Source organism: Xenopus laevis, chromosome 1L (genome assembly GCF_017654675.1).
Source record: "Xenopus laevis strain J_2021 chromosome 1L, Xenopus_laevis_v10.1, whole genome shotgun sequence".
Classification (NCBI taxonomy): Eukaryota; Metazoa; Chordata; class Amphibia; order Anura; family Pipidae; genus Xenopus; species Xenopus laevis.
In genome coordinates this window covers 165,529,003-165,673,181 of record NC_054371.1, presented here as the reverse complement: position 1 = coordinate 165,673,181, position 144,179 = coordinate 165,529,003, and the positions used below count along the sequence as shown (strand labels likewise).

At 40.1% G+C, this 144,179-nt stretch overlaps 7 protein-coding genes across 18 annotated transcripts in view; 3 read left to right on the top strand and 4 right to left on the bottom strand.

The window, feature by feature from the left end:
* vegt.L (vegt protein L homeolog) overlaps positions 1–4,804 on the top strand; it is a 12,994-nt gene extending 8,190 nt beyond the window's left edge. For both annotated transcript variants that reach the window (NM_001088196.1, XM_018232893.2), the window contains 7 exon segments: positions 655–757; positions 1,112–1,276; positions 1,421–1,567; positions 1,732–1,802; positions 2,408–2,496; positions 2,603–2,777; positions 3,178–4,804. In NM_001088196.1, the coding sequence (NP_001081665.1) occupies positions 655–757; positions 1,112–1,276; positions 1,421–1,567; positions 1,732–1,802; positions 2,408–2,496; positions 2,603–2,777; positions 3,178–3,571 (1,144 nt within the window). In that variant the 3' untranslated portion in view covers positions 3,572–4,804.
* An 11,599-nt stretch (positions 4,805–16,403) lies between these two features.
* On the bottom strand, positions 16,404–29,514 carry crkl.L (v-crk avian sarcoma virus CT10 oncogene homolog-like L homeolog). Its single transcript, NM_001094126.1, has 3 exons — positions 29,025–29,514; positions 24,832–25,294; positions 16,404–18,278 (listed from the first exon to the last, which is right to left on the bottom strand). The coding sequence occupies exons 1-3, from the start codon at positions 29,333–29,335 to the stop codon at positions 18,144–18,146; spliced, it is 909 nt and encodes a 302-aa protein (NP_001087595.1). The 5' UTR covers positions 29,336–29,514; the 3' UTR covers positions 16,404–18,143.
* An 8,410-nt stretch (positions 29,515–37,924) lies between these two features.
* On the bottom strand, positions 37,925–56,552 carry klhl22.L (kelch like family member 22 L homeolog). Of its 3 annotated transcripts, none has more exons than XM_018261853.2 (8): positions 56,433–56,552; positions 55,604–55,882; positions 51,368–51,533; positions 48,904–49,128; positions 46,429–46,922; positions 43,369–43,561; positions 40,761–40,994; positions 37,925–38,784 (listed from the first exon to the last, which is right to left on the bottom strand). In XM_018261853.2, the coding sequence occupies exons 2-8, from the start codon at positions 55,828–55,830 to the stop codon at positions 38,398–38,400; spliced, it is 1,926 nt and encodes a 641-aa protein (XP_018117342.1). In that variant the 5' UTR covers positions 55,831–55,882; positions 56,433–56,552; the 3' UTR covers positions 37,925–38,397. The 3 variants fall into 3 exon arrangements, with proteins under 3 accessions (XP_018117342.1, XP_018117344.1, XP_018117334.1); XM_018261855.2 differs by lacking the exon at positions 56,433–56,552 and adding an exon at positions 55,963–56,411; XM_018261845.2 differs by lacking the exon at positions 56,433–56,552 and adding an exon at positions 56,130–56,411.
* sirt4.L (sirtuin 4 L homeolog) lies at positions 56,516–61,514 on the top strand. 4 transcript variants are annotated; one of them, XM_018243881.2, is made up of 4 exons: positions 56,516–56,649; positions 58,501–59,033; positions 59,502–59,796; positions 60,014–61,514. In XM_018243881.2, the coding sequence occupies exons 2-4, from the start codon at positions 58,540–58,542 to the stop codon at positions 60,191–60,193; spliced, it is 969 nt and encodes a 322-aa protein (XP_018099370.1). In that variant the 5' UTR covers positions 56,516–56,649; positions 58,501–58,539; the 3' UTR covers positions 60,194–61,514.
* Positions 61,515–66,973: 5,459 nt separating this feature from the next.
* On the top strand, positions 66,974–92,359 carry med15.L (mediator complex subunit 15 L homeolog). 4 transcript variants are annotated; one of them, XM_018237744.2, is made up of 18 exons: positions 66,974–67,130; positions 72,698–72,785; positions 73,449–73,500; positions 74,101–74,130; positions 74,213–74,425; positions 75,735–76,015; positions 76,140–76,442; positions 76,539–76,748; positions 82,586–82,702; positions 84,010–84,146; positions 84,680–84,807; positions 84,915–85,049; positions 85,132–85,195; positions 85,394–85,460; positions 87,004–87,164; positions 87,925–88,091; positions 90,728–90,826; positions 91,843–92,359. In XM_018237744.2, the coding sequence occupies exons 1-18, from the start codon at positions 67,072–67,074 to the stop codon at positions 91,977–91,979; spliced, it is 2,448 nt and encodes an 815-aa protein (XP_018093233.1). In that variant the 5' UTR covers positions 66,974–67,071; the 3' UTR covers positions 91,980–92,359.
* A 149-nt stretch (positions 92,360–92,508) lies between these two features.
* On the bottom strand, positions 92,509–104,876 carry LOC108716031. The gene is made up of 6 exons (XM_018261841.2): positions 100,307–104,876; positions 99,555–99,596; positions 94,963–95,161; positions 93,760–93,961; positions 93,448–93,545; positions 92,509–92,665 (listed from the first exon to the last, which is right to left on the bottom strand). Exons 1-6 carry the CDS (start codon positions 100,545–100,547, stop codon positions 92,530–92,532), a joined length of 918 nt encoding a protein of 305 aa, XP_018117330.1. The 5' UTR covers positions 100,548–104,876; the 3' UTR covers positions 92,509–92,529.
* A 151-nt stretch (positions 104,877–105,027) lies between these two features.
* On the bottom strand, positions 105,028–126,115 carry smpd4.L (sphingomyelin phosphodiesterase 4 L homeolog). Of its 3 annotated transcripts, none has more exons than XM_041581864.1 (19): positions 125,918–126,115; positions 124,000–124,086; positions 121,794–121,936; positions 121,011–121,086; positions 120,251–120,359; positions 120,087–120,139; positions 119,772–119,923; positions 119,521–119,650; positions 119,352–119,423; positions 115,619–115,729; positions 114,776–114,921; positions 113,356–113,446; positions 111,133–111,236; positions 110,360–110,523; positions 108,699–108,904; positions 108,382–108,615; positions 108,119–108,250; positions 105,623–105,751; positions 105,028–105,455 (listed from the first exon to the last, which is right to left on the bottom strand). In XM_041581864.1, the coding sequence occupies exons 1-19, from the start codon at positions 125,957–125,959 to the stop codon at positions 105,135–105,137; spliced, it is 2,502 nt and encodes an 833-aa protein (XP_041437798.1). In that variant the 5' UTR covers positions 125,960–126,115; the 3' UTR covers positions 105,028–105,134. The 3 variants fall into 3 exon arrangements, with proteins under 3 accessions (XP_041437798.1, XP_041437805.1, NP_001088184.1); XM_041581871.1 differs by having other exon boundaries at positions 115,646–115,729; positions 125,918–126,114; NM_001094715.1 differs by lacking the exon at positions 115,619–115,729 and having other exon boundaries at positions 125,918–126,025.
* Between the last annotated feature and the right edge of the window lie 18,064 nt (positions 126,116–144,179).

Here is a 144,179-nt window from a genome sequence, read left to right as displayed (position 1 = left end):
TGAGGAAGCAGACCCTGCGGCTGCAGCGGGGCCCAAGAGGCAAATGGGGCCCATGAGGCCCTAATTAATGAGCAATTTCGATATAGATAGATGTGTGTGTATGTATGTATGTATGTATGTATGTATGTATGTATGTATGCATGCATATATATATATGTGTATATGTAAAGAGTCCAAATGGGCAGCACACCGCCTTCAGGGCTTACCTCGGGTGCAAGGTAAATGAAGCAGATAATGTAGCAAGAAACTCGGTGTTGCTGGTCATTTCTTGCTAATATATATATATATATATATATATATATATATATATATATATATATATATATATATATATATATATATATATATATATATATATATATATATATATATATATATATATATATATATTTATTTGTAAAAACAGGACAACCTCTGGATATGTTGGGGGCCTAAAATGAATTTGCTGTGGGTCCCAATAACATATAGTTATGACACTGTATGTAATATGTCTTATTAGCTGGTTATGAGGGCTCCCAAGTTCCTCTAGCAGCTAGTGGAATAGCACCCAGAATAATTATTTTTAGGATTAGTTGTATTTCAGCACATATTGAGCTGGAGTGTCCAATTGCTTTGCTGCTCACTCAAACAACTCTCTCTCTCTTCATCCCACAGGAGGATGTTTCCTCAGTGTAAGATCCGTCTCTTCGGTCTTCATCCTTATGCCAAGTACATGCTGCTGGTGGACTTTGTTCCTCTGGACAACTTTAGGTATAAGGTAAGCCTGGAGCAACGGTGTGGATTCTAATTGTATGTGTAGGGTTTAATTGCAAAAACATTAAACTATATTATAAGGTTTAGAATACATTGGCTAAACTTTCCATAAGTGTCCCAGTGATATTTACATTACACTTAATTGGATATGCTTTTGTTAACAGGTTTTGCTTCTCAAAACATAGTGTGAAAAAACAAAATTTATTATAACTTGATAGATATTCTAAGTTGTATTTCTGGGAACTATGTTGACTGCCTGAATGAAGTTGCATGGTTGCATGGTTGTGTGGTATTGGTAATCCCAATCTCCACAAGGCACTGACAGTTCCATTGTCCCCCCCCCTATTTTTTTCTGTAGTGGAATAAGAACCAGTGGGAAGCAGCAGGTAAAGCAGAACCTCACCCACCCTGCAGGACGTATGTCCACCCAGATTCACCTGCTCCTGGTGCCCACTGGATGAAGGATCCGATCTGCTTTCAGAAGCTCAAACTCACCAACAACACATTGGATCAACAAGGCCATGTAAGTGTTAACACTGTGTGAGGAAGGGGTTAGAGGCCTATGGATGCATGCCTGCATATTATTTTATGTTCATAATAAATGTTACAGAATTTCAGAACTCCCTTTTTAGTTACATCATTTTTTTTCTCTCTCTCTGTTTACTAGATTATCTTGCATTCAATGCATCGCTACAAGCCCAGGTTCCATGTAGTTCAGTCTGATGACATGTACAATTCTCCATGGGGATTGGTACAAGTGTTTAGCTTCCCAGAGACAGAGTTTACTTCAGTGACTGCCTACCAGAATGAAAAGGTACAGTGGGTCATTCTCAAATTATACTAATATACGTCTGAATTCTTAGGGGGAACATGTTAGGATCATGCGCCATGACAAGTCCTGGAGCGCATCCTAATCTATGCATTCTCTAAGAAACAATGATTCACTCTGTTTTTCTCTTTTTTTTTTTTTTATTGCAGATTACTAAACTGAAAATTAATCACAACCCATTTGCTAAAGGATTCCGGGAGCAGGAAAGGAGTCACAAGAGGTAAGTTCAGCACTTAAAATTATTTTTTCTGTTGCACACTAATGTTCCTCGGCATGCACACAAGCTATGATGTGATAGGTGGCATTAACTGTGGTGCACTAGTAATACTAGGGGGGTTATTTACTAAACCTCAAATTTATTTGGTTGGCTTTTTGGGGCAAAAACTTGAATTCTCTTTTGTGGAAAAAGGCCCCCCTTTTTTTCGATATTTATTATACCCCGGTGCTGCAAAAAGCCAGAATCTGTCCTCAGACGTGTCAAGGTCATTTATAAGTCAATGGGAAATATCCCTATCCCAATTGGAAGATATTGTGGTCTGCGCTGATTTTATCCCAATAATCCAATAAATTCTGGGCTTTCGGGCAAAAACCTGAAAAAATAGTACGATTCAGGTTTCAATCCGATTAATTGGTGTTATTTTATTAACAAATGAGGGAAAATAGAGGATGAGCATTTGGTCAAGCCTTTTTTCTTTTTTAAACTGCAGACAGCTAAAATATTATTGAAGGGTTACTGCTAGTGTCAAGCATTGTTTTGCCCACATAACAGTTGTTTACCTAAGGTTATTCTCAGTGATTGTTCAAATGTTATATTTCTTCTCCCAGGGATGATGTTTTAAAGATTCTACAACAAAGTCCTAGTAAAAGGCAGAAGAGGAAGAAGTGGGAGGACAGTCCTGAGGCTGATATTTCAGGTACTTCTAAACAGTAGAAATGTCATGGGGCATGACCTTACGGCTTTTACCCAAGCCCTTTTCTCTTTGAGTTATCCGGTATAACTTTGCCAAATCTGCGTTTCAGATTTCCCCAAGGCTATATGTGTGAAGGAGGAATCCATTATGGACCCAGCAGGAGTTTATCAGAACTGGGTTTCAGATCACGAGGCTAACCAAGGCTTGACACCCCACTCCCCTGAGTCTGAGGGTGCCAATCAGGAGCAGCAAGTCCCCACATCTTCCTCCAACTTCTACAACAAGTGAGTTTTTTTTTTTTTTTTATTATTATATAGTACTAATATCTAGAGTTAAGTGCTGTGCAAACGTTTACCAGTGGCTGCAATGTGCATCCTTGGGTTACCCCCCTGAATAACCTCTATGGAAAGTCTTAAGAAAAGGAAAAGGCTAATCTTTTTAGCTACTGCAGAACTAATATTCCCAACTTCCATTTGTCAGCTGAGTGCTGAATCATGTGGATTGACAAAAGTTGACTATTCATGCACAATGGCTGTTTGGAGACGGCCTGAGTTTTGCTGGATGTATGAAGGGCAATAGCAGTAATGTTCAACCCTTAAAATGCAACACATTTGTCAGCAAGTTTTACAATTTTTTTTTGCCTGATGCTAATTTGTGATCTTATATTGGATTTGTGTTTCTTAGGAGCCATTATCGAAGGAGTTCCCAACATCTCTCCTCGCCATTTGAATTGGGAGAGCCCTCTAGCAGACGTCTTACCCCTGACATTGCTACAGTGCCGGATTCCGATCCAGATTCTTTAGCAGTGTTTCATGTCATTCCAACACAGAATTCTGCTCCAGAACGCACATGTTCTATGAACTTTTCCATGGAAGCTCCAATGAAACAGCCCCTCCGGGGTGCCATGTACAGCCCTTATGGAGCAGATCAGTGGTTGGTTCCAGCTCAAGGTCAATATCGACCTGTGGGCTATACTGCATACCCAACAGACTTAAGCACACAAGGAGCAGTAGCTCACCCACATAGTGCGATGTCAGACTGGAGCCAATACTCTCTCTTCCCCTACAGCTGTTGGTAAATGGGTTAAGGGAAATGTGTATCCACAGTCCTTACCCATCCATGCCAATACCTCAGTCCTGATTTCTTGTTGGGGGGGGGGGAGCGGGCTGTGTGGTTTTGCATCTCTGAGGCTTCAGGACCTCCTTAAAAACCCTGCATTGGGAGGTTGCATGGAGAGGTTTGATTACAATATTTGTTGGACTAAAAGGTGTCACTTTATCAGCACAAACAGTAGGTTGCCCCTGTGCTTGTGATCAGGGGAATCTCTACCTGTACTTGAACTAAATGTATTTATTTTAAAGATTAGCAAGTAAATGTGAGAAACCGTGGGGGGGTGCGTTAAAGCAGATCTCCAGAAGAGAACCCGGGAAAGCAGTTATGGATTTATAGAACAAAGTAATGGGGCCATGAACAGAAGCAGTTTTCTCTTGACTTTAAGTGGTGGTACAGCCATCTAACTCTCCATTTTCTTAATGTCCCCAATTATTGCCTTTCACTCAATTATACTATGGTCTGTTTTGTTTTTTGTTTTTTTAAACTATAATTTTGATTACAGTTTTGCACCTTACATTTTCCAGGGTGGTGGTTTGCAGCACTAATCTGTGACAGTGTGTACAGCAGGTGTTTGTGCTTTTGTGCACTGCTCGGGAAATGTGTGTGTATTTGGGGGGAGTGTGTGTTCACTAAAGATTGTACTGCTGACTATGAGACTAACGCTGTGCAATATTCACAGGGATAGGCAAAATTTGGTGTTCCATCTAAAGCAAAGCTACAGCTTCCAGTATTGCCTCTAGATGAGAGCGCTACTTCTGCAATAGCAGGGTCACCAAAGGCTGCCTAACTCTGCATATTTTCACATTAGCATAACCTCTGGCAATGATTGGGACAATTGACTCCAAAAGTGGGGTAAACATGTAACAAATATTAATCCTTGCATTCTGTGATTAGTTAAATAAACATGGGATGGTTTGTTTGCTCTTTGTTCTACAGATTCAGTAGCAGCTCAGCAGTTAAAGGGTTTGTGTAATTGCTTGTAAAGCTAGGTTTTGTGGGAGGGCTGCAGGCAGAACAGTATGTATTCTGTATAGAACACATCTGTAAATAGATTTTATTTAAGAATTGTTTTTGACTATGAAATGTGTTTTAATGTGACTTTTATTTAATGGCATGAACTGAGGAAGGAAACAATGAAGTGTCATTTGTTTTGTCTCCATCTGGTTATACACCTTCAATAAATGTTTTCCTTATTTCAGATCAGTGTTATGTGTTCAACATTCAGATACAATTCTAGCAAAGTCCTTTAGTGGGGAATCCGCCTCAGCCCATTTACTATAAAGGATAAGTGGATGCTGCGTTAGTATCAAAGGCGCAACATCTCTTGCTTGGGACCTGGGGTCTTTCGGATAATTGATCTTTCCTTAATTTGGATCTTCGTACCTTTAAATCTACTAATTTCGGATCGAGTTGGGATCTTATGTACCGTTTCATTATTACAGAGAATAACTAAATTTTTAAAGGAGAACTAAAGCTTTAACTAAGGAAGTAGGCTAGAAATGTTATACATTATGTTCTGGGCTTTTGTACCTGTTCAAGGCAACTACATACCTTTTAGCAGGGAAGATCTGTTCTTCAGAAGATGCCCCAGTAGCTCCCCATCTTCTTTTCTGCTAATTCACTGCACATACTCTGTGCTGCTGTCACTTACTGAGCTTAGGGGCCGACTCACAATATACAGTATACATAGAATATACATGTCACAATATAAGGCTAATTAGTAATTCATACAGATAATTACTACACGGCAGCACGGAAATCATGGCAACTAACATCAGAATTTAATAATAAACCTTTTAGCATCATCTTATATTACAGACTAACATTGTTTTCTGCTTGATAATTTTGTGACAACCACTAATCTTAGCTTCTTAACAGCTGCTCAGAGCCCACTAAGCATGTGAGTGTCAGACACTTTCCAAGATGGTGACCCCCTGTGACAAGTTTGAAGTCCTGGATCATTGCTGCTATTGACAAGCTGAAATTTTAGGCTGGTGCAATAAGTTCAGTAAATAAAATATGGCATTTTTAGCCCTATTCATTCTTAGGGTTTATTTCTCCTTTAAAAATTTCAATTATTTTGATAAAGGTGTATTTTATCCTTTTATTTAGTCTTTCTTCACCGGTCATTGATTCAGGCAGATTGGACTTCCCAAAGCCCTCCCATTGTGTTATAATTACTTGGGATAAACTAGTGGGGGTTGTGATTAACTTATCAGGGATACAATCCAACCACAAACTTCATACAACAGCCATAACATAGAGATACTATACATGTAAGTGTATAATAGCTATGCAATTCAGCTTTTGGGTAATAAGGCCCTACCCCTTTATCAGGTGTGTATGTGTTAAACGCTCTCCACCCACATATATGATGTACTAGATGCAGAAATGGCTCCAATAGTATCACTTAAATATACAGCGAAAATTAATCTTTATTTCTCCTTGACAAACCTACTGACGTTGGGTGGAAAATGATCCACCCAATATTGAAGGGGTAACCTTTGAGTTAACTTTTAATATGATGTAGAGAGTGATATTCTGAGACAATTTGCAATTGGGTTTCATTTTTTATTTATTTAAGGTTTTTGAGTTTAGCTTTTTAATCAGCAGCTCTTCAGTTTGCATTTTAAGCATTCTGGCATCCAGGGAACAAATTACCCTAGCAACCATGCACTGATGTGAAAAAGAGACTGGAACGTGACTAGGAGAGGCCTGAATAGAAAGTGGAGTAATATAAAGTCGCAGTAACTACATTTGTAGCCCTACAGATTTTTTTAGATGGGGTCAGTGACCCCCATTTGAAAGCTGCAAAGTGTCAGATGAAGAAGGCAAATCATTCAAAACTATAAGAAAAAAAATGGACCAATCAAAAAGTTATTAGAATTAACCATTCTATAACATACTAAAAGTTAACTTAAAGGTGAACCAAAACACTGTATCCAGAAAAAATTTGTGAGGACCTCCAATAATAAAGAAACAATTAATTATATAAAAAAGTAGAAAAATGTATTAGGACATGAGCACAAACCCTGTCTTTATATTAAAGGTGAACCACCCCTTTAACTTTAATTGGCAACTGTAATTTGAGTTTTTGAGGAAAGTATGGAGTGTTGTGTTGGAAAGGGCAGTGGCAAAGGCTGGTTATTGTTTGTTGCAATATACTCTGTAAAGACTTTGGCTTTAAAGGGGTAGTTCACCTTTAAGTTATAGTTTATTAATAGAACGGACGATTCTTGGCAACTTTTTAACTGGTTTTCATTTTTGTTAATAGTTTTTTATAACTCCCTTCTGCCGCCTTCTAATTTTAAAATGGGCCACTGACCCCTGCAGCCAGACACATGGGAGTGAGTAAGAACATAAAATTAAATAAGTAAAAAATATTGGTGTGCCGCTATTTGTTGCTTGCCCTGGCTTTAGGGTCTGGCCACACAAGCAGATTCGGGGATATTAGTCGCCCCGGCGAAAATCTCCCCAAACTGCCTGGGGAAGGCACACGCGGCGCTACGTTTTCCGAAGTCACCCGAAGTTTCCTCGTGAAGCGGCTTCGGAAAACGAAGGGCCGCGTGTGCCTTGCCCCAGGTGATTTTCATTTTAGCCGGTGGAGGGCAGGGGGAAGGTAGTTCAGGGAGATTGTCGCCCCGAGGAAAAGGAGATTTGTTGCTGGGGCAACTAATCTCCCCAAATCTGCTCATGTGGCTTCACCCTTAAAATGTGTTTGTGCAAGTGGTTTACAGGGAACATTGCTGTAGCAACACTGCCCCACACAAAAATCATTGTGCCACATCTATTATATGCATATTGTTCATTATTATAATAATGCATGAGAGACAGACATAGAGCACAGTGTCGGACTGGGATTTCAGGGGCCCACCAGAAAACCTTAGACTGAGGCCCCCCTTTCTAAACTATTAATCCTCCTCTCGTCGTTCAACTTCTTTATTCTCCTACCTTTACATACTATACTCTGTTTTTCCATTATTAAGCCTCTTTGTTCCCATAAAGAAATAGAGAATGACCATGAAATAGGCCAAATGTTTAGAAGCAAGAGCCCCACTGACACCTGGGCCCACTAGGAGTTTTCCTGGTAGCCCGGTGGGCCAGTCCGACACTGGGGCATTCACACAGCCTGACGGTTTGTTTTCTTATAAAGAAAACCCAAACTGGATATATAGTGAATTCCTGACATCATTACCAAATCTATAAATTCTATATATTTACATATAATATTCTAGAATGGCCACAAAGCTTATACCAAAGAAAATCAGATGCTATTTACTGTACAGCTCTGCGGAATATGTTGGCACTTTATAAATACATGATAATAATGATAAGGATAATGATGATGATGGAGGATATAAAGTGTAGATGAGTGACTTCCTCTTTCCCACAGACTAAAGCAGCTCATCTCTGTCTGCCTCTCCCTACTCCAAGCCCCTTGTCTGGGATGTGGATTGAGCCCCCCGCCCCACTCATCTCTACTTTGATGTGCAAAGGGTATTTACCTTTTTATGTCTCTGCCTTTTCCCCTTCCTCTCACCTCCTTTTATTTCATTTTCCAATTACACAAACCTTGTTTTCATTTTAATTCACTTTCTCTCCTGTCCAGACAGTCTGAGGAACCCAAAGTGCATTAAAGGGAACGTTCACCTGACCGTTGCCTCGTGGGATTATGTTGATGGAGACAATGCTATTCAAAGGCAATTTACAAGTGGTCTCCATGTTATATGTTTTAGCTTTTGTATTGTTGATGTGTTTGTTCTATTGCAAACCAGGACTGACTGCTGGGCTCACTGCCTGTAGCAGCCAGGAAGAACTGACTATAATAAAATCTATGATCATAATAAATACTATAGTGAAGTACCCCCTATTGTAAAATATAAGGATATTATAAGTCACCAAGGAGTTCCATGACCATATAAAAGCACAGAGGCCGAGGTTACTTCTAATATCCTCATATTTTCCAACAAGGGCTACTTTATTTATTATAATACACAAGTTTTAGTAGTCACGTGATGAGAAATTACATCACTACTCACCGTTTATAACTGATGACATCACTACTCACCGTTTATAACTGATGACATCACTAGTCACCGTTTATAAGGATATAATTTACAGGATATTCATGGCTCTTGTGTATTATATAAAGATACAATCTATCTTAGCAATTGATCTAACTTCCTAACAACCAGACTTATTTATTTACTCCCGAAATGGAAAGTGTATAAATGCCACCTGTATATGTCACTTGTATATATATGTATTTTACCATCAGATATCAACAGTAACTTGCATCCTGCAGCAATCACTATGTACAACTCTTCCTATATACTCTTAGAGTAATGTAGCCTACTGAACTACGACTCACACAAGTTGTGACTTGCATTCATATTACAGAACTATTTATCAGTATTATGAAGGGATACTAAGATATTCTGTTCAGGGTGGACATAGAGGAGAACATGAGAAGAAATGGAGGGTTGATGGTTTAATATTAAGGGAAAGTATAATGAAGATTTTCACCTGTATTGCCCAGAGGCACATCTATTCTACAGGATACAATATAGCAGAACTGTCATTGGTGGGTGTTGCAAAGCAGGTTCATCTTTAAAATGCAATAACGTTCAGCTAAAGTCTCACTTCTGATTATAAGGTCATTGATCTTAAAAAAACAAACAAACTTTGAGCACTTAGTAAAACCTGTCCCAAGCTTACACAATGTGCGCAGTGCAAAGGAATGTATAATGAATAGTCATTGTTTCCTATGGGAGGGTGGAGATCTTCTTTCCAGACTTATTCAGTACATGTGTATTGAGGAGAGGGGCTCACACCAAGCCAAATGCATTACATTATTTATCAGCTGTCGAGTTTGTGAGGTTCCTTCCTACCTCAAATAAAATTACAAGTTGAATTTCTGCTTATTTATGAAAAAATCTGAATATAAAAAACTCGATTAAACACAATCAGGGAAAAAACTCAAATGCATTGACTAAAAACCTTGAATACCTCAAATGTATCGAGGTTTCAAGTAAATACCAACGTAAAACACCAGAAAATCATGAAGGCAAAAAAAAATGGTGAAAGGGACTTATGTCATTGACTTTTACGTGAATTTGACAGGTTTTAGCTGGAGAACTTTCAGATTCAGCCTTTTATTTTTATTATAAAATAATACATTTTAAAAAAAAGTTTTTTTTAGTAAAACTACCCTCGAAAAACTCAAATTTTTTGAGAAAAAACAACTTGACCTTTAATAAATAACCCCATAGTGTTGCAGCTCAGTGTGCGGAGATTGTTGCTCCTAGGTTTATGCAGTCCCTACAAAGATGGATGGCCCTTCAGTGTACCTCTATTATAAAATAAGCACCTACTTTGAGGCCACTGAGCAACATCCAAGGGGTTGGAGAACAACATGTTGGTCATGAGCCACTGGTTGGGGATCACTGCTTTAGGCCATTTGTTTTTGGACCTGTAAATATCAGGGACTGGTTGGACATTCACACTTATGTGCAGAGATACTAAGAGATTCTGTGCAGGGTTATAGTATCAACAATACAGAGACTTATCTTGGCTTTATGAATGATGGCTCGTGCTTAGTAGATTTGATTTGATAAGAAGGTAAGTAGTATACTCAAGGCAGGGGAAGGCAATTCATGGGATATATTTAGATTCAGTCAATAATTTAGGGATTGAACAAAACTGGTCGTGTAAGAGCAATGTGTTTGGAGCACATTTAACTGGACTGAGTTGTAAGTGGGCTCTGTTATGTGCCTAGTACTAATCATTAGGGAGGTAGAAAGCAGACAATTATAAAAGGAGGCAGAAGATGAAGGGGACAGACATGAATAGTAAGAGAAAGGGAGCAGACAAGAAGAGGAAAGATAGTAGACTATTAAGACTATTAAAGTGTCCTGTACTGGAAGGAAGGGGTTGCACAATGCTGGTGCGAAGCATAGAGGCTTACCATGGAGAAGTTGTCTGCATATCCAATTACTTCAGGACACTGGCATAGTCACTCTCAAAAAGAGTGTTTCTGTGCTGAGCCAAGAAGCAATATAAAGAAGTTAGAAATAATGGTAATTGATCATAAAATCACTTTAAGCATTATTTAATTTGTACTTTATGTTCCCTTTAAAACCTGTCCCAAGGCCACACAATGTGTGCAGTGTAAAGGAATGTACTAGGAGCAGTCTCACACCAACAACACCTACATGCATTGGTGGCTCCAAACTCCTCCAGGTCCCTTTAAATTGGACCGTCATGCTTAAAGGAACGGTAACACCAAAAAATGAAAGTGTTTAAAGTAATGAAAATATGTAGTGTAGCCCAGCACTGTTAAAATGGATGTGTTTGCTTCAGAAACACTACTATAGTTCATATAAACAAGCTGCTGTGTAGCAATGGCGGAAATTGAAAAAAGGCTATATGGCACAGGTTAAATAGTGGATAACAGATAACACCATTGTGTTCTACAGAGCTTATCTGTTATCTGCTGTGTAACCTGAGCCTTTCTTCATTGAATGGCTGCCCCCATTGCTACACAGCAGCTCATTTATATAAACAATAGTAGTGTTTCTGAAGCAAACACAGCAGTTTTACCAGTGCAACACTGCATTATATTTGTTTAAAATACTTTAAAATAATTACATTTTTTGATGTTACTGTTCCTTTAAGTCCTTTAATAGGGGAGTTTTGTCAATTTCACTGATTTTTTCGACACCATGTAAAAACTTTGGCCAAAATATCACTGAAATTACTTTGCCAGCTCAAGACCTGGTAAGAGGCTATTGTTTCCTATGGGAGGGTGCAGAGTCTCTTTTTCTAGACACATAACAGATACACAGATGTGCCACGTCTGGAATAGTTCAATGGTACATAAGGGAACTCACAAGCCAAATGCAGTAAGTGCTCCAGCTGAGTGTTCACAGATTAATGCTCGTGGGTCCCTACAAAGATGGATGACCCTGCCATACACCTCCTATTTGTGTGAATATAAACACTGAATAGAACAAGGGGTATTTAGGAATTTGAAGTATTTATGGTATTAAAAGGGTGGCTCACCTTTAAGTTACCTTTTAATATTTTATAGAATGGCCAATTCTAACAACTTCTTAGTTGGCCTTTGTTTGTTCTTTTTTTTTTTTATAGTTTATGAAATTTTTTGCCTTCTTGATTCTTTCCAGCTTTCAAATGGGGGTCACTGACCCCATCTAAAAACTCTGTTTTTAGCCTCTGTAAGGCTACCATTTTTTGCTTTTTGCTACTTTTTACTACTAATCTTTCTATTGTCTCTCTCCTATTTATATTCCAGTTTCTTATTCAAATCAATGCATGGTTGCTAGGGTAGTTTGGGTAGGGTAATGTGAGCTGCTGAATATAAAGCTAAATAACTTAAAAAAACACAAATAAGAAAAAAATTAAAACCAATTGCAAATTGTCTCCGAATACCACTCTCTACATGATGCAACAAGTTAATTTACAGGTGAACAACCCCTTGAAGAAGTAATTTAGGTAGTAGAATTAAGAGTGTTAGGGCTCTTACAGACGAGCGTTTTTTTGCATTCAGCTGCAGGAGAGCGCAGGAGTAGACGTACTGAATTCTTTTCAATGGGGCTGTACTCAGACTCGTGTAAGCGCCGAACGCAGGAAAAATGCAACATGCTGCGTCCCAACCTGCGATCACATGCGTCTGTGTGAGTACAGCCCCATTGAAAAGAATGTAGTGTGTCTACTCCTGCGCTCTCCTGCAGCTGATGAAGTATTCATACCATTAGAAGTGATTGCAGCTGAGAGAGCTGATGGGTCACAGCCTCATGTCATTTCTTCAGGTGGTCCAGTATACATGAGCTAGCATGTTGGCCATCCAGGGTTGTAGGTACAGAGGTCGTTTTCTGTAGAACATCTCTCAGGAATGTTGTTGCCACCTTGTGGTGAAGAACTTTAAACAGTTGCACTTCCATATCATTTAGTGCAAAATCCCAGAGATGAATATAGTGCCACGTCTATGCCGGGGAGGGGGGGGGGAGTACTGAATTGTATCAGCTGCCAGAGATGTAAACAATTAATAAATCCCCTCCAGTCTAATCCAACAAGAAGAAGGGTGGGGTTTGCACATTGAGACGCATTCATTTTCTCTGGAGATATGGATACCCATGTGCTAGGCCAAATAAGGCTGATCAGTTGCCAGTGGGTCAACAATCTTGCTGCATGCCTACAGAGCCCCATTGAGTAAGGGTTGCATTACTGTGTCTATGTAATCCTCACATATTTGGATTTTCCAACATGATGACAAATATCTGGACAATCAGTTATCTCTTGAAGGTCCCACACAGGCCGATAAGCAGCTGACCTGGTCCAGAGGGGTTGAGTTGACAGCTTTTCAGCCCATGTATAGCAACCTATAGCCTGTGCTCATGTGTTTCGGTGCTAAAACCCCTCTATATAATCCCCAGCCACAAAGCATTTTTTTTAAAGAGGTCTGATCACTTCCCAATATACCCTTTTTTTAAAAAAACATGTTTCAAAGTAAATAAGTAATAAACATCCCAATGTAACCAGTAGCTTACCACAATTTCTCCATTGTTGGTTTCAACTCCTTTACACTATACACGATTCTCCTAGTGTTCTCCTGTTCAGCCACTGACTTTAATTCCCATAATGCCTTGTCCCAGAAGGCTGCAGGGCTCACTGCCCCATAGCATTAACTACATAGTCCCAGGGAACAGGGAGGCTTGTTAAGGAGCCTGTTCCACAGAATTGTATTTGGAGCAGCCTCCTGGGGGACACTTGGGGTGATGGCAGAGGGGTTCAGTCTGCAATTTAGGGAGATGCTATTTTTTTATGTTTCAATACTCCTGAAACCTCAACATGTTGATTAGCCAAGGTGAGATTTAGGGAAGAGAACTTTTAGGGTCAGGAAACACGCTCAGATTCGGGGAGAGTAGTTGTTGCTCCGCGACAAATCTTTTCGTGCTACTAATTTTCCCGAACTGCCTCCGGCTGGCTGGAATGTAAATCGCCAACGTGATGGCAGTCAGATCGCTTTGTTTTCCAAAGTCGCCTCACAAGGAAACTTTGGGTGAGTTCGGAAAACGAAGAGCTCCGAGTGCCATCCTGCTGGCGATTTACATTCTCGCTGGCTGGAGGCAGTTCAGGGAGATTAGTCGCCCCGAAGAAGAGGAGATTTGTTGCCAGACGACTAATCTTCCCAAATCTGAGCGTGTGCCCTGAGCCTTAAACTATACCAGATATGTGCCCCACATGAAGCTAATGCTTCATATACTTGGGAAAGATCTGAGAGATCAGTATCACAGGCTCCCTATACTGACACAGTTGTACAATATACTGAGGCAGATTTGCTTTTCTCTACTACAATGGAATTAAAGGACCAGGACTTTACATTTTAAGTTTATTGACTGAGCAGCTACAAACTATTTCTTGGCATTAAATGTTCTATGTTGTGAGAGGTTTTCACACTATATTCCTATAGAGAGACATGAATGGCATTTGGCTCCTGTTTATCTTCCTAGAATTAAATTGTATTGTACAGAGCTTACATGTTATTTGCTGTGTAAATATGAACCTTGCTGCCCTATTCAATCTGAATGAATGCCCCTGTGGCTACACTGCAACGCATTTCTGTAAACTGTATTAAAGCTAATGTAACACACAAAGGAGCAAATCCCCAGCCCCGTGTCTATCTGCAGTGTCAGCAATGGGGTCGGCCTATATACACATGTGCAGAGTGCATTCTATCAAGTAAACACAAAAGTATACATTTTCCTGCTAAAATCCACGCAGTGTATCTGCAAAAAGTACAACTGTAAATACACAACGGATCGGCTCTTCTCTGCCTGTGAAAAAATGCAATTAGCCAGCATTAATGTATGTAATGTTTTACATGTGGAAATTCAAATAAATGTGGATGGCAAGGTATTTTCAGGCGCAGGCAACAGTCATAGAAAACAAATCTCCTTGTGCGATTGCTATAACAGTTTTATATAGCTGGAGGTTTTGCTAAAGTTCATATATTATATAACAAACATACAGTAGCTCCTGCTGCACATACACAGATTTTATTTCCCAGCAGGGCATTCACTTGCAGAAAAGAACAATCTTCTAATTTCAGAAGCAGGACCAAACCAGCAGATCAAGGGTGCTGGGCAACTTGGGAGTTTGAGCTTTTACCCCCCCATTCTAGTTCCCTCTACAAGTTATCCTATTACAAATGCATAGGAAACATAAAACTAACATTAACATTAAGCAGAATGAAACCATTTGTATAAGTTACATAACCCTCCCTGCAGAGGTCTCCCCTTAACAAACATCACCACGTAGGAACCCAAATACTGCAAAGCTTGCCTCTAAATAACATGCAAAGTAGTGCAGCTGGGGTGGTGCGTCGCCTCCATATTGGGCCGCTTAGGCTGGAACTACACGGTGCACGTCCTTCCGATTCGATGCAATGAGAGGAAGCGTAGGCGTCACGTCGGATACTCCAAATCTAATGTAAGTAATACAAATGTCGTATCTACAAACAACACGACTGTTGGTTGAATATGCAACGGTGCAGCGTTCGCATCAGACAGATGCGAGTTTGCAGATGAAACATTTGTATTACTTACATTAGATTCGGCGCATCTGACGAGACACCTGTGCTTCCTCTCATTGCATTGGATCGGAAGGACGTGCACCGTGTAGTTCCAGCCTTAGTTTCCCTTTTCCCATCTCTGTGGTGGCCAGGATAACGCACATTTGAAGTCAATCTGATCCTGACAACTGAGGATGCTCCTGGTCCTTGATTGCAGCCAGAGATCTGGGAAAAGAAGGTCAAGAATCCAGATATGGCAGCCCACAAGCTAGTTACACTACTCTGCATGTTATTAATGTACAGGCAAACAATATCGGGAGACCTTTGTGGTGCAGCTGGCAATGTGGTCGAAAGCCTCGTCATCGGGTCCAAGCTTTTGTTCTTTGTTAAAGGTGAGGCCTCAAGCTCAGAAACCCAGCTATGATTAATAGAATTCTGACCTGCACAGAGTGCAAATTCAAGGCCATGGGATTTTCAGCTCTTCCAGCAGGTGCTCCAGTTCTCAAAACACTGGTATTGCTCCAACTGCCAGCAGACTTGCAAGTCAGGTAATTACCGTTTGGAAATCCGTGAGTGTGACCTGACCCACGGGTGCACTGGCACGGTCAGAACGATTCCCATGGTCGCTAAAGAAGAGGTTGAATTCTCTCCACATGCCATTGCTCTAAAAATCCTCCTAATCGAAGTGCCTGCTCCCAAATGCGTCATCTTCTAGGGGCACCAGGTCAGAAGAATATTAATTATTACGAATTAACATGTTTCTGAGCTTGAGGTCTCCTCTCTCAAGTTGGCCTTACATAGGGAGATCCGCTAGTTATTGACATTACCAAACAAACAGATCTCTCCCAGATATGCTCATCTTCAGGGGAGATATATTGGGCTGATCTGATTGTTGGGCCCCTAGGGCCCACGATTGGATCAGCCCAATATTGCCCATCTCACAGAGAAAAATATGGGAAAATACAGGAAAACAGCAGACCTTGATCCGATGGGATTTTTTAACCCGCCTCTTGGAGGGCCCCATACACTGCAGACTTAATTTGTGCTCAGCTTATATCTGCCCGTGTATGGTGGGCCTTTGTTGATGCTGCGCTTGATTGCTGCACACACAACGGCCTAAACATGGAGAAATAGTGTCAATGTATTTAGTGATGAGAAGAAAATGCTAAATGGGAACAATACTGCCAAATAAAGACAACTGAGCTCTAAGAATATAAGTCATTTAATACTGTTAATTTTACAGCACAAAAAATAAAACTCAAAGCTATGATTTCCCCCCCCCCTCAGAAAAACAAAAAGTTAAAAGGTTACATATCTAAGATATTGTATGTGTTCTAATGGTGAAATCCACGCCCACGCTGGTCTCTAAAAAATCAGGAACATAAAAAAAAAAAGGCGCCTGCAGACTGAGCATCGATGGATTGGAAATTTACAGTTAAATGTTAATTACACTGGATCAGAAAAGCAACCCAGACACACGATCCCAGAAAGGAAATACAATATAAAATTACAATTTACAAGCAAACAAAATGGCACAAATGTATTTGTCGTCCCTTTACAAAAATAAAATGAGACAACCTGCCATAGGAAGGTGCCCCAAAACTACAGATTTCATTTTAAAATCTGCCCATCTCCTCCAACCAAAATGATGGCGGCAGAACAGAAGCCTCTAATCTCACCCTCAGGCCTGGGCAGCGTTCAGCTCATTACATACAGGGCTTTGCTCTTGTGCAGGATTTGGGGCAGACTGGTGGGATCTGGGAAACAGATACTGCTGAAGGGATGAGCCGTGCAAAGCATGGCTGATATTAAGTGGCACCATACACGATCCATTTCAATAAATATAGGGCTCTTCTACTTTATTCCCTCCACCGGCTGCTGAAGAACTACTGCAGTGGATGTTCTAGAGGACACCATGTGAGTGATCTGCTCTTGGACTACAAGCCTACGATAAAAGTGCTTGATTGGTAAACGAGAAGCGCATCCAATTCCACTCACTAACTGAACAGAGAAAGTGATAAACCCCAGTGAAGGCTCATTAAATGAGCTGCTGGAAAGAAGCGCTTGTATTGGCCTGCAAGCAATAGGGCTAAGAAAGCAGATTTCAATAGAACCATGGAGCACAAATAGCTGGCCCTAAAGGTGGCAAATGATAAGTTAGTGAACAAGTTTCATGCTTGGCAGCTTCCTTCAGTGAAATACCTGATGCAGGTTTGCCCATTACAATACACTTTCATTATTCACTAAAAAAACAAAAACACAGTATTTTTCCAATGACTTTAGGTTTGGCTTCAGCGTGTTTGTGTTGGCACTGGAACAAAAGGGTTAATGGACAATGCATGCTGTAAATCCACTCAGTGTAGGTTCACCCTCAGCACTCACAGCTTTGTAGCATATAGAAGGCATCATCATTCAGTGTACATTACACAGATCCACCATTAATATGACTTCACCTTGTAAAGTCCTCGGCTTATAGTTTTTTCTATTGAGTAAAACAAGCCATTTCCTGCCACACCCCATTGTCTCCTTATAGAAAATAAAAATCCTTGGTTGTTGGAGCAGTGAGAGGCTACAAGTCTTGGTTTTGCTTGTGTACGGTGTGTGTATGTGGGGGGGGGGCAGACTTTAGAATGTATTCAGCCATGATGTGAATTTGTTCGAGAAAATGAATCTGAGTGTTTGTTATTGTTCTCCCAATAGCAGAGGAGCGGGATCTGGAGTCTCAAACTTGTTCCGTGCCTTCTGCACATGGTAAGCAGCTTTGCATTAGGGACAAACACGCTATGTTACATGCGTCAGGAGGTGAACTCTGCCGTGTGTTATTTTCTGAAGTGTCCGATAAGGCTGGCGAGAAAACAAAGTTGAAGGAAATCCGGGAAATTTCAGGGCATCCGGAAAGAGGTGAAGAGATTGGAGGGAGAAGCAGGAAGGGACGGATCGCTGGTCACTCATTTTCATCCGGGTTCTGCGGGTCAATTATTTTGACGTGTGTGAAGGGAAATAACCCTTTCCGACCGTTCACCTCTCCTTCCCACTGACCGTTAATATTCATGCGGGTCACTTTCACCAGGTCCCCTACCTGCAATAGAAACGTACAGGTCGGATCAGAAAGGCCATGTTTAGGATTCCAACGTATAATAAATACTTTCTGTGCAGCAAACATACATTAGAAAACACTCAATTAATTTAGCCAACATGGAGAATATCACATAGAACTCTATTCATGCACATAATGGGGAAGGTTGCTATGTAGCAGATACATGCGTGTTTAATGCATGTTTACTATCAATGGGAGCCTCTGTGGCAGGTATAGACTGTATTACAACATGGGCAGCCTCCTGCACTCACCACTCAATGAAAGTGGTACCTAAACTGCCAGAATGAGTTGCTTCTGACTCACCAAAGCCCCATCAAACTCATACACAATGGTAGTGGACGTGTTCAGGTCTAAGGCTAATGAAATATACAGGACTAGAATCAGCCCATATGTGGGCATTAGCCTCCTGCCCAGAACAATAGCGTTGGTCCAGGGCAGGCACACACGGCTGATTTCAGCAAAGTAACACAAGTTTACATTCACATATCAAACTCCACAGCGTGTCTGTAACCTGGTTGACACAGTTGTTTCAGCTGCAGGTAGAACAGGAGGCCAATGCCAGTGTAGGGGGGATTCTCTGCCTGTGTATTCTAGCAGTCTGGTTTTCAGCCCCGTCTGGTATTAGCCTAATGAAGGCACTCTTATGTAACAAACACACAGTCTGTGGTATTTATTATGCAAATTTATTTAATGTGATAAACAAATGCAGCCCTTCACAGGGCACAGAAAAGTCCTTAGGCTATGGGCATACAGGCAGAAGGCCGAGAGAAGCAGATCTCCATTGATTTGAATCCAGTCTGTGTGTGCTCATATTTGGGCTTACCTCAGTTTCAGCTCCGTTGTGTGTGACCGCACACAGGCTAATCAAATCCAAATCAATGGAACAGGGCCACTGCTTCTCTCAGCCTGCAAAGATACACAGGCTGACAACAGCCTCTGACAACAGCCTGTGTGCCCATAGCCTTAAAGTAGCCATGCACGGACCAATAAAAGCTGCCGACAGACCGAGTCAGCAGTTTATTGGCCCATGTATGGGGCCCTCCAATGGGCTTCCCGGATCGATGTGGCAGAAAGTAAGAACTCCGTCGGATTGCGGACCGCATCGGTTTGTTGATGCAGTCCCACGATCCGACCACCCGTTTACCCATTGTTATGATCCAATCGTTGGGCCCTAGGGCCCACAATCAGATCACCCCGATGTCAAGCACCTCAAGGTGGGCATATCGGGGAGAAATCCACTCGTTTGGAGACATCGGCAAACAAGTGTATCTCTCCGTGTATGGCCACCTTTAGTCTGTGTGCACTCGTCTTTGAGCCTTTATACAATGACTGGGGGTTGTGCTCTATTCATTGTACAGTGGGTGTGTGACAGTTACAGAGCTGCTCACTCAGCATGGAGGATGAAACAAATCCCAGCATTTTGTGCAGCTACCAATAGAGTGTCTGTTTTTGGATATGTTATAACAGGAACACTGACCAGGATAATGAGGCTCTGTACCTGAAAGTAATGCAGAGTCTATTAGAACGAGATGAGGAATGGAAATGAGCATGCAAGTATAGTGCTAAATATCACAGGCTAAATTTGCAGACAACTATTGAGACTAGGGATGCATATGCAAATTAGGAGTGGGAAGGGGAAAACATTTTTTACTTCCTTGTTTTGTGACAAATATTCATGCGATTTCCCTCCCCGTCCGTAACTTGCATTTGCAAATTAGGATTCGGTTTGGTCTGGCAGAAAGATTCGAATCCTGCTGAAAAAGGTTGAATCCTGCATTTTTACACTGATTATGCTACTGCTGCACCAGATTGATTATTGGCCTGTGGATAAAGACAAAAAAATAGCACTAAAATGCAAACTCACGCGTTTCAGTGTATGTGCCTGGAGCCGGCTACATCTTCCATTAGCCTTAAGGGTAAGGTCACACTGGGCAATTCGGGGAGATTTAGTCGTCTGACGACTAATCGCATCATCTTTGCAGGCGACCAATCTCCCCAAACGCCTTCCCTCACTCTTGAGCTGGCTAAAATGAAAAATCGCCGGCGCCAAGCACACGCGGCAATTCGTTTTCCGAAGTCGCCCGAAGTTTCCTCGTGAGGCAACTTCGGAAAACGAATCACTGCGTGTGCTTAGCGCTGGCGATTTTTCATAAGGTCACCTTAGTTTTCTCGTGAGGCAACTTCGGAAAACGAAGCGATACGTATGCCATCCTTAGAGAAGTTAAGATTTGTCACTGGCCAACTAATCCCCAAATCTGAACGTGTGGCACCACCCTAAAGGTGCCCATAGACAGAGATCCGCTCGTTTGGCAATGTCGCCAAACGAGCGGATCTCCCTCCGATATGCTTACCTTGAGGTGGGCAATATCGGGCTGATCCGATCGTGGGCCCTAGGGCCCAAAGATCGGATCCTAATGATGCCTAACAGGCGGTCGGATCGCGGGACCGCATCAACGAATAGATGCGGCCGCGATTTTTTGTCCCATCCGATCGAGATCTGGCCGACTTTTGGCCAGATCTCGATCGGTGAAGCCCGTCGGGGGGCCCCATACACGGGCCGATAAAAGCTGCAGACAGACCGTGTCGGCAGCTTTTATCGGCCCGTGTATGGCCACCTTAAGAGTCAGACCCGGCAGAGAACAAAACAGTACAAAGCTGATCCGGGGACCGGTACTATTTCCTTCTTAGATTCCTGAAAGATTGTTTTTGCCTCTATTAGGCAAACTGGACAAGACATGCATTTTAGGGAAAAAAGTAAAAACCACTGATTATCTGTGGTATATTATTTACAAATGCAACTTTTTCTAAAGTCAAAATGCCCCTTTAGGCTAAGACCAGACAACTGCATTTCTCCGCAGGCCAGGAATCCACTCCCCTGCTCATGTGCTGCCTGCACCCAGAAGCAGACGTGGAGAATTTCGGTGCTGAAACTAGACATTTTGCATTTCATGCTGAAATCCACCCTGCGCCTTCAGAACAAGGGGAGAATCTGCAGTCCTATCCATTGTCTGGCTGTATTCCTCTAGTTAGCATAAAGCAAGATGGCCAAAATAAGGTGGGAGCCTTGACCCATCCGTACATACTGTAATCTTAAAAGCACGGATTGCATAGGTTCTCGTTCATTTTGGCAACAAAACTACAAAGGCTTAAGAGAAGTCCTGGTCAGGCAATGGGTATCTAAGCTATTTACTAAAGATGAACTTTATGAGTAAAGGTCACTGAATAGAAAGAAGCAGGGCCCCTCAGGGTTACTATGTGCAGACGCCCCAGCAAGTCATTCATTCAGCGACTACCCTGTGTGTAGCTATCAGAGGCCCAGTGATGTTTATCCCCAGGCCGTTACCAGCAGCATCTCATTACCTACCAGTTTGGGCTGGAATCTGTAGTTTAAAGGCAAAGAAAGTGACTCAGAAAATTCCACACATTCTGTATGGTGTCCCACCTGAATGCTCACTGTTCCTCTGACTAAGTAGGATACAAGCGCCGTGTGTGTCACTTCCTCGGCTCAGTACTCACTGATAAATGTAAGGGCGCTACTAACCCTCTGACTCACTGACAGGCTGCTGCAGCTGATAACTACTAGCACTTTCCCTCAAACGGACGTGATACAGCACAACATTACCATATACAGATTTAGTAGCAGAAATGGACCCCCTCCATTAGCTTCAGTAGAGTGCCCGCTGAACTTGCCAATATAAACATGGATTCATTACAGAGTTACAAAAGTGAAACCAATCAAAACCCCTGATGTATTTCCTGCAACACAGCCCACCAGGATCATCTCATCAAATAAAACTACTCTTAGCCTTCAGCAAGTCTGTACATTTATATGAATTAGATTTGCACAGACACAATAATAATAATAATAAGAGCTCCTTATCAAGCAATAGCAGGAAAAATCGCTTTAAATGTTACCCACACCCCACAGGATCATTGTGTCACAATACACATTAGAAGAGTGATTAGACAAACGTCTCCTTATGGGCCCAGGCCATTTAATGATAGCACACAGCCCCTGTTGGATCTTTCACCTTAGGGTGCACTAAAATAGGAGGAACCCACTATCTGCCTTTCCATGGGAAAATTGCTCCCTGCCAGTGTTAGTCGTGTGTGCCAATGTTCCATCTAAATTCTTCACGGCCGATGTGCGCAAAAACTATATATATATATATATATATATATATAGTGTTTCTTTTAAACGTTGGAATAAATAAAGAAGATTTTATTTAAATCCCAGTGTGCATTCCTATATTCAAGCAAATATATATATATATATATATATATATATATATATATATATATATATATATATATATATATATATATATATATATATATATATATATATATATATATATATATATATATATATATATATTTGTGCGCAAATTTTAACTTTGTGTGTTAAGTTTAAGTTAAGTTAAGTAAGAGTGCGCACCTTAGAGGGAACACTGGCAAGGAGCCTTTAAAGTTAACTTTACTCTACTTTTATTTCATGGTCATGTGTGTGGGCGGCAAAAACCTGCATTGGCCAGTTAATTTTAGCAGTGCGTGTGACACATTCGTATCGCTTCAGTAATAATCAATGCCAGAGAACCAGATGCAGCAAGATTCCAAGAGCGCCACTGCACATGAGATCATTTTACACTAAATGTCTATTAAAAGGAAAGGCTTAAAGGGTGGCTCACCTTTACGTTAACTTTTAGTTAGTTTAGTTTAGTTGCAACTTTTCAATTGGCCTTCCTGTTTTCTAGTCTGAATTTGCCTTCTTCTGACTGTTTCCAGCTTTCAAATGGGAGTCACTGACCCAAATAAGAATAAATGAGAACAAATTGCAAATTGACTCAGAATATCACTCTCTACATCAGTGATCCCCAACCAGTGGCACGCAAGCAAACATTTTGCTCACCAACCCTTGGATGTTGCTCCCACTGGCCTCAAAGCGGGGGTTTATTTTTGAATTCCTGGCTTGAAGAAAGTTTTAGCTGCATAAAAACCCGATTTAGCGCCAAACAGAGCCTGCGGTAAACTGCAAGTCCACAGGGGACAACCAAAGTGCCAATTACAGTCCTTGCTTGGTTCCCCCAGGACTTTTTCTTGTTTGTGTTGTTCCCTAACCATTTTACATTAGGATGTGGCTTACAGGTAAAGAAAGATTGGGGATCCCTGCTCTACAACATACTAAAAGTTAACACAATTTGATAGGAACCTCCCTATTGATCAGAATAGTTTACCTCAGCCCCGAGCCGGCAAGCATATTGCTAAAAATCAACTCTGGGGAACTAGTGTAGGGTGTGCAGCCATCTTGTCTCTGCCCCAAGATGCCTTGTGGCTGATCTGCATGATTCATACACATAGTACAGTGAAATCCAAACTTACTCTAGTGTGCATGCAACAACAGAGTACTCAACAGATCCCTGACACAAGAGAAGGTGGTGGCGGTGCAGTGCTCGACAGAATAGTACCCCAGGCTTAACAATTCAAGCAGAACGGTTCTCTCAAAATAACAAAATCTCTTGAATGTCAGCGTGCAACTACAGAACTAAACACTAGATATCAATATTGTGTAACTTTCTCTTCAAGTGACCCAGCTCTTTTTTGTTGTTGGGATTCTATCACCTTACTGAGAACAATGTAACCTACTTAAACAGAACCATATTATCCAGTGGGTCACTTTAGAAATATAGAACCTAATTAATAAATACACAGGGGAAACCAATGATTATATTCTGCTAATTGTCAGGATTGCATTAAATGGGAAGAGGTATGGGTATATTGTAGAAAGTAATAAGTATATACAGCTACCTATTCAGATCTTTAGATCTGTTCTGCTAGGGCAAGGCCTACTTTACTTGCCTGACTTCACTTTCAATGGAAAAGTAAAAAAACCTGAAATGATACTGTTAAATATCAGGTAGTCTGGCTAATTGAGCAGTTTGCAGGTAAATCTGCAGCCCCTGGCCAACCATTTGAAGTATTGGATCCGAAATTGCATGCATGCATGCAATCAGTTACACTCGGCCTTAACCTGAAAGATAATTAGGGTGTAGATCGAATGCATATTTACTGGGGGTGGGGTGGAGTCTGACACCCTATGACTTAAGGTCGCCATAGACACACAGATAATTTTGTATGATATTTGGTGTGTGTGTGGCGGGAGACAAGCAGACCAATATCGGCAGACGACTTGGCTTGTCGATCAGGCTGGCCGGAAAATTTTGATTGGGCACCTTTGAAGGCACCTGAACATCAGCCATGGTTACTGCTGAATCATCAGATCCAGATATCTGTATATTTGACGATTCAGCTCTAACACATATTGAAAACGAATAGTCACAGGAAAGATCGTAATTTTCACGCCTATGGCCACCTTTAGAGGAACATTTGTGCAAGATGTGGGAAACCATTTTCTTTTGCTGTCTGGAGGACTGATATAAAAACATTTTCATTTTGTAAAGTTGTGAGACCTGAACAAACACTGTAGAGAAAATAAGGAATGTTAAAGGTTTGCTTTATGCCCTGTATGGAAACTTACCTCCAGTGCTAGTGCCGTCTTGTCATAAGCACATGGCACTCGTTTTTGAATTGCTTTAGCATAGACAGGTCCATTCTGTGTTGATGGTAAAGGGTTTATGACTGCAGGAGGGGTGGATGAGGCAGGTAGGGGACTGGGGGTCTGAGGTTGAGCATAAGCATGGGCAGGCTCAGGAATTCCATAGCTGTTTGAATTTCTGTTGCCCGTTTTACCATGAAGGGAAAGACGGGATAGCTTCTCCACATAAGGAACTGGGATCATGCCAAGCCGGCCATCTTTGTTCCGGGCACTCCACCATTGTTCCTCTGGCTTCTCTACAATAACTAAAATCTCGCCTTTCTTAAAAGGCAAGTCCTCAGCATCATTCCCAGGGAAGTCATAAAGAGTCCGAACATATTCCAGGTTTTCTTCTGTCACAGGGACACTGGGAGCTGTGCCAGTCCCTACAGGTAGGCTTGGATACCTATGAGAAAGCAAAGGATAGGTCAGATTTTTGCACAGGTTAAAAAGAGCAAAACAGTACCATAACAGAATCACTGTGGATTAGATAACATAAAAAAAAAAAATTAAACCTGAAAATTGGCTGGACAAGGACTGAATACATTGTGGACTGATCCTATGGCCTCATAGGGTGTTCTCAACTGCATGGATCAAGTGGTTCTACTCACAAAACAGAATCTCTGAAGGAGTGGGTGCCCTGCCAAGACTGGTAGTATACAGAATCTTGAAGAAGCAAGTGAACACATGGCAGATGTGTAAAAAGTATCCGACAAATGTACATTACCACTAGACTGTATTAAAAAACCTATACAACAGCATTTGACTACAGACTTTTGCCTGTATAATAGTATTTGCTCTCTCAGTGATTTTATTGCCCATAAGATGAAACGTCTCATTACACAAGACTGAACAGACAGACTGTGTATTGGCTGCTAAATTCCAAAAGGTTTTCCTCTCCCCCTTTCCATTGCTAAATACTCTATACATCCAGCACTGGAATCCTACTCTCTCCTAATGTGATGCAATGCAGCAGCCGCACATTCCCACATCTACACAGCTCAGCAACAAAACTGCAGCCGTTACTCTATACAGTGAATCCATGCTGGGTTACACTTCTGCACGGCTAGGCCTAGCGTTTGGCATAAAAACATCGTTTGCACCCTTTTTTTGGTGGGTTTGTGTAACTCTTCTCATTACAGGGTAGACTAGGGTTAGTAGCATTCACCTGCATTGGACACTTAATAAAAGACTGGAATACACTTTAAACTCATTTATTATAATGTTCCTAGTAACAGCATAAAGGGGTAAAAGAAGGTGGTATTGTGTAACTTCCCAACCTAGCATAGTCATCTTGTAATTTCATCCTGACCCACAAACCAATATGTGCCACTACTCGCCCTGTGCCTGCACAAGCTTATATAATGACATTGTCACGAATCAATTGAGCCCAAAATGAGGCTCAGCATTCACAACTTGCTTTTGTCTTCTTGACAAAACCATGATCACGGGCACTGGCAGGAATGGGCACTGAAGTGAATGACAGGACACGGAGCCCAAAAGAACAAGCAGATTTTCTCTGGCCGAATGATAAAGTTTAGACCCCCCAGCTCTTGGCAGTAGCCCTAGTGGGAAACCAGACTGACCTACTTGGGAAATGCAATTACCAATGAAGCATAGGATAATCTGTGCACAAATCAATGTTACCAATGCCTTTTGCAGATGGTAAATAGCACTGCATGGCATTAAATCGATTGTATGAAATCCAGAAGCAGCACACAAAGCATGCCATTCTATGCACCCATAAGCAACTACCGCTAAAATGTCTGGATCAGGAAGTACAATGGTACAGATGTTTCTGTGAAAAGCTGCCGACAGACGAGTCGGCAGCTTATTGGCCCGTGTGTGGGACCCACCAACAGGCTTCCCCGATCACTATCTGGCCAAAAGTTGGGCAGGGTTAAAATCCCGTCAGATCGCAGCTGCATCTGTTCGTTGATGCAGTCCCGCAATCAAACCACTCATATTGCCTGCATTATGATCAGCCCCATACCGCCCACCTAAATGTAGGCATATCAGGGAGAGATCCGCTCGTTTGACTAAATCATTTTTAATACTTTTTTAGTTATTTGCCTTCTGCTTTTGTTACTTTTTTTTTTATTACTTATCCATCTATTCAGGTCTCTCAAACTACTGCCTGGTTGCTAGGATAAAATGGAATCTAGCAACCCAGAGATCTGCTGAAATGTATAGCTTTAAACTTTGTATTGCAAATATGGATTTCACAAGTACAGCCCCTCCTATTTCGAGCAATGGATTGTGGCCTAAAAAAGGGATATTGATGTGTTTTAAATACCCTGTATGCTGTGCTCACAGTACAATGACAGGCTTGGACAAACCCAGAGAGAACTTAAGGTTTTGGAGAGGGCTTCTGGTCAAGAAATAGGGCACAGCAGCTACATGCTATACTAAAAACAAAATGCAGACTTCCTCTTACAAAGTCAATGTATGCAAGAGCTTGGAAGCCTTCATGCGGGAACCAATTAAAGAAATGTAAAAAATGCAAAGCATTTATATTTAACCAAGGAGTACATGGCAGAAACACAGAAGTTATTGTGAAACAGGAAGTGTGGATAACTAAAAAACTGCGTGTAAGTGTAAATTAGAAAAATCCACAAACTGGCAAATTATATATATAATTCATACAGTGTTGGCGCATTTGGGGCCCACCGGGTTCCAAACACCAGTGCCCCTGAGCAAAAACTAGTGCGCAAATGCACGAACAGCAGTGCAGCGCACAGATTTTTTTTTAAAGTTTCCCTGATCGGGGAGTGGGTCTGGGCCAGCAGGGGACACCGGGTTTTTTCACGGTGTCCCACCGGCTGAGAGTACATAATACAAGAGCCATAAATACCCTGTAAATTATATCCTATATAACAGTGCCTAATGAGGTCATCAGTTATAATCGGAGATGTCACTGAAACTTGTGTATTATAATAAATAAAGTACCCCCTGTTGCAAAATATGAGGATATTAGAAGTCACCTCGGAGTTCCATGACCTGTATAAAAACACAAGGCCTGTAGCCTCATGCTTTTATACGGTTATGGAACGCCACAGTAACTTATAATATCCTTATATTTTACAAGAGGGGGCACTTTATTCGCTATATTATTTCAGTAAGGAGTTTGCCATGACAGCACTTACTGAGTTGTTGTTTTAATTTTTTACTCTGCTCTGAATCTACCCGTGGAGCTCTCAGGATGCCTAAAAGCTGCCGCCCTGCTGGAGTTGCACATTAAATGGGTGGTTCGCCTTCAAACAAATTGTTTTCAGATAGATCACCAGAAATAATTACTTTTTCCAATGACTTTCCATTTTCTACGTGTGACCGTTTTTTTTTAATAATGAAGTGTAATTTTCACCTTCTGAAGCAGCTCTGGGGGGGTCGCCGACTCTTTCAACTGTTCTAAATGGATACATTTAGTTGATACATTTCTTATCTTTGTCCCTGCTGAGCAGAATCTCTGGGTTTCATTACAGGCAGCTGTTAGACTTGATACAATAGTTGCTAATACTCCAGAGATACTGCTGAGAAATGTATCAACTAAATGTCGCAATATTGTAACAGTTTAGAGTCTGCACCTGAATTACTGAGCTGTCAGACTCAACCACCAGAGATATTCAACTTTAAACTTGGATTTCGGAAAAACAGTAAAAAATAAATAAAAGTTAATTGAAAAAAAGTTATTTCTGGGGAACAATTTAAAAACAACTGTGTTTGGAAGGTGACCAACCCATGTAATGTCTTGCCAACCTCTCAGATGTGGTGATAGAATGATCTATAACTGGGGGAGGGCACATGTGAAATGTGGAGGGGTATAATCCGGACACTGTTAGGGGTGACTGGTAATATGTGGAATAATTGGAGAATGAAGAGTCACCAGGTTGTTGTTAAGGCAAGCAGCTATAAGAGTAGAACGTGGGGGGCTTATAATTACAATGAAAAAGCACAAGGCAATCAGGTATGTGGGATGTATAGCTAGTGAGCCGATGTGTCTGCTTAAAAAGCCTTTCAGAACGCTAGCAGCTGTGGCAGAGAGGACTGTGGGAGTTGTAGTTTGCCATTAGCGGGGAGTGCACTAATGACAGTGAGCTGGCCGAGGCTTGGCGCTATTAGCACTATTACAGGCTCACCTGGGCGCGGGCTCGATCAGAGTGGTGGTGTCGAGGTAGTGGATCTTGTAGAAGTCGAGCAGAGCCGGTAGGTTATCGAACTCCTGGTCCCCGATCTTGTACCTCCGGCCAGAAAGCGAGTTGATGATGTAGTGAGAGACCCGCGAGTTCTCAGACACGGACAACACGTGATCGCCGGGGCAAGTGGACGAGTCCCGCACTAGAAAGACTCCGTGGCGCTGGCCCTGCAGCCGTGATAGAGCTTCTTGTCGCGACACCGGCCCGAAGTACCAACTAGAGCGGTCCGACGAGTCGAATCTAGCGGACGACATGTTGTAGGTGATGTATAAAGGCGAATTGGAAGCAGTCTGTTCACAGCAGCAGGGCTGGCAAGGGAAATAGTCTGCCTCTTCAGCTAGACACGACCGCTGTCCGCTCTGGCTCTCATGTCCATCAGGAAACGGCACATCCCATTATGCCCGCGCTGTCTGCACAAGAATCGAGCGCTAAGACCTCCTCCCTGCCCCGCTAGGCTGAGGAAATAATAAAGATGGCGGCGGTACAGCAGGCTTTCACATACAGCCAACGGAAGCACGTCACTATCACGCACTGGCCAATCAGCATTTGGAGGACGATATCTATGCACCGACTAAAAGCCTTTCTAGGATTGGACCCTCACTGTATTGTTTTAGACCAATGATACCAAAGAAAGCCACGTTTCCTGAACGACAATTGGATCCGCAGCCTGTCTCTCTACATCTAGTAGGCGAATTAGCGCGCTTTATACGGTTGTATACTATGCAAGATAAGCGTTCGAACAAGTAGCCAATGAAATGAGCAAAATGTTAAACCTGCCAGCCAATCGCCGTTCTGTACCGTCTTTGTCCGCTCATTGGCTTCGAATGGAAACTGACAGATGACGTCGCACAGCTGCATTACATCACTCTTTCTAATTATGTTACGGTGACTCAGCCGTACGATTTATTGCAGAGCAAATGTCAGTCTCGTACAGCAGTGAATGAGGAACTTTCCCTCCACAGTCAGTAAAGTCACAGATTCCGATCCCAGAGCAGATTACAATAGATTTCTACAACTGACTCGTGCTCGGGCTGCTGCCAATTCGTTTTCATTCACTTCTCTTGGGGTATCTCGTGGGTTTTGTCCTGAGTTAATGTGGCCATACACGGGCAACCTTTTATCTGAACTATCGATCGTCTGACGATTATTTTACCATACGATGTGCCATCCATGGAGAATGATCATATGACCAGATATAACCGTTGTTCAACAAACGAGGAGTGGTGGCAGCATTGTGTCACTGTCTGTAGAATATAGTCCGTTTCTCCTTCCCTGCGCCATGCAGACTTGTGGATTTATGACTTAATAAACTTCTTTCACATATGAGGTGATATTCCTGCAGTCAGCACCAATTTATTTCCTTATATAGTTACAAATGAAGTTTTCAGCAAAGAACGTTCAGGTCCTTCCGTAGATGTTTGTTGGCTTGTGCTACAATCCTGACATAAGCAAAGACAGATTTTATCCCTGAATGACTAAAATTTTTTTAAACTCATCCGATCAATTTTGCGAACGATAATGTTGTGACGATCGTTCGTACACCATCAACTTTGCGATCATCATCTATTCCTTCGACTCCCAGTGGAGTATAGGGCATCCGTGAAGACTCTCCATTCAGATTCTCTTGATCTCATTCCATGTTTTTCCCATCTTTATAATTTCTTCTTCAACTGATCTTCTCCATGTTTTTCGAGGCCGTCCCCTTCTTCCCTGTGGATTCCATTCTAGGGCTCTTCTTTCTATAGAGTCCTCTCCCTTCCTGAGTGTGTGGCCTATCCAACCCCCACTTCTTTTTCCTTAACTGAATTTCTATTGGTTAGTGTTTCACAGTTCTTCATTTTTTCACTTTCTCCGGCCATTTTATATTCATAAGTCTCCGTAGGCACCTGTTTACAAAGATCTGGAATTTTGTGGTAACAGGTTGTGTGACCTTCCAAGTTTCACTTGCGTATAAAAGGACTGCTTTCACATTAGTATTAAAAATGCGAACTTTGGTTCTTTTTGAGATGTTTTTATTTCTCCATATAGGGTACAACTGGATAAATGCTCCATTTGCTTTCTTTATTCCATTTTTTACATCATCTTCTGCACCACCATCTCTGGTAACAACACTTCCCAAGTAGGTAAACGACTCCACCAGTTCTATTTCATAGTCTCTAATATTCAATCTCTCTGTAGCAGTATTGTTTATCCTCATTTCTTTTGTTTTGTTGGCATGGATACGTAGCCCTGCAATTTCTGCTTCGTTTTGTAACCTTTCCAGTTTTTCTTTCATATCTATATACATTTGAGACAATAAACATGTCATCAGCAAATTCTAGATCTTCCAGTGTTTCTATCATGCTCCATTGTATTCCTCTTTTCTGTTCCCTTAGAACTCTTCTCATTACGCTGTCCAATACCAACAGAAATATTGTACGAGACAGGACGCAGCCTTGTTTCACCCCTTGTGTTACTTCAGTGTAGTCTGACAGCTTACCTTCATGCAGAATTTGGCATTTAAAGCCATTGTACATGCCCTTTAGTAGTGACAACATTTTCCTAGGGATTCCATATTTTTCTATCGTGCTCCACATGAGTCTTCTATTAAGGGAATCAAAGGTTCTTTCGAAGCCTATAAATGTCAAGTATAGTGTAGTTCTCCATTCTGCACTTTGTTCTATAATTATTCTTAAGGTGTTTATGAGATCGACAAGCTACGATGTTTGTAGAAGCCGGCCTGTTCCATTCGGATTTTTAAATCAATGACATTTTTTACTCTGTTTAATATTATCCTTGCTAATATCTTGTTTGGTATACTTAGGAGGGTAATACCTCTCCAATTACTACATTTCGTTAGGTCACCTTTTTTCGGGATCTTAACAATAATTCCTTCTTTCCATTCTGTTGGTAAGTTTTCTTCGGTCCATATCTTCACCAAAATAGGATGTAATAAATCAGTTGTTTCAATATCTGCTTTTAAAATATCTGGAGCAATATTGTCCACTCCTGGTGCCTTGCCTTCCTTGATCTCTTCCACTGCAATTTTTACTTCTGAACGTGTTGGGAGAAGATATATTTATTGTTGAGTCTTCTTCTATGGTTTCATTTCAATATATTTCATCTGCATTTTGGTTCTCCCCTTGAGACAATATTTCTGAAAAGTGTTCTCTCTATCTTTGCAGTTGTTCTATCTCTGTTGTTATGATTTGCCCATGTTTATCTTTTACTGATTTGGATCTTCTAAAATTCTTGTTTGATAGTTTCCTAGTAATACTATAGAGCTCCTTTATGTCTCCTTTTAGCTCAGCCTCCTCTGCTCTTTGTGTTCATCTATCCAAATTCTTTGGTCTCTTCTTATTCCTTTCTTGATTTGTCTGTCCACTTTTTTATATTCCAGTTGCGCTTTTGCTTTTTGTTGTCTTGTTTGACTTTGATTAACTTTATTTTTAAACTGTTTCCTGGTTTGTATCTTTTCCCATGTATCTTGGGCTATCCATTCTTTCTTCAAGGGTTCTCTATACCCCAACACCTTTTTGCTAGTTTCTAAATAACAGTTTTTTACATGATTCCAAGTTGTTTCAACATCCATCTCGTCTGCTGGCAATTGAGCAAGTGCCTGGAAACGGTTTCGCAACTTTAACTTAAACTCTTGCTTTTTATTTCGATCTTTCAGTTTCTGTAGGTCAAATTCCTTCCCTCTTGATGGAAGCTTCTTCCGTGCTGCCAATATTTTGATTTGTACCTCTGCTATCACAAGGTGATGGTCACTTCCAATATCTGCGCCTCTTCTATTTCTTAGATTATTCAGGGATCTTCTAAATTTCTTGCTTATTGCAAAGTGATCAATTTGATTTTCTGTGTGATGGTCTGGGGATACCCATGTAACTTTATGACATCTTTTATGCATGAACAAAGATCCTCCAATAACTATATCATGGCTGGCACAAAAATTGATAAACATTTCTCCATTTTCATTTCTATCTCCCTGTGCATGTCTTCCCATAACATGTTCTAGTCCTTCATTGTCAGTTCCAATTTTGGCATTCATATCTCCCATTATTATTATATTATCTCTTTTATTAGCCTTCCTTAGTGTTTCATGTAATTGTTGGTAAAATTCTTCCTTCTTCTCTGTGTCTGATGAATTAGTTGGAGCATAGCACTGTATTAAGGTCACATTTCTCACCTGTGATCTAAAGCGGGCCTTCATCATTCTATCTGAGATAGGTGTCCATTCCATAAGACTTTTCTTTGCATTTTTGCTAATGAGGATTCCAACTCCATTTATATGTTCAGCACTTTCTTCAATTGTACCAGTATAAATAAAGATATATAGATTTATTATACCCCGAGTTTCCGGCATCTCAGCCCTGCCGAGGTTGTTTATAAGTCAATGGGAGAGTTCCCTATCATATTTGGAAGTTTCTGTGGTCTGTGTTGGACTTAGCCCGAAAATCCCACTATTTTGGGCTTTTCTGGCAAAAATCCGAAAAAATTTGGACTTTTCGGTGAAAAAGCCAGAAAAAATGATTGATTTGGGGAAAAAAAATATATTGTACAATTCAAATTTTCTCTTGTTTTCATCAAGTTTTTTCCCAATCTGATTAAATCGTGCTTTTTTAATAATAAATAAGGTCAAATTGTGGATTCTAGTTTGCTCTGACTTTTTTAATAAAATTAGAAAAATTCAGATTTTGATAAATAACCCCCTTAATGTTTTAGTGGAGCACTTGTAGCGGTTATAGTTGACAGATTGCTAAATAAGGGCTCTAGAACTGAGGGGAATAGTTTATTCTTGGGCTATTAATTAGGGATGCACCGAATCCAGGATTCGGTTCGGGATTCGGCCTTTTTCAGCAGAATTCGGATTCGGCTGAATCCTTCGAACCAAATCCGAATTTGAATATGCAAGTTAGGGGCTGGGAGGGAAATCGCGTGACTTTTTGTCAGAAAACAAGGAAGTAAAAATGTTTTCCCATCCCTAATTTGCATATGCAAGTGGTATAACTAGATATTTCTGGGACCCAAAGTTATTTTTCATGCCCCCAAAATGTATAGAAGCTGACCTGCTGTACCAATATTTATTGAAATTGTATATGAATTAGGACCTCATGGGGCCCCTATACCTCCTGGATCCTCTCTGCAGCCGCAGGGTCTGCTTTCTTAATGTGCATGTATAGTCATGTGTGAAAGTCTGTGAACCCTTTAAAATGTTCTATATTTTTATATAAATGTGACTTAAAAACATCACCTGACTTTCAAACAAGTCCTAAAAGTAGATGAAAATGATTTATTGGAAAAATATCATCCAATAATTTATCTGTGTGTATAAAAAGTAAGTGAATCGTGCCTTTGTGCAGAAATAAATGCAGCTAAACGTTTGTGGTGTGCATATAGCCAATTCTTCCATACAGAACAGCTTCAGCTCTTGGATGTTGGTGGGTTTCCTCACATGAACCGCTCGCTTTAAATCTTTCCATAACATTTCAGTTGGATTAAGGTCAGGACTTTGACTTGGCCATTCCAGAACATTCACTTTATTCTTCTTTAACCATTCTTTGGTAGAACAGCTTGTGTGTTTAGATCGTTTTCTTGCTGCGTGACCCACGGTCTCTTCAGATTCAGTTCACAGACGGATGTCTTGACATTTCCTTTAGAATCCTGTGGTATAGTTGAGAATTTATTGATCACTGATGACAAGCCGTCCAGACCCAAATTCAGCAAAACAGGCCCAAACCAAAACACTCCCAACACCATTTTTCACGGATGGGATGTGGTTCTTACGCATAATTGCAGTGTTTTTCATTCTCCAAGTGTACATATTTGTAACAAATGTAATACACTTATTTAAGCCAAAATGTTCTATTTTGGTTTCATTTGTCCACAAAACATTCTTTCAGTATCCTGGTTTGCCCACATGATCGTTAGTAAACTGTAGATGGTCAGCAATGTTTTTGGAGGAGATACACACCATTGCTGTTCAGTGTTCTCCTGAAGGTGGACTCATGAAAAGCAGACCTTCAGTTGTTACCCTGGTTTCTTTGTAACCTCTTGGACTACTAGACACCTTGCAGTTGAAGTTATCTTTGATACCACTTCTGGGTAGGGTAACAATGGTCTTGAATTTCCTCCATTTGTACGCAGTCTGTCTGACTGTTGATTGGTGGAGTCCAAACTCTTTAGAGATAGTCTTGTAACCTTTTCCATCTTTATGGGCATCGACAACTCTTTTTCTGAGGCCCTCAAATGCCTCCTTTGTTCAAGCCATGATACATATTGATAAATGTGTTGTATGTGTGATCAGGCTTTGCTGACTTCTTTAAATAAAAACAGGGTCTCTCACTCACATCTAAGGGTAGGACTACATGGCCGTTTTCGGCGCGATCCGACGCGCTGCAACAAAACACTGACGCATGCGACGGAAATAAGATAAGTAATGGAAATGTCAGATGAAGTCAAATCGTTGATCCGACGCGACACGACTGGCGGATGCAGGTTTTGTTGCAACGCGTTGGATCGCGCCGAAAACGTCCATGTAGTCCTACCCTAATTGTCACCCCATTGACAAACACCAGACTCTGATTTTCATTATTTAATAATCCTAAGGATTCACTTACTATTGCCACATGCAGATATGTTATTTAACCAATATTTTTTTCCCATGACCAAATATAACTACTTTTGTTTCATTTGTTTAACTTGCTTTTCTTTATCTACTTTTAGAACTTGCTTGAAACTCAGGTGATGTTTTGGGTCACATTCATAGAAAAATACAGAAAACTTTAAAGGGTTCAAAAACTTTCAAGCACAACTGTACCTTTAAGAAATCGATTTGATTCTGTTGCATGAAAGTAATAATATCACCAGTTGCAATGAACTGTAGTCAGATAATCACAGCAGGTGGTATGACTGGTTTGCAGAAATGCTGAATTATACATCAAAATGGCCTTAATGTCAATTCAGTTTTGACGATTTAGATAGGTTACCCTATTTGCAAACTTTTATCCAATCTGGCCACCCAGGTGTTTTATCTGATCATTTGGCTCCAGGAAAGTGGTTAAATTACATATTGTACATTTACAAATATTTCCATAAGATGATGGTTATGTTATTTTACATATATTTATTTCTTGTTAATTCCCCTTAAGTTTACAGTTACCCTTTAGTTACGTTACCTTTCTTGTCTTTTATTGTGTCGCACTATGACCACTAAGGGTCAAAAGAGAGCTGCACATTTAGATTAAAATTTCAGACCTGCAAAATCATTTTATCTAACCTTATCACCAATGTCACTGTTTCCAATACAGGCTAAATATTATATTTATGGTCTGCTGGATGAAGTCTTGAATTTGGCTATTTCGTGGACAGGTGTGGGCAATTCCTTTGTCATGTCTATCAATAAAGCAGATAAAAGCCCTGGAGTTGATTTGAGGGGAACAATTAAAAACCTTTTAAGTGGCTTATGAGTGGCTTGTACCTTGCAGTGCACCCTCAGTATTTACTTTCATGCAGTCTTCTCTTTATGGTAGGCTTGGATATCTATCTATCTATCTATCTATCTATCTATCTATCTATCTATCTATCTATCTATCTATCTATCTAGTAGAACCCCCATTAGAGAGAGTGAGTATGTGTAAATATAGATGACATATGCAGATAAAAAAAATATATTCATTCAAGTAAAGCAGCACTCAAACACATTATGAAAACAACATGATTTTAATATACTTTTTACAGTGTCACTTAAGTATAACATTTGCACACTTAAAGCTGAATTAACTACCTGGGAGCTATAATGGATAGTCCAGAGGGTCTATTGCAAGGGAAGTCCTGGGGAAAGGTATAAGTGACAGAGATGCAGGGGAAGTGCCATGTGTTGCTTCTCATTGGCTTCAGTGGGGATCAAAGTGAGTAGCCTACAGCCAACAACTATCTGCCCAATATGCAGTCTCCCCATTTCTAAGACAATTACTTAAGGAACTTTCACCAATTCCCCCTGAAATTAGGGGAAACATGTTTTTACTACTGCTACTCTTGCCATAATATCAGCAGCGTTAATTTCCAAGGCCATGACATGATCCTCGCCGCGTTCTTTTTTTTGCAACATGGGCATGAGATCATTTGTTGCAAAAAATGTAATGAAGAAAATCAAACTTGATTTAAAGGATAAGTAAACCTTTAAAATAAGTGAATGTAAAATTGATGAGGGGGCTATTCTTAGCACTTTTGCAGTGTACATTCATTTTTTTTAATTCCAAGATATTAAAGGATAGATTTGAGAAAGGTTTCTAATCATTTCCCTAAGCAGAAGAACATCAAAGCAGCCTCTTTCTTTCTCCTGACAACTTCCTTGACTACTTGGTGGACCTAAATGTTCAGAAAATGACCAGCAGGTGGCGTTGTTGTAACAAAATTCATTCATATCAACAGTAGATATTTTCTCTTAATAGTAAATAAGTAAATAAAAAATGAATGTAAATGGCAAAAGTGCTTAGAATAGCCCCCTCATCAATGTTACATTCACTTATTTTAAAGGTTTACTTATCCTTTAAGAATGAAGATCCATTAAACATTTTGGCATGTCCTCAAAGATTTGTTTGGACACTTTAATAACAAATTATAATTCAGTGTACCTGCAGGGTTCACTTTACAATTTGTTGTGCCTGCTGGTGTTATAAATTGTGTGCACATGCACAAACACACACAGCTTAGAAGGAACATCACTAGGCAGATATGGTGTTTGTTATTGAAGTACATTTACCAGTAGGAGTGATGGAAGAGGTAATTCAGCAACAGGTAGGGAGTATTATGTTGGATATCATTTATTTCTATAGTTTAATCTGAATTTAGGGCCCCAGCTTTCCTGCATTCTCTGGTGCCCTACCTTCTCCAACCCTGTGCACTTGCTTATGCAAAAGACAATTGTGCTGACTTACAATTATAAAGCGAAACACAATTCCATTTTTGTACATTTGGCAAGTTTTTGAAATATTGTGCAACAAGTCATATCCTCATAGCAGATTAAGGAGATCTTTTCTCAGTTCATGGAGTCGCTATTTCAGTATGGTCCAACAGCAACAGCCAGACCGGCCCAAGTAGACCTGGAAATGGGATTTCTGCATGAAGATGTAAGTCTTGAAGGCTCTTATTTGGTGCAAATAAAATCAGAGCTAACAGGGCATTTGGTGCACAAAGACTTTAATCCCTACACTTTCCAAACTGTCTCATGAAAGAACATGTACTTTGCAAAGGTGCCAGATGCTCTTGAAAGGCAGTCCGAATAAGAGGAATTAGTCCATGTACAATGCCATTTACACACGAGAAAGGCAAGATCTCAGTCCTCACCAGAATTATCCAAGTCTTCCCAGTCTGACAAACTCATCACTTCAGAAACATTGTCAGCCAAATGTTGCACAGGGTCCATGCACTGCATGTACATCTCCTGAGTCCAGACATCAGTATCCGTAAGCACAGACCTGGGCAAGGTGAGGACACAAGCAGCCATTCCTGAAATATCATCTTCCAGCCTTGGACCATCTTCCCAGAAGTCTCTTTCTGCCTCATACACATGAACATAGTCTGTTCGATCCCCTTGATTGTGTGACCTTCCACCCAAAACATAGATTTTGTTGGCTAGGACTGCAATGCCAGGTTCACCATGCCCTGCAGAAAGTGGGCTCACAAGAGTCCACTGATCTGTTTTAGGACTGTAACAAGCAACCTTGGACAGACAGGGGAAAAAAATCAGTCAGAAATTATACAAATAATCAAGCAACTCAGTCCATCAAGTATCTCTCATTAGGTTTGTAATTGGCACTACCATAACATGTATCCAGATTTAAAAGGAAAGTTGTAATCACTGGGTGCCAAATTTTAAGTACCCCCAAGTGAATATAATTGTTTTCCTGATATCCTAGGGTCAAGTACTCCAGTCTGCTGAAAACTGCAGCAGTTCAGGGTATTTCTGTAGGAGCACCACCTTGCAATCCTCTTCTGCTTCTTCAATATTCTCTTGTCCCTGAGCCAGATGCATGTGCACATTAGAGTAAAAAAACATCTTTTTGCTTCTGAGTTTGGCTTTTCACTCTACTGCACACATGCACCTTAATTGGAACACAGGTGAATATCTAGAAGAAGTTGGCGGCATGGGGTATCAGGTAAGCAATTATAATCACTGTGGGTACATAATATTTTAGCACCTCCCCTGTGATTATCCCTTTTCTTTTTCTTCAAGATATTACATAGCTAGTGTTTCAGCATAATCCAATTTAAACCAATATACATAAATTCCAAGGGCAAAGACAATTGGCATTTTATAGAGATGGAGAATGCATAGGATCAATGCAGTCTGCAAATATGTCATGCTAACTATTATTTCATCTGCTTATTGGACAGGATTTGAAACCTCATCAACAATAGGGATGGGCGAATTTGACCCGGTTCGTTTTGCCAAAAATTTTCCTTGCCGGCAAAATGCCACTGCCAGCCATTAAAGCCTATGGGCGTCAAAAAAAATGTTGACGCACGGCGAATTTTCTTTTTTATGCGCAACATTTTTTTTTCCCATACAAGGCTATGGGTGTCATTCCCAAGGTGAAACAAGGCAAAAAAATTTGCAGATCCCTAATCAACAACATTAAATGTAACAGAGCCCCTGGTGTGCAACTGTTATGTTATATAATGGTTTTGGGCACACTGGCTGTTGTCAGAATGCTTATTTTTGCAGGCTGAGAGAAGCAGATCTGCTCAGTTCCCCTGCTCCACTGATTTGAATTTGATCACACACAGGCTGAGGTCAACCCAAATACTGACCTCCGCTTCGGTTCCACTGTGTGTGACGGCACAGGCTGACTGGATTCAAATCAAGGGAGCAGGGGCAGTGAGAAGACCTGCTTATCTCAGCCGGCAAAAAGACACAGGTTGACAACAGCCACTGACAACAGCCTGTGTGCCTAATAGAATGCTTGCTTGTTTATATTGAGGTTTTCTGACATTTTGGGTTCAAATGCACCATTGTTATCCTATATCAAGAGTTTCTAAGGTTATATTTTTGCTATATGTGTATAAAATATTGTTACTACAGCCACCCATTTATAATGTTCCAAGACTACCCTGAACATTAAATTAATATTAAACCCAGTCTTGTGACTTGAGGCAGTTTGGGAATTCTGGTGATTTAGCCAGAAAATTCATAGTGTTTTTAGAGCCCAAGTGGCAAAGTTTAAAGTTTTCCTCCAGCCTTTCAGTATTTTGCTCTGCCCCCAACCTGATGTCAGTTTAAGCTTCCCGGTATTTTAAATAGTGGAGGGCTGGGAGGAGCAGGGGGTACTTTTTAAATGCAGGATTTATGCTAGGTATAGGCACAGCGACATGTTTTTGTTAAAGCCTGGAATGTGTCACTATGCCTTTAAGTACATTGTTCGTAGATGGAAAAAAGAGAAGTGGTGACTTTGAATATTAAAAATTAATTATTTCCTATTCCTAAAAGAATACAAATTGTGCACAGTGTTTATTATTATAGGGAACCAAATCAAATGGAAACTGATAATATACACATAAAAACAGTTCACTTTCAATGCTTATGTAATGACAGACTTAGAATGAACGAGGAAGGATTACGATAGAGAATATATTTTTATCATCTACTTCAAACATGGCAACAGTTTTACCCTGTGAGCCACAATTGTTATATTTTACCTCTAAGACATCCTGTCGGTACCCTTCTTCATCGTTACTCCCACCAATGACATAGATCTTTTCTAGAAGTGCTGCCATGCCATGCCAGGCTCTTCTAACTGGGCTTAAGGCTACACTTGCCCACTGATCCCTCTCTGGATCATAACAGAAAGCGTCCTTTAGATAGGTATTTCCTCTTCTGCCACAAGCTACATACATCTTTCCATCCAAAGCAGCTGCTGCATGTGCATGTACCTGCAGGAGTAATGACATAGACCTGTGTTAAACTTACATGGATATTAAGAATGCAATGGATTCACAGAATACAGTCTTTGTGAAGATACACACTATAAGCACTAGATACAGAAAAATACACGTTAAAGAGGGGCTTATTTTTTTTTTAAAGTTTTTTATTTTGTTTTCATTTCATTTACAGCTTAGCAGATTCCTAGCTACGGTATATTATAACAGGTCAACCATCTCACCCATACAATGTAACAGCACCTTGTTCACCAAAGTACCAACTTTTGCCATTTATTGGGGCTGACTTGGAAAGGGTAAGTCAGGGAGTGCTACTGTTGGATTTGCATCTATCCATGGGGTCCAAATATTATCAAATTTAGAGGGAGCACCCCGGGCTACATATGTCATTTTTATGAGTGGTAGTGTTTTGTTCACCAGTGCTATCCAATCTACCAACTTCTGTGACATCAGGACTCATCCACTTTATGGCAATCAATTTTTTTGCATAAAACAAAGCTGCTCTCATTAATTTCCTAGAACCATTTCAGGGAATAAGGTCATCAACTACCCCCAGGAGACATACTTCAGGGGACTTAACCCTAGGCAAAGTCAGATGCTCATTTATGTACCCCATCACATCGGACCTGTATCTATTAATGTGTATACATTCCCACACCATATGTTCAAAACCAGCATTCACTTCCTGACACTTTGGACACTCAGCATTGGGTAATCTTCCCATAATTTTCAGCTTGATTGGTGTGATATACACTTGGTGGAAGAATATAAATTGTATAAAACGATCCCTAGTGGCAATCAAAAAGTCATATATGTGATCAGTCGCTTCCTCCCATTGTTCATCATTAAGAGTGCTAACCAACTTATTCCACTTATTTTTTGCTTTCGGAAAGGGGGGTAGACGTAGCCTAAGCAAGCAATTTATATAGCAGGGAAAGTAGCTTTTCAGTTGTGGGATCCCATAGCCTGGCGCTTCCCATGTGGTTTTGCCCATCTCCAATTTGAGGGATCCAAACTGCGCCTGGAAAGCGTGTCGTGTCTGCAGGTATCTGAAAAATTTTATGTTTTGGTTCCTTACTCTTTCTTTGAGTGCTTCAAAGCCTAGGGAAGCAATTATCCAGAGGGCAGTCCAGACATGCAAAATGTAGCATGTAGCGCTGCATTTATCAAGAAAAATTCCAGATTTTATCCTGAAGTTTTCCATGGCAGGGAATGAATGGGTACCTTTACCAGATCACACCCCAACTTTTCACTTCCCAAAAGCTATAACACTCTGAGGCAGTTTTATCAAAATGGGAGATTAGCGCTTATCACAGAAAACCTCACTCACTTTCTATTCAATCCTTTTTAAAATCGTATTTATCAATGGGTGAAAGTTAGAGTTTGCTATTTGATAAATAGTATTCCAAAACTCCCATAGGATTGAATAGAAAGTGGAGGAGTTTTTTTTTGCAATGAGCTCTAATATCACATTTTGATAAATTTACCCCTATGTGTCAAAAAGAAAGAATTATAAACACATTTTAAGTCTAAAGTCAAAACATTAACTGGTGGTCCTTGGGGCATTTACATTAATTTTATATTTTAAGTGGTTTCTGAGACATTTACAGTTTTAAGGTCCCCATAGACGCAAAGATTTCTCTTGCCGAATGACCGATTTTAGCGCCGTCCGACCAATCATTCGAAATTATCGTGCGGTTAGTGGGATTCGAAAGATCGTACATCTTACGATTTTTCGCCCGACATCTGTCAGAAAATTGATCGCCCAGGTTAAAAAATCTTTATCGGTCCCAGTGCAATCGATCTATGTTTGCAGGGACAAGCAGGCAGCTACCCTTTGTTTTCCTGGCAATATCGCCTGAAATGGACTTTTTAGTTCTACGATCGTACAATCGTTCCGAGATAATTGTGGTCTCACGATGACAATCGAATCTTTTAAAGATCTTTACATCTATGGCCAGCTTTAGGCAGTTTTATACTGCTAGGCAGGCTTGGCTCAACAGCTTTCTTTGAAGGCCCAGAGTGTCAGTGACTCAGTTAACCCTGGTGATTCAGTTAACCATAGGGTTACGGATTCCCAGTTGAGCCACCATCACTACTAATTTCAGTATACTAAAAAAAAACAAAAAACTTAAATATATGGCTGTACAGCAGTCTTGGATTGACTAAGTGCTTTGAACGCTGGCTTTCACTTTTACGTGACCTTCTTCTATATACATACATTTTCTATATTATTCACTGCAGCAGTGTTAGCAGCTAGTCCCAACACCACCCAAAGTAGACTTAATTCCCAGAATCCTTCCACAGTTCATTATACAGCTACTTATTTGCAGAAAAAAAAGTATTGCTTTAGAGAAAATATCCTTGCCTGTTTCTGGAGTGGTGCCACATACTCCCAGGTGTTGGTAAATGGATCGTACCTCTCTACCTCTTTCAGCTCATCACGGTAATCTCTGCCTGCAACAGCATACAAGAAATCCCCCAGCAAGCAAACAGACAAATCTGCACGTGGCTGCTGCATGGACTGTATCTGGAACCAACGGTTATGTCGCGGGTCATATCTTGGAGATAAAAACAAAATACATATTTTGATGAACCTTCAATAAAACAGATAGGTTTTCATGCTTTAAAGAACACACAAATAGACCATGACCCTACAGGTTGTTTAGCAGAGAAGGAGATCATATTGATTTCCTTCTTTACTGCCATCCCTTACATAGAGAAGACAGTGTCATATTAAGAATTATTAGAAAAAATTTATTCGCCAAATAATAAATATAGCCTTCTTCACAAAATAATAATTTTGTGTTCATTCAAAAAAAAAAAAAAAAAAAAATGAACTGTTATAAGCCAAAGTTTTTGCCAGTCACACTGATCAGCGAGGACTGAATTTCATTGAGCTTGCACAGCACTCCTAGTGGTAAAGGTGGTGCGTTTACATTTGGATTGGTGGACCAAACCTCCAGTGATAATGAAAGTCTATGTGGCCATTTGTGAACCGACAAGAGAGAAGTACAGTCGTTTTTCATTATTCAGCAGTAAACACTAATGCAGGTTATTCTGCAGAGAGTAATCTTGCATAATCTTAACTACTATTCCGTTTACAAGATAGCATAATACTGTTTCTAAAGACTACAATGAAAGACTATAGTAGCTATGTAGCTAAAATGTCATCAGAACAAAAATAAATATTTCAACAAGATATCCCTTGAAATCAGGCTTTCACATATTTATATCAATGACAATGATTGGCCCTTATTAGAGAAGTAAAAAATTATCCTAAATATATTTATTATTCATCTAACCAATGAAATGATTTTTCAGTTGAATATAGTAGAAGGGGGAAATCATTTGAGCAATTACAAAAATAAAGCTACAAGTATCCCTGGTCTAGCCTGTTAAAACAACAGCCGTGAGTTCTCTGCCACCTCTGTAGTGCTGGGTATTAGCCATGCCCAATATACAGCATTCTCAGAAATAGAAGACTGAACTAAATGGTAAGATCGTTCCTATGATCATTACTTACATTTATATTCTTTCCAGCTGGTTCCAACCAGCAGAGTGTTATGAATGAATTATAAAAGAGAGTTTACTGCAACAGATTAACAATTGATTAAAATAATACAATCTCGTTTCTACTCATTTATTTACTACAGCTTCCATTCCTAGCTTGTTGTATATGTTTTTTTTATAATGATATATTGTGTTTGAAGCATTTCCCAATGTTGTGAAAATCATGCCTTTCTGTGGGAAAGTGCTTTTATTTCACCTTGAATTATAGAAACATTTAGTGCTTGCACTGGGAGGAGTTAAGTTCTTGGTTGTTATGTGATTGTCTTTGCTTGGTTGCCTTGTATTACAAATATTAAATAAGAGTTATAGTTCTCAGTTTTCTCTCTGTTACTAAATAATGTTATGTATGTAAGGGGCCTATTTATCAACAGTCTCATTTCTGTGGTTTTTGAAACCATGACTAAACTCACAAACTCTAAAACGACGTATCCACTATTTGGCGAATCCCGAATCCTTTGTGAAAGATTACGAACTGAATCCGAACCCTAATTTGCATATCCAAGTTAGGGAAATAGGGGAAAAGGGAACCGAGGGCACAGCATTCACAAGATTTTTTTGGATTCGGTTCGGGCCAGACACTTGGGGGCCGATTCATCAAGCTCGAGTGAAGGATTCGAAGTAAAAAAACTTCGAATTTCGAAGTACTTCGACCATCGAATGGGCTACTTCGACTACGACTTCGAATCGAAGGATTCGAACTAAAAATCGTTCGACTATTCGACCATTCGATAGTCGAAGTACTGTCTCTTTAAAAAAAACTTCGACCCCCTAGTTCGGCAGATAAAAGCTACCGAAGTCAATGTTAGCCTATGGGGAAGGTCCCCATAGGCTTGCCTAAGTTTTTTTGATCGAAGGATATTCCTTCGATCGTTGGATTAAAATCCTTCGAATCGAAGGATTTAATCGTTCGATCGAAGGAATAATCCTTCGATCGTTCGATCATAGCATTTGCGCTAAATCCTTCGACTTCGATATTCGAAGTCGAAGGATTTCAATTCCTAGTCGAATATCGAGGGTTAATTAACCCTCGATATTCGACCCTTGATGAATCGGCCCCTTGGATTCGGCCAAATCCGAATCCTGCTAAAGGGCGAATTTTGGCCGAATCCTGAACCTAATCCTGGATGCGTGCCTCCCCACTATGAATGTCGAGACATTTATTATAAAAATCCAAATATAAAAAAGTATGAATGGAAAATGACGCTAAACTCTGCAGTAAAAAATACTAATATGAAAAATTCAAGTTTTTTAGACAATTCCTAGTCAAGTCCAAATTGATTTATAGAGGTCCAAAAAGATCAGTGCATTTCCAATTAACTGCTACAGGACCTCAACATGTCTTCATAAATCTCAGATTTTTAGTGCTTTTAAAGAAAAAATGAGAAAACCACACAAAAACACATGGAAAAATTTGAAATTCAATTTGTTAGTAAATGACCCCCTAAATGTTTACTAAGCAGGAGCAGACAATGCATAAAGAGTAGTGCCTACAGATTCTCAAGATGTAATTCAGGCCTTATTCAGAATGTACAAAGGGGTCACTGAACATACACATTCTCAGCCACTTGCTTAGCAAAGCTGTTGTAGTTGCTGATGTTTCATACTGGCAGACACAAACGTATTTGTTCAGTAAAGCTAAAGCTTTGAACTGTACGTAAAGTACATCCATGCTTGGGCTGCAATGTATAGAACAGAGAAAGTACAGTATCATTCTTCCTATAGGTAGCATGTGGATATTTAATACTCACTAGTGTGATCTAACTCATGTAGCAATATGAATAAAATATGTTTATGTCTACAGGATAATATAACAGAGTACTGCATCCAATACCTGTAAAGCAGGAAGAACCCTTACCTCCAACAACGTGCTTCTGCTCTGAATCCCCTCACATTGTTATCTCCCCCAATAAGATAGACAAAGTTATTGAGCACAGCAATGCCCTGATTGGACATACGTGGTGCATGAGGTGCTGTTAGTGGCCTCCATTCACCCATCAGAGGATTCAAGTACTTGACCTGATCACTAAGGACCGTGTAGGGGGCAGAGTACATACCCCCGAAACCCACCACACAGTGGAATTCAGAGCGCAGCTGGGTGTTGGGACCCTGCAGGACTGGCTGCATGCTCTCATTTCTGTGATACTCCAAAGCTTTCAACACTGTTGTTTTAAGAGGGCACAGTCCCAACTTATCATGTAGTCTCTGCAGTACTGCAAGATCCATCAGTGGAAAGCGCACAGCCTCTAGGAGCTTCGGAGACTCAAACAAGCTTACTTGGTCATTTTCTAATTGCTCAGGGGTGTAGTGGTAAAGCAAAGCTCCCTCATACACTTCATTCTCAGATGCCACCTAAGGAACAAAATATTTTACTTATAACATTGCTTTTTATTCCTTTACACATTTCTAATCCATCGTTACTTGGCAAGTCAGCCCTAGAAACCGTATCCCCAGGAAATCAGGAATGATGAGAATAATTTTAAAAACGTGTTTGTATTCTTTTAAGATAAGAATGAGCATGATATTTCAGGAAACAATGTCTAGCAGTTTTTCATGGATTGTATGGTTGCCTTTGTTTTTATTTATATATTTTGTTTATTTATTTTGGTCAAAGTGTTATTCTTATCTCTGTTTTTTTTTAGAACTGGGGCAAACATTGCATGTTATTACATTACTCATGTGTGATTAAAATTAAAAAAGGATATTTTGTGCCGTGTGTGTGTGTATGTGTGTATATATATATATATACACACATATACACACACACACATATACATATATATATATATATATATATATATATATATATATATATATATATATATATATATATATACACACACAGATAGATAGATATAGATATATACACTCACATACAGTCATATGAAAAAGTTTGGGAACCCCTCTTCATTTTTTGGAGTTTTATCATTGGCTGAGCTTTTAAAGTAGCAACTTCTTTTAATATATAACATGCCTTATGGAAACAGTAGTATTTCAGCAGTGACATAAAGTTTATTGGATTAACAGAAAATATGCAATATGCATCATAACAAAATTAGACAGGTGCATTAATTTGGGCACCCCAACAGAGATATTACATCAATACTTAGTTGAGCTTTTGCAAATGTAACAGCCTCTAGATGCCTCCTATAGCCTTTGATGAGTGTCTGGATTCTGGATGGTGGTATTTATGACCATTTGTCCATACAAAATCTCTCCAGTTAAATTTGATGGCTGCCGAGCATGGACAGTCTGCTTCAAATCATCCTGTGGCGGCCATTCCAGAATATTGTACTTCTCTCTCTGCATAAATGCCTTTGTAGATTTCCAAGTGTGTTTAGGGTCATTGTCTTGTTGGAATATCCAACCCCTGCGTAACTTCAACTTTGTGACTGATGCTTGAACATTATCCTGAAGAATTTGTTAATATTGGGTTTAATTCATCTGACCCTTGACTTTAAAAAGGGCCCCAGTCCCTGAACTAGCCACACAGCCCCACAGCATGATGGAACCTCCACCAAATTTGACAGTAGGTTACAGGCGTTTTTCTTGGAATGCGGTGTTCTTCTTCTGCCATGCAAAGCACTTTTTGTTATGACCAAATGTTTGTCTCATTAGTCCAAAGCACTTTGTTCAAAAATGACTGTGGCTTGTCTAAATGAGCTTTTGCATCCAACAAGCGACTGTTGTGGTGTGAGTGCAGAAAGGGCTTCTTTCTCATCACCCTGCCATACAGATGTTCTTTGTGTAAATTGCGCTGAATTGTAGAACGATGTACAGATACACCATCTGCAGCAAGATGTTCTTAAAGGTCTTTGGAGGTGATCCTTTGGTTGTCTGTAACCATTCTCACAATCCTCCACATATGCCGCTCCTGTATTTTTCTTGGCATGATTACATTTCATACAGTTGAAACGGACAGTTTAAACCTCTGAGATAGCTTTATGTAACCTCCCCCTTAACCATGATTCTGAACAATCTTTGTTTTTAGATATTTTGAGAGTTGCTTTGAGGATCCCATGCTGTCACTCTTCAGAGGAGAGTCAAACAGAAGCACATCTTGCAATTGGCCACCTTAAATACCTTTTCTCATGATTGGACACACCTGCCTATGAAGTTCAAGGCTTAACAAGCTAATCCAACCAATTTGGTGTTGCCAAACCAGTAAACACCCCGGTACGCAGATGTTCCTGGAAAATTAAAGACATACCACTGTTATCTTTTTTGTTGAAAGTGGACTAAGGGTTCCCAAAATTTTTCATATGACTGTATGTATATGTGTGTTCCTATAAAACAAGACTGTAGTACTGCAAGAAGCCTACACTCATCTCACCTCCAATCTGTTGTTGTTAAGCAAAGAATTCACCTTGTCTAAAGGCAGCTGTCGATACATTTGAGTTTGGGAGAAAGTGATAAAGTTTTTCAGTACAAATGTGTCCAGCTGTTCGGTAAGCCGGCTCAGGTGGAAGATGTCAGCTAGTTTATACAACTCTAACACATTCTCCTCATCCACCCAAGATACTAGAAAGTCACAGCAAAACTGGATAACTTCAGAGATCTGCAAGGAAAACAGCAAGCATTATTCAGATATACAACGATCACATATAATGGCAAAATAATATACAGGTATGGGACCTGTTATCCAGAATGCACAGGACCTACGTTTTTCTAGATAATGGATCTTTCCATAATTTGGATCTTCATACCTTAAGTCTACCAGAAAATCATGTAAACATTAAATAAACCCAATAGTCTGGTTTTGCCTCCAAAAAGGATTAATTATATCTTAGTTGGGATCGAGTACAAGGTACTGTTTTTTTATTACAGAGAAAAAGGAAATCATTTTTAAAACTTTGGATTATTTGTATAAAATTGAGTCTATGGGAGGCCTTTCCATAATTAAATCTGTATTTAAAAATGACTAACCTCTTTCTACAGATGTGTATGCAATTAATCAAATGAATCTGTTCAATGTATCCATGGCATAGATGGATGGTATATAGTTGCCTAGGACACAGACCTACTTTCCAACTTTGCTGAACTAGAACTACCAGTATTAGAGACCCTTACTTGGTTGCTAATCACATTATAAATAAGATAATAAAAAAGTTCAATCAATAATTCAGTTAACCATGAACTGCAAGCATATTCAGCATCCAAAGGTGTATGTATATGTAAACTGGCGAACTTTATATATTTGTGATAGATGCCCAGTAAATGATTATTTATTTTTAATGTCAGACTATTTAGAGGCACCCATTAATACCTTGACAGTCTATATTGTGGTTAACAAAATAGATGGTTATTTGCATATGTTATTGTGGTTTGCACTTTTTTTTTTTGCAATTAGTTTTCATTATTTATTATTTGTGTTTTTTTTTAGTTATTTTTTTTGTTATTTAGCTTTTTTTATTTTTATTATTATGTTTTTTACTTCTGCATAATCCAAACAAAGATTACAACATTTTAATGCATCAATGCCATCATTCAAAACATACAACTTAGCCTTAGTACCTATTAATACATGTTCCTGTATGTATGATCTTGTGCATGTTTATGGTACATTTTGTTTCTATTCCTGTATCCGTGGCATGCTCGGTAATCGGTGGTATGTGTAACTGTGAATAAAGTTGGTTGAGGGGAGGGGGGGGGAGAAAAAAAAAACACACCAAAGGGTAGAAATTATTAGCAGGGGGGCCCTGAGGAGTGGGGGAGAGACGTAGAGGTTTGCAGATTAGAAGGTGTAGGAGCCGAAGAAATCTGGGTGTAACAGTTGTCTATTCTCTTGTCAGAGTCTTTGAAGGTGTCCCAGTGTACCCACTTGGCTATAAATTTGGTTGTCTTGTCCGGTGCTGTATTGAATCTTTGGAGGGTGCGTCTGTTTCCAATGAGTTGGGATCAGTATTTTCGTAGCATTTAGTAAATGCGGTTCAATGGTTGACAGAAATGTGATAAAGTAGTATGTATGCTGGGTCATCTGGTATAGTAGATTTGGTGATCTGTTCAGAAAGGTTCCTGACTTGTTGCCAGAAGGGCCTTATCTTGGGGCAGTTCCAGAATATGTGTTTTAAGGTGCCTGCTGTTTGTTGACACCTCCAGCATTGGTCTGTTGTGGTTGGCCATATTTTGTGGAGTCTGGTTGGGGTGAGATACCATCTTGTGAGTATTTTGTGTTTGTTTCCTTCATTCTGCAGCACCTGGAACTGTTCAGCAGCATGCTGGTTATTGTATTCTACTGTGCCTCTTGGTTTGCACTTTTTATGAAAATATAAATTGTAAGCTCTATTGAGCCTCACACTCTTCACCTCTAATATTGGTTTTGTTATTCATTGTTAATACTGTGTAGAATTGGGTGCTTTAGTTGCATTTTAATATATTTTATGTAAAACAAGCAGGGTAGTCAGCCCTCTACACCACTATCGTGTTCCCAAACCTTCTTGATACAGTCCTGGCGCTTTTCTCACACTGATCTCACCTAGCTTACCTATGGAGAGGTTGCTGTAAGTGTGAAGCAGTACAACAGCAGCTCTATGCCTGTGTGAATTTGGCAAAATACCTAAGAATCAATCTGTGTGCCATAGGTCTTAAAATAGCAGGTAGAGCAGACATTTAATACATTCTATATGTATTCTATATGTACAAGAAATGTATACTTCTGTGAAAAGAATAGTGTCTGCTTCGCAAGGCTTGTAAATTATTCACATGTATTTTCACAATTTTGCATTCTACAATGTCAATTATGCAAATTCTAACACTAAATCACACCCTTATTCTTCTAGCATTCTACCAAATCTCACCTGCAGTTGACAAGCAGCAGTAAGGGTCTCCTGCACATTGTTAACACTTAGTTCCAGCTCCGAGGTGTAAATAAAATCCATAATTCGGCACATGGCACTGTATGAGATGCCGTGTATTTGCACTTCCTTTTGTTCCATCTCTTTAAGTCCTCCTGCAAACATTCCCCTTGCACAATGCAAAAAAAATAAACACAGTAAGCTTCAAATTTATTTTCTCTACCATCTTTCCTTTTATTATTTTACACTATTTCTGGCTGAGACATCATTTGGAAAAAAATAGATAAATAAAAATGTTATGGTATTCCCCAGTGTCTAGGTGTGTTTGCTGTTATAGCATGTGACATATTTAAAGGGGTTGTTCACCTTTGAGTTAACTTTTAGTATGATGTAGAGAGTGATATTCTGAGACAATTTGCAATTAGTTTTAATTTTTTATTATTATTTGAGGTTTTTGGAGTTATTCAGCAGCTCTCCAGTTTGCAATTTCAGCTGTCTGATTGCTAGGGTCCCAATTCCCCTAGCAACCATGCACTCATTCCAATCAAATACTGGAATATAATTAGGAGAAAGCCTGAATAGAAAGATGAGTAATATAAAGTAGCAATAATAATAAGTTTGTAGACTTACAGAGCATTTGTTTTTAGAAGGTGTCAGTGACCCCCACTTGAAAGCTGGAAAGAGTCAGAAAAAGAAGGCAAATAACTCAAAAACCCTAAAGAATAAATAATGAAGACCAATTGAAATGTTAACTGAAAGGTGAACCACCCCTTTAAGCATACTTTCTAAATGGGTAGAACTCTTTGATATACAAGTAAAAGTAATTTTTGGGGCTTTTTTTTGGTCACTTCCATTACATAACACCTCTTCTTTAATCAACAGTCTATTTCTGAAAAGCATTGAGGAAGCAATAATATATAATAAATAAGCACAGTAAATGTTGCCAGGGGCTTTTCCCTTTGACGTGTCACCATGGCAGAGTTCACTTGCTAGAAATACCAAAGATAGAAAAGCATACGATAAATACTTAGACCTTCAATATGATGTACTTGCTTATTGAAATAATGGGCAGATTTTACAGTGGCTTGTGGACTGTTCTACAAAAAAGGTGGTCTTTCTTGCTAATGTTTCCTCTTGGTAATCTGAGAACAATAGGGAATGATGGTATCTACAAGGGATCTAATCAACCACAAAATCATTTCCAACACCCAATGGGCATATTCATGTTACAGCACATCAACATTTCAGCATCTAAAATAATTTTGGATTTGTCAGAATAAGATTCTGGAAAACTATACTCAGAGATTTAGCTAAATATGAAAGCATACCATTGATCACTTTAATGTATTTCCCCCCCCCCTCATTGTTACAGAGAGCACACAAAATAAACATTAAAGGGGAACTCAGAATTTGATAACGAGGCCGACATAACACAGAAACTCCTAATATACTCGTTACATGTTTCTTCTAAAAGTATGAATAAATGTAAATTTCTATGCTGAAATCCAACCAGGGGCGCTTCGCCAATGAGGCAAATTGAGGCTGTCGCCTCAGGCGGCAGCGCCCCACTAGGTACCAGGGGCGGCAGAAATGCCGCTCCTGGTACTTTAAGAGCCGAATTTTCGGTTTTCAAACATACAAGGTTAAACTACAAGAAAGCTATCTGGAAAGGAAAGTGCATTTCATATTTCTAAAACAAAATGAACTAAAAGTAATAAAGATGTTAAATATTTAAAATACACATTATTTTCTAGATAGCTAGTTACAGAAAAGCCAAAGCTTGAGTTGGTAGAAATGTCAAGAAGATATGACTGTGCACAAGCTGATATAAGTTGTTAATGTGGTCACTCTAGGTCAAGCCTGCAACTTATCAGCATGTGTCTGGGTCCTTCCTGACCAAAAATCGTCCAGATATCAATCGGGCAGGTTTGGCCAAGGGCCAAATGAGCCCATAGATTTTGCCGACAGACCAAATCTGCAGCTTATTGGCCCGTGTGTGGGGCCATACGACAGGCTTTCCAGATCAATATCTGACCATAAGTCGGCAGATCTCGATCAGGTAGGTTAAAAAATCCCATCGGAACGCGGCCGCATCGGTTAGTATGCGGTCCCACGATTTCACCGACTGTAGCGGATGTATTATGATAAGATCAGCCCGATATCGCCCACCTCAATGTGGGCATATCGGGGAGATTTGACATCACCAAACGAGCGGATCTCTATGTCTATAGTCACCTTTAGAGCTGGGGCCAAACAATCGGATAAGACCAATTATGCCTAGCAAGTGGGTGTTCAAATAAGGAAAAGATCTCCTTGTCTTGTAACCTTGCTGAACAATTGACCTTTGTATATGTGTGTTTATTCATCATGTGATTTAAATGTACTTTATGTAGTGGTATGCAATCAGTAAACAAAACAAATGGAGAATCTTAGGGTAATTTTATGGCCCCATGGGGTCCTCTATATTCCAGGGCCTCCCTACAATCACAGAGTTTGCGTCCTCTGCTGTTGTAAGTTCCAAAAGAAAGATTTATCAAAACGTAAGAAAAACAAGTTCAGTGTGAAAAGTGTAATTTTGAACACAAGTTGCCATGTTTTCTACCCACAGTTCGGCAATTTTCCATAATTCCACGGTGAGGGGCAGATGCACTTGATGGAATCGGGGTCTATATTGTGTTACTGCCTGCGCATGGCATTAAAATAATGTTTGTGCATAACTCTTTAGCGAAAAGTACAATGCCCCATTGATGCTGGCCTCTGTTGGAACCATGCAGGAAGCTCCCCAACATCCAATGGCACACTTGCACACAATTCGCAACAGTCTGAGCTAGTTCAAGGCCACTGAGTTTTGGGCACTAATACCTTTAATAAATGGCGTTGATTTGCACATCAGCAGTGTCCAGCTATGGCTACAAGTCATAAAAAAGCCCTATAATGTTTGGGGTTTCATCTTTTTATTTGCTTACTATTTTTTTTAGTCTTACTTTTTATTAAAGGAGAAGGAAAGGTTAAAACTAAGTAAGCCTTATCAGAAAGGTTCACCTAAATATACCAGTAAACTCAAAGTAATGCTGCTCTGAGTCCTCTGTCAAAAGAAACACTGCATTTCTTTCCTTCTATTGTGTACAGATGGGCTTCTGTATCAGACTTCCTGCCTTCAGCTTAAACCTTCTTGCCTCAGGCATGAGCATGCTCAGTTTGCTCCTCTTCCCCTCCCTCCCTTTTCAGCTTCTAGAGATTTTTACTCAGGTATGGTAAAACATTCTACAGAAGAAATATAGCATTCTAGCTTGCACTATTGCAGATAATCTATTGGCAAAAAAATGCCTCTGTAGCTTTCCTTCTCCTTTAAGCTTTTCAGAAATAAGTTATAACCGATTTAGTTATTGACAGTATAAATCACTAAAATGAAAAAATGTTTAGTTATACAGTAGTTAAATCGTATAACTATGTATGGCAACATTACGTAAATTAAGTTTAAACACAAATGAGTATCCTCTGCATGACTTACTAACATTTATGACATATTAAGAGTTAAAGGGGACATATTGTTTATACAACAAGAATTTGCCACTGCATTACACTTCTTATAAATATAGAAGTAACATACTTTAAATTGTGTTTTAGGCTAATTTTTGAAAATGTATCCAAAAACCTTTTTAGTACCATATTTTCCACTTCCTGCTGCCTACTTTTCGAGGGGAGCTGGCCAAACTCAACTGCAGGATAGGAAACCAATCAGCAGCTTGGTAGACCTGATAGGGAACTGAAGACTGCCTTTGCTTGTATGACTGCTGGGCTGTGATTGGCTATCCCCACCCTACTGTGCTTCTGGCAGGTAGCAGTGATAGCAGATCTATGGGAAGCCCCAATGAAGTGTTAATTTTTAAAGATAATGATCATTTTTTGCCCAGAGTGAAAGCGGACACATATACTATTAATTATTGCCTACAATATTATGGGAGTTTTTACTTATACTATATGTCTCTTTTAAAAGTTTGAGATTTACACATTTAGAAAATACCCATGGTAGGTACCCTTGCAGACAAGAGTCTCCCTCAACACAATATTTGACATTCACTATCAAACTGACAACTATTAGCATAATTATTATGTGGAGAGGAGGATTGTGTCCAGGCTGCAATTTATTTGCTTTCTTTTTCAATGAAAACATAACATCACCTGACCCCTGCCAGAAAGCATTGGTCTGGGGATACTCAGTAGTAGCTAATCACCAACCTGAAATAATCACAGGATGCAGCCAGGAGGATGCGGTGAGCCTCTATACACTTCCCTTCCACTTTCAGGACCACGTCAAACAGGATTCCACTATCTCTAAGCCCTACCAGGCCACTCAGGAGCGCTTGAGAGTGTTCCACACTGCGGTAAGTCTTGCTGCTCCCTTGCCGGAGTGATGGCTCCTGGGGAGCTTGGCTTGGCTTCATTGAATCTAAATCCTCTGCCATTGTTGGCAGGAATTCCTTGGGCACCAAACTTACAACCGAACCAGAAGCGCATCTGTAAGAATGGAAAACATTAACAGCCCCTGTAATAAAAGTGGTAAAGAGCAGTTTCAGAGAGGAATATCTTGTACTTGCCTAGCACTACCAATTCACTGCAGTTTGTAACCACTATTAGCAGAAGACTATTGTCATAGAGAAAGTAAAATTAGTAAATCAAGACCAAACCAGTGCCAACAGGACACACAATCCAGAGGGGTGAGGTGTTTACAAATATTCGTTTGGTTACATAGTGGAGCTTTAACCTGTAACTATGCACATGCTGGACTACAATCCCCCACATCCTTGTTTTGGCAGACAGTTAACAGGTGCAAGGTGCTCAAAACAACCGAGCCTTGAGCAAACGAGTTGCTTGTTGCTAGCTGACTCAGAGTAGTTATAGAGGCGACCGGATGTAAACATTAGGACACACTGAATAGATGTCGTGCCAAGAGGAAGTCCACAGTTTATAGCGCTCTCGGCCTGACAGGGGGGTATCTTGCCATTTAAACAGCACGTGATCTGAGCCACCCCGTGACGTTACCCGCAGCCACAAAAAAAAGCTTTACCTGACTATTCAGTCTTTCAACACCTAGGCCATGACGTCACTTCCGTCAACATGGGTGCCGCGTAGCGAAGCGTTAACTACAAGAGCGACATCACGGAAGTTCCTTTACGGTTCTGGAATGTTGCTTCGATCCTGTATTCACAGTGCTGTGTGTCGCGACGGTTCCTTCCTGCGCTGAACGATCACGTGACCCACCTCTTCTCCCTCCCGGTCCCTATGCAAGTATTGCTATCTCTACGCCCGCTGTACTTTACCTACTGTGAGTCTTGCTGGTTTCCCTCAACAGTCAGGAGCTAGGCAGTGCATAGCCGTGACATTGATCAAGTTCATGAGTTAAGTAACGATGAATGTCTGCCTAATTATGCATGACTAACATCACGCTGTCCTCATTTTGGTTGGCAGGGGGAAATTGTCTTGACAGGAGAACAAGTCAGGGGTAAACAGTGCTATTTTATACATATTATATTGTTCTGTGGTAACATTAGGGAAGGGCCTGGGCGATCTGCAGGGCCCCACAACACATTTATTGTACTGTCTCCATATATTACAAGTGGTCATTAATTGGGGCAACATGAGGACTTCTACCAAATTAATGCAGAGCATTGGCTCCGCTCCCTGCGTTTTTTTTCAGACTGAGAGAAGCAGATCTCCTCTTTATTTTTTGCACGTAAGTTCGGCTTCTGCTTGTGAAAACTGGCGTTTTCTGCCGATCTCTGCTCTGCTGAGTGTGCCTGCACTAGGGATGCACCGAATCCACTATTTTGGTTTCGGACAAACCCATGAATCCTTCGCAAAAGATTCTGCCGTATACCGAACCAAATCCAAATTTGCATATGCAAATTAGGGATGGGAAGGGGGAAACAAAATTTTACTTGTTTTGTGACAAAAAGTCACGCAATTCCCCTCTCCGCATATGCAAATTAGGATTCGGTTTGGCTAGCCAGAAGGATTCAGCCGAATCTTGCTGAAAAAGGCTGAAATTCCAAACTGAATCCTGGATTCAGTGCATCCCTAGCCTGCACGCAATTGAAGCTGTACTTTTAAGTGTAGAAACCAGAGCTTGGCAACAGAGTGGCTCCACTTATCTCAGCCAGCCAAAAAGACACAGGCGGAGATCAGTGTTGCCAACGCTCTTGTGCCCTCAGCCTAAGTGACAGGGTTGGACTGGGCTGGTGGGACACCTGGAAAAAAACCCCGTGGGACAACGGGAAAAAACCCATTAGGCCCCCTGCGCTTGTTGGCCCAGATCCGCACCCTGCGCTTGTTCTTCCTGCTGCGACCTCCCTTCTTTGAGTCGGTCCTGGCAAAAATAGTTTGGGCGTGATTGAACTCATACTTGCAGCTAAGAAGTGCCCTGAGACAGCAGCTCTGGGCCTCCCAGTCCGACCCTGCTAAGTGAAAGTTTTTCAACCCAACCCTAACCAACCAATACCCAGCCTAAACTTCTCTTTTACATGACCTGCAGCTGCTGCGTCTCCTTCCTCTATAGTTACACATGATTTCCTCAAGTATTTTTAACCAACCTGCCCATTAACTGATTAAAAACAAAACATTATCTTGTGGTTCTCTTACTGTCCTGTGGGTGGCACTGCTCCCTAGGCCCCAAATAGCACAGTTTAAACTTTCTCAGCCTGGTGTGCACTTGTACAAGCCCTTAATAACAGAGAGGTTTAACTCTCCTCATTTCACTAGAGAGACAATTAATGCATGAGATAAGGACTCATGAGTGGCGTTTTGTCATCCTAATGAGGGATTTCATTAGTGACAATGAATTGTTTAAAAAGCTAATTCTTCCTGACTCTAAATGTTAGCATGAGATTTTGTCATCCTAATGAGGGGAACGCAAGCAATAATATATTCCCTTTTGACTAGTTCAGTTAGGCTTGTGTACAAAAGGTGCATGTACATTGAACATTGGGGAATTTATACACATATGATTTCTTTTCAGTCTGTGGAATCAAGTAGATCTGTGATCACTCTATAAAGCTCTGCATGTATCAGAAATAATTTTAATTCAGTCTCAAAGAGCTAAGCAATGGTATTTTCACTGCCTTGTTTTTCATTTACAGATAGGTTGCTGCTGTCTTTTTGCACATAATTTGTGAGATATGTGGAAGAACGTGAGTAAAGGTTCCAAAGTGTTCTGGAGAATAAACAATGTAACCTGCAGCCACAAATCCCACCTTGCGTTGTCAGAATATGTCCCGGCATGTCCCGCACCAAATCCTCATCAAGTTGAGCAACTTCAGGACTTTGTATCTCGATCCCGGCGTCTATTTGTGATGACGGGAGCTGGAATCTCCACTGAGTCTGGAATTCCAGACTATCGCTCAGAAGGGGTCGGGTTGTATTCCAGGACTGAAAGAAGACCCATCCAGCATGCAGTGTTTGTCAAGAGTCAGGCTGCCAGGCAGCGATATTGGGCTCGTAACTTTGTAGGATGGCCTCAGTTTTCTTCTCATAAGCCAAATGCAGCACATGAAACTCTATGTAAATGGGAAAGAGCTGGGAGATTGCATTGGCTGGTGACACAGAATGTGGATGCATTACACACCAAGGCTGGGCAGTGCCGCTTGTCAGAATTACATGGATGTACTCACAGGTAAACAAACTTGATATGCTTATCCACTGTCCCCTGGCTATTTCAGTTGGCAATCAAAACTTGCAAGTGCCTGTAAACGAATCAGTGTGCTCTCGCGGATTCAAAATTCCACCACAGTGTGAAAGAAAGGAGGTTTGTTTGCGATTCTCAGACTAGGGCAGCACACGTATATGAGTTATGAGGACACGCTGCTTTGTGTATATTGTACATGTATTCTGGCCCCATAAAGGAAACAAGCAATGACTTGGTTTGTTACAGGCAATCTTGGATAGAACAGGTGCCATCCTTTTAGACAGGGCTGCTTTATTACTGGTTAATTGGACAGCCAAATTTTCAGGACTCATGCTGCTGCTGTTCTATCCGCTTTTCTTATAATACACTATAGTTATTAGCTGTTGAGCTCACTCTATGCAGTTACATTTAAAACTTTTGTTATCTTTCCCTTTGACCTGGATGTTTTTCTTTTAGGGTGATATGTCTTGGATGCCAGACAGTGACTAAAAGATCAGAGCTGCAGGAAAGGTTTCTGATTCTCAATCCATCCTGGAATGAGCAGGCACACGGGTTGGCTCCTGATGGTGATGTCTTTCTGACAGATGAGCAGGTGGCAAACTTTCAGGTCCCAGCATGTACTAAGTGTGGGGGAATTCTAAAGCCCCAAGTCACGTTCTTTGGAGACACTGTGAGCCGAGGTTTTGTGTTCTCCATATATGAGCAAATGAACCAGGCTGATGCTGTGCTTGTAGTTGGCTCCTCATTGCAAGTAAGTTCCATCCTGCAAACGTGCTGAGACACACGGATTTTATCTGTGTTTTAAAAGTATTTTAGATCAGTGCTATACAAATGTTGTTTTGTCCTTTTTATTTTTTGAAGGCCAAGATATTTAACATTGTGGCATCAGTTATAAAATGCATAACAAATTGAATGAAAAGACCTGTTCTGTGTAGCAACACAAGCATATTTTGTCTTTTTTGTTTTAGGTTTATTCTGGTTATCGGTTTGCACTTAAGGCCCAAGAACTACATCTTCCAATTGCAATCCTCAACATTGGGCCCACTCGTGCAGATCACTTGGCAACTGTTAAAGTCATTGGCCGCTGTGGAGATGTATTGCCACACATATTGCTACGGGATCAATGGCAAGAAGAAAGTCAAAGCTAATACTATTCACTTGGGAAATATGCAAAATAGACATGCCAGATGAAGTGACTTCACATTATTGTCTGTTGGTAATTCTGGTTCTCCAGATCAAGAAACTCTTTGCTTTCTAATTGACTACTGTAATTATAAAAAAAAAAAACATTAAAGGGGGGGTTGTTCACCTTTAAATTAACTTTTAGTATGATGTAGACAGTGATATTCAGAGATAATTTGCAATTGGTTTTTATTTGTAGTAATTTAGGTTTACATTCAGCTTCTCTCCAGTTTGCAATTTCAAATTTGTAATTTGCAAATTACCCTAGCAACCACATATTGATTTGCACAAGAGTCTAGAATATGAATAGGAGAGGCCTGAATAGGAAGACGAGTAATAAAAAGTAGCAATGACAATAAAGGTGTAGTGTTACAGAGCATTTGGTTTAGATTCTATCAGTGACCCCCCCATTTGAAATCTGGAAAGAGTCAGAAGAAGAAGGCAAATAATTCAAAAACTATAAGAAATCAAAAGTGAAGGACAATTGAAAAGTTGCTTAGAATTAGCCATTCTATAACATACTAAAAGTTTGCATAAAGGGGAGCCACCCCTTTAAAATTGGAAAAATACTATACACTATGGGCCAATTTTATTCAGGTAGACAGCAGTGCTGTGGGTTCTGGAAAATGGCAGAGGGCTGCTATGAGATGCCATAGACCGTCACTATTTAGTGGGCTGGTGGGAGGCTGTTTGGGACCCTGTTTACTTGGAATGCAAGGCCTATTGTGAATCCCAGTCCAGATCTGCTTTAAAGCCATACTGTACTGTTCATATACCCTCCTCAATCCACCGCTAGAAACACCTGGAAGCAAAAAAACATTGGCTACACCCTTCAACGAGGTGCTCTGGTCTGAAAGTCACACCAGCTTAGGGTAAATGGTTGATGACTTTGGTCAGTAGAGATACCTACCTACAAATTGCCATATCCCTGGGGTTTTTTTTTTTTTTACGTTTCCTTTAAGGAAAAATGATGATCCATTTCATATCTACAGCTAATATAGAAAGCCACAAATCCAACATAATTTTACAATAACGATATTGATTAAATTTTCCCACTAGCTGTTACAAATCCTACAATCTTAATATTGTTTATCTATTTATTATGTGCAGTTGGTAAGGATGTTACTGAGACACGGTTTCAAACTATAGCACTGTCACTTTTATCTGATTTCTGGATCGGCCCACAACAGGTTGACTTCAAGACTACCTCAAGTTTCATGTTGTCTTTATCCAGACAATTACATTGTTTCTTATGGAATAATAATAAAGATCTACATTGTCATTAAATGTGTGTGTATATATTTGTATGTGTGTGAAAGGGGCTCAGTCATTCAGGGCTTTCAGCTACACAAGTCAAACTTCAGTTATTTTTAACTAAAATATAAAACTATGTGTAGTGCTAGACAACTGTAAGCCTTTGATGTTAAAAGGGATCTAAACCACCCCCCAAACAATGTTCTCAGAAAAACTTATTTATAGTGGTCCTCTGCACACTTTGCAATTAACACAAATTTTCTGTTTTCAGTGGTTTTTCAGATCCAGGCAATTAATTAGGGATATTCTGCTATCTTTACCACAGGACCAGGACATCAGTTTCATCCTGATGACAGGTGGGGTGGATTAATAATGGTTATGGCAATTGCCAGCCTGGTGGCTTTTAAAATATGCAATGTTATCCTGTGTGTTAGCCACATGAAGTGGATCTTGGCATGTGGAGAAATGCAGGCAGAGACTTTGCTGCTCCGTCGCTATTTGATGTGCCTGCACCCGAATACATTGCCTTGGCTCAAGTGCAGACAAACACAGCTGTAACTGTTTGGTACATGTGGCCCTAGCCTTAGCGATTGCATCAATGTTTAAAGGAAAAGGTAATCACTGGGGGAGTTTCCAATGTATTGGACGTATTCTAGTTATTAGCATTGCTAACCTCAGATCCTTGGGATACTATTCTTTCTAGTACTATCATCTTTTCTTGTCTCCCCTGTGACTGCTCTGTTCACATGTACAGTAAAATTTACTCTGCTGAACAAGCTAATGGCTTATCTGCCTGTGTATGGACCCGGTCATGAACGGTGGCCAAAGCATACTATAAATCAGTGCTGTCCAACTTCTGTGGTACCGAGAGGAGGGCCAATAATGGAAGCAAGTGTTGACCATTCCCTGTTTTTAAACTACACCTATGTTACCACAAAAAGACCATGTCCACATTAATGCCGGTAGCACACCAAAAAAAAAGAAATAGTTGGTGCTCGCTGCAGGGATATCACTCGTGTAAAATTTAAGCCATATAAAACATATGCCTCCTCCTCCTCTGTGGATAACACAGCACCCTCCAGCACATGATTAAATACCTTAGGGGCCCTAACAACAATTGAGATTGAGGTGTGAACAATAGAGGTGTTACAGGTGTGAACAATCTAGGGGGTTACTGTCTGAATTTGAGGTGTAAACAAAGCAGGGGCCAGTTAATCGCAGTACTGATACACTAGGTTAGCAGTCACAGCAGGTAGACTTTAATGTGGGGAGCCACACAAATGGGGCCATGGACTGTATGCAGAATGCAGGCCGCCAGTTGGACAGCACTGCTCTAAATGATCACCAGGGGGCCACAACAAAGTCTCAGGGGCTACAATGTAGTTGTACTGTGTTAACCAGTCAAAATGTTACAGGGTAACCCTTTTGTAACCAAAAATCACAAAGGTATTGTCTAACTAAGATAATCATTGCAAGTGTTCAGAACATTTTAGTTCCTTTTTTCAAGATGACTACAATGAAGCTGTTCTTTGAGATATATATAAGTCATATACTAGAGGATATGCATGGAACAAACAGATAAGGTTCAAGACAACGTGGATCAATGTTTCTGAATATAAATTAGGACTAGGAAGTTAGTGAAGTGTGAAATAAAAGGAATGTCATGTGATCTTGGTGCACCCAATTCTTAATCTACATTATAAGTCATAAATCCAAGGCTCGGGTTCAGTAACTTTTCCAGAGAATTTAAAATGTTCATGAATTTGTACTCCCATAGTTTTCTTTCATTTTCTGTTTTAAAATTTCCCTTCAGAAATCCATAAATCATTTATGGAGTGGTGATGAAATGGTATCATACTGGTGTGTCTAGTTTTTATTGGATATAGTAAAGCGGTGGTGTATATTTCTGTTTCTAAGGCTTTGACCAGTCTCTCCTATATACAGTTCCACTGTTCGGCATCTAATGCATTGTACGCTGTACTCAACTGTGTCCGGAATGCATCAGTATTTTGTCTGAAATCAAGATGCGTGAGCAGGTTTTGGATTGTTTTTTGCTGCATGGTATGTTCTATTTAAAGTGGGTTGTAATACGGCACTTATTATTTATCTCGTTAGGTTAGGAGGCTGTCTAAATGCTAGAAGTAGTGGGTCTGGGAATATACTTTTCAGTCTCTAATCCTTATGAAGTATGCACTGTAAATCCTTGTCTATTTTTTTGAGGGTCTGAGTTGGGGTTTGTAAGTGACCACTAGTGGAAGTCGATTTGTTTCAAGTTTTTGTTTATATTGTAGAAGTTGATTTCTGGGAATCCTGGTGTCTGCTTTGCGTGTTTTGAGGTGGTGATCATATCATATATATATATATGTGATTATATTGTAAAGCCTGGTTGTAGATGATGGAGTGTTTGGTGCCATCAGGATTTTCCCTGATATGCATGGTTGTGTCCAGAAAGTGAATGTGAGTAGGGGAGTAGTTTAGATTGCTAGTCAGATGAAAATCATGAAATTGTTTGTGAAATAGAATGAGTTCTTGTTCAGTACCTGTCCAGATTATGAATATGTAAGCTATATAACAGAGGTATGTCAAAGGTTTGGTGTTGCAGGTGGATAGGAAGTCCTCTTCTATTTTGCCATGAATAGATTTGCAAATTGGGTGCAAAGTGTGTACCCATACTGGTTCCATTCCACTGCAGATATAATTATATGCCGAATGAAAAAGTAGTTGTCTGTTAAGGTAAACTCAATCAATTGTATAACTGCATGGGATGGTAGGCCATGCTTTTCCATACATTTTTGGCAGGCAGGTATACAATCCTTGTGTTTGAATGTTTGAATATAGAGATTCCACATCCATTGTTGTCAAAAGTGGCTCAATACCTGCAAGTTTGTTTAACAAATCTGTCGTATCTTGTAAATAGCTTGTGGTCCCCCTTACAACATTTTTCAAGATCTGCTTGACCCAGCCTGATATGCCCTTTGTCAGAGAGCCAATCCCAGATACTATAGGTCAGGGGTGTCCAAACTTTTTGCAACGAGAGCCGGATTTGGTGATGTGAAAATGTCTGGGGGCCGACCATTCAGCCTGACATTCTTTGAACCTAAACATCATTTAAACAAGGAATTGCATATCTGTAGCAGTAATATTTGGGCACATTAGTGAAATGATCTGCCACTTGGTCTATACTGCTGCCTGTGTGCTGAAGGTGGTCGCAATAGACACATACTGGAACGTAGTGACGCGCCGCTCTCACATAGTTCTCTAGTTTACTGTACTGGCACGTCAGAATGTCTAGTGCCCCATAAGCCCTAAAGAAGTATGCGGGAGCGGTGCATTACTACATGCCAGTATGTGTCTATTGCTAACACTTAACACCAAATATTACTGCTACGGCTATGCAATTCCTGATCGCACTATGCTGGCGGGCCGCAATATTATTCATTTCATGATGGAGGCTGAGGGCTGGTGTAAATTTGAAAACGGGCCGCAATTGGCCCCATAAACCCTAAAGAATTATGCGGGAGCGGTGCATTACTACGTGCCAGTATGTGTCTATTGCTAACACTTAACACCAAATATTACTGCTACAGCTATGCGATTCCTGGTCGCACTATGCTGGCGGGCCGCAATATTATTAATTTCATGATGGAGGCTGAGGGCTGGTATAAATTTGAAAATGGGCCGCAATTGGCCCCGGGGCCTGACTTTGGACATGCCTGCTATGGGTTGTCCAGGATTACCTTCTTTATGAATTTAAGGAAGCATATAGAAGGTGCCTGTTGCAGGGGGTCTGTGGTATCAAATCTAACACGTGATTGTGTGGCTGGGAAGTTTTTGAGTTCTCTCCTATAAATCATTGTGGGGGTCAGTATCTAGTTTAGTATAGTGGTTGGGGTTTGATAGCTGTCTGTGGACCTCTATACAACAGAAACAGATTATAAAATAGTCAACTGGACTTAATCCCAATCTGGATCAATACATAGATTAATTTAGTGACAGCGTTAAATCAACTATTCTGGCCAAGCAAAAGAAACAGAACCACAATTTGAGTATCCAGGGGTCTTATGCTATGCTAATTAATGACTCAGAAACAACACGGACATCACTATTAAAAATCTGATAAAGGGAGTGCAGTGGTCATTATGAATAACTTGGACTACATTCCAGAGGCCCACAGAGAGCTATCAAACCCCAACCACTATACTAAATTAGATATTGTCATTAACACAGTAAGTAAATATTGCATTTAGAAGTGCTTATATCCTTTGAATACTTAAAAATTAGTTGCTGTCCAGCTGTAGGCCCGTGGGCCGAATGTGGCCTCCAAAGGATTTTTATGGCCCTGGTCTTCTCAGAGGCTTCATAGACTTCACTATACAATATCATTATTTTAATTCAGTCTGGCCTCCAACATGCTACATGATGTTTAATTGACCTACTATATGTAATAAGTTGGACAGCACTGTTTTAAACATTCCTCTGATTTTATATTTTTCTGGATTTTACAGTATTTTTCCTGGTTCCCTGAAAAACAATAAATGGGGGTTATATTGTATATAAAGCTCAGTAGCTTTTCTTCTGAAATATAAGATGCATGTATGGACCGCAGTGCCCCCATTTGGATCAGTACACATTAGAAATGATTGCAGTGGGTAAAGGCTTATGAGAAAGTGAGCAGATATGTTGCTAAATTAGCAAAACGTAAATGAAAAATTACTTTTTCCATCATACACTGGATACTGCTGATTGATGATTCACTGAAATAATGTAGAAGGTGCCAGGCAGGGTCTTCAGGAAAACTACCTTTACATACAATAAAAAAACAGATTAAAAAAAGTTTTCAAATGATAAAACTCTACAATCTATCCCAAATCCATACGCTGGCGGGTTTTTACTTTAAAAGAACAAAATGAATGGAGGGCAATCTGAATGAATCAAAATATGCAAACTGAGACAAGGTGCAAAAAAACCCAAAATACCCAATTACAGAAATACTATTTTGCTACTAAGGGCTTGCACACTTAAAAAAATGTTTTACACACAAAGGTGGTATTGCAAGAAGAATTTCTTTATTGACAATTCATTAATGATACAAAGATGCATGTTACACACAATCAGTAGACATAAAAGACATAGATAGATAATCAGGTACATCCCACCAGAATAAATAAGCAATACAAGGAAGCAATTGGCAGAAAATGAAGAATGACAGAATTCTCTTACGCCTGATTATCAATTATATTTGATTTGTCTTTCATGTATACTCATGTACTGTGTGTAACATGCAGCTTTGTATGATTAATGAATGTTTTTTGCAATACCAAACTTTTTATAAGTGCGCAAGCCCTTAGTAGAATTTGTTGTTTAAAACCAGCCAATGCTCTCTAAACAAGCAGCCTAGTTCTGGCGGAAAACCCACCAAAGAAGCCGTCCTGCGACTCCCTCTGCAATTATGAATGAGAGCAGAACTGCGGTCAGGAAATTCCTGGCTGAGGTACGTTTCCCAGAATGCCGCGCTTTCTTGCGCTTCCGGCTGGTTTGTGTAGCGTTGAGGCCTTAGTAGTAGTAGTAGACGCATCAGTGATAGTAGAAGATGGATGCGGATAGTGACTGGCGGAGCGCGCCCTTCAGGCAGAAGCTGGTCAGCCAGATGTGAGTAAGGGTCGAGGGGTGGGTAATTACCGACAGGCCGGGGTGCTAAAGCCTCTTAGTCATCTCTACGTTATAAATAGCAAGCGCTACAGGCGTCCATGCTTTGTTGGTAACTGAGCTCTCAGGCTGTTCTCAAGTTGCGCATCATTTTCCCGGAAGGAGGTCTCACATGTGATGGGCTTTTCTTGGGTTATAGTGATCGCTGCAGAACAGTGCGATTTGAAGCGAAAGCAGAGTTCAGCAGCCTCTAGTTCTAAAGTGCGCGTTGTCACTATGTTTATATAGATATTATGGCCTTGTTAGATAACGGGCAAACGTGCGCACACAGACACTCTCTCCTATGATGCGATTTTGCCAAGCTGGTCTTATTGACTGAATCAGCTCTCCTCTAACCCAGGGATCCCCGATCTACCATGTGAGGGTACATTGGGCACTTGCTACTGCCTAAAAAAATACCTGTGTCAGTTGCCCTTATTTTTAAATAGAATATAAATAACCATAAAGCGCAATGCAACTAATGCAGAGTGACATTTGGCTGCATTCGTTTTTTTCATCAGCAACATTGATTTCATCTGTCTGAATTCAGTTTCTCTGTTTATTTTGTGTATTCCATGAGAATTTAAATAGCAAACATTTGTTTACAGGGAATTATTTTGTAACTAGAATCCCTAGTGTTTGTGTATAGGTGCTCTACATCTCTTCCACTCACTGTTATATTCTCTTATGTCATGAACTGGGAAACATTTCCGCCCAACAGAAACATTTTAATTGTTGAATCATTTTTTTTTTTTTTGTGTGTGTAAAAGAAGCTTGGCCTTGTAATTTTAAATCCCATCTTATGCAACTGCGATTGCCACCTGGCCGGTATTTTACCATAAAAATGATGGCTGATCCTATTAATAGGGAAAAAAGTTAAATATATAGGGAAGGCCGGTATTTTTTTCCAGAAAAGTTGGCAACCCTAAATACAACCAGTCTTATGTTGCCACCTGCTCGCCAACCTTTTATTTAAAACCATTATTTTAAAATCATATTTAACAGAACATCTTGAATATTATGACAGTTTTGAGACAATTCATAACTAATTCTATCAAAGTTGTGTGTCTTAACATATTCTAGCGCTGATGCACTTTCATTTACATTTGGTATGACATTCATATTAAGCGATGCAGGAGGTTATTTACTAAAATCTGAATTTATCGCATTAATCTCTCTTAATTAAAATAAAAAAGCTCAACCAAACTCCCATGCCTGATTTTGTCTTATTTATTAATAAAGTAACTCAAATATAAGGATCGGGACAAAACCTGATAAAATTCGAGATAAATTCAAGGTTTAGTAAATAAACCCCACAATGTATGTATGTATGTATGTATGTATGTATGTATGTATGTATGTATGAATGTATAGCTACTAGGGATGTCACAAAACAAGGAAGTAAAAAATATTTTCCCCTTCCCACCCCTTATTTGCATATATAGGATTCGATTCAGTATTCGGCCAAATCTTTTGTGAAGAATTTGGGGGTTCGGCCAAATCCAGAATAGTGGATTCAATAACTACATCATGCTTTAAAATAATGTAACTGGGAAAGTTTTATTTTCTAAATCTCTTAAGGTCAGATGAGAGTTCAAGGGCAGTGACAGTTGGGTCGTCTCTGGGCATTTGGTTGGCAGAGTGCTTTCCAGCTTAAACAGGGACAAAAAGCTTATCTGCAATTCAAAATGAACGGGGAGTAGTTTTGCCACCTGCCTTTTGAGCTGGAAATCATTGTGGTAAAGAAAAGTTTTGCCTGTGTGTTATTGCATTAACAAACCTGGTTCCTTATCCACTTATTTAACAGCATTTTGTGCAGTGGGGTTGATAAGAAAATAAACAAGTCTATACAGGGATTTAGGGTAATGTCACAACAGGTGACTTTTCTGCTGGAAGAGAAACTGCCTGTTCCATCTCCCATACAGACACTTTTCGTCATGAAAATGCACAGCAATCTCTCAGCAAAACGTTTGTGTAAATATCTATCTATGTCACCCCCAGCATGATTCCATCCCTTTCTGCTTCAACATTTTGTAATTCTCTGTTGAATTCTAAAGTGCTGCACAGCTCGGCCAAAGGATTTGGGCTTCTGAAGTGTTTCAGGGGGTTGGTTAGGGTGCTTTTTATTGGGTTTAGAATTGTGATTTTTGGCTCAACTTAGAAACAGGGAATGCTTTTATGTCCAGAATGAGCATGTTTGTGACATCACATTATGTCAGGTTTTTGATGAGAGGGTCTGGCAAGTTCTATTTGTGCAAATGTATTTGTGCCTTAGTGTGCTCAATATCCTTCCAGGTTCCCATACTAATGATGGCTTAAAAGCCCAGTTTTGCTTCCAGTGTGTAATTAAAACACAATAGATCTCAGATCTGTTCACCTGCCAGTAGAATGGCTACATCTGCATTCTTGTTGCCATTTTTTTAGCACAGTAAATATTTTATGACTGTTAAATATATAGTTGGCAACATCTAGATAGGCACGTTTAGGGGAGAGATTTCAGTTTCAATAGCAAACTTGAAAATCCTATCTACTTGTTTTAGTTTTCAATAAACTATATATAGGTTAATCCATTGTGTTATAGGCCAGAAACCTTGAGGGTGCCAATTTCTGTGGCTCCCCACAGTGACTTCAGTCATGGGCCTCTAGTGCACCCTTAAAATATTGTGCATTTTCAGGCCAGAATTTCCTTGCACCTGTGCTGCCCAATGTTTTTCCAGTGGAAGCCAAGGGAGTTATTCACCCTATTGAAATATGCCGGGCTGAAAAGTTCCTTGTTTGCTGTCAGCCTAAGGATTAAGAGAAAAATAGGATTTCAGGCCACTAACTCTTCTTGGCTGAGCACTAAAATCAAGTAACAGGAAATGTTGCATGAACAGTTTTATTTTTTATTCCTACTTGTTTTGTTTTGAAAACTCAAAACATTTAAACTATAAAAGTTTTTTTTATAATGAAGGCACTCCAGTTATTACTGTGCTAGTAGCCTCAGTTGCCTAATCATGCACATTGTTTTCAGGCAAAATCAGTCACTTTTCATTTAGACCTTTGTATTCCTATAATTGTAATGTAAAGCACACAAGCAAATGGCACAGACAGCAGTTTTATCTTATGACCCCAATTATATAGTTAGATGACGGAACACACTGCAAAGGCACTAACATAGGAGCAGATTTATTAAGAGACCAGTTGTGTTTTTCACAAAAAAATTTGAGCTTTTGAGGGGATTTTTTGAGTCAAAAATCCAAAAAAAAAAAATTGGGTTAAAAAAATAAATAAATTATTTTTTGAGATTTATTATACCCCGACCCTGGAAATGTCTTGAATCTGAAAACACACCATCTAAAACCTGTCAAGGTCATGTAGAAGCCAATGGCAGAGGTCCCTTGAGCCATTTGAAGATATTAGCAGCCTTCATGATGTTCAAGGGTTTTTTGAGTTTTTTCGCAGCGGAAATTTGCGTTTTCAGGTTGTTAAGTATTGGTTGGATAACGCACTCCAGGGCCCTCTTCATACAGAATCGCTCGTTTCCAAATTAAAGTTTAAAACAAATTTCCTTTATTTATTTAAACATCTTGGTACACCATTTACACAGCGCCATGAGGTCTGACGCGTTTCGTGTCACTGCACTTCATCAGAGCCCAGGTTGTTAACCCAAAACTCGCCGACTTGGGTTTTTCCATTCGAGTTTCTTCGTAATTACATTCAAGGTTTTGAAAAGCAGACATGGCTCTTAAGGGCAGAGACACACTCTGCCATTTTGGGAAATTAGTCGCCCAGAGACAAATTACTTCTTCTTCATGCTACTAACCCCCCCCCCCCAAACTGCCTTCCCGCCTGCTAGAATGTAAATCGCCGGCGGGATGGCAATCGTTTTCCGAAGTTGCCTCGCAAGGAAAGACGAAACGATCAGAGTGGTATCCCGCCGCCGATTTACATTCTAGCCGGCGGAAAGGCAAGTCATGGAGATTACTCGCCTAAGAAGAAGCAATTTGTTGCTGGGCGACTAATCTCCCGAAATAGCAGCTTGTTTGTCTTTGCCCTAAAACTCAACCTTTGATAAATAACCCCCTTAATGTTTGTTTTTGTCAGTGCAGTCACATGGTTAATCTAATGCAGTAAGAAATGTAAAAGTAATGGTCAATTTTAGCTCCGGTGCTTATGCATTCCTTTGCTCAATGTTGTATGCCATGCTTTGCTCTTTTAAGTGCAATGATACTCGGGTGTTTACTCTCTTGTGTGATATTACATCTCAACATGGTGACAAAATGCTCACAAATACCTTTTCGATTGCATAGCATTGTGATCACTGTATCCCTGTTGGTGTTCTCATGTTACTGGAATGCAGAAATTACAATGCTATGCAATGGAAAGGTATAGTTAGATTGATGTCACTCGAATGACAAAACACCTTGTGTGTCACTGCCTTTTAAAATGGCCACTTCTGCTTTGTTAGGAAAGACTTGCCTGACAGGCACAGGTGATTCTCATAGTGGTCTAGGGGGAATGTTTTGGCTGCTAAGGAATGCATTTAGCTGCCCAGATTGCCATTTTGTCAAGATCCTGTTGCAAGGATGTCACATCCTGGATGGAATTATTTGGGCTGGATAGTTTTATGTCATCTGCAAACATGGATACGTTACTTACAATGCCCTCCCCTAAGTCATTAATGAACAAGTTAAATAAAAGTGGGCTCAATACAGAGCCCTGAGGGACCCCACTAAGAACCTTACTCCAAAAAGCGAATGTACCATTGGCAACCACCCTCTGTACCTGATCCTGTAGCCTGTTCCCTATCCATGTGCAAATGACAGGCCTCAGTTTAGAAAGCAGTCGTTTGTGGGACACTGTATGAAACGCTTTGGCAAAATCGAAATAGATCACATCATCTGCTGCCCTACTGTCCAGTATTTTACTTACCTTATCATAAAAATTGTCTGACATGACCTATCCTTTAAAAAGCCATGCTGATTGCTGCACATAAACATTTTGAATGGTATCCCTTAACAAGCCTTCAAATTATTTGCCCACCACGGATGTCAAATTTACTGGCCTATAATTGCCAGGCTGAGATCGTAATCCATTTTTAAATATTGGAATAACATCGGCTTCCTCCAAGCCATAGGTACCATACCAGATGAAAGAGAGTCTGATAAAAGAAGAAATAGAGGCCCGGCTAAAACAAAACTAAGCTCTCTTAGATCTCACAGGTGTGTTCCATCTGGCCCTGGCACCTTGTTCACATTCATTTTTAGTAAAGCATTATGAACCAGCCACTGACTAGATTAAGCTGAGCCATTAGTGCAGCTATGAGGTGAGTCTGGGAACTCTGACTCCTCTATTGTATACACTGAAGAAAATAACTGCTTTAACACATTTGCCTTTTCTGTATCTGTTATGACCATACTGGTACCACACTCTCAACCCGCATCTTTTAACTATTGATATGCTTAAAAAAGATATTTGGGGTTAGTCTTAGCCTCTGCCGCAATACACTCTTCATTTCCTATCTTTGTCTATGTTGTTGTGTTTTCCAGAGATGAAGCAATGAGGAAAGCAGGTGTTGCTCACACCAAGTCAAGCAAGGATATGGAGAGCCATGTGTTTTTGAAAGCAAAGACCCGAGTAAGTGTCACAATGTTCATCTTGGTTTTTTATGCATTTAAAAACATTGTTACCCTGCTGCACTAATAAAATGTGTGTTTGAAACTCTACTGTTTATATGAATAACTTCCTGTTAGTCAGAGGGGCAGCCATTCAATGGCAAAAAGGTGAATGTGAATGTTTTTGAAGGTGAGTGTTTTTTTTCCAGTTCTTGTTGGTTTCAGATTGAGACTTTTTTCTGTTACTTTCTATTTGTGACAATTTTTTAGTGTTTCACCTTCTTACGTCGTTCGGGGGGGGGGGTCATTGACTTAGTAACTTCTAAATTGAAACATTAGTTGATACATTTCTTTGGCCCTGCTGAGCAGAACCACTGAGTTTAATTAAAGGCAGCTGTTACAATAGTTGCTAATATTCCACAGACACTGCTGAGAAATGTATCAACTAAAGTAGCAAATTGTAACTGTTCAGAATCTGGGCCTGATTTTGGGTAAGCGGTAAAATATAAAAGATGTAAAGTAATTGAAAAATGTCTTTATTTCTGGTGAACAATCTGAAACAACTGAACTGAAAAACATGTTTGGAATTTGAACAACTTCTATACTGTGCCTGTATAAATGTTTTAAATTTTTAAATATATATAATATTGTTCAATTAGGTGACATTTCCTTTTTCTGATTTCAGGAGGAATACCTTTCTTTGGTTGCTCGTCTAATCATTCATTTCCGAGACATCCGTGAGTCTTCTCTAAATGCATAGCTTTTTTTATTGCAATGTAGAGAATAGATTATATGTAGACCTGTATAGTTATAGTATATGTAAATAACATATTGATCAGCTCAGTTGATGTCAGAATACGCTTACTGCAGAAAACTGTGGGTCCAGGCGCACATGCCTTCAGCAAGATGGAGTCTGCATAAAATATGTAATAAAGGGAACTAAGTTTGCACAGGAGCAGTAACCCATAGCAACCAATAAGATGCTTTTGAACAGGTGACCAGTAAATTCTACCTGCTCGTTGGTTGCTTTGGGTTAGTGCTCCTGGGCAAACGTAGTACCTTTTATTTCATTACCCCCAAAGTGTCATTTGGTGACACAAAGCCTGTAAGGTTTTGTATGTTATATATTCATCATGTTAAAATAAATCCAAATTCTTTTAAATCAAAATTTATGGTTCCTAATTTCAATCTTTTGGTCTGAATCGATGCCAGTCTGCAATGATGTACTCATATGCCCATTTATAGTTAGAGATTATTGCTTTACCATGAAAATATGAAGGCATATATTGCTATGTTTCATTTAAGTGGTTTGTCTTCCTCTTTTCTTTCTTCTGCAGTTAACAAGAAGTCCCAGGCAGCGGCTACTGGTAAGAATGTTAATGTTATCCAAATCCATTTCTGCGGTACCTTTTCTCGTAAAGTGAAAGATTTTGATGGTATTTTCCACAGATCCCATGAACGCTCTTCAGAATTTAACAGGCACTGCTGTAGTTGGTGGGCAAGGAATGGGCATGGGTGTCCGTCCTCAAGGAGCTCAGATGGGAGCCATGAGTGGGATGGCACAGATGGCACAACAAATGAACCTGCCTGGCCAGCCACAGCCTGGAGCATCAGGGATGGCACCACATGGAATAACTGGTGTAGCTGCAGGGAACCAAGCCAGTAAGTTAGCATTATATTTTTCCCTGTTTGTGTTCATGCATAATGTGTGTTATATATATTTCTATATAAGAAAGCTTTACATTGTGTGTTAATTATATATGTGTTTGTGTTGATCACGTTTATTCTCACAAGGGACCAAACAATGTCAAATGAGACAATGTTTTGAAAGCGAATAATTGAACCATGAGTATACTTGCTTCTTCTGCTCTTGTTAAGAAAAATATTTTTCTATAAAACAGTGCTTGGTGATCATGTATTTTTTATGACCCTAAAAATCCATAGACACGCTTTTTTATATACTGAACTTATTGCACCAGCTTAAAGTTTCAGCTTGTCAATAGCAGCAATGATCCAGGACTTCAAACTTGTCACAGGTGGTCACCATCTTGGAAAGTGTCTGTGACACTCACATGCTTAGTGTGCTCTGAGCAGCTGTTGAGAAGCTAAGCTTAGGGGTTGTTGCAAATTATCAAGTAGAAAATGAGGTTTGTCTGTAATATAAGATGATGCTACAGGGCTGATTATTAAATTCTCATGCTAGTTGCATTGGTTTCTGTGCTGCCATGTAGTAATTATCCATATTAATTACTAATCAGCCTTTTACTGTGACATTTATATTCTACATGTACTGTATATTTTGAGTGGTCCCTTAGCTTAGTAAGTGACAGCAGCACAGAGCATGTGCATGGAATCGGAAAAGAAGACAGGGAGCTACTGGGGCATCTTTGGAGGCACAGATTTTTACTGCTAAAGGGCTGTGGTTGTCTGGGTCTGGTACAGAAGCATAAACATAACATACAACATTTCTAGCCTACTTCTTTAGTTTAACTTTCCTTGTCCTTTAAGCAGCAGGGATTCATTCCTTTAAACGTCAAAACAGTGAAAGTAATATTGAACAGGAGAATCAAAGACTCATATCGATTTTTCTTTCATTAGACCTTTTTCCTCATAAGATGTTTGAGCTACCAAACCCCCTAAATAATAATTACCAAAAAACTTAGTAGTATTTTTTCTGTGCAGAAAGTTCTACTGGGCATTTTTTCCTGGTTTTGCCTAAGTAAAATGGTGTAAGAATGATCTTTTAAGGCCTTTGATCCTTTTTATCCTTTGGTATCCTTTTATTTACCCAACTGGTATTTTTAACATACTAATGTGGATATTTGTAACATAATTGAACTTGAATTTTAATTATAGCTTGATGTTAATGGTGTGTATATATATATATATATATATATATATATATATATATATATATATATATATATATATATATATATATTTTAATGTCGCTTGTATTGGTTTTTCATAGCCCAATTACAGCTGCAGCAAATAGCACAACACCAGCAGCAGCAATTTCAGCAACAGCAGCAACAGGCAGCGCTACAGCATCAACAGCAGCAATTCCAAGTGGCACAGCAGCAGCAATTTCAAGTGGCGGCTGTTGCTGCAGCACAGCAGCAGCAACAACAACAACAGCAGCAACAACAACAACAACAACAAGTGCAACAGCAACAACAGCAGCTCCAGGCAGCGGCACAGCAGCAACACATACTGAAACTTCAACTACAGCAGCAGCAGAATCAGCAGCAGGTGGGTTATTGCAAGTTTTTTTTTACTTAATTGGTAACTTTAAAGGTCTTTTAACAGGCCACAGCTGTTTGATTGCTTATGTTTGAGTTCACGGGTGGCACATTGTTCTGTTATTTCTTTTTAGCAATTGCAACAACAACAGCAGCAGCAGCTCCAGAGAATAGCACATCTACAGCAGATGCAACAAATGCAGCAGCAACAACAACAACAGCAGCAGCAGCAACAACAACAACAACAGCAACCACCACCACAGCAAGTAATGCAACTGCAACAAATGCAACAGCAGCAGGTGGCACAAAGTCAGCAGCAGCAACTGCTCTCCACACAGCCGCAGGCACCATCTCTTGTAGCCCAAGGACAGATTCCTTCCCAAGTCATGCCTGTAACACTAACACCCCAGCAGCAGCAACAGTTAAAGATATTGCAGGTGTCTCTTTTTGGCAGAATTTCTGGTTGGGTCTGTATGCTATGCACAATTGAATGTTTGATCTTTGGATTTTAATTGTTTGTTTATATAAAGCAGGTAAGAGCACAACAACAACAGCAGGCACAGCACCAGGCTCAACAGCAAGCTCAGCAGCAGGCTCACCAGCAAGCACAGCAGCAGGCACAGCAGCAAGCTCAGCAGCAAGCAGCTCAGCAGCAGGCTCAGCAAGCGGCTCAGCAGGCACAACAGCAGGCGCAGCAGGCAGCTCAGCAGCAAGCAGCTCAAGCTCACTTAGCAGCTGGGCAGGTAAGCACCTAAGGCAACTGGGAGATGTACTTCCTGTGCATGTAGTGATTCAACCTCATTGAAATCCCAAAACATTAATGCAGTATTGCAGGTTTGCAACAGTGTTAAGGGGCATACTTACCTAGGTATAAGTGTGAAATTTTGGGCTTCCAATAACATAACAAACTGTGTTTAATATTGGATTTCAGTGCTACAGCAATGGCGTTACCCTACCTAAAGTTTTATCTGCATCTTCCCGATGGCTGCCATTCCTGGTTAAACTTACCATGCTATTTTAGTGTCTTGGACATGCAAAGAGATAATAGGGAGGTTGTTTATGTAGAAGGTTAATTAGGGAACAGAAAAAAAAAACTTTTTTTGTGAATGTGGTTTAATGTATGTATGCATGTATAACTTTAGTTGTAAAGCGCTGTTAGTGAGCCGCAGCTCTCTACAGTGCATAAAAGTACAATATACCGTATATACTCGTGTATAAGCCGACCCGTGTATAAGCCGAGGTACCTAATTTACCTAAGAAAACTGGAAAAATTTATTGACTTGTGTATAAGCCTAGGGGCTGATTGAAAATCAATCTGTACCTGCACCCACTGAATAACAATGAAAGGTAGGCCTGCCCACAGTTTAAAAAAAAAAATTGTAAGCACACCAGTCACAGTAAAATAACTTATAACTCAACCAGGGGCAGAGAGATGGAGAGATGCAGCAACTACATACGAGGCTCCTTCTGCGGCCCCAACAGTGTGCAGGACACATGTAAATGTTTACAGTCCGCAGCAAGAGCTTTGAAATTCCTCTGCTTATTTTGGTCACAAACTCTTCTAGGAGAATATGGCCTGGATGGGGGAAGGGGGTCCAATAATCCCATTATTATAAATAAGCCCCTGTTTAGCAGTTGGTGCTGCCATGCTGGTTCCTGTAGGGAGAAGATAATCCATATAGAATACAGGGCTAGCAGTGGGTGCTGGGAAATAACACAACACTTTATACAAAAGGGCCCTGGTCCTGCTACCTCCATGCCTGAATATGGTCCAGGACTCTGTGACTGACTGTCACGATCGCCGCCCGGAGCAGGTCCAGGAGCTCCGGGCGGCGCGTCCTTCCCTGCCGGCGTCGCTCCCAAAATGGCGGCGCCCATGGCCGCCACGTGGGTAGCGGCGCCGGCGCCTCTACCCACGTGGCGGCCATGGGCGCCGCCATTTTGGAAGGACGCCGGCAGGGAAGGACGCGCCGCCCGGAGCTCCTGGACCTGCTCCGGGCGGCGATCGTGACAGTCACAGAGTCCTGATGCGCTATGGGAGAGGGAGGTGTGTTGGGGCCGCAGAAGGAGCCTCGTATCCGGTGAGGGATTGGCTACAGTATCCGGTGAGGGATTGGCTACAGTATGTGCGTATGACCCGCGTATAAGCCGAGGTCGAGTTTTTCAGCACATTTTGGCTTATACGCGAGTATATACGGTATATAAAAGTATACATGGGGAAGACAAATCCCATAATAAATATACACAGAAATCATATCAGGACAAAGAGCTTAAGTACTATGTGGTAAGAGACATAGTGGGGAAGGGGTCCCTGCCCCATAGTTGCTTACAGTCTTAAGTGGAAGTGATGCTAAAATAAAAGCACAAATTGGAGATGAAAAAGTGCACAAGGTAAGGAATAGCCAGTAAGCATAGGACTACGCTAATGGTCTAGTGCTCCAAAAGGCAGACTCTTTTTTTCTTGAAGAGATTGAGAGAGGATTCCTTATGGAGAAATTCAGGGATGGAATTCCAGATGTAAGGAGCAGCAAGATAGAAAGGTTTTAGACGAAAGCTGGCAGTGTCTGTTGATTGTGTGAAGAGAAGGTGACTGAGAGTAGCGGAGAAGACGACCAGGAATGTGTAGTGAGACAAGAGAAGAAATGTAGTGAGGAGCAGAGGAGAGAAGGGCTTTGAATGTTAGTAGAAGTGTTTTATATGCGATCCTTTGCAGGTATGCTAGGGATTTTAGTTGGGGTTGAGCAGGTTCCTTTTTAGGAGAGTGCAGAAGGATTATGGTAGCAGAGTTTAACATTGATTGGATGGGAGAGAGATTGGAGTCAGGAAGACCGGTTAGGAGGAGCTTGCAATAGTCTAAACGGGATACGATAAGGGTATGAATTTTTGTTTTGGCTGTTGTTTGTGAAAGAAACAGACGTATCTTGGCTATATTGTGGAGGAAGAAGTGACAGGTTTTGGCAGAATTATTAATATGATTAGAGAAGGAGAGGGGCTGGTCAAAGATGACCCCCAAGCAGCATGCTGAGTGAAGCAGGTTAATGGTCATGCCATCAATAGTAATTGTGAAGAGAAGGGCTCAGTTTGGGTGGAAAGACCATGAGCTCAGTCTTGGCCAAGTTGAGCTTGAGGTGGTGTTGGTTCATCCAGGAAGAGATACTGTAGCTACTAAGCACTCTGTGATCTGGGTTTAATTGTCAGCGGTTAGTGAGGGGGTTTCTAAATATATCTGAAAACAATCCGTTTGTTTTAATAGTCCAATATCTAGACATAGAGTCTCACCAACCGTACAATTTGTACTTTGTCAGTCATTTGGAAACATTTTCATGTTAAATTAAATAACAGTAACTTGCAATACTGCTTTAATGCTTGGTCCTGTGTGGTGGGTGAAATCATTTGCCAGCTGGCCTTTAGCAGAATCCTTTTGCCATAGCATTTATTGTTCGAGGGCTTCAAGCCCCCATTCTCTTTGCATAGGTGAATGCATAAATGCACTACAACGTGTTTTTGCTTTACTTGTGAGTTTTACTTTTGATAAAGCAGTGTGTGTCAGGTTAAATGGAAAGGCAGGGCATTAATCTACAGTTTATTATTATTATTGTTATTATTATTATTACTGTGTGCTTTATTATGTGTGATTCCATGTTCTAATGGTGTGATGATGTTATTGTGATATAGTGATATTTTGCGAACTGGCCAACTAAAATAAAATGTACGGGATAACTTGAGTCATGATTCATGTGATACTGTGTTCTACTGTAAACACAGCTCACATTAAGCAGAATGTAAACTTTAGACTGCAGAGAAGCACGCAAACCTGCCCTTGCTGCTTCCTATTCAATTGAATGTGAAGAACCTGACAGTGCCTGTGCTTGTCAGCCTGAACTACTCAATGAAACATATTGGTGCTGAAATAACTAGTGCTGCCATTGTCTGACATTTCTCATTCTAGTGAAAAAGATGCAGTGGATTAGATTCAGGTGCCTGTCTGTGGAAAAGCTGCATAGCTACCACCAGACATTTCTCTTTACTTTTTTAGAAACTCTGAAACTGGGAAAGCTGAATCTGGCGTCACTTGTCTAAACTCTGACAATACTGTTTCTCTTTTCCTTTTTCTTTTCTTGAATGATTTCTCACAGTATTAGTGGACTTATAGGAGACCCGTCACCCAAAAAAAAATATTCAAAATCCTATTTTACCCCATTAGTCAAGCACAATGAACTTTAATTACATGATATAAATTATTTGAATCTTGTTTCCATCAGTCTGGGAATTAATAATTATAGCAAGCAGACAGGAGCCATTTTGTGGACACTAAGGCAAGCCTTGTATCATCTCTGAATCTTGTTTGTGCACCAGAATGGGGGACCTGATATCCATTCCCATGCCCTGGCTACACAATTAAACAGTGAATTGAAAATGGGGGAAATGTGTGGGAAGCAGTGACACCTAGGAAGTGCTGAATGGAAAGTGAAAGTAATTGTCTGCCCCACCTCTATGCAGACAATATTTGATTGACAGCTGAGATTTTTAAATGAGCTTACAACAGCTATGAATGCTTTAATAAAAAATAGAAATTGGATGTTTAATTTGAAAAGGACTTTTACTATACAGCTTTTTGTGTCCGCGTGACAGTCCTCTTGGTATTTTAAAGCACTTATCTTGCTGAATGAATACTGAAAGTCTATTGCTGTCCCTCGTTGTGTTCCTTTTTTTCTATATCCCATGACTGACTTGTATCAGCAAATTGAACAGTCCGCCAAAAAAAGTTGTGTATCATACATAGATAAAGGGGGCGTTAACACATTCTTTAAAATGAAATAGTAACTTGTTTAATTTGTATTAGAATAAATACAGAGCCTTCTTGTAAAACAGCCTTTTCTGATTTGTCTTTATTGCATGGATTAAATGACTCCCTGCAGCAGCAGAAAGAAAAACAACATTCTGTGTATTTCCTTCTGCTTTCTTTGTATTTCTGAGCCTTCTGTGTATTACCATCTCCTAAGTGTACACACAGGAACTGTAAATGGTAATATGCGTAGGACTTACATGAACGCTTTACTTCTCTTCTTCCATTGCTACAGGGACTTAACCTGTGGGGTTAGAAGAATAGTGCAGAGTCCTAAATGGAAATCCATGTTAGAATATCGGCTTTAGCTGGTGGCTGTGGAGTTCAGGAGAACATACTTAGATTCACTTGATATTCAAATGCAATTGGGCTACTACTAGCTCATAGCAAAGATTAAAAAACATTTCTTGTGTAATTCTGGACACTTGAGAGTGTAGTTGCTGATTGCCTTATGTGACCTTCAAGTAGGGTTGCCACTTTTTCTGCAAAAAAATAACGGCATTCCTATATATTTATCTTTTTTCCCTATTAATAACATTGAGATCTACCATAATTTTTACCGGCCAGGCCGATAAAATACTGGCCAGGTGGCAACCTTACCTACAAGTGTGTGTATTTCTTTTACACTATATTGAAAATGGAATTATTGACAGAGCTGTGAAATTCGTACAGAAACCCTCCAATCACAGATAAGAGATACAAAGTGTATATGGATACTATAGTATATTTTGCAGTTGGTGTAGGGCCACATTGTTGTCTGGTCTATTGGTTTTCATTATTTTTTATAGTTTGATAGTTATTTGCCTTTTTCTTCTGATTCTTTGCAGCTTTCAAATGGGCGTCGCTGACTCCCTTCTAAAAAACAAATGCTCTGTAAGGCTACACATGTATTGTTACTTTTAATACTGATCCTTTTATTCAGGCCTCTCCTATTCATATTCCAGTCTCTTCTTCAAATCAATGCATGGTTGCTAGGGTAATTCGGACCCTAGTTACCAGATCGGTTAAGATGCAAATTGAAGAGCTGCTGAATAAAAAGCTAAATAACTCAAACACAAATAATGAAAACCAATTGCAAAAAGGTGAACAACCCCTTTAACAATGTCCGAATATATATTTGTCAGAAGTCTCCATTACTAGTTGGCATCAGTTATTATCCGTTATTAGCTGCCCTTTAAAGGAACAGTTTAATGTGAAAATAATACCTGGGTAAATAGGCTGTGCAAAATAAAAAACGTTTCTAATATAGTTAGAAACCAATCGGTGGAAAGCAATTGAGCTGCAAAGCAGGAAGTAGTGTTCTGGCTATTATGTTAGACATCCAGTCACTCCAGCCTTTATACATTACATGTTTGCCTAACTAACTATATTAGAAACATTTTTTATTTTGCACATACTATGTATTTACCCAGTTTTTATTTTTATACTGAACTTTAACACTTGTAAGTGTTACCTGAATGAGACAACTATGTACTGGATGATTCGGGACGATATGTAAAGATGGGGTTCCATGGAAAGTGTTAACTCTGTATATAATTGTTAGCGAGGTGCAGTTGGCCCTGGCTTGCTCAATGATTGTTTGCTGTGGTCCTTTAGCTTGGGGTGCTGTTCAATCCTGTGTCATTAGTTTGTAGGGTGCCCTTTATCCTTGCTAATTTGGCCTGCATGCTTCCTCTCCTTCCTGCCACTCGCACTGCATTGCTTGATTTACATTTATCCCTCTGTACTCTGAAGATGATCTCCACATCTATGGCTCGAGGTGGGATGCCAGTAAGACCACGCTTCCCGCCATCCACTGTTCCTGCCAATCCTACAAGCACCGTCCCTTTGGGAGAACAGCAGATCCCACAGGTATTGACTAACTTTCAGGTCCCAGTGTTGCCACTGGTCCTGGTGGCTAGCCACCGGTTTCCCAATCCTGAGCGCATAAACATTTCTCTGTGGGGGTGGTCCCTGTGATCCTTCCAGGAATGTATTGTCGGAATTGTATTAACACCTTCATCTCTGATGGTCCTTCAGTAATTAACAAAACTGGGTACTTTATAGAGTGTCATGCAACAAGTCTGGGTTTAGCTTCTCTGCTTTTTGTGCATTGCCTTATTTTACTTCTCTGGTTAACATCTTCATGCTACTAGATATTACCTGCTTTAGTTCTCTTTTTTTCCCTTAGGGCTCTATTAAAAGTGAGTTTTCTACAACATAAGCAAAATCAGCACCACAATCACAGAGGAAACAGGAAGGGCAAATGCATGCTGTTCTCCATATTACTCTGTCCAGCAATAACAGGGTGTCTGTTGCACAGCTGGGAATGTTAAGGTGGCCATACACTGGCAGATTAAAGCTGCCGATATCGGTCCTTTAGACCGATTCGGCATCTTATCAGCCCATGTGTGCGGGCTCCCGACAGGTCCTCCGGATCGATTTCGGGCCAAAAATTGGCCAGATATCAATTGGTCAAGTTTGATTTTTTTTTTTTCCATCCAGGACCGCATCAGCTAGTTGATGTGGTCCTACGACTCGTCGAAGCATATTCATAGTATTGTAATCCGATCATTTTGCCTCAGGGCCAAACATTCGGATTCATCCAATATCACTCGGCATATCGGGTTAAGATCTGCTGTTTGGGGACCTTGCCAAACGAGTGGATCTAATAGTGTATGGCCACCTTTACACCTTAGGTCCCTCTTTGCTGGGTCCCTGTATTTCTCTTCTCACTGCTTATCATACTAGCCATTGTTGGAAATTAATTTTATCTACCGCTAGAATCTAGTTGGGGGGCTGAACTCAGTGGGGGCTGTTTTTCTACTCTCAGATCCTGCATGATATTCTCAGATAACTATGTTTCTAGTACTGGAACATTTGTGTTGTTTAACTAACAAAATACTGTTGCTTTTCCTAGAAATCGAAGACGTACAAGAGAAATGATTTATTGCACAGATGATGTAACTGTTGTGCTTGTGCAAACGGACTCTCACTTTGTTTCTCTTGTGTAGATGCTTCACAGAAGAGGACACTAACTCCCACTAACCATTCTTTAGCAGGTTGAATGTGTGTTTAAGGCCAGGTTTCCCACCTCCAAGATTTAATCTTATTGTAGAAGTATATTTTTCCCCATACACAGGTGTCTTCTCGTTTACCAACTTCAGTGTTCATTTTAGGTCACCCAGAACAGCATTCCTGTAATGTCCTCACCATCCCCTGTACAGCAGGTGCAAACTCCACAGCCCATGCCTCCTCCTCCACAACCATCCCCTCAGCCATCACAACCAATGTCACAACCCAATTCTAATGTCAGGTAAGTCAATTTGCTCCACTTAACTGTTGCTGTTGCTTCTTAAAGGAGAAGGAAAGTCTTCTTCCAATTGGGGCATCCAAATGTTAGGCACCCCCAAGTGATTGTATTTACTTACCTGAAACCTCGGCTGGTGCTCCTATCCGCACCGGCCCGGGGTTATTCCAGTGAGCACCACGGATCGGTCCTCTTCCGGCTCCTTCTTTCTTCATGCGGTTGCGCATGCGCAGTACAGCAAAAAGCCGAACTTTACTAAAACGTTGCCTATTTCATTCTACTGTGCATGCATCAGCCCCCGGAAATTTGAAGAAAGAAGAAGCTGGAAGAGGATCGCTCTATGGTGCTTGTTGGAAAGAACCCAGGGTCGGTGCATTTTTTTGCTGATAGGAGCACCAGCCCAGGTTTCAGGTTAGTAAATACAATCACTTGGTGCCTATCATTTGGCACCCCCAAGTGGCCGAAGACTTTCCTTCTCTTTTAATAAAGATTCTAGTTTCTTTGAGGTGCAGTTCCTCATATTTATATCTCCTTTACAGTTCTGGTCCAGCTCCATCACCTAGCAGCTTCATGCCTAGTCCATCTCCTCAACCTTCCCAGAGTCCAGCCTCAGCACGCACTCCTCAGAACTTCAGTGTTCCCTCACCAGGACCCCTTAATACTCCAGGTAAGAAAAACAAAAGGCTGCCAGTTACAGGATTCTGGAGGCACCCACCTCCTTCTCAAAATAATAATACCCATAATAACAATACACATCTTAACACATTGTTTTAGGGAATCCTAATTCTGTTATGAGCCCTGCAAGCAACAACCAATCAGAGGAACAGCAGTATCTGGATAAACTGAAGCAGCTTTCCAAATACATAGAGCCACTGAGACGAATGATCAATAAGATTGATAAAAATGAAGGTGCGTGCCTTTAACTTGCAGATAACTGGGAGCTTTTGTATTACCTTACTGTGACTTCATTTGAGTTTTACTTTTATGTCAGAGAGAAAGAAAGATTTAAGTAAGATGAAGAGTCTCCTGGATATACTGACTGATCCAAACAAGAGGTAAGTCGTTTGCTGTGCATGAATGAATTCTCCCTTACGTATTATTCCTTTCTCCTTTTACATTGTAAGTCTGGTAGAGCCCCTTTATCTCCTGTATTGATCAGTTTTAGAATTAAATATTTCTACATAACCCTCTGCAAATGTAGGCACTTTATAAATATGTGTTGCTGAAGATTCATTGGTGCTCATTTCTCATAGGTGCCCCCTGAAAACTTTGCAGAAGTGCGAGATAGCCCTGGAGAAGCTTAAAAACGACATGGCTGTGGTAAAATATACATACGTTTATATATGTTTTATAATACATGATTGCATTGATTAGTGCACTGAATCCAGGATTCGGTTCGGGATTCGGCCTTTTTCGGCAGGATTCAGAGTCCTTCTGCCTGGCCGAACCAAATCCGAATCCTAATTTGCATATGCAAATTGGGTGGGAGGGAAATTGGGTGACTTTTGTCACAAAACAAGGAAGTAAAAAATGTTTTCCCTTTCCCCTTCCCATCCCTAATTTGCATATGCAAATTAGGATTTGGATAGGTATTCGCCTGAATCTTTTGTGAAGGATTCAGGGATTGGCCAGATCTAAAATAGTGGATTCAGTGCATCCCTATTGATTATAGTAAAGAAAAGCTCAAGTAAATGATTCTCACCTTGCACACATTTCCCATAGGCATCCATTGGAAGAATTTATAATGCATGAGATTATTTCACCAGTTTACTGTGGTTTACTGAGCTGTGTTGATCTCTTTGGGGTCCTTATATGCATACTTACTGTAAAGAACCAAGATTTTAGCAACCAATATGTTTAGTTGCCCATTAGCTAAATAAAGCATAATATGTGCTATATGTTTCTCTTTCATGCAATACAGGTATGGGATCTGTTATCCGTAAATGCATTATCCAGAAAGCTCAGAATTACGGAAAGGGCATATCCCATTGACTCCATTTTATCCAAATTTTTAATTTGATTGAATTTTTCTCTGTAATAATAAAACAGTACCTTGTACTTGATCCCAACTAAGATATAATGAATCCTTATTGGAAACAAACCCAGCACAATGGGTAATTTAATGTTTACATGATTTCCTAGTAGTCTTAAGGAATGAAGATTCAAATTACAGAAAGATCCGTTATCCGGAAAAGCCCAGGTCTCGAGCATTCTGGATAACAGGTCCCATACCTGTACTTGATATGACTGCTGTCATTTTCAGATGTGTTTAAAGAGATACTAACACCAGAAAATGAACCTTTTTTTTACCTCTATCATAGATTTGACTTTGCATGCTTCTTATAATTTTGCCATATAGTATTTGCCCAATGCTTTTACATTACCTACAGTATCTGACTTCCTGTGATCGCCTATGAGGGGGCTGACATATTTGTGCATCACGAATCCGTTAACATAAGAAACTCTAACTGCAAGGCTGAAATAGGACAGTCAGGTTGGCAAAACATTCATGTTTAGGAACTTCAACTAATAATTACAGCATGACCTATAGGTAACTTTTAATGTACTTACATATTTTAATAAGTAGTTTTTGGTCAGTATCACTTTAAGGCAGACCTGATGTATAAACGAATCCACAGAAGTGTATATGCACACCCTTTAAGTTCATTTAAGTTCCTGCAATAAGAGATTTCTGAATAAAGGTGTTCAACTAAAGGCAGATATCACCCTCTAAGGATTTTTTTTTCACTGTATATGCCACATACATCTTTGTACTTGACTTCATTTTAATGTAGCCTTGAATGGATCTATATGGAACAGGTGGCTGCACTGTATTAATTATTTCTCAATTTAAATTCCGTAGCCAACCCCTCCCCCACCAACAGTCCCATCCACAAAACAACAGTACCTGTGCCAACCACTGCTGGATGCTGTCCTGGCAAACATCCGCTCGCCTGTTTTCAACCACTCTCTGTACCGAACCTTTATGCCTGCTATGACTGCTATTCATGGGCAACCTATTGCGTAAGTTATTAATGCACCGTCTGCTAACTGTGCACTCATGAACATTTTACTTTTACTACATTTTTACCTATGGTGGCAAAATTACTACTCTGCTTTAAAGGAACAGTTCAGTGTAAAAATAAAAACTGGGTAAATAGATAGGCTGTGCAAAATAAAAAATGTTTCTAATATAGTTAGTTAGCCAAAAATGTAATGTATAAAGGCTGGAGTGACTGGATGTCTAACATAATAGCCAGAACACTACTTTTCAGCTCTCTAACTCTGAGTGAGTCAGCGACTTTAAGGAGGGACATAACTGTTCAGTGAGTTTGCAATTGATGCTCCGCATTCAGCTCAGATTCAAAAGCAACAGTTATGATCTATTTGACTCCCCCCCCCCCTTCAAGTCACTGATTGGTTTACGGCCTGGAAACCAAGAAAGCTGCAAAGCAGGAAGTAGTGTTCTGGCTATTATGTTAGACATCCAGTCACTCCAGCCTTTATACATTACATTTTTGGCTAACTAACTATATTAGAAACATTTTTTATTTTGCACAGCCTATCTATTTACCCAGTTTTTATTTTCACACTGAACAATTCCTTTAAAGTGAAAGAAACTACATGATTCTTCTGCATAATATAGAATTCTTGTCTTTCTTTCTTGCTATGGCTTTACTGAGCAATAGCTTTTGAGCTAAATAAAATGTTCATACATAGAAAAGACACTTCCCTTGTTGACGTGGAGATGGGTAGTTACACCTTGTTCTATTCATTCCATCAGGTCTCAGCTGGTAGTGCCAAGGAAGAGAAAATTTGAAGAAGATGAGAGGCAGAGTATTCCAAATGTGCTTCAGGGTGAAGTTGCCAAACTGCACTCAAAGTTCCTGGTGAATCTGGACCCATCTCACTGCAGTAATAATGGCACCGTTTACCTTATATGCAAACTAGGTAAGTCCTGAAGGCCTGACACCTTGAATTCTAGGAATTGCATTCATTCTGTGCTAAGTACTAATCGGCCATGTCTTCAACATGTAATGTCCAGCATGCAAATGTGTTCAGTAGATACAATATTCAGTTATCTAACTCTAGTGTAAGGTTTGCAGACATCTGACAGATCGGAGACAGTTGTAATAAATGTAAGTTGCTGGGCTGTAGTGATTACATTTCACTTAGATGAAGTCACGGCACGCCTTTTAGCTACATTTTCTAGACTTTTTTCCTGATCTAATATTTTAGTTTTTGTCGAGCAAGAATGTTACTTTTATGCCTCCCGATAAGAAACATCACTACGGTCTATGATCCATAAATATCATGAAAAGACTGATGCTGGAAATAGGTTTTATTTGTAATAACTCTGTCTAGTAACATTGTTTATGCTTTTAGATTATCATGTACCCTCTGTGGACTTGAATTATGTAACAGAGCTGATGCACTGACATGAATATTTGGTGAATATATAAAAGTGGCCATTCTACAATAAAACTTTTAATAGTGAATAACTGCAAGCAGACTGCATTTTGTTTCTAACTAGAATGCTTGACAAACAGACTGAAATGTTTAACCATTAAAGTGCCACAGAATCTATAGTTTGCCAATAATGGGAATAAAGTGGCCCCTGGAGTTCCATTTTTGGTTTTATTAGAATATAAAAAATATATAGTTTTCTAAGGTCAAGTTACTCTTAAGTAGGGATGCAAGGAATCCAGGATTCAGGTCGGGATTTGGCCTTTTTCAGCAGGATTCAGATTTGGCCGGATCGAATTCAAAAACCACATGACTTTTTGTCACAAAAAAAGTAAAAAATGTTTCAACTGTGCACATAGATCTCTTTCCCCCTTGTTTCCCTAATTTACATATGCAAATTCTGGTTCTAATTCAGTTTCAAATCACAAATTATTCTGGATTCGGTCGAATCCTAAAATAGTGGATTTGGTGCATCCCTACTATTATTTATTAAAAATAAACAAATGAAAGTTCCTATGTCCTATTTTTATTTTATGATCTCTATGTTCCACATGCATTGGTAATTCTACCCATCAATCCTAGGGGCACCAAACTGATTAGAAGACTCCTGGCCTTCATATTAATGAAGATTTATTTTTATATCTAAGAACATGCAGGCGATACAGTACTTGTGGGGGGGTTTTATTTTTAACTGTCCGGAAAGTATATAGAACTATACACATTTGGTATTAGGGTACTCCAGAGACATGGGGCTTTCCAAATTAGTTCATTTTTTTTACATATACTGTACTATATATAAAAAAACTGATTTAGAAAGCTTGGGTTGCTCTCATTTAAGTTTAAACTTCAATTTTAGAGAAAAATAGAAGGCAATTTAAAAAAATCTTAAAGGGGAGGTTCACCTTCAAACAACTAGTTGTTTTCAGATAGATCATCAGAAATAATGACTTTTTCCAATGACTTTCTATTTTCTACGTGTGACCGTTTTTCTAATATTGAAGTGTAAAGTGTTTTTTCACCTTCTGAAGCAGCTGTGGGAGGGGGGGTCGCCGACCCTGTAAACTGTTCTAAATGGATACATTTAGTTGATAGATTTCTTATCTTTGTCCCTGCTGAGCAGAATCTCTGGGTTTCATTACAGGCAGCTGTTAGAATTGATACAATAGTTGCTAATACTCCAGAGAAGATGCTGAGAAATGTATCAAAATACATTTGTCGCAAAAACACAAATGTCGCAAAATGTAACTGTTTAGAGTCTGCACCTGAATCACTGAGCTGCCAGAGAGAAATACCAGACAGGAACATTCAACTTTAAACTTAGATTTTGGAAAAACAGTAAAAAATAAATGGAAAGTAATTGAAAAAAGTCTTTATTTCTGGGGAACAACTGAACTGAAAGAAAGTGTTTGGAAGGTCAACAACCCCTTTAAAGGAGAAGGAAAGGTTAAAACTAAGTAAGCCTTATCAGAAAGGTCCATCTAAATATACCAGTAATCCCCCAAAGTAGTGCTGCTCTGAGTCCCCTGTCAAAAGAAACACTGCATTTCTTTCCTTCTATTGTGTACACATGGGCTTCTGTATCAGACTTCCTGCCTTCATCTTAAACCTCATTGCCCTGGGCAAGAGCATGCTCAGTTTGCTCCTCTTCCCCACCCCCTCCCTTCTCTGCTGTAATCTGAGCCCAGAGCAGGGAGAGACTCAGGCAGGAAGTGATGTCACACCATGTTAATACTGTAGCTCCTATCCTAAACAAACAGAGAGTTTCTAGAGCTTTTTACTCAGGTATGGTAAAACATTCTACAGAATAAATATAGCATTCTAGCTTGCACTACTGCAGCTAATCTATTGGCAATAAAATGCCTCCGTAGCTTTCCTTCTCCTTTAATACTGGCGTAGTATCTGAACTAAAAATATAAGGCAAATTGCTTTTTCACAGTGGTGGGAGGAATGATTGTTGAGCCCGCCAATGCCTGTAGATTTTATCTGAATGCTTTATTTGTTTACATATTACAAAAGTATACGTATTTTAAATATTAAAATATCCAGAAAAGCAAATTAGATTGTGTTCAATTGTGTAATGTTGCATTATGGTAACCTGCCTTTAAAAACTCTATTGGCAGACGATAAGAACCTCCCAAGTGTCCCCCCTTTGCAGCTGAGTGTTCCTGCTGATTATCCAGATCAAAGCCCTCTGTGGATGGATAACCCACGGGATTATGGTAACTATTAGGCACATAATGCTTCAGAAATCTTTCCAAAATACTATGCTGAGATTTCTTTTTATTTTCTTTAGGGATGCACCGAATCCAGGATTCAGTTCGGGATTCGGCCAGGATTCTGCCTTTTTCAGCAGGATTCTGATTCAGCCGAATCCTTCCGCCCGGCCGAACAAAATCCAAATACTAATTTGCAGATGTAAATTATGGAGGGGGAATTGCGTGACTTTTTGTCACAAAACAAGGAAGAAAAAAAAGTTTTCCCTTCCCACCCCTAATTTACATATGCAAATTCGGATTTGTTTCGGTATTCGTCCGAATCTTTGGCTAAGGATTTGGGGGTTCGGCCGAATCCAAAATAGTGGAGTGCATCCCTAATTTTCCTTAAGGGCTATGGCACGTGTAGATTTGTTGCCTGCAGTTAAAGCTTCGCTACTGCAGGCGACTAATCTCCCAAAAAAAACCTTTCCATTGAGTAACATTATTATCGCCAAAGGTAAAACGTAGTACTCACGGCAAAATCTGATTAAGCCATGTTATTCAAGGAAAGTCTTTTTCGGGAGATTTATCGCCTGCAGTAGTGAAGATTTAGGGCTCTTACAGACGAGCGTTTGACGCTGCGCTCCCCTGTGTTCTGGTTTTATGCGTTCAGCCGCAGGGGAACGCAGGAGTAGACGCATTCAGTTTTTTTCAATGGGGCTGTACTCACACAGTGCAGCATCAACCTGCGTTTGGCACCTACATGCGCCTGTGTGAGTACAGCCCCATTGAAAAAAACTGAATGCGTCTACTCCTGCGTTCCCCTGTGGCTGAACGCATAAAACCGGAACGCAGGGGAGCGCAGCTTCAAGCGTTCGTCTGTAAGAGCCCTTAACCACAGACGACTAATTTCCCCTTGTGCCATCACCCTAAAGGTTAGTAGCCATTTTATATAAATCTGCCTCAGATAATTTGTTAATTAGCCAGAATTGTGTTTCAGCTCCATGTTCGGCTAAATGTTTATATTTGTTTTTGTCCAGAAGCAAATCCCTTCTTGCAATCTGTATATCGCTACATGACATCTAAACTCCTGCAACTTCCAGACAAGCATTCGCTCACAGCTCTGCTGAACACTTGGGCCCAGAGCATCAGACAGGCCTGTTTATCTGCAGCATAGAGTCCAGTCCAACAGTGACGACACAAGTCTGAGCCCCTTTATTCTACTTCTCTGTGGACACTGCATTCGTTTCCTGCTTAGGAAGGAATCTGAAGCTAATCTATTGGCTTCTCCAGCAGGAAAATATGCATAGTAACTTGCACAGCATCCTATACCATGCTCTGTGACAAGGTGGAGTGAACGGTTTAACATTGTATAATGCTCTATATTTCTTTATGCAACAGTATGCCTCTGAGCCATGGTCATTACCAGTAGCATGCCTTTGGCATGGACTTGCATGTGCCCTGTTAATAAGTTAACTTGTAATGTTATCAAGCCGATTTTGTATATGGATTTCAGTTGTCTTTGGTTGTTATAATAAAAGAATGTTCTCCTGGGGAGACTGAATTGTCCTCTGTTTTTGAATGGAAGTTGGTATGTTGCAAAGAATTGGGAGAGCAGAGCATGTGCTGGCAGCTTCATATATATATATCCTCCAATGTGGATTTATTATCTGCAAAATGAACATTGGCTAGAATATTAGTCGATGTCCCTTTAAAGCCACAAAACATTAATGCAAAACTTTCGGAAAACGACTCCTCTGAACAGCTTGAACTTTCCTCTGTCTGTCTGCAAAATTGCTCACCAAAGTCTGTCTGAGTGGAGGAAATATAACACAGTCTGCATAATGCTTTGGCGGAGGCACCCTGTGAGCAAAAGGGAGGAGACGAGAGTTAATTCACATTTAAGAAGTGTCTAAGTAAACGCTGATCATGCTATGAGCAATAGCACTCTGCAACATTTAGAAAGTTACATTTCCTGCACGCTTATTATAGGGAGAGCAGGGAACATGGGTATCTTAATGGGCAAATCTTTATTTTCCTGTACATGTGAATTGGTACTGAGCATGATAGTCTGCCTCGGCTCATAGGGACCAGGTCACCACCCCCTTAGGCTCAGTCCCTCCCTTGCCTTGTTCCATTGAAAAGCTATGGATTATGTGACTTCTGTTCTTTGTAGTGGGTGGTGCACACATTCTCTGGACTGTTCAAGTCCCAAAAGCCATCACTTTACATGGAATAGGGTAAAGGATTGGTTACATGACACTGAGCATTAGGTGAGTGTGCAAACAGTGTTTTTCTTTTGCATAAGCCCAACTGAATGAGCTGATGTCAAGTAATGGTATACTTGTTTGTGTACTTGTTCTGAATTGCTCATTTTTTTACAAAGGTTTAATTTTACCTTGAATTTTGTTTCTTGGGGGGGCACTTTGATGTGCAATAAAATAAAATCTTGTTTGCCTACATACATTATTTATTTGTAAATACAACTGCAGTATCTCTATCCATTTCTGTTTGGTTCTCATGAAACCGTGTATCATAAATAGTTCTCCTGCAGTTCTATTCATCAGCAGGCGTCTGTAACATTGTTTCAGGAGCCTGGAATGCAAAGGCTACAGTAAAAACTGTTCTACATTGTTAGGACTTACCTTATGGTGTGTTTCAGAAAAGCTTTGGCCAGGGTTTGACTTTCTTCATTCCACTCAGTCTGGATCACATTGCTCAGAAACGCTTTAATCTGCAGCAGCTGCAAGAGAATGAGTTCTGTTGAATTATATTATTCACCAGGATCACTTAGACTATAGCTAATGACGTGTCAATTTTTCCTGCTGGCTTAAAAACAGTTTTGGCCCTCTCCTATCATATGTCAATTACAGGACTTGAATATACCTATTACTGCACTGTCGGCATGGAAGAGGAGAAAATGCAACATATGTCCGGTTGTTTCCCCTCTTCTTTACCTCATTTGTCACTTGCTGGTTTGTTGTCCAAAGCTGCCAAATAATTTTCTCATGTTCTGCCATAGTTTGTGACCTCAGAGGATGTGATAGGGACTTCTGGACAAAGAGAGGCTTTAGCGAAACAATGGGTATAGGGTCTGCTGACAGTGTCTTTTCAACGTTTAGACTGCTGCTACCTGCAGAGCCCAATGAAGCTAGCTTTCTAGGAAGAAATAACATAGGTTAACTGCAGCAGTGCCAAAATACCAGAACTATAAGTGCCTGAGCTGTTTCCCTACAATGCTATAGTGCAGGAATACCAAAGCCAATCTGTAAGATTATAAATATAAACCTGCACAGAAAAAACAAATCAACATCCCAGTATTGGTGGTCCTGCCTGTTGAATATTGTATTGAACGTATTCTGATCCTGACTTCATACTGATAGCCGCAATTGTATGGCTTAAATATCCAAATTCTTGTGTATAACACTTCCTATCCCCACATGATTGGTTATTTCAAAGTAGTGAAAATTAAACTAGATGAGTGTCCAGCTAGATTCATGCCCTTTCCGACTGCCACATACCTGCATGCTTAGCTAGCCAACTGTTCAGGTCAAGGGGCAAACAATTTGAGGAACCTTTATTCCCCTTATTAAGGGGAGTGGTTGTTGGACTTTATACAATTCCAGAACGCAGGTGTGTGCCCAGGAGGCCCCATTGCAAAAACTTTTTTCCAAGTCCAACCCTCAGCTGAATTGAGGGTGACCCACAACACTTGCAAAATCATGGTAAATTTGTGATTCCAAGTGCATTGCAGGTCACCCCTAACCCCCTCTGCTCCTTCAGGCCCCCAACTCCATTTAGGTCACAGGGTCTGCACCCTCTATAGTTGACCCCACTGCAAGATCCTCTAGCAAGTTCAACCTTTGTTCAGGGCCTTCTTTAGCTCATTTATTCTGCCATATTTCCAAGAATATCTTGGGACAGCAGATAAGTTTTAACCCCAAATCTAACCTGGGCTTTCAGGTGTGCATGGGAGAGAAAATAGGGGCCAGACAACAACATAAATTGGCATATTTTACACATTCTACCACAGAACACTTGTTAATTAAGTGACATGGCAGAAATGACAAATCTCTAAGCATCAAATAAAATGATCTAAGCACCAAATATATTTTTAAGGCATACCCACATATATTTATGCTATATTTAGTATACTCTACCTCGGCTGCTGATACCTTCTTGCAACCTCCATGCGTGTGTTGGCTGTGTGTCCAGGGTGAAACTCCTCACCTGTATACATTTGCCTCATTTTTTGCCTGTCACTGTTCAGTTGGTATTTTGTTAAAACAGACGCATGGCCATCTGATCCAAGCAGGGGTGTTACGCCGGTGTTACTGCCCGTGGCTAGAGAGCGGTGCACTGAAGCAGATCCATAAAACACAGCAAACTTTTACATGTCAGTACATTTCCTACCAGTTGATATGATATTGGGATGTTGGAGTCAGCAATAAAAGGAGAATGGAAACTAGAACTGATAAAGGGAACTGTGTTGCACTTATTCTTTATTTGGGACTTCTTAAGCTTTTCAGGCAATGACATTTGCCAAGTTGGGTACACAATTCCTTGACCAAGCCACACCTAACTTGTCTGGGTACAGATAAATTTCACACTCACATTCACCCCACCTCCCCCAAGTTAAACTTTATTTTCCCCCTGACTTGGTTGTTCTGCCTCCAGAGTGATGTCACTTGCAGCAAGGAAGGGGCCGGGGGTATAGTGAGTCAGTGGTCCAGGCTGGGTTGCAGGTTCTGGGGTTGGGTATGGGTTGGGCGCTAGTTTCTCCAACCAGATCGCACAGGACTCTAGAATGTGGGGCGTTAAAGGGGATGTTAAGGCTATAAAATAAAATCCCATTTTCACTTTCTTTAATGAAAAAGAAATTATCTCCAATATACTTTAATTAAAAAATATCTACTGTTTTTTATAAGAAACCTGACAGTATGCAGTGAAATTCCCCCTTCGTTTTACTTGCTCTGACAGCTGCAGATAGGAAACTTCAGACGGTCCCTAACTGCTCTGCAGGGAAACTATCATACTTTCAAACGGCAGGGGGATCCCCCCCCCCACCTTACTTCCCAAAACTTAAGCAGCTTTGTTTGTTTCCCTGTAGAGCTGCTGGTGAATGTGTAAAGAATTGTATCCACAGACCCAGTACAGTCTGCATACAGTGGTGTGAAAAACTATTTGCCCCCTTCCTGATTTCTTATTCTTTTGCATGTTTGTCACACAAAATGTTTCTGATCATCAAACACATTTAACTAATAGTCAAAGATAACACAAGTAAACACAAAATGCAGTTTTTAAATGAGGGTTTTTATTATTTAGGGAGAAAAGAAATCCAAACCTGTGTGAAAAAGTAATTGCCCCCTGAACCTAATAACTGGTTGGGCCACCCTTAGCAGCAATAACTGCAATCAAGCGTTTGCGATAACTTGCAACGAGTCTTTTACAGCGCTCTGGAGGAATTTTGGCCCACTCATCTTTGCAGAATTGTTGTAGTTCAGCTTTATTTGAGGGTTTTCTAGCATGAACCGCCCTTTTAAGGTCATGCCACAACATCTCAATAGGATTCAGGTCAGGACTTTGACTAGGCCACTCCAAAGTCTTCATTTTGTTTTTCTTCAGCCATTCAGAGGTGGATTTGCTGGTGTGTTTTGGGTCATTGTCCTGCTGCAGCACCCAAGATCGCTTCAGCTTGAGTTGACGAACAGATGGCCGGACATTCTCCTTCAAGATTTTTTGGTAGACAGTAGAATTCATGGTTCCATCTATCACAGCAAGTCTTCCAGGTCCTGAAGCAGCAAAACAACCCCAGACCATCACACTACCACCACCATATTTTACTGTTGGTATGATGTTCTTTTTCTGAAATGCTGTGTTACTTTTACGCCAGATGTAACGGGACGCGCACCTTCCAAAAAGTTCAACTTTTGTCTCGTCGGCCCACAAGGTATTTTCCCAAAAGTCTTGGCAATCATTGAGATGTTTCTTTGCAAAATTGAGACGAGCCTTAATGTTCTTTTTGCTTAAAAGTGGTTTGCGCCTGGGAAATCTGCCATGCAGGCCGTTTTTGCCCAGTCTCTTTCTTATGGTGGAGTCGTGAACACTGACCTTAATTGAGGCAAGTGAGGCCTGCAGTTCTTTAGATGTTGTCCTGGGGTCTTTTGTGGCCTCTCGGATGAGTTGTCTCTGCGCTCTTGGGGTAATTTTGGTCGGCCGGCCACTCCTGGGAAGGTTCACCACTGTATTGAAATAGTTACACCGCACACCTGGAATTTTACTCACTTTTTCTGCTTTAGTGGTGCTGGTTATCCTTCGGCCTGACGTGGCCTTCCAATGGCAACAGTATCAATTATGGATCCGCACACACCAATTTTCTGCAGTTTTCTTTTATTTGTGTTCACCACCAGTATCAACGTTTCGGGGGGTACAACCTCCCTCACGAAGGGAGGTTGTACCCCCCGAAACGTTGATACTGGTGGTGAACACAAATAAAAGAAAACTGCAGAAAATTGGTGTGTGCGGATCCATAATTGAAAAGGTTCACCACTGTACCATGTTTTTGCCATTTGTGGATAATGGCTCTCACTGTGGTTCGCTGGAGTCCCAAAGCTTTAGAAATGGCTTTATAACCTTTGAAATTGAACTCAGGTGTGATAAACCACAGTTAAGTTATTTTTTAACAAGGGGGGCAATCACTTTTTCACACAGGCCCATGTAGATTTGGAGTTTTTTTTCTCCCTTAATAACATAAACCTTCATTTAAAAACTGCATTTTGTGTTCAATTATGTTATCTTTGACTAATAGTTAACGGTTTTTGATGAGCAGAAACATTTAAGTGTGACAAACATGCAAAAGAATAAGAAATCAGGAAGGGGGCAAATAATTTTTCACACCACTGTATTCTGATTATTAATCGGTATTGCTGTATCAGCTTCTATGGCAGATATTATTTGACTTGTGCTGTTTTGATAATTTAAGACACGTGTGTCCAAACTTTTTGCAAAGAGGGCCAGATTTGGTGAGGTGAAAATGTGTGGGGGCCGACCATTCAGCCCGACATTCTTTGAACCATTGAAATCATTTAACTCATTTAAACAAGGAATTGCGTAGCTGTAGCAGTAATATTTAGGCACATTAGTGAAATGATCTGCCACTTGGTCTATACTGCTGCCTGTGTGCTGAAGGTGTTAGTAATAGTTACATAGTTAAATTGGGTTGAAAAAAGACAAAGTCCATTTAGTTCAACCCCTCCAAATGAAAACCCAGCATCCATACACACACCCCTCCATACTTTCACATAAATTCTATATACCCATATCTATACTAACTATAGAGTTTAGTATCACAATAGCCTTTGATATTATTTCTGTCCAAAAAATCATCCAAGCCATTCTTAAAGGCATTAACTGAATCAGCCATCACAACATCACCCGGCAGTGCATTCCACAACCTCACTGTCCTGACTGTGAAGAACCCCCTACGTTGCTTCAAATGAAAGTTCTTTTCTTCTAGTCTAAAGGGGTGGCCTCTGGTACGGTGATCCACTTTATGGGTAAAAAGGTCCCCTGCTATTTGTCTATAATGTCCTCTAATGTAATTGTAAAGTGTAATCATGTCCCCTCGCAAGCACCTTTTTTCCAGAGAAAACAACCCCAACCTTGACAGTCTACCCTCATTATTTAAGTCTTCCCTCCCTCTAACCAGTTTAGTTGCACGTCTCTGCACTATCTCCAGCTCATTTATATCCCTCTTAAGGACTGGAGTCCAAAACTGAACTGCATACTCCAGATGAGGCCTCACCAGGGACCTATAAAGAGGCATAATTATGAAATGAATTATTGAATAGACACGTACTGGCACTTAGAGACGCGCTGTTTTCACATACTTCTTTAGGGCTGAAGGTGTCAATAGATGTACTGACAGCCAGTACAGTAAACTAAAGTGAGTGGCTCTACGTTCCAGTACGTGTCTATTACTAACACCTTCAGCACACAGGCAGCAGTATAGACCAAGTGGCAGATCATTTCACTAATGTGCCCAAATATTTCTGCTACAACTACGTGATTCCTGATCGCACTGTGCTGGGGGCCGTATTATATATTATTATGTGCATGGTCTTGCAAAGATATTGAACAAAGTTACAATATGGTGACCCCCTGTGGCCAACTTTGAAAGTATAAATCATTTGTTTAAATTAGGTTTCTGGTGCAGTAAGTTCATGTTTATGTTTAGTATACAAAATACAGCATTTCTAGCATTATTCTATTTTAGACTTTAGTTCCCCTTTAAATCACCTACGAGAAATTACAATAAAGCCCTACATTATTAAGTAAAATGTTCTGAATGTAACTACAGAGGAAGCAGACCCTGCGACTGCAGGGGGGCCAGGAGGTATAGGGGCCCCATGTGGCCCTAAATTATACAAAATTTCAATAAATATTGGTAAAAAAGGTCACCCTCTAAACATTTTGGGGGCCTGAAAAATAATTTGCTGTGGGGCCCAGTAATATGTAGTTACACCACTGGTGGTGATGCTACTGAGCAGGTGCAAGCCTGAGGCTACAGTAGGGATGATTGGAAAGTTGCCTTGGCAGGGGAATTTTTCCAGAAAAAAACCTCACTCAGCCTGAGAAAACACTGGGGGGGGGGTAACATATTTTCACCCCTCGCTGAATATTTGTGTTTCCTTGTCCTTTAATAATGAATAAAAGGCAAAGCAAGCAGGTCTCAGGGATAAGGCTCACATACCTTCATTGTTCTTCTCTCGCATTACGAGTTCATATTTTAGATCTGCAAAAAGAGAAATAGTTTAAGGGATCCTGTCATCGGAAAACATGTTGTTTTTTTTTCAAAACACATCAGTTAATAGCGCTACTCCAGCAGAATTCTGCACAGAAATCCATTTCTCAAAAGAGCAAACAGATTTTTTTATATTCAATTTTGAAATCTGACATGGGGCTAGACATTTTGTCAATTTCCCAGCTGCCCCTGGTCATGTGACTTGTGCCTGCACTAGCAGGCTGCTGTTCTCAATGTAACTGAATGTGTCTCAGTGGGATATGGGTTTTTACTATTGAGTGTTGTTCTTAGATCTACCAGGCAGCTGTTATCTTGTGTTAGGGAGCTGCTATCTGGTTACCTTCCCATTGTTCTTTTGTTTGACTGCTGGGGGGGAAAGGGAGGGGGTAATATCACTCCAACTTGCAGTAAAGAGTGATTGAAGTTTATCAGAGCACAAGTCACATGACCAGGGGCAGCTGGGAAATTGACAATATGTCTAGCCCCATGTCAGATTTCAAAATTAAATATAAAAAAAATCAGTTTGCTCTTTTGAGAAATGGATTCAGTGCAGAATTCTGCTGGAGCAGCACTATTAACTGATTCATTTTGAAAAAAAAATGTTCCCATGACAGTATCCCTTTAATTCAGTGTGAGGATTCATGGCTCGGCTCACATGTATATTTGGACTAACCCCAGGAAGCAGCGTGTTGGGCCAGTACCTGAGTTCTGCTTGTTCAGCAGGTGGATCTCCTGGTGGAGGCTATGCAGGGTGTCGGCGTGTTCCCTCTGCAGGAATTCAATTCTTTTCTCTAACACAGACACCTTCTTGGCCAGACAGGCAGAGGGTTCAAGCCCAGGTGGCACTTGTGCCAGAGTGAGAAGCCTTGGAGGTGACTGGGATCCGGGATCATCATTTGACCTTGCAGATAGCGAGTTGCTGGACATGGAGGAATTGCTCATCTTGATTACACTGCCTGTCACAATTAACTTCAAGGCCACCCGGGTCTCAATGCTTCATATACCAAAGGGAAGAGAGACTTAACTTATCAGTGACTTCCAGCACGGCAGCTTTGTATCGGTTACTATGGTGACTACGTCACATCCGCTGCTGCCGGCTCCTGTCACTTGCAGTGCTCCTCGGGTTACACAGTACAAAGAAACAGAGTATGGCATGGGGGCGTCATGTGACGTTCCATTAAATCTACTAATTCTCCTCATTCCCTTTGTGACACTGATTATAAATGAGGACTGACTTTAGGGTAGAGCAGCGAGAACCTTTGCACCAAGGAGGCTCTGTCTTTGTAGCCAGTCATTAATAGCAATTCATTAGTCATTAATAGCAACTCATTAGTCATTAATAGCAACTCATTAGTCATTAATAGCTTTGCAGGGGCCAGTTAATCCAATTGTTGGGGAATGTAACAAATGGCTGAAAGAAAAATAGATAAAATGCTGCCTTGAATAATCCTATAAACCTTAAAAGAAACTGTAAAAAAAAAAAAAATGTTGTAAGTGATAATTCCATTGCTGCAATAGTCACTTGGATTTAAATGATGGACTACAGTAAAGCCTCCATTTTACATCCTCTGATTTTGAAGGGAGTTTGTCTTGGGAAAAGTTTTTTTTTACAAAACACATCAGTTAATAGTGCGGCTCCAGCAGAATTCTGCACTGGAATTCATTTTCAAAAGAGAAAAAAGTTTATATTTCATTTTGAAATGTGACATGAGGCTAGATATGGGGACGGGTTCCCAGGTACCCCCAGTCATGTGACTTGTGCTCTGATAAACTTCAGTCACTCTTCAGTCACTGCTGCACTGCAAGTTGGAGTGATATCACCCCCCAAGTAAAACAAAGGGGAAATCTCACTGCATACAGTCCGATTTATCATAAAACAATACACAATTGTTAATTGAAGCATATTGGAGATCGATTTCTTTTTCATTAAAGAAATTAAAAATGTGATTGTTTTTTTTTTTGCCATTACATCCCCTTTAAGGAAGTTGCTGAACTACAAAATTTGGAGGGTTATTGACCTGTTAGGGGTTAATCACACTGGTGGCTATTTAAGGAGACGTGTATTCTGCTCGACACAATAAATTCACAGCGTTGAATTGTTTCAATGTGCTGGCTCTGGATTGCCATTTTTGGGATTCAACAGCCATGCAGTGAGATACTGGGAACCAGATTAGTGAATATCTGAGAACCAGATGGGACCTTGACTTAGAAGGTCTGGCCTGAAAGGTAGAGTGAATGGTGTGCCCACTGTCATACTCACAATGTCTGCGAACCAAGTCCTTCGTGGCCATGCCGGCACCACTAATATCGTGGGAACCATCTCTCTGTGTATCTTTGCCAGTAGTCTGGGAATCATCGGAATCGGTGGAAAGGCATGGCTGGAACTATCACTTCTTTTCGGAGTAGTTCTTGTATGATGTCGTGTATGGCTGCTGCTTTTTTGCATCAATAGAGATTGAAGAAGGAACAAATCGATTTCTTTGAAAAGGAATTTTGTAACCTGATGAAAGGATTTGAAGTACCCACTGGTCTTGGATTGTGAGTTCCCATTTGGAGTGAAATTTTTGAAGGCAACCTCCGACTGGTATAGAAGGGAGATGTTTTGTGTTGGAGTCAGGAATCCTGTGTCTTGGCAGGACCTGATCTTTTGTTGGTTCTGGGCTGAGATTGCCAAGATTTGAATTTCTTGTTTGCTGATTGAGAGGTATTTGGCCTCTGTCTGTAGGAAGATTTCTGTGATGAATTCCAAGATCTATGATGATAATTTCTCTTATAAAATTCTCTTTTGTTTCGATTTCCTTGAGGGAGAAAAAACTCTTTACCACCTGTCACATCAGCAATGATTTTCTTGAGTTCGGAACCGAAAAGGTAAGAACTTCAAATTTTAGAGATGTCAGCTTGTGCTTGGAAGTGGAATCCCCTGCCCACTGCCTCAACCACAATGCTCTCCTAGCAGCGATGGAGGTAGAAGAAGCCTTGGCTGCGAGCTTAGCAATTTCTAATGCGGCATCACTGAGGAAGGAGAAGGCAGCAGATATTTTTACTAAATCTAGTGTGGAAGGATCCTTCTTTTTTATATCTTGACACCAGTAACATGCAGTTTTGGCTACCGACAGTGCCGCAGATGCTGGGCGAAATATGGCAGTTGTACTTAGGAAACCTCTCGAGAGCAGAGTCCATTTTTTTATCCATGGGATCTTTGAAAGAACCCGCATCTTCAATAGGCAAGGTGGTATTTTCTTAAAGTCTGACAATAGCTGAATCCGCCTTAGGAGATCAGCTTTAAACTCTTGGATTTGTTGCCCAGCACTCTATCTGCTTTGGAAATAGGAGTTTGAGTTTCCGCTATTTCCAATGTATTGCAAATGTGTATGAGGAGTGTCTTGACTTCCTCAGGTTGCTTGTTTGCAGAAGGTGTGTGATCTGAGGAAGATGAAGATGCTTCAGAGTCAGTACTATGTGATTCACTGTCTGAGTGTGAGAGCTGGATGTAGAAGCTTCTAGCTTCTGTCTTTTAAGCGGTTTACTCTGACCTTTGAGGACCTATGACACTTAAGCTTTAACCTGACCCTGGATCCAATCCACTAAGTGAGCCATTTGGTTGGTGTCTTGTGCAGGGCTAACAGACTCCTGTGTGACTGGAATACTCTGTTCCTGGCCAAGAGGGGTAGTGCTGGCTGATGGCAGCGAGTGAACTTGGGCAGCGGTAGTAATTATGTTAAGCATAAGATTCAGATTGCTGACAATCAGACTCAGAGTCTATAGTGTGCAGCATGGGCAATTTATCAGGGGAGGGAGATCTGGAGCATTTTCGTTTCCTACCCTTTTGTGTAGATTTATAAGCCTTCTTACTGCGTGCAGTATGTTTGTCAGAAGCCATTGCATGGATCAGATCCAGTAAATCGTCCTGAGCCGTCATAGTAGCTTAATAGCTTGCAAACAGAACCGTAATGTGCACTAGATTGGAAATGGGGGCGGAAGTGACATCATGTGTCCGCTTCGTGCCGAGCTGACCGCTGCATTATGGGACTTGTAGTCCGGAATTGTGCCTGAAACTGTAGCGCAGAGAGTTCAGAAACCAAGAGATTGGTAAGGGGCTCACTTGTGGAGCGCATGCAAAGGCACATAGGTCAGCAGGCAAGGGCTCTCAACGTGAGGTGGAATAACCGGAGCACACTAAATCAATAGGTGGGCTCACCGTGGGAGCGCGCCATCATGGGAAGGGGATCAGGCCTGAGGATTACATGCATACATACTAGGGAAGCACACATACAGGATGGGCTTAACCCTGGAGCTCACCAAAGATCTTCGTTCTGGGCTCAAACTGAGGAGCACACAGGGGGCTCACTGATAAGGAGCACTCAAGAACCTTTTCTTGTCTTTTAACTTGATTTCTTATTATTTTGTATGGAGAGGAGGAAGATATGTTCGCCCCCGAGCAGGACAAACAAAAAACTGATGAAGTGGAAAACGGGAAGAGGAGGAGCTCAAGAAAGAGTTACTGTTTGTCCTGCCTCCAGAGGGGAGAACATTAACCCCAGATGTCCTGCACTGACAGGTAGGGACCATAGGGCAGACCGCATAAAATATTTTAACATAATGGTGTTACTAGCGCTTTAAAGTAAGACCTTGAAAAGTAGGATTCTAGCACTAGGAAAGGCAAAGATGCCCATGGCTAACATGAAATATGCAGTCAGAAAAACCACTATAACTTTTTTTAATATTAGGGCAATGACAAACATTTGTTGCCTGCAGAAGATCTCCACTCCCCTGAGGACAATCTGAAAATACTTTTTAATCAAGTGTGTATATTATTCCACATTTTCTCACTGCATGTAAATATTTTACATGTGGTTACCTCCACTCTTCTTGAATAAAAAGTATTTTTGGATGTTTTGTTGCACATGGAAGATGGGATCTCATGTGCATTTTAGGTCTGTCATTTCCCTTTAAACGTAAATTACAAATGTAATCTTTGTTTTCAGGCAAAAACAAAATATTTGTTTAAGATAGTTTCCCTTTTGTTTCACGAGTCTCCATTACTAAGGGCATGGGCACACCGAGTAGATCATCCACTTTCCTTCACTTGCATTTGTACACAGGTAAGGAAAGCAGATCTGCTTATTGCCTATTGACACACACAGCATTGGCCTGTGTGGATCGACAATGAGCAGATTCTGGCACAAAATTGGAAACGTTTGCTTCTCCACGTGGACATCCACTCAGCGTACCTTTACACAGCCACGATGTACTGGTCAATGAAGCTACACAAAGGAGCAGATGACAGTGGATCAACTTTCCTCTGCCTGTGTATAAAATGCAAGCTGAGGAAAGTGGATGATCCGCTCAGTGTGCCCTTACCCTAAATGTGATGATGTAATCATTCACCCTAATTTACAGCAACATAAAAGAAAACACCATCTTTTTCTTGAAAACATTTAATTCAGAACATTTATGGTCAGAAAGCATTTCCCATTAAAATAATTAACAGTATCCAAAGTGTTAAAAAAAACAAAAAAAAGATTAGGATTAGTTATTGTGTGGTTTCTGCTCTTCAGAGAGCAGCGTTTGGACAATAGCATAAAACATGCAGCCAATTAAGAGGAGAAATGTGCAGATTAAAGGCCCCAGAGACAGCAAGGAGCCCAGAATGTAAAAGATGAACAAAAAGGCCAGAGTGCGATAGCTAGCGAGGAACCGTAGGCGGATGTGTGGGGCTGCTGGCTCAGAGGGAGAAACTGAAGTTATGGGGCTTTTTTTGCATTTCCGGGAAGAGCTGGTCAGGTGATGTCGGCAAAGCTTGCCTAAAAAATCCTTCCGAGCGCACAGGGCACCCATGCTATTTGCAAACTGAAAAGGGAAGAAAAATATATATGAAATGCAAAATGTTAAATTTTTTTTTTTTTTTTTTTTTTAAAAACTAGTCTTCTGTCATAAACACATATGTTCTAATGGCATCTGGCATAAATGCATGCTAAATGGGTTATGAGTGGCTATTATATGTTAATTTCACTTACCCTTTTATTTATCACACTTGAAAGCCGATAGAGGTAACGTACAAGCATGGCATTCTCATAGCTTCTGATTGGCTGGAGCTCAGGGTCTCCTTGGTACTCTATATCAAACTTGCGCAATCCATTTATTATCTGGAGTGATTAGATATACTAATTAGAGCGGCATCAAAAGTGGCATTGCCAGTCAAGGTCCAGGGAACTACAAGGGTAGAACTCCACAAGCGTTTTTCGTTTAATCACAGCCCGCTGACAAAAAACACGTGACAAGTCGGATGGAGTCGCACGCGTGAAGATATAATTGCACCGAATGAAAAGTTGGAGGTAAAAACTACACGGTCTGTCTGTTGGATTAAGAGGCAGCTTTCTGCGTCCACATCCGACAGTCGTGTCACATTGGATGTAATGTAGTTTTTACCTGCGAGCTTTCATTTAGTCCAAATAAAATCTTGACGTCTGCGTCTCCATCCGACTTGTCGTGTGCATTTTGTTGGGGGGCTTCGATCCGATGAAAAACGATTGTGGAGTTCTACCCTAAATGATTACATTTCTAAACTTCCTGTTTACTTAGTATTAATTATAAAATGTGGCACAATGCTTTCTGCAAGTAATTTAACATTATCCAAGTTAACCAAGCTGTATACCTTACAAATAAAGACTAGCGTAACATTTCAAGTGCAAGGATTTTTCCTACCAAGAGGTGAAATATTTATTGTAGCCAAGAGAGATTCAATCATTTAGACATGGCAGCAGCATTTTATTATTTTATTAGGTACATGTGTCTGACAAGGAGAGAGCTATCATGGGAAACATATATGCTGGGATCCTGCTCTGTAAAACAGCAAGCATAGATCCTAACCCACAACTGACAGCTTTTGTAGTTCTGGTTGTAGGGGGGTTTGTGCAAGCACTCCAAGGCTAAATAAAAATATATTTAAATACAATGGAAGTGCTACTGATCTGGCCAAATTAACTACCAACATAGAGAAAAAGAAGGGGGATTGATCAATGCACATTCCCTGGTCCCCTGTCTCATAAGTAATCTAGTATCTATGCAAGTGCATGTATTTACAAAAACAGGGGTTATTAGTAACAAAGTTATGATCATAAAATTGGTAAGCCACCATACCACGTCAAGGTAAACCCCATATGGTGGTCCCTAACTTGTTTACCTTCAGTCATAGTATTCAAAGGCTGGCACCTCCCTGCATGGTAGCATTGGGATGTCTCCTGACCTGGGCATTGGTATCAGTCAGAGGGCTTAATCCTCCCCCGCCATTAGCTTTTAAAAGAGAGAGATTGCCTAGACCACAGCATTAGTTGCAAAGGCTTAATCCTCCACTGCTTGCGGCTTTTAAGACTGCTAGAAGTCCAGCAGTTACGCTGCAGGTAGGGTTGCCACCTTTTCCAGAAAACAATACCGGCCTTACTATATATTTAGCATTTTTCCCAATTAATAACATTGGGATCAACCATAATTTTTACTGACCAGGCCGGTAAAATACCGGGCAGGTGGCAACCCTAGCTGCAGGCCAAGCTTCCATGTGGTTGTAGCACCCCCACACCCATCCCTTTAAATGGTGGTCCCATGCCTTTAAAAATGGGTGTTGGTCTGGGCAGTCTCTCTCTCTCTCTCTCTCTCTTAAAAGAGATATTAGATTACTTATGAGACAGGGGACCGGGGAATGTGCATTCATCAATCCCCTTTTTTTAAAAAAAACTAAGAAAGCAGCTACAAATCTGTACAACCTCAGCCAAGATAGCTATGTCTCAATGCTGGGAATTTTGAAGAATGTTATGGTTTGATTGACATCTGAAAACATTTATTTTTAGAGAGATTCACCACATAGATGAGGCGGCTCAGGTGCTCTGCCCCAAGCCTTCAGCATAAGGTATCGGACATCACCGTATTGTTTGTAGGGTAGCACTCAAGGAGCAGTCCTTCAGGCAGTTGTAGTAAAAAAAAAAGGAGTGCAAGTGTGGATTACAGTCTTACGCGTTTCGTGTTCTCACAACACATAGAGCCTATAACTAAGTGTTGTGAGGACACAAAACGCGTAAGGCTGTAATCCACACTTGAACTCCAATAATGACCTTTTTAACTACAACTGCCTGGAGTACTGCTTCTTGAGTGCCTACTCTAAAAACAATACGGTGTTGATAGACACCAGCTTGGTCAGCTGCCAGCTTGGTCTGGAGTGGCCAATCAGCTTTCTATAGGTTAGTGTGCGAGTTAGTAACTGAACTAAATTGTATGAATTGAAATATTGATTCTGTACTATCACCTGTTCCCTTTGCTGTTCAGGGTTTACAGATATAAAGACTTGTCTCTATACCTCTACCCATCAAATATGCTTTTGCTTTTTATGGAAACACTGCTTGAGTGTGCAAATACAATGTGTTCCTTCCTAATGCTCCCCCTGGACTATGTTCATGACAAGTTACTGCAATGTTCTTACAGAAACAAAGTCACCTTCCTAACCTGGCTGGAGAGTCTCTTACCTGGTACCTTCCTAAGGAGGTGAGGACCACACCATCTTCACTTTGTATACAGTCAGGCAGTTTATTCTTTCCATCATCATCCTGCGAGCTGTCAACATTTGCTGTAAGTTGCCCAAGTTGAGTGGGGTTCAGCTGAGTACAGACATTAATTATCAGTAACCAACCATCCTCTCATTTGGAGCATATTCAATTAATATACAATAAAGTAAATAGAATTCTAAAAAATGTGGTTGTAGAATAAATGAAGGGAAAAGTGTGCTCACCCTAAATATCTGACAAAAGTAGTCCAGTGCTTTTTCTAAATGTTCATCTGTCTTCCTAATGGTGTCATATCCAGCTTCATCCAAATCACTCCCATTGTAGGAGCCATTAAAATCTGGGGAACCCAATCCAAACCAAGACAAGAAAGACTGATTTGCAGAGGAATCTGGTGAGTGGTTAGAGATTGATTTGGCAGTTTGCTTGGCTTGGGAGATCATCTGTGCAAGTCGAAGAACCTTTGAACCAAAAGCATAAACAGTTTTGTGTTTGTAGAAAAAGGGCAGAACATAAATGCATGGCTTCAAGTTTCCATACTAACCAGGTTCCGTGCCTCTGGGCCAAACATCTGCATATACTGGCAGTCTTGTCCCTCCAGACTGAATACATGACTCTTTACTTTTAAGGAGGTATCTGTGATTGGGGGCTGCCAGGATGACAAAAAGCTACCACCAAGGTTTGGTGTCAGAAGGAGACGGTGTTGCCGGTGAGGAATGACATGTTCTGGTTTTAGAAACAGCTGTTCACCTGGCAGTTCAAAAGGAAATAGCCAATCAGCAGCTTATAATAGACACGTAGCATCCAGCCTGCATACTAGTCAGCTTAGCAGCATAGTATTTACACAACTAGAACATATATATGGTAGAAAGGTTTTAAGAATAGTTTCCATTAGTACATCTCTATACATAACTAACAATATAACTAATGTCTGATGGCTCAAATGAAAGTAGTACAACATACATGTAATTTGCACTTAGCACTTCAACTTTTGAAAGATTATAATATAAATGAAAGCATAAAAGTCTTGTATGACGTATATGCAATATATGCTTATACAGAAGAACGTTATTGTAGACCCTACAGCATGTAGAAATAGTGTGGAAGAATCCTCTCTGGCAGTACTCCTCAAAAAGGGTGAGGACTGCAGAGCAAGAGAGAAACAGGAGATAAACAAATATGGTTTTCAGCTGCAAATAGTGCATTTCCCCATACTCATATATATATATATATATATATACACCTCCTCAGTACTTCTGACATCATTATACTAAAATGCATATTTGTCCCTTAGGGCATTCCTTCCACAGCCCTAAATGTGGACAGAAAGCAGTGGTGAGGGCAGACAGTGGTTGAGATGTGTGCTCCGGAAACATAGTTATTTTAATTTTGTGGTGCAATGTGGAGTCCTGCGCGGAACAAATTTCTAAGACGCGGACCCAAACTCCCAACCCGAACCCGCATATTTACCCACTTTGAACAGCTACCCGACCCAGACCCGCAACTGACTTATCCGCAACCCACTGACCACCATCAGACCGGAAGTGATGTTGCTGAAAACCGGAAATGACATCATCAAACGTGCATGATAGTCGAGAGAGACAGAAGCATGCCGTGTGATGCAAGAGCTGTGCCGGAAATCAGATGGGAGGGAGGAGATGAGTGGAGGGAAAGCTGCAGGGAGAGAGCCGCATCAGGAAGAGATCCACAACCCGCGTCCTGCAGACCCACGACCCCGCATCTATAGCCGCACCTGAAAAGCCTACCCTCATTCCATGGGGTACCTGCTTTTTTTGGGTAACCTGCAGATACCCAACCCGCTGCAGGACTCTAGTGCAATGTCCTACATAGATTTCTGATGTTTTTCATTATATTGTTTTGTGCGATGTGATCTAGCATTGTCTGCCATTCCGTTGATCACCACCATTCTGCATATTGCCATACAAGACATGTTTTGTGTGTTTCATTTATTTTATCTTCTCACCATATTATAGTTTATTTGGAAATTTAACCTACAGACTGAGTAAATTGCCTACAGACAGGTTTGCATTATAGCAGATTTAACAGTCGGTGTGGTATAGTACCACTGATTACAGCAACAATACTAACTAGTCTGTCAGATAGTTGGAAAACAGATTTTCATGCTAGTATTTTCATGTGCTACATTTCTTTGTTATCGCTACTCCCATATTATGCTCTTCTTACCATTCAGTATCATCTCAGGTAGGTTAAGCTGAGAGAACACTTTTGCTGCCCTGAAGACCATGAGAGCATTCTTAGGGTTGACAAGGTCAGTACGAAGGGCACGACTGAGGAACCGAAGAAAGAGCTTTGTATAGAAAAGTAGATTTTCCTGCACAAAAGTGGACCTGTGTATGAAACAAATGGTGCTGCATAACGCAATATCGCATGACTATTGAGTTATATGTATACTTCAGCGCCTGCCCTGCAAAGCCTTCTTCAGGATCAGTAGGCCAGGTAAGACATTTCATATGAAGTGATTATTAAGGTGCAGCATTATATGACCAACACTCTACTTCAACAAAACAATTATTTGCAAAACAACTAAGTGACATTTAGGAAAATGTTAAGCCTATGAGAAAATCGAGTGGCCAATACTCCGCATTTCTTATCATTTAACCTCTAGACCTAGGATAATTTCTATGTTACCGGTAGTATATGAAGAAGTGTACGAGTGTGCCATTCAGAATATACTACATTGCCATGTATCCCATGAATTCTAGAGAATATCAGTCTGAAACTTTGTTTGAATAGTATAATAATGGGTCAGTAATGTCTAAGTATCCTTGTTGTGTAGTAAAATGTATAATTAATCTTGGACTGGAAATAGAATTTGCTTGGACCCCACACTTTACTATGGCATTATGCTCACATATACATATATATTCACCTGAACTGTGCAAAACTGTATGATATTTACAACAACAACGTCATTAAGGGGCGAATTTTATGCTCACCATTTTTCTGGTACATTGCGATTCTGCATTTCACCACTTACGGGGCTAGACCTTTCCAGGACATATCGCCAGGGCTGCACATAGCTTAGCCACATCTCTAGCACCTTGGACAAGAATGAAGAACATTTACTACTAGATAAGTTAAAGAGACACTAAACCATTAATCCTTCCTGTAGAATTCTGCTTAGAAGTGGAAAATAAGCTATGTTGCAATGGCTTCTCTCAATAAATAAAACACTTAAATGGGTTTTGCTACCAGTTTTTTTTAGATTTAGATAACCGCATCTACCAAACACCTGCTATGGACACAACCAAAATAAGTTTTCTAAATATAAATCAATTAAAAATTATACACCATTTCTGAAATATTCAAGTTACTTTTCACTCTCCCCCTCTAAGCATTTTTCTCTCTTCATTCAGTCTTCATGCAGGAGGTGGGAGTCGGAATTTGATTGACAGTTAAATTCAATATATCTTTTAGAGGGGCTCCTTTTGCCTAGAAGATGTATTAGAGCTCGCTATAAAATCACCAGAAGTGATTCTCTCTACATGCAGAATTTGTGGCAAAGGCAGTTATTTTGTTAGATTTTGTTTGGAGTGGAATCAGTTATTTGAATTAGCTAGGAAAGGGAGCCCCCTCCCTATAAGAGATATTTGATTTAACGGTCAATGAAAATCTGACACCCAAATCCTACATGAAGACAGATGCTGAGAGCGGGATAGTGATGATAATATTTCAAAAACAATACAGAATGTTTTATTATATTTACAAAATTCTCATTTCAGTACAATGAAGCTTAGATTAAATTTTCATTTTTGTGATATTTCCGCTTTAATAGATACATGGGAAAAGCACAACAGAAACAAAAAAATGGTATATTCACCTCTAAGACAAAAACATAAGGAGAATGAAATTGTTTAAACTGCCCTGTAAAAGTAAGTTCTTAACTTGTTAAAGGACCAGTAACATCAATTTTTTTTTTCAAAATTCGTTAGTATAGAACGAAAAATAAATACCAAGGCAAATAAAACTTTTAAGATGCAAAGCCTTTATTAAGAGATAACTTACCAAAACTACACTTCCGCTCCTCTTCTAAAACGGCGAAAGGGCGACCATCCATGCAACGGTGTTCGATTTCTCCTCCCTGGCTAGTGACAGTATGTGAAGGAGGCTGAGGTCCACTCTGCAGCGCTTCCTCTATTCCCAGCAGCAGTAGTAGGTACTGGGAGAGCCGAACCACTTGTTCCCCGTCGATGTGCCCATCTGAGTGTGCCTGGGGCTGGCAGTCCCCGCGGCTGCAGGAGAAAGCAGAGGAGCCATGCAGGCACGTGCATATTTTAGACTCCGGTTGTTACTCTGAGCTCGCTGCTAACAATTCGGACTTCAGCTCCAGCCTCTGGCTCTCCGGCAGCAAGTGCTGGCTGCAGAATCCATGGATGAGGTGGGAGAGCCGAACCACTTGCTCCCGGTCGATGCGCTACCATTCTGCAGACAGGCTGAATCGTAGTAGTAGGCTGGATGTTTGCGGGTAGTAGTGGCCAGTGTATTTAGTATAAAAAAAAAAAAAACAAGCCGGTAGCACTCCCGGCTCAAAGGCAGAGCAGAATGCCAAGCCAAGGTTTGCAGGAGCTGTCGAGCGCTTCCACATCCTCCCGGGAGAGTGCACTTGGCCACGTGGAAAGTGATGTAGTTGATCGCCTTGAGTTTGCGCAGCTCCTCCACGTCGCACTGGTTCTTCTTCACTTGCAAGTGATCCATGCGCTTGTGCACCGCAGTCCTGGGGATATTCTTCAGCAGATCAGTGCACCTGCATGGCTCCTCCACCTACTACTACTACCATTCAGCCTGTCTGCGGAATGGTAGCGCATCTACCTCATGCATGGATTCTGCAGCCAGCACTTGCCGCTGGAGAGGCAGAGGCTGCCCTCCTCCTCTTCTTTCTCGTCGGAGGAGGTAAGGCTGGAGTCAAAGTCCGACTGCTGGAAATAGGGGAAGCGCTGCAGAGCGGACCTCAGCCTCCTTCACATACTGTCACTAGAATAGCCAGGGAGGAGAAATCAAACACCGCTGCATGGATGGTCTTGAGTTTTGGTAAGTTCTCTTAGTAAAGGCTTTGCAATCTAAAAGTTTTATTTGCCTTGGTGTTTATTTTTCGTTCTATACTAACGAATTTTGAAAGAAAATTTTTTTATGTTACTGGTCCTTTAAGGTGTCAGTCTTACCGCTCTGAAGGAAGCATCAAGAGGCCAATGCCCAAAGCAGTGCTGCAGGAAGATATACAGCTTTTGCTGAATGAATCGTGGGACAACCACCCTGTTGGGAGAAGAAACAAAACAAAACTTGGAGACTAAAGAACGTAATATGTTTCAGGTTTCTACAACAACATTGAACATGTTCATGCCAAATACTAAAAATATCATGGGTATTAAACGTGAAGAAATCTTAACGCAAATGTATAATATGTATAACACAGCAGCAAAGAAACATTGCAGCTTATCAATGTACAATTCAGGAGACTGAAATATCATGGGAAATATCTAAAATGGCTCGATGTCTCGATTTTTAAGACAATATTGTATGCGAACAATGCTACAGAAATAAAGAAAAAGCTACATTCAGCATCTTTAATGACATTTATTTCTTGACTAGAAATGGAAGCTTCCTGGCCCACATACTGCATCAAGGACCGGGTCTCTAAACCTTTAACAGCCCAATAGAGGCGTATTTCAACAGCATTTCATTTAAATATCGGCCGATACATCCATTACAACAAATAACATGTGCCTTAGAATGGATATCGGCTTTTTCTGTTCAAGCTGATCCCTTTTGCACGCTACTCGTTGCAGGAACACACATTGTTCTGCAGCGCCCATGTCAGTATCAGAAACATAAATTGTACAATCAATGGCATGCAAACTGTTAAAAGAGAAAAAATATATAGAAGAGAAATACATCGATAATGCATATAGATAATGTACTTGAACTAAAGCTGGCCGGACACAGGAAGATTTGCTCATTAGGTGAAGTTACCATACAAGTAATTCTTTACCAATTTGGGCTAATCTAATTGTTTGTCTGTTTCTAAAACACTTGAAATCCTGGATAAATGTATAGGCTTCCCACTGTTAATGTTGGGTCCGGGAGCTCATGCCCCAGACCTTCAGCAAAGGGAAGTCAATCTTGGAAAATTGTGGTTGTAGGCAGGCACCAATCCCAGGGCCGGATTTACATAGTGGGCGCACCTAGGCCCACTGGCGTTCCGTCGCCCCTGTCCCCTCCCATTTATTAGTGCAAATTTTCATTATCTGGACTGAAACAATGGGGATTGGCGCACGGGAAATTTAAAAAAAATTATTGTATCTCCTGCTCATCCCCAGTGTTCCTGAACCAATGTGGGTGTGGTTGGGCAGCATGACGCTCCCCTAAAATCCTGCCGCCCTAGGCCAATAGTGACCTATAGCAGCTTTTTTTTTGGGGGGGGGGCAACAGATAACTGGCAGAAACCCTGCCTAGCTACTGCTCAAGCAGGCTGCAATATTGGCACCATACATGGGCATGCAAGATGCTGACTTGGTCTGGAGCAGCAGTTAATATTGTCAGGCCAGCTTAACTGTCTCACACACAAACACACAGTTACATCACCTTTTTAGCTCTTCCAGAGGGCTGGCAGTATGTGAGTGAGTGGAGGGAGACACTTGCTCAGGCCTGATGCTGTTACTGAAAGTATGCAGGTGTTTTACAAGAAGCCGGACCACTAGAACATGCTCTTCTGTGGGCTGGAATAACTCCTACAAAGAGGTAGATTATAAGAGACTATCAAATAGTTCTTACAAAAAACGCATACTAACAGATTTCTGGACCCAAAAAGCGCAGATCAAAATTACTTTTTATAGAGCAGATAGGGGATTTTTCAGCAGATGATCATGTGAGAGGGAGAAAATAAAAATGATCAGAGGTCTTTAGACTGCATTCACACTTTAAGTGCAGAATTAAGAAGCAAGCTGGCCAGACTAGCGTATTGTCTTGCAAGAAGCATGCAGTTCATTTTTACCAAATGTTAAAATTTAAAAACAAAGAAACAAATAAAACTAAAATTGTCTATGTAATCGAAACTGAATGGTTGATAAGAGGGGCTCAATGTTATCAAGGTGAATGCATCTTTTCAACCAAAAAGAATTCTGTACATTAGCACAATTCAGCCAAAGCAGTTTAGCGCAATCATTCGGAGGTTCAGCCAATCACAAAGCCAACATAAAGGTATGTGAGCCCTCTAAAACCTAACATATAGTAGCATGGGCTACCACTAAAGGAGCTAGAGAATTAGCTATATATATATATATGCACACTTCAGTCATAGGAAGCATATCGAAGCGAGGTTGAGCAAGACACCAAGGCTTTAGAGATTACAAGCTGGGAGCACAAATTCATTGTTTCTTCCTCCCCCTACATGACAACCCAACCCTTTAGACTTGATTCACAACACACGTGTGTGTGGCAGAGAGCTGGAAGTACTTGGTATGAATGAAGGGAGCCGGGAAGCGCAGGATAAATGGGCGGAGCGCTGGACACACTGAGCCTGTTGTGCAGAGCTTCCAGCTGAGATACAAACAGGAGTTGATGGGGGAAGAAACAAACAGAGAAATAACAAAACACAAAATATGGAGTGAGAGAAATTACATAAATCCAGAGAAAGAGGACAACATGAATATATATTTGTAATCTCTGAAAAATAATAAGCATTTTTACCCACAAAAAGTTCACTGATCTGCAGCAGCATTCCTCTGAAACGAAAATGGGGGAATAGCCCTTGCTATCTACAGCAATCTCCACATGATCACAAGCGCTTTTGGGGTAAATGTGCCATTAAATGTTAGCTGTACGAGACAGGGAATTCTTCTCTCCCGAATCTCTTAGCACATGGCATAATGTATTTATTGCAGTGTTTATGCTGCCTGCTTGAACTGTTACTGTATTGTAAAAATGTGTAACACTGGGTATATAAGCAGCACTTATAAACATGTGCGAATTGTGTGAAAATATTGCTTTCAAATCAATGTTTATACCAAATGAAATGTATTTTATTAAAAATAAACTCTCCCCCAGGAGTCATCAAACCAATAGATTGTTAGCCTCCTACCCACAAAATTCTTTATTGGGTCTCAACACCGATGTCATAAAAGCTGAATGTCAGAAATGTTATTATGATGTTATTATTACAATGCTATTATAATGTTTTTGGAATTGACTGAAACCTGACTGTACAATCAATATTAAATGATTATGTCAAAAACTCCAAATAAAAACATGCAAGGAGCAAAAACCCTGGGCGCACTTGCGCCCGCTGGGGTTATAAATGACCCCCCTACATTCGGTTGCTTTCCAACATAGGAAAACACAGCTGTATGCACCCTAAGGTGACACACAGGGCATTTTATCAGCATCAAAGATGCAATTTCAAATTCAGACAGTGTGTCAGTTCTGAATCATTGCAGCTTGCTTTTTGCATTACAATTGACATAACCTTACAAGATTCTTGGAGGAACCCTTATGCCTAAAATATTATATATATATATATATATATATATATATATATATATATATATATATATATATATATATATATATATATATATATATATATATATATATATATACACACACACATACACACACACACATACAATGTATTAAATGTCTTTACACAAGATATGGAAAATTGTTTAATCTGGCAACACCATTCAAGAGCAGATAACGCTGCAGTAAAAAGAAAGATTTATATAGATGTTGTACATTGGATATTAATGAATACTACTGCATTCACGAAATATATAAGAAAGGAAAGTGAAATGCTAAGTGAAACTGTAAGAAAAAGAAGAAGCAGCAAGACAAAGAAACATAGGAAGAAGAAACATCAAAAAAGCAAACAATGTCTAGGTCAGGAGAGGCACATTTTATCTCGCTCAAACCAAAGACTTATGTAGCATTTGCCAGAGTTGATGCTGTAAGATCCCATATTTATTGAGCTGGTGGGGGGCTGTTTGGGCCTCTGTGTACTTAAAATGCCTATTTTGAATCCCAGTCCAGGCCTGCTCTGGCAGCACCTGAAATGTCCATTTAAAGGGTTACTATCATGGGAGAAAATGTTTTTTTTCAAAATGCATCAATTACTAGTGCTGCTCCAGCAGAATTCTGCACTGAAATCCATTTCTCAAAAGAGCAAACAGATTTTTTTTATATTTAATTTTGAAATCTGTCATGGGGCTAGACTAAGTTTCCCAGCTGTCCCCAGTCATGTGACTTGTGTTCTGATAAACTTCAGTCAGTCTTTCCTGCTGCACTGCAAGTTGAAGTGATATCAACCCCCCCCCCCCAGGAGCCTAACAACAGAACAATGGGAAGGTAACCAGATAGCAGTCCCACTGAGAAACATTCAGTAACATTGAGTAGGAGAAACAACAGCCTGCCAGAAAGCAGTTCCATCCTAAAGTGCTGCCTCTTTCTCAAAGCACATGACCAGGTAAAATGACCTGAGATGGCTGCCTACACACCAATATTACAACTAAATAAATACACTTGCTGGTTCAGGAATGAAATTTTATATTGTAGAGTGAATTATTTGCAGTGTAAACAGTGTAATTTAGAAATAAAGGGATTCTGTTATGCGTTTTATGATGTCGTTTTTAAAGGAATTGTTCAGTGTGAAAATAAAAACTGGGTAAATAGATAGGCTGTGCAAAATAAAAAATGTTTCTAATATAGTTAGTTAGCCAAAAATGTAATGTATAAAGGCTGGCGTGATTTTATGTATAACAAGTCAGTCAGAGCACTACTTCCTGCTTTTCAGCTCTCTTGGATTACACAGACTGGTTACCCTGGTTACTAGACAGTAACCAATCAGAGACTTGAGGGGGGGCCACATGGGTCATTTCTGTTGCTTTTGAATCTGAGCTGAATGCTGAGAATCAATTACAAACTCACTGAACAGAAATGTACCATGTGGCCCCCCTTCAAGTCGCTGACTAACTCAGAGTTATAGAGCTGAAAAGCAGGAAGTTGGATTCTGGCTGTTTTATTAGACATCTGTTCACTCCAGCCTTTATACATTACATTTTTTCCTAACTAACTATATTAGAAACATTTTTTATTTTGCACAGCCTATTTATTTACCCAGTTTTTATTTTCACACTGAACTATTCCTTTAAGTAAATACAGTTCTATGATGGACTTTCCAATACTTGGAGGGAGCCAAACTTTTACAATAGCTGCATTGCTAAAGTATGCACATTTACTAAAAAGTGGCAGCAAAGACTAGCACAATCTCTGTGTACTATTTATAAATAAAGTACTCCCTCCTTTTAAAAGCATATTATCTGGACTGCATGGGACCATAGGCTTTCTGGATAAGGGCTTTTTCTGTAATTTGCATCTCCCTACCTTAAACCTACTAAAAATGATTAAAGAAATCCAATAGGATTGTTTTGCCCTCAGAATAATTTTTTACAGCATAGTTACCATCAAGTACAAGCTGCTGTTTTATTATTACAAAGAAATAGAAAATAATTTTAAAATTAACAAATTATTTCTCTTCCTAGGTTTATGATGATCCTTTTTGGTCGGTAAATATTGCATCTGCAAAGGGCCATTTCCTCCTTTGCACTATCAATATTCACTTCAAGAGCTTTCATCCTACCTTAGCCAAATCTTCACTACTCTATAAGAAAGATGACTTACTGTGTACCATCTGTCGTATAAAAGTTTACCTGCAGACAAGTGCACTTTTGCTCAACTCCCAGCATCCCCTGACAGAAGAGAGGTGAAGGCTAAAGATCGGACTCATGTTCAGGTACATTCTCATATTTACCCATTCCACCCTCAGCCTGCTTGTTCACATAATATTGTTTCACCTTTCCGCAAAAAGACACTAAAAAGTTCTCAACCTTTAGTCCATGATGCAGCAGTATGGTCTGTATTGTATCTGCACCATGTACAAAGTATACACCAACGGGAAAAAATTGCCCCAAAACAAATTCAGCTCTAAAAGAATTCACTCAATGTTTAGTACAACTAAGTAGAGAAATTCTGATCAACCCGCCCTCACAATCTAGGAAAGTCAATAACATATGCATTGGTTCATTAAAAGATGTGTTCCCACATAGCAGCAGTTCATACAATCCACTGTTCCTGCATTGTAAAATTAATCATAAGCAAGAAGCGTTACCTTTGCGTTTGGAGATTGCATCTTTTGGTACATTTCAAGAGAGTAGTGATGAAGCCATATCTCTACAAATACCTGGTGAAAGAAACAATTATTAAAAAGCCATAAAAAAAAAAAGAAAAAAGAAAAAAGAAATGCTCTAAAACCAGTTTTTGTCACAATATGAACTCACTTGCAGTAAGGTCTCTGTCCGCCATATTTCCTGTGCTGCAGGGTCAGCATTTACAAGATGTTGGTGAGAAATGTGTCTCTTTAAAAGACTTGTGTGAGAACCATAAGAGGTGAACGAAAGTGATGGGGATCTGAAAGCACAAGCGAAAGCAGTTTAGAAGCAAGCCCGTTGCATTTTAAAATACGACTCTCCAGTTTAGCAAAAGCTTGCAAATTTGAAACATCAAACTCTGCAATCTACAACAATCTTACCTGGGGGCTGGTGAGGGTACAGTCCCTCCTGTGTTTGGTGAATGGGGAGGTGGGACATTCCCTTCAACAGGCAGGAACCATTTCAGGTACTTGTCAACCAAAATGTAATACGCGCTGTCTGCAGTGCTAAAGTGAAGACCTTGGGGATAATTCTGAAATAATTAAAGCACACATATCAGAATATGAACATTACAGCAGATTTGTAATTATTAATTGCTAACTAACAATATTATATTTTATTTCCAAGGGTTACATTTGCTAATTTAAAGAAACACAATGGACATTGGCAACATATTCAGCTATGTTTCAACTTACTCTTTGTTTAAGGAGGCAGAAGGCAAAGTGGAACATGAAATATTCAAAGGAATCTGTAAACAAATAATTAAGGAAACAAATACGGACACAGCAAAATTTGCAACAGCAAAAACAGAAAGTTGTTTGTTTGTTTTTTATACCACTCAGATGTCCACAAAGGATACTCAAAGCAAGATTAAAGCTGACCCCTCCTGAGGCTGGGAACTGGATCTTGTTATGATACAAGGGGCATTCAGGGAGCACTCGCTCTTGTATTGATGCTCTGACTGGGCCCTTGAAACAATAAAAAAAATACATATTGATATAGATGGATAAAATTAGTTTTTCCTGAAATTCAAGGCTTATGGCACATGTAGCATTTCTGTGCAATAGTATTCTAACTGGAGGAGAAGTATCCACTACATCTCCCCATACCTCCTTGCTAAATGGAAACTACTAGGGGCGAGGTGAATTTTCGAATGAAAAAAAAAAATCGAATTTAAAGCTACCTTTTGTGTACTTCGACTAGGGAATAGTCCGAATTCGATTTGAATTTGAAAAATATTCGAAAATCGAAATTTATCATGTACCGCCTCTTTAAAAATTCAACCGACCATTTGCCATCTAAAACCTCCCGAATTGCTGTTTTAGCCTATGGGGGACCTCCTCAAACCTATTTGGTTTTGGTGGACTTTGAAAAATCAATGTTTTTTTGGGAAAAACTTTGAATCTAATTCAAACGCTCTTTTCATTCGATTGGCTTTATTTCGGCTGGTCTTGTTGAATTTATAATTTTTTTTAATTCGAAATTCGACCCTTGATAAATATGCCCCTAGTGTCAGGCAACTTTCAGCTCGAAAATGCACATTTTAAAATCACCTGTGCATGGGTGGAGAAATGCTGTATGCACCTATAGCTATACAGGCAAGGAAAAAAACAACCTACTGGAAGGAAGGAGACAGGAAAATCATATTTGTATTCTTCAGCCTGCAGCTTATAAACCAACTTCATCATTGCTCCACTAGAATAAGAAAAGATATAGGATAGTGTTAATGAATGAAATCATACTGGATAGATACAAGTACTGTATCCTTTAGCTCTGCACCATGCACAATGGCAATAGTGCAGATTTATTTTTCATCACCTTTGCTCTTGCAAATTCAGCATTTTTGCCCCACCTCACCCTTTTAACTTGCCCAGAAACAACCTTTTTAGTTGGGAAGCACTTTTACTAACCATCTCATCACTCTGATGGTTAATTCGTTCCAGTCAGCTCTAATTCACCAGCACCGAATCTTCTGTGACTGGTGTATGCACAGTGCAGAAACACGGAACAGAACCATATGTGCATTATAATTAAAGGATAGGGCTTGTGCCAAACACATTTTTGTCCATTGTTTTAATCACAAAAACTCATGGTACATCTTGTTGGCTGTGCTTAACCCCCCCCCCCCCAGCACATGCAAAAAATGTCAGAAAATACCAATATAAATCTCTGGTGGTAAAACATCAGAATCACATAATCAAGCAAAAGCTCCTGCTAACAAAACAGTCACAACAAATGGTGAAGGGGGTGGTTACATACTGGTAATCTATTATCTAATTCTTAATACATAGCAAAACAGGATACTTTTTTTTTTACTATAGTGCACTGTTTGTTTTCCAATCTGCCCTATAGAAAATGTACGGTGTTGTATATATGCAAACAGTGTTATCATAATATATTACCTTGGATCCAAAAATTCCAAGGCAGTATGAAATTCCAGTGGATTGATACGCTCATGTAAGCCACGGAGGTTCCAACCCAGTATACTTCCATCCAGACTGCCAAAGACTGTTTCTATTAGCCATGGAAAAATAGCATGAAGCTCCTAAATAGAAAAAGGGAAAAATGCATAGCATAAGCAACTGTTGCATGCAAGGGAACATCTGTGTGATTAATTATATAGCTACATTGTTCTACCTGCTGCTAGAAGGTTAGATAGTTAATCAATTGTTTCTTAAAAGTACACAGTGAAATTAATACATAAGGTCCTCACACAGCCACCAGGGCATTTAGTTGTGGAAAAGTAACACCAAAAAAATGAAAGGGTTTTACAGTAATGAAAATATCATTTACTGTTGCCCTGCACTGGTAAAACTGATCTGTTTTGCTGCTGTGTTGCAATGGCATTTTTTTTTAAAAAAAAGGCTATCTGGCATAGGTTAAATAATAGATAACACCATTATGTTCTACAGAGCTTATCTGCTATCTGCTGTGTAACCTGAGCCTTTTCTCCTTTAAATGGCTGCCCCCATTGCTACACAGCAGCTTATTTATATAAACAATAGTAGTGTTTCTGAAACAAACACAGCAGTTTTACCAGTGCAGGGCAACACTGCATTATATTTTTATTACTTTAAATCACTATAATTTTTTGATATTACTGTTCCTTTAAAGGAGAAGGAAAGATATGGAGGCATTTTATTGCCAATAGATTAGCTGCAATAGTGCAAGCTAGAATGCTATATTTATTCTGTAGAATGTTTTACCATACCTGAGTAAACAGCTCTAGAAACTCTCTGTTTGTTTAGAATATGAGCTGCAGTATTAATGTGGTGTGACATCACTTCCTGCCTGAGTCTCTCCCTGCTCTGGGCTCAGATTACAGTAGAGAAGGGAGGGGGTGGGGGAAGAGGAGCAAACTGAGCATGCTCTTGCCCAGGGCAATGAGGTTTAAGCTGAAGGCAGGAAGTCTGATACAGAAGCCCATATGTACACAATAGAAGGAAAGAAATGCTGTGTTTCTTTTGTCAGGGGACTTAGAGCAACATTACTTTGGGGGTTTACTGGTATATTTAGATGGACCTTTCTGATAAGGCTTACTTAGTTTTAACCTTTCCTTCTCCTTTAAGGTTTTTGTAGCCTTTTGTTGTATTGTTATTCAGCTAAGGGCTGGGAAAAGTTGTATAACTGTGTGGTAAGGTTGTGATTCAATATGGACTATACTTTTATTAAAACTGAGATCATACACGTAAATAAAAAAAGATGAAGCTCAACAGATACAAATGAAGGTCCACGTTCTAGGTTCTAAACCTATTGCTTGGGGAGCAAAGAACATTTAAATCAGAATATGCAACTGAAGATCATGAAATTACATTAAGGACTCTTTACTGATCCAACCTCCAGCCAGCTGGAAAACTGACCAATAAAGATTTTCTTTGCTCCAGTGATCTTTAGTCACTGGTGCCAGTGCTGCAGACCTAGCAGTTTTGAAATGTGTTGTAACTTAATAGCCAAGCACTGGCATGTGCTAGAAATCGATAGTCAGTTGTTTCCATATTTGGCACTATTAATGACACACAGGCATTTGAAGAACTCAAGAGATGATTTGGTAAATGTTTTAAATCCTAGGACCTGAAAAATACAGGTTGTTTGGCTTAATGTGACAGTGAGATGTTTTTTATGGATAATGCATTAACTACAGTGTACTTATAAAAACAAAAACAGTGGTACAACCCATTACAGGAAAGTATAAGATGCATGACTTTTTGAATTCTAAAACTATCTGATAACGTGTGAAATGTCCAACCAGTTGTAAAGCATAACTTCAGCTAACATTTCAGGCAAAAAATAGGTGAAAATTTCAGTGAGCTCAAACTTGATATACAAACTCAATTGATGCTCTGCAACCTGAGGGGATAAATGAGGATAAAAAATATCAGATTTTTTTTATGTTAGGTTGGGGGAAAAAAAGAGAAAATAAATTAATCTTAGTTTTACAAAGTAGGTTGGATTGGCCTGGAGATACTTAGATATGTTTTAAGCATAAAGCATTGTCTATTGTCTTGAGCAGTTGAATTTCTGGTGCATACCCTTAGACATGGGACTGGACCATTACATTAGGGTAAACAGGCAATTAGATATCGGAAGTCAGTGCTCTATTCCACTTACCTTAGCAGGGAAATCCTCTATGACTCGAACGAGGTCCTGACACCTCTGTAAAAACGGCTTGGTTACACAATCAGCCTTCAGTGATCCCTGCAAAGGAATTCAGTAACAAATTGGAAAGTTTGTTTTCACGGATTATAGTCACTATTTTCATACTGATCTACAGTCTATGCTCAATAGAGATTACTAAAAAGCTAACACTCCTATATTTTGACAGGCCTTATGTATTTACCAGATTTCACCAGAATGTGGATATGTACTCATTTTGGGGCACCAAGCATAAAAATAAGTCAGAAGCCAACAAGTGTTTTTAACTACTGCAAAAGGGCCATCACCAAGGCTAATAAATAAAATATAGACCCAGCTCTTTACAGAGCACCATAAATTGGGTTGCTTCCATAACGAATTACAGGTATGGGACCGGTTATCCAGAATGCTCAGGACCTGGGGTTTTTTGGATAACGGATCTTTCCGTAATTTGGATCTTCATATCCTAAGTCTACTAGAAAATTATGTAAACATTCAATAAACCCAAAAACCTGTTTTTGCTTCCAATGAGGATTAATTAAATCTTAATTTGGATCAAGTACAAGGTACTGATTTAGTATTAGAGAGAAAAAGGAAATCATTTTTTAAATTTTGGATTATTTGATTACTGATTATAATGGAGTCTATGGGAGACAACCTTTCTGTAATTGTGAGCTTTCTGAATAATGGGTTTCCAAATAACAGATCCTATACCTGTATTAGCAAAAGTTACACAAAACATTATATAGGCACAGTTCAGTGGTGTTCAAATGATAGCCTTTTATTGAGCTTCCATTTGTTTACTCATTACATACAAAATTGTTGTTTTTTTTAGTAAAACTGTCATTTAGGGTACTGGCCCCTATTTAATACCATAGGTGCACTTTTTGCACCTATTAACCCAACACTACCAATTAAGACATTTGTTTGCTTTTATTATTATTACAACAGCACCAGATTGATCAAAGCCAAAATGAACTAAACTCATACATGGCACAGTAGGACTTTACACTTCCAAATAACAGAAGCAGTGCATCCCTATAACTGCTGTGACAACTACTAACTGGAATTTACAGAGCAGCTTCTGGCAGACACTGGGCTCAGAGCAGGCCTGGACTGGCAATCTGTGGGTTCTGGCAAATGCCAGAGGGGCTGCTGTAAATTGCCATCGACCGTCACTGAATATTGGGCTGGTGGTGTTGGGGGGGGGGCTTGTTTGGGCCTCTGTGCACCTAAAATGCCAGGGCCTATTTTGAATCTCAGTCCAGACCTGGCTCAGAGTGTCCCCGAGGAAGTGGGTTGTGACACCTGCAGCCATTTGTTTATGTACTGTGTGTATGTATGAGACATTCTATCATGTGCCCACTTGTAGAAAGGATTAGTAAGGGGGACTGTGTATATTCTATGGATTCGCTGATCCCCAAACCCATTGCTCTGGATTAAAGAAAGGCCATCACTCACAGTGCACATTTTAAACAAATAATTCTATTTTTGTTCATGTTCTCCAGTTTCTCTGTAATAATAACACAGTACCTTGCACCTGGTCCCACCCAAGATATAAATGATCCTTACTAGAGCCAAAATTGGGTGTTACGTAAAGTTTAGATTATTTTTAGAAGACTTAAAGCATGGAGATTCCAATTACAAAAAAGATCCCTCATCCCGAAAACCCCAGGTCCCGAGCATTGTGAACAAGAAAGTGTAGACCCTGGCTCCTAATTCCTGTCCATGGAACTGTTAGCATTGTATGTGTGTTCTTTACCATTCATACTAAACTGCTGCATGATACATACAAACTGCTGACAAGATCTATCGCCTGTGATCAGCATGAGGTGCATATGACAGGAATAAAGACGCGCAAGTATAGCGAGCAATGAAAGGTAAACTCCTTTACCAGCAGAAAACTGGGCTGCGGACTCCCGCCAGCAAGTAGCATTGTCTCCTTCCGGTTTTCTTGCGTTACCGATTCGAGCCTCGCGCCACACACGGTGAAAAGTTTAAGCGTCCCCGTGACGTCATATCCCTGCTCCAGACGGCGACGCTAGTCGTCCTTACCAGAGAGAGGTTTACGTCGCGCAGGGTGACGCCTCCTGCACGCAATAGCGGTTCGTAGTATTAGCAGTGGCTAGTATAAGCGAACAAGACGTAGCTTGAGTTTATGATGTTTTGAAGTCACTGCGAGGATGTGAAAGAACCTCCAACTTTACACCTTTGAGCAAAATGGCTCTTTGCTTACCAGTAATACCAGAGCTGAGGAGCATTCACTGTCTGAGAATGTTACAAAATAAATAAATACGTCTGACTAAATTCTTTAAAAAAGTTAGCATTTTTATATCTGAAATGCATCCCTTCTATGCTAGTTATTCTTCTGTTTTTCTCTTCTAAGGGACAGGGCACAAGCTCATTTAATTTGGGTAAATTTAGTCGCCTGGCGATAAATCACCTCTTCTGTAGGGCGACTAATGTCCCAGAACTGCCTCCCGCCGGCTAGAATCTAATTTGCTGACGGGATGGCACACAGAGCACTTTGTTTTCCGAAGTTTCCTCATGAGGTAACTTCAGACGACTTCGGAAAATGAATCGAACTGTGCCATGCCGCCTTTGTTTTACATTCTAGCCGTCGGGAGGCAGTTCAGGGAGATTAATCGCCCCGAAGAAGAGGAGAGTTGTCGTTGGGCGACTAATCTCCCCGAATCTTGGCGTGTCTCTGGCCTAAATCTCCCCGAATCTTCGTGTTTGCCCTTACCCTAAAACCTAATTGGCAATACTCTTTACCGTTTCCAATATTAGGGTGAGCCCTATAAGAGGGAATGCATTTAGGGGCTGATGTACCAACGATTGCATTTTTTTCCCCACAAATCTCTAAAAATGTATTTTCTGAAAAACTCTTTAGGATTATATTTTTTTTGCTTTATAGTGTGACATTTATATTCTATGCATACTGTATATTTTAAGTATATTTTGAGTCATTCTCTAAGCTCAGTAAGTGACACATAGAGCATGTGCTGTGAATCAGCAGAACATGGGGAGCTACTGGGGCATCTTCAGACAAACAGATCTTCCCTGCTAAAATCCTGTGGTTGCCTTGGGCTGATACAGAAGTCCAAAACACAATGTACAGCATTTCTAATCTGCTTCTTTAGTTAAGCTTTACTTCTCATTTAGCAAAGAATTTAGTTATGAGCAGAGTGGGAGCACAGTTTGAAGCCCATCCTGAATAAAGTCCTTTATGGCCAGTTGATTGGCCAGGATTAGTGGTTTAGGTGTATGGTGCATTATATGTTTAGAGTGCAGAAATGTTCTCATGGAAAACCACAAATGTGTTGAATCATTTGCGGCAGCTGTATTGCTTACAATACATATGTGCATCTGTTTTTTGACATCTTTAATGAGAACTAAATGTAAGATATAAGTTATTAGTTGTTTTTGTATGTAATTCTTTTTGTTTCGTGTATACACCCATTTATTGTGCATCACTGTGTGTGTTGGCACTTTATAAATATATGTTCAGAAGTAAAGTCTACTTCCATACATCCAGGGCCCACACCGGGTTTATTATGACTTTATTTGTAGGTTTTGTAAGACAATGCTCTATGTATAACAGAAGCACAAGAAACAAACATAATTAATAAGTAATTAAGAGTCATACTGTAATTGTTTTCAAATAATTTCGCAAGTTTACATAATTTGGCCAATTTTTCTGACTTAACATTTTTGGTATTTCAACATGGAGTTTGCCTGAAATCTCACTGAAATGACTGACGCAATGGCATCTAGAATTCTGCAGCGGGTACTGTGGGTTACCCGCAACTAAAAAAATGGGTTGCGAGTAGGCCTTTCAAATGCGTGTATAGATGCAGGTTGGTGGGTTTCAGTTCTTATCTATAGCAAGTTTTACTGTTTTACACATTTTTGAAAATGTTTTCTGCCCCACCCACTTCTGATGTTGTCACTTCCAGCTTACAACAACACTTCCTGTTTAATGATGGTCAGGGGGTCACGGTTCAAACTTTGGTTCAATGGAGGACTCTAGTGATATTCTATTATTTCTGCGTCAGAATGAGAGAGGAAACCATTGCTATTTCCCTACCTGCTGATTAAATTTTAACTCTATTGATCTGACAGGATTCAAGGACTGTATTTCTGTTCAAACATTGACAATGGTTTCAACATCACGCTGCTCTTCTCAGAAACCTTTTGAAACATTATAAACAAGCATTTCTTACATTAACATATACTGGAGTAGTGTAATGAATAATTGTTACTATGAAAATATTTTTTAAATAGGGCAGTTAATTAGTAATTAGTAATAATTAATTAGTAACTTAGCTCCTTTGAGGCTACTCTAATATACTTTTTTTTAACCTAGTAAGAACAGAACCAATCCTTATAACCATAAAAGGGCAGTATATCAGCAAATTATGTTACTGCTTAGGAATGAAGATGATTGTTATTGTTACATACTGTGTAAATAAAGCTGAACAGACACAATCAAGTGGCTGAAAAATTGCATAAATCAACAGATGGGCTTTTTAAATTTACAGTAGTTACTGTCTTTAAAAAGTGTTTAACCCTTTCCATACTATTTTACTTAATGGAGAAGGAAAGCTACTAAGGCAGTTTATTGCCAATAGATTAGCTATAGTGCAAGTTGTAACACTATATTTATTCTGCAGAATGCTTTACCATGCCTGAGTAAACAGCTCTAGAAAATCTCTGTTTGTTTAGGATAGCAGCTGCCATATTGGCTTGGTGTGACATCACTTCTTGCCTGAGTCTCTGCTCGCTCATATCTATGGGCTCAGATTACAGCAGGACTGGGAGGTGGGAGGACAGAAAAGGGAGGGGGAGAGGGAGAGAGGAGCAAACTGAGCATGCTCAAGCCCTAGCCCTGGAGGTTTATTCTGAAAACAGGAAGTCTGATACAGAAGTCCATGTGTACACCATAGAAGAAAAGAAATGCTTTGTTTCTTTTGACAGGAGTGAGGACTCAGAGCAGCATTACTTTGAGGGTTTGCTGGTGTATTTATATAGACCTTTCTGATAAAACTTAGTTTTAACCTTTCCTTCTCCTTTGAAAAGCCTGCCTTAGCTATGTGAGTGCTATACAAATTGCAAAACCATTCCTTGTACTCTCACAAAAATAGTGTCCCATGGGCAAATCATTTCCAAGAATGTATTGTAAACTGTTGGTGGCAGTATCTTTCTAAAATCTGTGTAACCACTGTGGTCAACATACCACTCACCAAAATAACAAAATATCTTTAATATGGTTAGAAATTATAAGCAGTGTAAATATTCAGTCAAATAAAAGACTGACAGCCTACAGCAGATTTGGGATAATATGTATAATTAATGTATGTGTATTATGTTTAGTATTGTATAAAATGTGTGTGAATATGTATATGGGAGGATTTTAGTATATATCTACTAGACAAACAACCTCTGTTTTAGAATATATGCCTGCTTCAGTGGGCTAACCTTATGTATCAGTAAAAGGCAACCATTATTCCAAAATTACTTGCAAGGATGTTTGAATGATCAAGACTGGTACATGGCTAGAACTAATGAACTCTTGGGGGGGTATTTACTAAAGCTCTTATCTCCTTAAAACAAACTCCCATCCACAAATTAAACTAATTTATCAATAATTCTTCAAAAAAAAATCAGAGTGTAAAAACCTAGCGGAAAATTATTGCGTCATTCGGAATAGTATTCCCACTCAGAAAACTTGACTTTAGCGAAAACTCAACTTTATTGGATTATTGGACAAAAACCAGCACAGATCACAATGTCAACAAACATCTTCAGAGACATCTGCCATTGACTATTACATGACCTTGACAGGTTTGAGATGGAGTATTTTTGGATGCCGAACAGTCTGCTGCTTGCCTGTTGCTAGGGTTCGGCATTTGGTGGAACGAGTGGACAGATTATTTGGAGGGGCTGGGGAAGACCCAGCGGTCTCGGTACGCTAGAGGTTTGGAGGAGATTTTAAACTAGGTGTGGGGGGGGGGAGGGTTCAGTAAAAGATTCAGTGGAAGACAGGTTAGATGAGATAGTGGGCAAAGAAAGGGAAAATGGGGGAGGAGATTTGGCTGGGGATACTGTTAAGGATAGGGAGGACCACATGTCATATGTTCAATATGGTACCAGTATTAAATGTATGTTTACAAATGCAAGAAGTCTGACTGGTAAAATGGGAGAGCTGGAGCTGCTGGTGTTGGAAGGAAAATATGATGTGAAAGGTGGATAGGGTAATCTGTCGCAAGGCCCCTATGCGGAACAGTCTGCTGCTTGCCTGGTGCTAGGGTTCGGCATGTGGTGGAACGAGTGGACAGATTATTGGGAGGGGCTGGGGAAGACCCAGCGGTCTTGGTACACATAGGTACCAATGACAAAGTTAGAGGAGGTGGTGAAGTCCTCAAAAATGATTTTAAAAAACTAGGTGCAAAGCTGAGGGCGAGGACTTCCAAGGTAATTTTCTCAGAGATATTACCTGAGCCACGAGCAACACTAAGGAGACAGCAGGAGCGTAGGGAGATTAATGCGTGGCTGAAAGATTGGTGTAGGGGGGAGGGTTTTTGGAGAACTGGGCTGATTTTTCAGTCGGCTACAGGCTCTTTGCTAGGGATGGGCTGCACCTCAATGATGATGGGCAGCTGTTTTGGGAGAGAAGATGGCTAGAGGTTTGGAGGAGATTTTAAACTAGGTGTGGGGGGGGAGGGTTCAGTAAAAGATTCAGTGGAAGACAGGTTAGATGAGATAGTGGGCAAAGAAAGGGAAAATGGGGGAGGAGATTTAGCTGGGGATACTGTTAAGGATAGGGAGGACCACTTGTCATATGTTCAATATGGTACCAGTATTAAATGTATGTTTACAAATGCAAGAAGTCTGACTGGTAAAATGGGAGAGCTGGAGCTTCTGGTGTTGGAAGGAAAATATGATGTGATTGGTGTGGCCGAAACATGGCTGAATGAGTCGCATGACTGGGCAGTAAATATCAGTGGCTATACTTTGTTTCAGAGGGATAGAGGCAATAGAAAAGGAGGAGGGGTATGTCTGTATGTTAAGCAGGATTTAAAAGCTCATATAAAGGAGGAAGTTATATTAGAAAATGAGGGGGCAGAAGTCGTATGGGTGGAGTTCTTCACCAACTGTATTAAAAGGGGCATAGAGTCAACCGAGGAGGGGGTCATTCTTCCACTGTATAGAGCACTGGTAAGGCCCCATCTAGAATATGCCGTACAGTTTTGGTCTCCATCACTCAAACAGGACATTATTGTTTTAGAGAGGGTACAGAGAAGGGCAACTAAGCTGGTTAAAGGTATTGAAAATCTTAGCTATGAGGAAAGACTGGCCAAATTGGGGATGTTCACGCTGGAGATGAGGCGCTTAAGGGGTGATATGATGACTATGTATAAATATATAAGGGGATCATATAATAATCTCTCTAATGCTTTATTTACCAGTAGGTCTTTCCAGCTGACACGAGGTCACCCATTCCGATTAGAAGAAAAGAGGTTCTGCCTAAATATTCGGAAGGGGTTTTTTACAGTGAGAGCTGTGAAGATGTGGAATTCTCTCCCTGAATCAGTTGTACAGGCTGATACATTAGATAGCTTTAAGAAGGGGTTGGATGGCTTTTTAGCAAGTAAGGGAATACAGGGTTATGGGAAATAGTCCAAGTTGATCCAGGGACTAGTCTGATTGCCATTTTGGAGTCAGGAAGGAATTTTTCCCCCTCTAAGGCAAATTGGAGAGGCTTCAGATGGGTTTTTTGCCTTCCTCTGGATCAACTGGCAGATAGGTAGTTGATAAAATAAAAAAAAAAGGTTGAACTCGATGGACATGTGTCTTTTTTCAACCTTACTTACTATGTTACTATGTATGTTACTATGTTACTATGTTACATTGAAGTAGACTCCTTTTTATGAAATTGGTGGCATAATGCAATATTATCGATTGATTTTTCACGCCAATTATTTAATTGTGCCAGCCCTGAATTCACGTGCTTATATAGTGATGTTTTTTTTCAAATAAATATTGATCTTTGATGTTATATGATTTAACTGCATGAGGAGGACATTCCTCAAGGGGGAATATGTATTGCACATGCTTACACAGTTTTGTTTATGCACTTGATAATACATTTTACACTCCTTTTTTTGCTTCTGAAGGTTCTCTGTAAGAAAACCAGAGGTAATTGCAGAAGAACTGTAGTGTGACTGCGAAAACGCGGGTTTGGTGCAGGTCCTACAATAGCAACATTTTGTGGGCTAGGGTTGGGTGTGAATTAAAGTTTTGCTGGATAGATTTGGTGTGTGTTGAGTTTTGCTTGACCCACACAGCACTAATGCACAGATAATTCCCATGCATAATGAACAAAGGAGAAGCTAGGTGGGTTGTATACTGGTAATATTAGTATCTGCCTTGCAAGGACCATACATGGAACAGCTTCACTTTCCCTCTCTGCCCTGTTTAGCTAGAAAATAGGCAATAAGCATGTTCAGCCTGGGTGTAGGCTCAGATGAAGCAAAAGCTTATTTTACTGAAGCAACAACTATTTTTAGACTCTCCCCTGCTCAGTTATATTGCTTAATCTGACAAGAAGGATAAAACTGAGCAGGGAATTGCCAAGAGACATTTCCTTCTTTAGAAAAATTACCTTTTCTTTTCTGCCCAGTTCTCACCTGACCTGAGCAGCATGATCAGTTCAGATTATACCTTTATGATATTGGTAGTGTAAAAACTGCTAATATAATGAAATCTAAGGAAAAAATTAATACAAATTGCACAGTGCACTTACACAGAAAACTGATCTTTCTGTAATTTGTGTCTCCATACATTAAGTCTACTAGAAAATGATGTAAACATTAAAGGGATACTGTCATGGGAAAAAAAATGTTTTCAAAATGAATCAGATAATGCTCTGATAAACTTCAGTTTACTGCTGTACTGCAAATTAGAGTGATATCACCCCTCCCTTTCGCCACCAGCAGCCAAACAAAAGAATGGGAAGGTAACCAGATAACAGCTCCCTAACACAAGATAACAGCTGCCTGGTAGATCTAAGAACAACACTCAATAGTAAAAAAACATGTCCCACTGAGACACATTCAGTTACATTGAGAAGGAAAAACAGCAGCCTGCCAGAAAGCATTTCTCTCCTAAAGTGCAGGCACAAGTCACATGACCAGGGACAGCTGGGAAATTGACATAATGTATAGCCCCATGTCAGATTTCAAAACTGAATATAAAAAAATCTGTTTGCTCTTTTGACAAAGTGCAGAATTCTGCTGGAGTAGCGCTATTAACTGATGTGTTTTAAAAAAAACATGTTTTCCGATGACAGGATCCCTTTAAATAAACGGAATAGGCTGATTTGGCCTCCTATAAGGATTAATTATATTTTAGTTTGGATCAAGTACAAGGTACTATTTTATTATTACAAGGAAAAAGGAAATAATTTGGATTGTTTTGATAAAATGGAGTGTATGGGAGAGAGCCTTTTCGTAATTCTGAGCTTTCTGCATAATGGGTTTCCGGATAACGGATCCCATACTTGAATTTGAAATATTAAATGCTGACACATTTTGTACTATGTATAGCGATTGAAGTGTTTTGAAACTGCCAGGTTACAGATGTGAGAGCATTGTATGTAGCAGACAGGTGGTGTCGAAGGCCCCCGCCTCTGTTCCACCTTGACATGAATCGCCTCTTATACGCCTTTTTCACATCAGCTGTCTTCTTTATCCCAAATTTGGACATTGCTATCTTCAAAGGAGTGTCCCTTGTCTTATAGGTGTAGAGTCTTGCCCTGTAGAGTTAGAGTTGCGATTGGTGAGCAGTTGTTTTGTCTCCCCAATGTATAGATCTGTGCACTCCTCGCTACAGTGCACTGATCTATACATTGTGGAGACAAGACAACTGCTCACCAATCAGATGATCGTCCTATGTGATTGCTTCTGATCCATCTGAGGGGCAGATTTCCTAAATAGCGAAGTGACTAACGCTAGGGAAAATTCGCCAGCGTGATGTCATTTAGGCGCTTTGCACTCTAACGCCAGGCAAATTTTCGCTCTGGCGAGCGGATGTAACTCCACAAATTCACTAAGATGCGGATTTTACTGAACGTTACCTCATTTGCCAGACTTGCCTTTGCCAGCTCAGACCAGGCAAAGTGCAATGGAGTTCAGAATTTTTCTAAGTCCCAAAAAATGCTGGCGTCTTTTCTTGATAGCCTGCAAAGGTCCGTAATTTTTTTTTTGGGTAACCGGGTTCCCCCCTCCATTTTAACTAACATATGAAACATAAACTATACAGTGGACTTATGTGTAGGGCATTATAACAACTCTATTTTGTTTATTAAGGTTCCTTGGACTTGTGTAATGTAATGTTTTTGCTGCAACATATACGTCCATGTAACTTTATCATTACCCGCCGTATGCAAATTAGGCAACGCTAGCGCATCTTCGCTTTGATTGCTGAAGTACCGCTAGTGAAAATTTGCCAGCGTTCATTGCCCCTGGACGCAACTTCGCACTCTAATGAATTAGCATTGTCCTAGCGAATTTACCCCTGGCGAAGTGTTGCGTTGGCTGCAAAGCCGTCGCTGGCAAATTTTCGCTGGTTAGGGAATTTGCCCCTGAGAGTGTTGGAAGGGGTTGTAGCACGGTGCAACTTTTGACAGATCAAAGCAGTTAGGTGAAAAGTCTCTATTCATCTCTAAGGATTTACATGAACACTGGACATACATTTACTTTCCATGCAACTAGTGGGATATGATTTACACTGAACATTATAATTTGTTTTTTCTTAATATCACGTCCTAACATATTATCTTAAAATCATACAGTTTGCAGTTGCATCCAAATTCATCAGGATCTGATTTTCATGCTGTCAATGTCTGCAGTAGTAATGAATCAAATATAGTCAGATACAATCTTGCAATGATTAATATAAAGAGTGGTATAACTACAATCACAAAGCAAACAGAAACTGGTTAAAGTGCAGTATACATGATATAAGAACCCAGCAATGTTAGTTATGAAAACAAGTAAACAAACATTTGCAAATTGATCAGAATGGCATGAACATGCAGCACCCAATAAGCAGGAGCAACAGGATATAACTCTTGTTTACTGAGTGTAGCTCAACACACACAATATATGATATAAGCCTTCAACAGGTGCACAACCCAGCACCCGGATGTTATAGTAGTGTAGACCTTTCTGTTTTGTCCAAGAACTTGAACATGTTTCATGTTAATTATACTGGATGAGATTAAAAGTTAATGAAACAGTATTATTTTCAGTACATAACATAAAAGAAAATGTATTCTGCCTGTAGATAGATTAATAACACAAAGAACTGAGAAAGCTGACTACTTACCATTGAAATTAAATCATTTGTCCTCCTAAAAGTTGATGCACACAGGCATTCTGTGTGCATTTACAAACACAGGCTGAGCGCAAAAATTGCATATGTTGCATTCTATGCATTTTTAAACATATTTGGTATGTCCCAAATACAACCCTCTATTGTATTGATTTCTGAATGTGCATTAAGCACAAGAAAATGTAGCATGTTGCATTCAAAATAAAGTGGCGAAATGTGAATGGAGTAAACCACAATTCCGAATGCTCATGAGTAGGCAGAATATAATTAAATAAATCAATTAGCTACTGCTTTTAGGTGTGCCTGTGTGTAAGAGCCCTAATGCCCAATACAACATTAATGTTTGACAAGAAAAAGGCATAAGGTGGCCATAGACGTAACAATTTTGATCTTTCTTGGAAAAGATATTTCCAAGGAAGATCGTTAGTATATCGTCAGATATACAGGTAGAAACAATAGAATGGACAATAACAATGGGCGATGTTGGGATGCCTTCAAAGGCACCCAATCAAAATTTACCATCCAGCCGGATTGACGAGACGACCCATATCCAAGTCTTCTGCCAATATCGGACGGCTCTTTTCCCACCATACACGCACACAATATTGTCCGAACATTTGTTTTGTACAATATTATCTGTGCATCTATGGCCTCCTATAGACTAGACTAATGCAAACTTTCAAGCAGTTATATCATGCCTCCTATCCCATAGCCTTCCTTTATAAATTGAAAGACGTAGCCCATGGATAGTTTTGTTTAAATGCAGTCATGCCTATTGCAATAGTTAATAGGGTTAAGCAAAATAGTATAGTATAAGGCGGAGTTCTTTAATATTTGGCCTTTGAAATAAGTGTGGGCTACAAAGAGTTTTTGTGGTAAGTCAGTTTGTCCACCATTGACAATTCATAATAACCTCTTTCCTCTAACAATCTGATGACTTATTCACTTAGAAAACCAATCTTCCTTGTGATTATGGGACTAGTTCAGCAACAGTTGTCTGATCTCTCTGCCAGTTCAGGTGTTGAGGAATGTGTCTATAATTTCCACTGGCATCCAAAACCACCATCCACGTCTGCCACCATCCACCTCTACCACCCTACACACTGTACTCATGGCTCCATCAGGGCATAAATGAGGGGTATGCATTCTGAGAACTGCACATGCGTTGCCCTCAAATTATGCCCAGCGCTAGCAGTGGCTTAAATGTTAACTGTACAGTTAGGTGCATAAATCTTTGGACAGAGACAACTTTTTTTTAAATTTTGGTTCTGTAAATTACCGCAACTCAGATGCAGTTGAACTGCAGACTTTCAGATTTAATTCAGTGGGTTGAACAAAAAGATTGTATAAAAATGTGAGGAACCAAAGTCTTTTTTTAACACAATCACTTCATTTCAGGGGTGCAAAAGCAATTGGATAAATTAAAAAACAGAAAATAAAATGTTAATTTGGTTAAAAACCCTTTGCTGACAATGACAACTTGAAGTCGTGAACTCATGGACATCACCAGATTCTGGGGTTCCTCCTTTTTAATGCTCTGCCAGGCCTTTACTGCAGCGGCTTTGTTGTTGTTTGTTTGTGGGTCTTTCTGTCCGAAGTTTAGTCTTCAACAAATGAAATGTAGCTCAATTGGGTTCAGATCAAGTGACTGACTTGGCCATTCTAGAATATTCCACTTCTTTGCTTTAATAAACTCCTGGGTTGCTTTGGTTGTATGGTTTGGGTCATTGTCCATCTGTATTATGAAACGCCTCCCAATCAATTTGACTGCATTTAGTTGGATTTGAGCAGACAGTATGTATGTGGACACCTCAGAATTCAGCTGCTGCTGTGTCACATCATAGATAAACACTAGTGTCCCAGTGCCACTGGCAGCCATGCATGCCCAAGCCTCTGTGTTTTATAGAGATGTGGTATGCTTAGGATCATGAGCTGTTCCACACCTTCTCCATACTTTTTTCTTTCCATCATTCTGGTAGAGGTTGATCTTGGTTTCATCTGTCCAAAGAATGTTTTTCCAGACCTGTGCTTGCTTTTTAGTTGTTTTTTTTTGTTTGTTTTTTTTTTAGCAAAGTCCAATCTAGCCTTTCTATTCTTGATGCTTATGAGTGGCTTGCACCTTGCAGGGCACCCTCTGTATTTACTTTCACACAGTCTTCTCTTTATGGCAGACTTGAATATCGATACACATACCGCCTGGAGAGTGTTGTTTACTTATTTGGCTGTTGTGAAGGGGTTTCTCTTCACCATGGAAATGATTCTGATCACCCACCACTGTTGTCTTCCTTGGACTTCCAGGTCTTTTTGTGTTGCTGAGTTCACCAGTGCTTTCTTTCTTTCTCAGGATGTACCAAACTGTATATTTTGCCACTCCTAATATTGTAGCAATTTCTCGGATGGGTGTTTTCTGTTTTTGCAGCTTAAGGATGGCTTGTTTCACCTGCATGGAGAGCTCTTTTGACTGCATGTTGTCTGTTCTGAGCAAAATCTTCCACATACAAGCACCCCACTCAAATCCAGGGCTTTTATCTGCTTAATTGATAATGACATAATGAAGGAATTGCCCACACCTGCCCATGAAATAGCCATTGAGTCAATTTCCAATTACTTTTGAGCCCCTGAAATGAAGTGATTGTGTTAAAAAAAGGATTTAGTTCAGTGATCCCCAACCAGTAGCTCGTGAGCAACATGTTGCTCTCCAACCCCTTGGATGTTGCTCCCAGTGGTCTCAAAGCAGGGGCTTATTTTTGAATTCCAGGCTTGGAGGCAAGTTTTGGTTTCATAAAAACCAGGTGTCCTGCCAAACAGAGCCTTAATTTAGGTTGACAATCCACATAAGGGCTACTAAATGGTCAATCACAGCACTTATTTGGCATCCCAAGAACATTTTTCATTCTAGCGTTGCTCCCCAACTCCTTTTATTTCTGAATGTTGCTCACGGGCTCAAATGGTTGGGGATCCCTGATTTAGTTCCTCACATTTTTATGCAGTCTTTTTGTTCAACCCACTGAATTAAAGCTGAATGTTTGCAGTTCAACTGCATCTGAGTTGTTTCATTTAAAATTCATTGTGGTTATGTACAGAAGCAAAATTAGAAAAAAGTTGTCTCTGTCCAAAGATTTATGAACCTAACTGTATATATGGGCCACCAATTATGAAGAATATATAAACCTTATTCTGGGGAACTTGTATAATATTAATACATACGCCACTACTTTCTTTAACTCAAATTATTCCAAAGTCATTAAACAGGGCCCAGATCTCCTTCAGAGAAATAAAAGTGGTGGGACACACCATACAGTATTATAAATGGCTTTATATATACCCATTTTGCATTAAATTTTGCTAAGAAGGATGGTGAAATTACTCTACTACTGTGTCTAAAAATGAACGTGTTCTGAATGCTGAATTGTAGACCATAAATCCAATAAACCTGGCCTCCAGTGTGTATTTATTTCTAAAAAATCAATATTTATATCAATACAAAAATGGTGTAAATGGAGGGAGCAAGCTGAATCGTTATTTAGTGGGGGCAATATACATGTAAAAATGGTAAAATATAACTAGGAAATAGGGAACACTTTTAAAGTTATCAAGTGGTTAATGATTAAGCAAACTAAACTCTGGTAGGAGATTACCACTTTGGAAAAATATTTGGCACAGTCTTTTGTTCCCAGAGGGCTGAGAATTAAATGAAGTCCTGCTGCCCACACCCACTTAAATAATGCTGAATTTTGTACTAGATGGTATGATACACTCACAAAATGTTATATTGAACTTATGTTGCTCATTAAGGAAGCGGAGAAGTCCTTCTTGGAGCAATATAATATAGAAATAGAACAGTTTGAAAGTGATTCAGTAAAGTAAGATAAAACATTCAACATTTTTGAAAATGATTTGCAGTTCAATATCAATAAATTGGCCACAAAACTTAAATCCAAAAAGTTCCAAAAACAATTCTGTAGGGATAAGACAGATTTTGAACATGGGAACATATACAACATGGAGTAGAAGTGATTATGAACCAACTAGCACCACTTCTGTTACTAGTAGGTCAGAAAACGAATCAGTAAAATGTATCAGTAAAACCCTCCAGTCCCAATAAACAATATGGAAAACAATCTGTCACGTTTGGCACCGTATATCCAGAACCCAAGCTAAGCTCCTTTCACCTCGGGAGTAGCCCTCGGCTAATCGGATGCCGCCAGGTCTTATTTGAGAGAGGAGCTAAGCTAACGGTTCTGGACAAGCAAAGGCGCACGATCGTCTCACCAGGATACTGGAAGGAAGAACATCACCAGGAACAGGCAGGCCGGGCCAGCACAAGCACAGAGTAGTCACAAGCAGGCAGGATCAGGATTGGAGAGGTCAGAGAAATCAGGCAGGCAAAGGTCAGGATTGGAGAGGATCAGAATAGTCAAAACGGCAGGCAAGGGTCAAAATCAGTAATAACATTAAGAATCAGGCACCTAGGAACTTTACAAATAGAACCTAACAACAGGCAATGAGTTAAACTACAAGGCCCCTTTAAATAGTTTAAATTTCTCGCGAAAGTTTAATTTTCTCACATAAGCATGGGAGTGCGTGGCCGTGCGCGCCATAGGGAAACCGGCACAGCAACTGACAGAACGCATGTGGCGGGTGCCCCCGCATGCCAGAAGAAACACTACTGGACCACCAGGGTAAGCGGCGGAGGTTATTGCACAATCCTGTTGGAGGAGAAAAACTAGATCTCTGTCAGGAGCGCCCAATGGTGCTCCCGTCTCCGGTGACGTTGCATCCAAGATGGCGATGCGCATGACCCACATGGGATGACAACGTCACTTTGACGAATGCGTGATAACATCACGCGATTGGTGCAAAAATAATTAATTAATTAATTAATAATAATTGAAATAAGAAGGACTCCAAGGTCACGGGTTCAGTGCCTAATTGAACTAATTTATCCTGGACTTTTTGACCCTGCCTGAACCTTGACTTTGCTCCTTCTCTGCCTGCCTATTGAACTGTTGCCTGATCCCTTTCTAGTTACCGCAAACTTGGACTTTAACCTGAGGCTTCCTCCTTGGTCCGGACTTCTCCTTTCGGAGCCGATAGGCCCCTGACAATCTCCAATAGCAACAGGCAGGGGAGGCAGAGGGAGACAGCGGTACAGACAGAGGTGGGGGTACAGACCAAACTGGTAGAAAATACTGAATCCCTTTAAATATTTAAATTGTTGAAATATGCTTTAACTAGTCACCAAGTTAAAGTATTACCAACTAGTAATGTATTTAACCGGATTGATTTTGTTGCATAAATATTTTTGTGAAGAGGCTAAATATGATAAATTATATATTAGGGAGGTTATGCAATCTATAAGAAAATAATGAATATTATAGGGAAGAAATAAAGGAACCATTAACTGAACTTAAACCAAAAAGTAAATATACTCCACTTAGTTCCCTATGCCTGAGAGTAGAAGTGTTATTGAAGGATGTAGAAAGGATCTGTGGCAACTATATAACAGGTCATGTGACACACAACATACATTTAACAATCTCTCCTGGAAGGAAAGACAAGGTCTGCGACAGCTTGAAAATAACATTGAAATAATAATTATACCAAGTGACAAAGATGGTAATATTGTCATTCTAGATAGGTCAGCATATGTACAAGAAAGTGACTATTGAATGACAAAAAAAATTATGTTCGGTTTAAAGGGGATCCTACACAAATATTTCAGGAAACTGGATTGTTAAATAAAGATGAGTTTGACTTTATGAAGTTCAACTTCCCAGTGGTAACAACCTTTTACACAATTCCCAAGATACACAAAAATACAAAGATACCTCCGGGGTGCCGCATTGTGTCTGGGGATTAGTAGCCTAAGAGAACCTTCTAGTGTTTAGATTGATGAAATGTAAATGTACCATGCTTTTCATCTTATGTGCATGACACTATGGATGCAGTAAGTGACTTGTATGGAATAGTGATGGGATCAGATCAGGTTTTAGCTCGTCTAGATGTTGAGTCCCTCTATACCACCTTTTTACATGAGGTGGGACCAGTCAGGAACACGCTACAACAAAGAGGGAGGCAATGTTCCAGTCACAATGATTTTGTTGTTTATTATAATTTATCTTGATTATTTCACATTCAGTGGAAGGTATTATCATCAAATCCTGGGCACGGCCATGGGAAGTACTTGAACACCCACCAACACCAATATTTATCTGGGCTGGTGGGAAAGAAACTTTGTATTCAGTGATGATCATGTGGAATACACTCAATTTATCTGTGTGGATTCCCTATATAGATGACATTCTGTTAATTTGGTCAGGTTTACAGGAAAAATGAATTATTAATAATATAAATCCATGGGTTACAGCTGAGATATAGTGATTTTTTTGTCTATAATAATTTTTTGCTGTCTAAATAACAAGTTCTTGACCTCCTTGTATAGAAAAGACATAGTTACTAACAACTTGCTACACGCACGCACCCAACACACTAAAAGTACCATTAGGGGGATCCCAATATGTCATTACTTAAGGGTGAGAAGGCTGTGCAGTACATTGGATGAGTTCAAAACTGAGACAAAAAAAATGATAAAAGATTCAAACTGAGAGGTTATAGTAACAACTCATTGATAAAGAGCATTGGAGCCAAACAGAAGTGATTTATTGATCCATTAACAGAATAAGATATATGACAATCACAAAAACACTACAAATATCAGAATGATAGGTGACTATAGAGCTGAAAATAATGACACCTTACAAATTCTTGTAACTGGTGATCCAGGATCTGTTTATTGACTTTGGAATAATTTGCGTTAAATAAGTAGTGGCATATATATTATTATACAAGTTCCCCAAAATAAGGTTCATACTTACATCCTTCATAATTAGTGACACAGAAAAACAGTTAATATTTAAGCCACTGCTAGCACTGGACATAGATTGAGGGAAACAAATTCTCAGAATGAATCTTTTTGGACAAACATTATAGTTGTTCTACTCCCGATACGAATCGCTGAAAATTTGCCACAATTGCGTGTACTTGCTTATTTCTCTGGTGAAGCCGTGAGTACTTCAAAACATGTATTGCGGTATAGGTGGATGGTGGTGAAGCTAGCACCCACCCATTCCCAACTGTAATGTTGTTCAATCCATTCCTGTGATGTTAACATGCATTAGCAACTTAGCACTGGGTGGAATATATGAGAACGGAAGGGGGAGTGAAGTGGGAGAAGAGAACAGTGTGGAGAGAGCAGCCAGGAATAATGCTGACTTCTACCCTGCAGTCTGGCATCTCTGTGTGTATTCTTCCAGTTCCGCAAACACCCTGCACTGGGTTATCGCACCAACGTTTTGCCAAAGTGGAAAAAGATGGAAAGGTGAATGCTAGCACAGAAATTTGGGAACACTTGCGGTGCATAGACACATTGGGGGTCATTTATCAACACTGGGCAAATTTGCCCATGGGCAGTAACCCATGACAACCAATCAAACTGCAGCATTCATTGTACTACTTGCAGCTGGCTTTAAAAAGCTATTCACTGATTGGTTGCTATAGGTAACTGCCCATGGGCAAATTTGCCCAGTGTTGATAAATGAGCCCCATGTTAACGAGACACACAAATGTATAATCTACCAACTGCAGTTTTTAGTGTTGTTAAGGGCAATGTCCCATATTTAACTGAAGACGGATATGCATCACAGTATTTTTCTATAGTTGGAGGTGGTTTGATCTTTTAAATAGTCAAAAAAAGTAAAGTTTAAGATGCCATTGGACAGCGTAGACACTTTCTTCATCACAACTAGTCTGCACAAAGTGAGGAATTAAGTACATGTATTGATAGCTTTATCCCCTCATACTTTTTTTCCCATGACAGTATCCCTTGAAGTATTTTTTATTCTATTCCTTCACTCGAGCTAAGTAAATGGGCCCCTAAGTAATTTGTTATGATCTCCAGCCTAATGGCAAATTCAACTAGGGATATGAAAATATAAACGTACAAAGTCCTATGTTTACAGTTTCGGATTAAAGTGCAATTCCTTTTGTTTCCTGAGGATGTTCTCTTGTGCAGTTTACACTGGGAAAGAGCCTTCCCACACATTTTCTGTTAGTTAGCTGCTTATTCATCACGCACCTACTCTGATTTAGTTTTCTCTTTATAACTTTCTCTGTCGTATGTTTTTCTCCAGAATTTTGAAAGCAAATTGTGGTTCATGTAAGTAGCACAAAAGGATTTACAGACCCACCTCCTGTAATACCAAGCAGAGATCCAAAAAACATACCCTAATTTTAGGACCTTCAACAGTTTTGGGAGTTACTGGATTAATGTAAACTGAGCATTAGGAATGCTGTTATAAATAAATAAATTTTTAGATGAATGCTTTTAATAATGCTTTCAATAGAATTGGACACATCTGTGCATGTCCAGGGAAGCACTAAATGGGAGACTCTAAATAGTCATAATAGTAATAAAAAGACTTATTGTAAAGTGTGCTGGTCACTGATTAATCAAAATACACCAGGAATGTATCTTGACAACTGGAATGTATCTTGACATTTAGAACTTCTGCTCTTAAAGGAGAACTAAACCCCCTTGCTTATAAAAATTTGTAATTTCCAGCGCATACACAGTTATCACAAAGCGAAAGACTGTTCTAACTGTGCATGTGCCGATACGGCGATTACTTAACGAAGATTACCGAATCGCTGAAGATGGCCCCTGTGAGCTCCGCTCTGCTGACTCTGCAAAGAGG

Coding starts and splice junctions, on each gene's coding strand:
- crkl.L (NM_001094126.1), bottom strand. CDS start 29,335: ATGTCGTCCGCTAGATTCGACTCGTCGGACCGCTCTAGTTGGTACTTC. Junction 25,295..29,024: donor CTGATCGAGCCCGCGCCCAG/GTGAGCCTGTAA, acceptor GCTTTCTCATAG/GTATCCAAGCCTACCTGTAG. Junction 18,279..24,831: donor AGACGGCACTAGCACTGGAG/GTAAGTTTCCAT, acceptor TTTCTATTGCAG/GTAGGGGACCTGGTGAAAGT.
- klhl22.L (XM_018261845.2), bottom strand. CDS start 56,167: ATGTGGGGGATTGTAGTCCAGCATGTGCATAGTTACAG. Junction 49,129..51,367: donor CTGCTGCTTGTCAACTGCAG/GTGAGATTTGGT, acceptor TTTTCCTTGCAG/ATCTCTGAAGTTATCCAGTT. Junction 43,562..46,428: donor GCAGAAGCACGTTGTTGGAG/GTAAGGGTTCTT, acceptor TTTATCTCCAAG/ATATGACCCGCGACATAACC.
- sirt4.L (XM_018243881.2), top strand. CDS start 58,540: ATGTGGAAGAACGTGAGTAAAGGTTCCAAAGTGTTCTGGAGAATAAAC. Junction 59,034..59,501: donor TTACATGGATGTACTCACAG/GTAAACAAACTT, acceptor TTTTTCTTTTAG/GGTGATATGTCTTGGATGCC. Junction 59,797..60,013: donor TAGTTGGCTCCTCATTGCAA/GTAAGTTCCATC, acceptor TTTTTGTTTTAG/GTTTATTCTGGTTATCGGTT.
- med15.L (XM_018237698.2), top strand. CDS start 67,072: ATGGATGCGGATAGTGACTGGCGGAGCGCGCCCTTCAGGCAGAAGCTG. Junction 74,426..75,734: donor AGCTGCAGGGAACCAAGCCA/GTAAGTTAGCAT, acceptor GGTTTTTCATAG/CCCAATTACAGCTGCAGCAA. Junction 76,749..82,585: donor CTCACTTAGCAGCTGGGCAG/GTAAGCACCTAA, acceptor TGTACTCTGAAG/ATGATCTCCACATCTATGGC.
- LOC108716031 (XM_018261841.2), bottom strand. CDS start 100,547: ATGAGCAATTCCTCCATGTCCAGCAACTCGCTATCTGCAAGGTCAAAT. Junction 95,162..99,554: donor GCGAGAGAAGAACAATGAAG/GTATGTGAGCCT, acceptor GATCTGCTTCAG/TGCACCGCTCTCTAGCCACG. Junction 93,546..93,759: donor ACCAGCAAGTGACAAATGAG/GTAAAGAAGAGG, acceptor ATTCTCTTGCAG/CTGCTGCAGATTAAAGCGTT.
- smpd4.L (XM_041581864.1), bottom strand. CDS start 125,959: ATGCTACTTGCTGGCGGGAGTCCGCAGCCCAGTTTTCTGCTG. Junction 121,087..121,793: donor TTGGAATTTTTGGATCCAAG/GTAATATATTAT, acceptor TTCTTATTCTAG/TGGAGCAATGATGAAGTTGG. Junction 114,922..115,618: donor CAGCTCTCTGCCACACACAC/GTGTGTTGTGAA, acceptor ACCTCTTTGTAG/GAGTTATTCCAGCCCACAGA.